The following is a 144,179-nucleotide window of genomic DNA, read 5'->3' as shown; positions in this document are numbered from 1 at the left end:
GTCGCCTTCTGCTGTCGCCGGTTCATCGAGCTCCGCTGCTGGTGAGCCTAGGCGAGGTAGAATGGTGAGCGAATCCACGGCTCATCCCGCCGTGCCCGCGTCGCCCTCTTCAAGCTGCAGATTGCACAGTTCTGTGAGGACCGTCGCGATAGGCAGGTATTCTGAGAACAATTCGACGCCACCATCCATGCAAACCAAAACTTGACGAAAACTGATAAGTTCAAGTACCACCGCTCGTACTTGATCGGCACCGCTAAGGCCGCGATTGAGGGCATCAAGCTTGCGGAGGATGGCTACGACACTGCGGTCAAGATCCTCAAAGGCCGTTCTAGCTGCAGAGACCTTTTGATGGCGGATCATGTCGATGCCCTCCTCGCCAGAACTCCAGTGAAAACCTCTGCGGACGTCTAGAAGCTGCGGTGCCTGCATGACGAGATTGCCTTTCGCTTAAACGCATTGGAGGGACTAGAGGTGGCGCACGACCGCCATGCTGTAATAGTCCCCCGTGTCCTGCTAAAGGGATTGCCACATGACATTGCTCTTCTTCACCAGCAACGCATGAAAGAATCAGCAGCGAATGAGGTGACCGGTGATGCCAAGCAAGTTGAGGAGATCTCGGATTTTCTCCGAATTGAGGTGGAAATTCAGGAGGAAGAGAAAGTAGACAGCACCGGCCTTCAGGTTCGACACCCTCAGGTTCGACGCCCTCCAGCATCCCGGCAGCCACCCAATCAGGAGTGTTTTCTACCGTCGGCCGCTGCTGGTGGTGGTGGTAAAAACATTTATTCAACAGATTTGCGCTTGAAAGCGGGAGAAGCCCTCAGTCCAGGGCCCCTGCGGCGGCTGCGGTCCTGCGTGCCCGGTCCACCAACTGTGGCTGGTCCTCAAGGTCCGAACTGCACAGCGCGGCCTCCCACTGCTCGAGGGTGGGGGTGCGAATAATGGGGGTTGCTGGTGTGTTCTGGCAAGCCCACGTGGTGTGGTACAGCGTTGCGTGTTCGCTGCAGTGTGGGCATGTTGGTGTATATATTGTGGGGTGTATGATGTGCAGGAAGCTAAGGGGGGGGGGTATGTGTTGGTCTGTAGTTGCCGCCAGGCTACAGCCTCTTCTCGGGTAAGCTTCTGGTGCGGTGGTGGGTAGGCACATCTGGCAAGGCGGTGGTGTTGCAGAAGTGCACGGAACTGCTGCTGGACAGGCTCTGGGTCACGTAGCGACTGGTGCGGTGCCTGGAGGGTGCATGCTCGGGCTGTAGCGTGTGCTCGCTCGTTTCCGTCGAGCCCTGCGTGACCTGGTGTCCATATCAGTATGGTAAGGTTCAGGGTATCCTTGTGTTTTTTTAGTAATCGGAGGGCGGATGTTGAGATGCGACCGTTGCCGTAGTTCCTGCATGCCTGTTGGCAGTCCGTAATTACGCTACGCTACATGTCGAATCGTACCCTTCTCCTCATCAGGACCTTTGCCCCCTTTGTGACGGGCTAGGCCATTTGATCGCCCAATGCACCGCGAAGATACCAACAGAAGAGAAGCGACGGCGACTGCAAGCAGGAATACATTACTTCCGGTGCGGCAAGCGCAATCATATTGCACGTGCCTGCTAGACGGCGACAACGTTGTGTTGCACCCGCTGTACGCGCCGGCATCTAACGTCGCTCTGCGACGTGGCTCCTCCAGATACCCTGAAAGCTACCAGGCCCGCCAAATTGTCTGGTCAAGTGGGCCCTGCCGTCGTGGCTACAACATGTGACTCGGCATTCTCAGTGGCCACAGGTCTCAACCAGCATCCCACGGCCCACTCTAGTCTACTTATAGACTTGCCAAGCGTGAGAAATGGGACCCGTGGGCAACGGGTCAGCTGCTGGTAAGGGTTCTCTTAGATACTGTCATCGAGTAAATGGAGCTTTCAATAGCTCCCCGGTAACACACGAAGTACAACCGGTTATACCCAATTGCAACAGTACAAAAACAGGCCAACCGGCAAATAGAATTTTGTCCACACGAAGGTGGAGAGAAATTAACGGGAAAGACTTTCTTGCGACCCACCGCCAGGGGGACGGGCCCGGGGGGGACCCCTCTTGTCCCCCCTAGGAAAAAGCCGGATAGGGTGGGTTGCTGGGAACAGGAACTTGGACATCGGGATGGGTTATGAGAAAAAGGGTGGGAATGAGGGAAGCAATTTTGCTCCAATCCTTTTGTCTGACTCTCTTCCAAGACTGATTTCTCAGCGAGGGCATCAGACAGTGCCAATTGCCAAATATGCGGCCCCTGCCAAGGGTTACCGCTCACCCATAGGGTCCGATAACTGGGCCCCAACTGTCGGAGACAGGAAGTACCCTCTTTAGTGGCGACGGTCGGCCCCCCCCCCGACCCCCAGCTCTGCGGCCGAGGCGTACTAACGTCCTCAATCAACTGTCCCGCACCAGGTACTCACGAATCACCAGTGAAGCTTTCCACTAAACACGGGTACTTGCAACACCTGCTTTTCACGGTCTCCGGACACCGGAAGTTTGTATGCGCACGGTGCCTCAACGGCCCGTTCGCAAGGTCCGCTCAGCATATAAGGACCTATTCTTATGTCCTCCTCTTTGCCTACTCTGTCGCTCAAAGGAACAAGAGTCTCTTGGCATTGCCTTGCATCTGGCAGAGGAGATCGGTCCGGGCCTACTAGCCGTTACTCAGCCAGGAGAGTTTCCCCGGTCGGTGTACTAACCTCACCAAGTACCTCGTGGTAGCACGTCCCGTGGCAGCCAGAGAAGGTCAGTCTATAGGCCCCTCGCAGCAAGGTTACATGGGGGCGCGACCCCCCCCCCCGGCCTCATACGGACTGTACAACATCTGGGCCCCATGACATTTGGTTACAGGGGTATGTCACTCCCACCGACTTATTGCGATCAGGTCGCTGGCCCCGCCAAAGCTTGCGGTTACAAGGGTCGCCAGTCCCCCGGCCCGTAATGGTTTCCCGAATTTAATCGGTATTCCCAATACAAACGACTGTACGCTTGCGGCACTTGCTACTTCCGCAACTTGACTCGCCGGCATCCTACCACGCTGGATTACAGGGGTGCGTTACTTCCCCCGGCCAAAGAAAGTCATAGTTGATCGATCTCGACACGCTTTCCTGCTTCAATCGCATTGCCAAGTGCCGGGTTGACACCCGACCGCCTGACCTCCGCGTAGGACCTGATTCCAGTTGTACCAGGAACCTCCGCAGTGGCGGCCGTTTTGCACGCTCCCTGGGCAGGGATTGTGCGGCCTCCCCGATTCCTCGAGGAGGTCTCGTGGAATTACCGTACTTCCACGCTCTGGCCCCTATGAGATTAGGTTACAAGGGTTTGTCACAACCCCCGGCCTGCAGAGCAGTTCGCAAGTTCAACAGAACGAGCCCCAAGCTATGGTTACAGGGGTGTGCACGCCCCCGGCTCGGTAGTGGTCTACCCATTGCTTCAGCAATGGTACGCCAACACTACGTGCGAACTGTACCGCTTGAGCGCAGTGATTACGTTGCAACATTTACCCGCTGGCTTCCTCTCACGCTGGATTATTACAGGGGCGCGTTACCACCCCCAGCCTTTGGCCTCCTCCCACACTGGATTACAGGGGCTCGCTACTTCCCCTAGCCAACAGAGTCATAGTTGCTCCACAAATACCATCTTTCGGGATAAAAGGGGTCCCTGAGGAACTCCCAGTGGCTCTACACTCTCGCCCCCAAGACTGAAGGTTACAAGGGCTCATCAAGTTCCCTCGGTCAGCAGACCAGTTCGCATTAAAGGCCCCTTCCATGCTCCGGTTACAGTGGTTCGCTACACCCCCGGCCTCATTGTGTGTACCCATGCTTCAGCACGGCACGATAAAACGAACTGTACCGCATGTACCCCAATGACTTGGGTTACAAGGGCTCGTCACCTCCCTCGGCGAGCAGATCGGTTCGTGTTTATAGGCCCCTTCCTAGCTGCGGTTACAGGTGCTCGCCACTCCCCCGGCCTCATAGTAGCGCTCGCATTGCTTCAGCAACCGTGTGCCACTATAACACAAACTGTACCACTTGGTGCAGTTGCACTTCGCAACATTGACCCCCCGGCCTCCACCACACTGGATTACAGGGGCGCGTTACCGCCCCCGGCCAAAGAGAATCATAGTTGATCCACAGAAATTTGCGACCGCAAATTTAGTTCGAATTACCATTCCAAGCACCAACCTCGGTAGCCACCCAGGCTGTCCGGGCCTGCGTCCGCATCACGCATCGGTGTTCTTGGAAGGCACTTGCCCTCAGAGTGCCTGGGAGTTGCTCAAGCTCCCATGGGCGTTGAATACCCAATACAGTGGGCCTGGCACACCACTGACTCCTGCAATTGCGACGGACCAAAGCAGGACAGCCGAAACCGACCGACACAGCCCAGTCCGCCGGCAGGGGGGCCACGTGCAGGCCGGCAGTAAGATTCCCCCCCCTCCCCTTAGATACTGTCAGTCAGTCAGCGGACCATGCGGCGGGACGTATGGCGGGTTCTGGGCTGCTCCGTTAAGGAAGTTGAAGAGCTCAAACTAGTTACCTTCGGCCAGAGCCATCCTACAGCTCAGAAGAGTCATCATGTTTCAGTCACTGTGGTCAGTCAGAACAACGGAACGCAAGTGGCTTTCGGCGCTCTGTAGGTGTCAAGCATCTGCGCGGTTACGAGTCCTCCGATCACCCATGAAGCGCTCAGAATGATGGACGACCATGGTCTTTTAGCTGCTGATACTCCTCCAGGCTCGGCTTACATGTACGACCACATCAGCATCCTAATACGATCAGATTTCTACTGGCAAGTTGCCTCGGGTAACATTTCATGGCTGACTCCCCACCTCACCGCCGTCGAAACACTCTTCGGATGGGCCCTCCAAGGAGCACGCTCCGACGGAACTGGCGGTCCGTCGGAGATATCCAGTGCTCTCTTCCGGCCCCTTGGAGAGTCTGCTACTGACCATGTCGCAGCTGACAAGCGCTGATCCCTACGGCGCGACGTCAGGAAGACAAACACGTGATGCAAGGATACTCTCCCCCAAAAAACAAGCCGGGATTGCATGCCAGCATTGACGTGCAGAAACTTAAGCTTGCATTGGTTGGGGCGGTCGGCGGAGTAACGAGTTCCCTTGGTACACCTGAGCCTGACGACAAGACGGCTCCGTTTTGCGCTGGTGGCCAACTACGCACCACAGTTGCTACGTATGCTCCGAGAAACAACTCCAGCAATAGGACATACAACGAAAAGATTGATTGATTGTGGGGTTTAACGCGCCGACGCAACGCAGGCGATGAGACGCGCCGTAGTGGAGGGCTCCGGATTAATTTTGACCACCTGGGGATCTTTACCGTGCGCCGAAATCTCGTACACACGGGCGTTTTTGCTTTTCGCCTCGATCAGAAAAGCGGCCGCCGCGGCCGGGAATCGAACCCGCGACCTCGTGCTCAGTACAACGAAAAGAAGACTACGGAAAAGGAATATGAGATTCCTGAAGATGCTTCCTCATCTCCGGTCCCATCTAGTCCCATTTTGTCAGAACCAGAAGAAACGTGTGCACCACTAGCAACAGTGAAGACGATCTTGCCTAAAATGAGAGTGACCCCCACTAATACAGAGAACAATAGGTCGACAGAAACGGATGAATTGTTGAGGGGTTCACGAAGCCGCATCCACAACAAAGGCAACTTTCCTTCGCAAAAGGGAGGGTGGCGTCAAAGCAGGCGTCATTAAGCCACCAGTTCCAACAGCAGCAGCACAGATGCAGAGACATGTCGGGTCGTCTCCAGCGAGGTTCTTGGCCATAAAGGTAGTTCGCACGACCGCTCAATAGCCAGTGATTCCCAGAGAAATTACGAAGTTTTCCCATTGCAAAGTCAGTAACCCCAGAATTCCAGAGTGAGATTTTGTTCCAGGCAGAAAATGCACCCGCACGGTTCTTCTCCCTCTACCTGGGCTCAACCGATTCGAGGCCGCAAAAGGCAGCTGAAGGCAGGGCGTCTTCCTCCCGCAGACAAGGCGGAAGAACGAGCGCTGATGTCTGTGCAGCGAACTTCGTCCCACGTTACGACCTGTCGGGATCTCATTAAGTCTCCCACGCAGCTGCAGACGACGCCTACCGTCACTGAAGCACCCCGGATTCCCTGTACACCATCGTCAAAACGAAGTGCGGTAGATGACAAGGGTTACCTTAAGCCACGCAGAAGGCGACGCCAGTTGTGTTCTCGGCGCAAATCATCTCGGCGCTCAGCGCCAGGCTTGCCGGGCATAGAAAGAAAGCTTACACTGCAGCGTTCCTCTTCGGATCTCCCGCCGGCTACGTCACGACCAGCCACGACGCTCAAGCAGGTTTGCGCTGTCCAAGCAGGTTTGCGTTATCCCCGCGACAACTTGCTCCCATGCATGACAGCACTCTACGTGTACGCTTGCGCTATATACTATCGCCGATGCGGCACTCAGGCAGAATTCATCTCCGCTTGAACACTGGGACAGAAATAAGACGCTATATGCAAACGCTGAACTTTAAGGCCAGTACTTAGCCTTCGTGGCCAGGGGGAGTGTGTCGGAAATAAATAACGAAATGGGCGCGGGCAGGGGATGACAGCAGATTGTGAGGAACATGAAGCTGCGCCCAGTGCCTCGCTCAGAGAGTGTTCCGCGACCACCACAAGAACCGGACATCGAGGTCTTGCTTTCCCTGCTTGATCCGCCACACACTCGATTGCTTAATTGGACACACACCTCCTTTTTGCTCACTGAAGGATGTACACGTGCATTTCCATGGGTGGTTCTGTAGTTATAACTATTTTACCTGGTACTTCTTTCCTAAGGCTTCTGTCTAGCTTTTGTAACTATTATGTCATGAGTTGTTCGCCCTATTTTGTTGTTCTCGAGTTAACCCAGTTCCTTTTAGCGTAAAGCTTTCATAGGTTATTGCTCTTCGAAATCATTTTATCCCCTTCAACGGCGGTATGTACAATTCTATACATCCATTTTGACCCCGCGGTAGCGGAGCGCCTTTGCTTTAAATGGAATGGTACGTTACATGTCAATTGCCACATGAATACCTAGCGGCGTCTAGCGTTTTTGCACCGAAGCTGAAACCAAAACCAACACTGAAAATGGACGCCTCCAGCTGTTATGGAACGGCAACTCAATTGCGACTCCTTTTGTTTGTGCGGTTGTATAATGCTTTTTCAAAAATGTCATTTACGCCAGCTGAGCATATAAGGTTGTGGCTTGTCTCAAATAAGGTGTTTTTGTGATTTTTAGATGCGAAGCATCTCTTGTTCAGGGGGATGTCCCGCGTCCGTGCCCCGTCCGCAGTGCCTCTGATGATGATTGTGGCAGCATGCCCCTAGGGATTGGCCAACCAAAGAATGCATCACGAGATAGCTTCGCGTTCAACCACCGTCGTCATCTCCCCGTAGTGGAACCGCGGAAGAAGAAGGAGAAGAAGACAAAGCGGCGATGAGGAGGGCGTGTACGTTGCTCTCGCCCTGTCCGCAGCGCCTCTTATGATGGTTGCGGCAGGATGCCCCTAAGGATTGGCCAACCAAAGAATCCATCACGAGATAGCTTCGTGTTCAACCACAGTCGTCATCTTCCCGAAGGGGAACCGCTGAAGAAGAAGGAGAAGAAGACAAAGCTGCGAAGAGGAGCGCGTGTACGTTGCTCTCAGCCGGTGCACCAACGTCAACAACCTTTGCCTCACCAACGCTGACGGAGACTACCGATTCTACCACAGAGACGACAACATCGACAAGAACATGATGGACGAGTTTCGGCCCCTCGTGAACCACAGCCTACTCACCGTTACACAACAGTGCTTGCGTGCCTTTGCCACCGGTGTGGACCCGGACGCGGAGTTCCCTCTGGCGCTACTAAACACCAGATCACTCAACATAACGGCAACACAATAGAACCGCACGGAACCCCCATGATGCTTCGCATCCTCATCAGGGTTCCCCTCGGGAAGATGGTGTAATTTTTTTTGTAAAAGGTGGCACTAGGCCGTGGAGAATAAAAGTGTGTGTACAATTGAACACATGGCTCCTCAACGCTTCCAAAAAGCAACCAAACAGCATGTTGATAACGATTCTCCGCAGGTGGACGCCGAGTTCAACCAGTTCATGGGTGGCTCAGAGAAGCTCGACTTTTTGATGTCACTCCTAGCCAAGACAAGGAAATGGCCAATGGGAATGATCTCACACGTCATTGGCTTTGCTCTATGAATCAGCTGGCTAGAATACCTTCGCGATGCGCATTTTGAGGGACTCCCTAAAAAGGCAATGAAAGATGTCATGAAATTTCAGTCAGACATTGTACGTAGCTTGATTGCAAGGGGCTGCGCCCACCAAGAAAGGCAAACCATGCATGGCCTCTCCAAAGCCTGCCCGGAATCCCGGAACACATTTGCCAAGAAATACTACAAGATTTGATAAAATGAACCTGTGGCCAACTTACATCATTGCAAACTTCTCTCAAAGGTGCCTGAAAGCAAACTCGTTTCCAAGTATCGCGTTCACTGCCGCAAATGTGGAGTTTACCTCTGCTTCAGAGCGGCAAGGGATTGCTTCTTTCAACATCACGTCAAAATGTTGTGGCGTGGAAGCAATCACGCTTACATTCATTTAAAATGCACTCTTGAAGCATACTGACAAGTGAAGTACCTGAACATAGCCTTTGATTGTACTAACGGTCATTGACATGCTTTACCACCCGGAGCGCCATGTGTACTGATTTACACATCCCAAATTGTGTTTCTTCGAACAATAAACCCTTTTTAATTCTTATTACTCATTTTGGGTTCACTGTTAGAAGCCATAGTTGAACAAATCATATTTTTTCTCTTTATTTACCCCAATTACCGTCTATAGGGGTTATTGCGGCAATGTGCTTACTTTGTGTAAGAAACCTTTCCCCGAGCAGGGCCCCACTACACCACGTCATGATTTGAGAAAACTTCCCCTCTGTTTTTAACTGAAACAGCTTTGGTGCAGGCTCAATTTGGCTAGACAATTCAACTCCAACTGTAGCTATGTCCAGCGTGTGACATAGGAAAAGGCGCCGTAACTTGTGGTTAATCGGACATTTCTTCAGACACAGCAATTTTGAAAAGTAGTTTTAACTCAAGCGTACAACTAACGGCAGTAGTGAAGGACACACAGGAGTGTTTACTTCTCAGTATGCACTATGTGTCCTCAAAAGTCCTTAATTTTTACTCGAGCAAAAGATTCTGAACATGACCTTATCTTTCGACAAACGTGCTTGTGCCAATCGGCCGGTTTAACACTATGTCTTCTCGCTGGCCTTTTTGTAGATGCTATGTCAAGAATTTGTAACGTCAACAGTCACGACAGAAGACGTGGTGGAACGCAGTCGGACAGTGTGACGGCGACCAAAAGAATTACCGACGGCAGACATTGCATTAAAAGGCAACTCACGGGCTCCTCACGTAATGCAACTGTCCACACCAGGTTCTAATTCATTATGCGGCTCATTGGGAAAGGCAACGGGTCTCCTCGAAGAATCTCGACAGATCGAACAGGTTCCGAAGGGCGGCGTTGCCCCAGTTGGTGCACACAAATAATCAAAACACGTTGGTGCGACTCGGTAGGTATTTTCGTCGGTGGTAGGTGACGGTAAAAGACCCTCGATGCTTTCGCGCCGATTCTGCAAACCTTGATGGACCCTGAACGTTGAGATTCGCTGAAAATTCCAATCACCATAATGCCTATTCTAAACCGTTCGCAATTACATGGGCAATATTTCTTCAGTCTTTGTTTTAAAGGATTTGTTATACCACAGAGGCAGCGTAAACGCAGGTTATAATAACGTAACGGTTTCCTGCGTGCATTTCTTTATTGTGTGACCCCCTTTTTTTCCTGTTTTCTGTTTGCCCGCACTAGTGCCCTTCCTCCTTGTTAGACCCTAAAGCGAGAGTTGCCAGTATAAATAAATAAATAAATAAATAAATGAATGAATAAATAAATACTAAACAAATAAACAAATCAAAATAAATAAATAAAAATAAATAAATAAAATTGAGATGACATTTCTTTTTTGTTTTATTGCACTTATAGGCGGTGATACCATTCATGCAATTCTTTTCGTACCTTTCTTTACAAAGATTCTGCAAACTCGATTTCCGGCCGCGATGGCCACTTTTCTGAAGGAGGCGAAAAGTGAAAACGACCGTGTGTTCGCGGTTTCGGCGCACGTCAGAACGCAAGGTGCTCAAAATCAACCCGGATCACTCATGTACGGCACGCCGCGTTGCCTTTGTAGCCTTGACTCGTTAAACTTCATAACCAAGAAAAAGAAACTTTGTGCGGTATATTTGCTGAGTGTTTCATGACTGATTTTTTTTATTATCTGTCTTTTCACTCAAGCATGAAGATATATGCTAATGCCATTTTTACTCGTCACCCACTCACATCATTTCTGTTCTCAATCTGTCCAGAGTACTGCAACAAAATTATCGCTTTCTGGGTAGTTTCGCCCAGCCATAAAAGTCAACATCACATTTCTATGTAGTTATGTTTCGGGCAGCAGGACAGCGGGAATTTGTCTTTACCACAAGTTTCGTTCGTTCTTAACCTATACAAATTTGCCAGAGACAACCATACACCACATTTTTAGCACCGTGCACCGATTCTAATCCACTACATCCTGAACATGCCCACATCATTTTATTTCCACAATCGTTTAATTTCTGCATATGCTCGGTGCTGAATCCGAACAGCCTTTACCATCCCTTTGTTGCATTTTAGGGGTCGATAACTATAATTGTGATACTATGTATTTGTACCCACACATTATATAGGGCCTCAAGGCGGGTTGCTTGAGATATAAATAATGGCATAAACGCATACAGAATAATAGACATCAGTGAATACATAAAAAAATTACGTAAATAAGTATCTTCGAAAAAGAAGCGCAGTGGTAGTGAAACTACCAGCAGGTCTTGCCATTTTACTGCGAGCCCGCGTCATAACGTCATGGCGCAGCAGGCAGGCTGTAAGAGGGTATTGGACGCTTAAGTGTGAAACGAACAATGCAGCACAAAATGACTCCCTTAGGTGGTGTTCAGTCAAACGAGAGGGAAGAGACGCCGACTGCGCGGCGTGATTCGCTCAACCGGGTCTAATTTCGCATAATTAAATACATCAAGACAACGTAGTAGCAGTACCTCAGATCGTTGTTTAAAAGTGCCCAATTCAGCTGTAAACCCGTTGCCTTTCAGGAGTATTGTGTGCACGGTGTTTTTCGCTAGTACCTATGAGTAAAAAGACTGAAAGCCTCGGCGGCATGATTTTATTCACAATTCCACAAAATGAACAGCTTAAGCGTGAATCTGCTTAAAGGGACACTGAAGTGATATGTAAACATTGCGGGATTACTAGCGCAAATTGTAGTCCGGAGTCCCCAGGCCATGTTTAGACCACTCTGGGCGCGTTTACGCGATTTTATTTAGTAGAAAAACTAATTCGAAAATGCTGTCCTCCTCTCTTTACGCTCGCCCATTTTCTGTGGCGTTTTCGTGTGACGTCAGGAGGGGATGAGCTGGCAATTGGCTGCGCCACGGCTGCGCTACTGCACGGCTCCCCGGCCGACAGAGTCAGTCGGCCCAGCGTTTCGTCCGCCGGCCGCCGGCGGGTCGTCGCAATCAAGGTTAAAAAAAAATTGCTTGGTCGCAATTCGTTCGCTTAGTTGAAACGAAGCTAGGACACGTTTGTGAATGTAAGAATGTGCCTTTCTTTACTTGGTTTGTTTGTACACTGTATCTAGCTCCAAGTCAAGTTCGCTTCACACACGTGCTGCACAAGCGCACATGCGACGCTTCACTGACTGGTACGCCAGTAGGAAAATATAAGGCCTCTTGAAGGCGGGAGAAGAGTCAGCGAAGTCAATATAGGTACTAAGGAAATAAAATCAACTGATATTTTTACCGTACAGCGTAAAACTAGGGCGCGGGAAGCACTTTTTTGCGCTGGGCGAACAAGCACAGCGGTCAGCAGCACGACTACGCATCTGCGAACGCTTTTCCGTCTACGAAATGCAATTGCTAGACGTGAGCTACTGTGGAAACTCGGGCGACGCTTACTGCACGATCGCAGTACAACAAATAGTCACCTAAGCTGCTTAAAATGCCAAAACTAAATAAAAGTGTAAACCGGTTGTACAATATATACCCTATATTAGCAAGACCTTCGCGTCCCGCTCCGTGGCTCAGTAGTCTGGGGCGCTGGGTATGTCACCGCAGATGTTTTGCAAGTCACGAGTTCGAATCCCCGCGGGTACGTGCTTTTTTTTTGTAAGTTAACTTTTTTGTTTTCCGCCGATGTTTTCTATATTGAGTTCACCTTTTTTTGGGCCGCAACGTTCATGGCTACACGAACTAGTTCACAAAACGCGCGCAGGCTGGCACATGCATGGCGCGCTAGCGAGTTCTCGTTGGCGTGCTGTTGCCATAAGCACCGACTGCTTGCAGGCAGTGGGCACAGGCCAGAATGAACAGACCCTTGGCTTGGTGCGAACACGCTTTTTAAGATACAGGCATGAGGGAGGCAAGCTCCAATTATGGGGGAAAAGCGCATGACATTTGGGCGTCTACGGGTACGCGGAGGGCGTTCATGCACTGCGTAGGTTTCGGCTAGTGAATGCTACGATTCCAAGCCGTCCTAGGAGGCTTATCTTTATGCATTTTTACAGCTGACAACATGGCAGAAGCGCGGTACGATGATTACTTAGTCATTGAGAATGCCCATCCAACAACGTCACCGGTTGTGTTTTACAGAACCAAAACCGAAACCGAAACTTGTGTGATTGCTCACCTTGGGCATCGTCCAATCACGGTGCCCGCTCCTCCTAACGTCACAGCTTTAGTTGGTGCGGCTGCCGCAAACCGCGCATGGTAGTTTTTCTTCTTTCGCGCTTTGTAAAATAATTACCGATTTGTCAATCATAAAAACGATGAGAAGTGTGCTAATTTGAGCCAGTCTACACAGTGCAAGCAAAAACGTGAGCTTGACAAATTCACTTCAGTGTCCCTTTAAGCGCTGTACTTTTTTTTTTGAATAGATCGACAGCGTCGTCCTCCATATGGTTGTCAGGAGCACCACAAGTAAAAAGTACTGCAATGCAGATAAAAAATAAATTTCCATTGCTGTGTTTTGACGTCGGAACGACGTAGCTTCACAATCTGTTTGTTGCCGCAGTCATAAGGCTCCAAACAAAGGCAGCGTAGAAGATCTTTACCATAAAATGAAATTTCACTGAAAGAAGTTCCTAAAGGCGTTACTCTGAGGTAGAGCAGCCGGCGTCTTCAGCCGGCTAGAAGAAGAAAGGAACATTAATTACTTTCTGAAGCATCGCACAAGCCACAGCAAAAATTCCATCTCACACACCTTCACTTTCAGCTGTAAATGTGGTTGCAAAAGAAGCCACTTCCAAAACATTGAGCATATTCAGAATCCGCTCAGATTTTAGATGCGACGCTGAGAGCATCTCTTGTCGGCGGCCCTGTCCTTCCTGCGTGCGTCCGTTGATGTTGTCAGCGTGCGTCCGTTGCTGTTGTCCGCGTGCGTCTGTTGTTGTTGTCTGCAGCCACTCTCCCCCTCTCCTCTCCGATAGCGAACACTCTCTCGCGAGGGGCATTGGATTGGATTCGATTGAATTGGCTCGGCTTGAATTGGATTGGATTTGGATTGGATTATTGGATTAAAGTGGATTGTGTTGGATTGTGTTGGATTGTGTTGCGTCATAGCCGCGGCACTCTCTCTCCGTGGTCTCCTCTCCTTCGGGCGCACTGCGCATATAACCGGTGTGCTGCTCTCCGGCGGCCTTTCGGTTGACGGTTGCTCTCCGTTTGCGCTTGAACCCCCCTCAGCGTCGCATCACACCAGGGTTCCCGCGAGGGGAGGTGGGCATAATTTTTCTTTCTTAACTACGCAAATTCTCGTTACAACGTGGCTTGTATGCGGTGGCAACGGTGAAAAGCAGCTCAGAGTTGGAACTGTTATATTGTTCCTGACGTAAAACGTTGGTGTGTGAACTGCACTTGACATGTGCCCGACTGATCAACCTGTCTATAGTCACGGGTAACCCTCACACTTTTTGGCTAGCGCAATTTAAGTTATCTATGACTTCCAGTGCAGCTTCTTTTCACTGACTATACTCCGCGCCCCAAATACCTGAAATATGTTGTTTTTTTATCAAGCTGGTTAAGTTGGGACGGCTGCAATGGGGAAGGGACGCACGAAGAACATAGACATCGTGGCATCGGCGCCCTTTCTGGCTTCCTGCGCCTTTGTCAAGCTGCTCGAGCAGCTTTTAGCCAGGAAGTCGTCCAGATGCTTCTGGGAACAAACTGAACTGAACTGAACACCGCATAAGAACCAAGACCAAAAACATACATGATGATTCATTTTTAATAAAAGGATTGCGACCACGTCTTTTGTGACAGAAGGTGTTGTGTTGCAATCGTCGCGCACTCAGCGTCATTGTAGAAGTAAAGAGGAAGGCGACGCAAAACACGAACCAAAGGTAGCTTTACCTGCAATTCAGTTTTCAAACGTAAACCGATATCTTGGCACTGGAATATCCCCGACAAATACATTATCTTCGCTATTTTTCACCGTTGACTCATCGATGCCATAACGGCCAGTTGAAAAAGCGGCAGGATGGTCGACAGCAACATTGTAACAAGCGTCCATGAGAGGGATATAGAGATAATTGCATAATTGTATTCGGAGCTAAGCCCCGGAAATTTGATGCTACAAAACATCATACTATGAATTTAAAAAATTTTTGTACTGTTTCAAGGAATTTTTGCTGTCACAAATTTGATTATTTAATTTAGAGGCCTTATTTATTAAAAATGTGGCGAAAAGGGGCAGCAGAAATGTACTGCTGCATGCGGCAGCACGAAGAAAATACGAAGCTCAACGAAAAGAGAGTCAGCCTCGTTGCGCTTTCACTGCCGCTTCCGAGATAACTTGGGCACCTCCTTTCTATTGAGCGTGCGTGACTTGGGAGACCCCCCACTGGCAGCGCCGCGGTTACTTCGGGGAATGCTCCTGTTCTGTCTTTAAGTCAAGTTCTGCAACTTACGAAACAACTTGCCTAAAACAAACTGCGGACACATGGCGCCATCTATTGCAGTGGCGTAACACGAACATAGAGGGCTTGTGATGTAATTATCAGACGACAGATGGAGCTCATGCACCTTCATTCACGTAGCATCGTTACCGAACCCATCCGAGGCAAGTAAAGTGAGACCAAAGACTGGGAGTGAATCCGCTATGGACACTTTAGCTTCCAGTTGCCTGTTTGTGTTCTGGGATGTTTTAACGAATATAAAATTGATCGTTTTCCAGGCACATGGACCTTTTAATTAGCAGAAATTTATTTTGCTGAATATTTCCTCGTTGAAGTGTCCTTATTCAAACCCTTCAGTGGATAACGTGATACCCAATAAAATATTTCCCTATCCGCAGATCATTCAAGGGCAATAGCCGTAGAAAATTTTCAATGAAGCAAAAATGCGAGAACGAACTGGCAAAGAGTCAGAACAAAGCAAAACAAAACTTGGCATTGAAGGGTGAAACCGATTACCGAAGAGATCTCGATGTTCCATATACCGTCACAGATTTTGACTCTCGCGCAAATAGGCAAAGCTCCCCCCAAAAGTTTTCTACAGATCACCTCGAATAAAATTAGCGCATATAATGTAAATTGTGCAATACAACGTGCAATTAACGTCTGAAGAGTGGAGTCCTCTTTGTGTCATTTTGTTTTCTGGGGGTAAAGCGCCCTCGACATATTCGCAATACATTTGTTGTCCCAACAAGGCTCTGTAAATGATACTCACATTGTGGCACGTTTCTTCTACGAATTAATAATTACTGCACCAGTTTTAGGATGAGTGACCAGACTGTTTTGTGAGAAAGCATTTGTTTCGAATTTCCAAATTTCACGTTGTAGCGGCACACGACACAGAATAAGGAGTTAGTGGAAATTCTAATATTCAGACATAGCCGGCAACAAAAACCACGGGAGGTGTTTATTGAGAAAGAAACGGAGTTTGAATTTCTGCTCTATGGATGGCAGATATATTCGCTCCTCTAATATTTGCACAACTTTCTGCAGCATGGAAAGTACGGAATGCTTATTATTCGTAGAGTGCGCGATTGTCACGTGCGTGTTCGTCAATGGGCGTGCATTGTTTACACAAGCTGCTTCTAAAAAATTTTGATGTTAGGCTAAAACAACCTCACAATTATTACAAAAGTTATCAATGTTTGAAACATTTAGCTTGCAGATAATAATTTTCTGTTACCTTTTGTTTTGTGAATAGAATAACGCTAACGCCACCGAAATACTGTTTATCATTAATGCTCTCCAAGGGATTGGTCCATTTGTCTTCGTATCTCAAATTTGGCAAATTGCCGGGCTGTGTCAACTGCGGACATTATTCCCATTCACTGACTACACCAAGGTTCTAGAAATGGTAGCTAAGCTGAGGGGTGCGCGCCAATTAGAGCTATTGAAAATGGCTCCGGTACGTAACAGTGGAGTGCAGAGATTTCTTCCAAGCCGATATTTGTTCTTGCCACATTACCAAACCATCATTAATTGAACGCCGTGTTTTATATTTACAGTGACACCATGTCCCTAAAAGAAATTGAAGATTTTTTTAAAAATCGAAATTTCTTGTACGTGTCCTCGCAAAGTACGAAATTGTTTGGTATACCTCTGTTCCAACTGTTAATTTTCGGTGTTTAATGCACCGAGGCTACAGCTCGGCTGGCAGGCGCACCGTAGTGAAGTGATCCGGACTAACTTAACCACCTATACGAATTGTTCTCCTGTACCGAAATCACGACACACGGGTGTTTGCACTTTTTGTTTCCGCCTGAACAGCAGTCAATACGACCGGATTCGAACTCGCGTGCTTCCGCACAGCACCACAATTCCTTAGCCACAAAGTCGCCGCAGGCAGTCTCTTCGATTATAACCCCGTTAAGTGCAGCAAAAAAAAAACACAAGTCGAGGGAGACAAAGAGCACCGCTACTCACAACGAAATTTTAATAACCACGGGAACTATAAATAGAAAAGAAGAACATGCTCAAACGACTACGAAGTTTTTCATTTCACTGCAGAGCCCTTCACGCACCCGTCATGCACGCACGTGCGATAAATGTTTATCCAAGAAGTCCAGCTATTTCGGGCTCAACGATATCGCCGTCGTACTGAGAGTCACCTAACTGCTGCATCGCCGCGGCCTCAGAAATCTCGCGTGCCCTGATCAGCTTCTCAAAATATGAGGGAGCACGCATTATACATCGGCTCCTACGTGTCGCACTCTTGGCAATTAATACCCAAATTTCGATGTTTGCTTTTCAGTACCTTGTTGCAATGTTCTGTAGACGAGTGTTGCGACACCGCCCCGTCTGGCCAACGTATGTTTTTTACAAGTGAGGGGCAACTTATATACCACGCCTTCCGCGCAACGCACATACAGGTTTTGGTGATTAACGAGGAATTTGTATTTTACTCTCTCCTCAGAGGGCACATTTGCTTCTAGAATTTAGACAGTTTATCAGCGGCCGACGTGAAAGCTTTCACTCCGGCCCTTCCACCAATCCTTTCTAGGTTGTGCGAATTGCGATGCATATACGGGATGACGGCTACATTTTTGTCCTCTTTGGTCACCGCTTGTGGATCTGCCTGCGTCGTCTTCGCCTCCATACGAATCGAGTTGGCCACAGCTACAATCATGCTCTCAGGATATTCTGCTGATGTAAGGCGACAGAGTTGAATGTCAAAACTAGAGTTCATAAGATGCTTGCAAGATTTCTTCATTGCTTTCATGAGACACGTGCTTCACGAGTTTAGTGCGCGCGGACGTAAATGGCAATAACGGTTTCTGGCAACGGGGTTCGTTCACCTGACATACATTCGAAAAAGATAATTTCAAGCACTGATACAAAAACTTCAGACTGTCCCGTTGAGGCACCTCGTGAGTGACCTTGAGAGGGCTAAGGCATTCCTTAAAAATCCCCAGTGTACTGGCCACACACACAGAGAAGGCTTCCTCGCTACTCTCCAGCCACGCCATGAAGTCATCGACGTATCGAAAGAATTGCATGACGCTTGTGCCGTTTAACCGGTCTGTGAGAATCCTGTGAAAGTGAGCCATGACGACGTTAGTGTGTGCTGCTGCCTCACAAAAAGTATTGTTCTCGGTATTTCAAAGGCAGCTAATGACCCTAATGACTAGGTGCTGTCACTCAACACATATGATACTGCCAGCGTTTGTACTGTATTACACGATTACTGCCCCCGCCCCTTTGGCTTCATCGGCATCACCTTGCTCTTATGTCGCTGCATAGAATCTACCTCACAGATAGAAGGTAACGAGAAGTATCAGCGCAGTGGCGTAGTGAGAAATAATTTTCTGGGGTTGGTATATGCCGCCGGCAGAAGAAAATCTAAAAGGGAAGACTGCCCACGTAATTTTATTCTATTTATTTGTGAAACTTTCCAATTTCAATTTTCTATATAATATGCAGAAATGCTGAATGAACACATGGGGGAATGCCCCCTTCAGAAACCTTCGAGAGGTGTTCTGAAAACGAACCCCCTTCCTCCTTCCGGATACGCACGTGATCAGCCGCGTAGTTGTATGGGCGACTCTGAATGAATGGACAGCTATTCAGAAGACGCCATTTACATTTCATCATAATCATTATCATCATAAACTCCAGCAGCAGCAGCCTATCTACGCCCACTGCAGGGCAAAGGCCTCTCCCATAGATCTCCAATTCTCTACGTCCTGTGCTAACTGCGGCCGATTTACCCATGCAAATTCTTGATCTAATCTGCCTGTCTAACTTTCTGCCGCCTTCTGCCACACTCGCCTTGTCTTGGAATCCACTCTGTTGACCTTAATGACCAACGGTTATCTTGCCTTCGATTTACATGCCCTGCCCACACCCATTTTTTCTTCCTAAATTATACTCATATGTCCTTAACACGAGTTTGTTCCCTGACCCGCTAAACTCTCTTCTTGTCCCTTAGTGTTACACCTATCATCTTCCGCTCCATTAGTCGCTGAGTAGTCCTCAATTTAAGTTCAACCCTTTTATATAGTGAGCCTCCCAATTTCTGCCACGTAGGTGTGTACCGGTAAGATGCAGCTGTCTTACCTTTTCTTCTTCAGGGACAATGGTAGGCTGCCATTCATTATCTGAGGATGCGGCCGAATGCACTCCACCCCACTCTTATCCCTCTAATGATCTCTGCCTCATGGTTGGGATCCGGGATCACTACTTAGCCTGAGTAGATATATTCGCTTACCATTTACACTGCCTCGCCACGTATCTCAAACCGCTGTGCTCTCCCAAGGTTATTGATCATTACTTTAGTTTTCTGCATAATAATTTCCAGGCCCACGATTTTACTCTGCTTGTCCAGTGCGGTAATCACGCTTTGCGATTCATCGTCCGAGTTACTTAAAAAGGCAATGTCATCAGCAAATCTGAGGTTAGTGAAGTATTCTCCATTCACCCTTACTCCCACCTGTTTCCAATCAAATGTTCTGAATACTTCTTGTAAACATGCTGTGAATAACATTGGAGAGATTGTGTCTCCTTGTCTGACATCCTTCCTTATTGGTATTTTACTGCTCTCCTTATGGAGGATGATAGTAGCTGTGGACCCATTGTAGATATCCTCTAGTATTCTTTTCATTTTCAATTTATTCATGGCTTCACACGGCACTGAAGCTTACATTCACAATAACCTTACCGAGCCCACGATTGCGGACACAGCGCACATCGACGTGGTAAGATGAGTAACGGCGCTGCAGCATATGCTCTATATGCAAAAAAAAACTAAAACAAAAGCCTTTCTCACGGGATTGGTTGGTAATAACGCAGAACCGTTGAGGTATTTTACTGGTTTTTGCTTGCATATGTGGTGCGTTCCAACGCCGACAAAGTGATGTACGGGTGAGTCCATATCTATTATTGCCATTGTTATATTGTCACACGCGGGCGTCATTGAGTACTATCTCTAGAATGTACGCAAGCCTGCTATGTAGTGGTGCGGGTCCCGGTACCCCGTTTATATCCAATTGTTCTACCGGTGTTTTCTCCAACGAAGTTAACCACCCTAATGCATTTGAATTTGGGAATTCTATGCATGTAGTCGGGGTCATTCTGCAACATTCTTATGAAAGAAAAAAACTTGCCGAACTGCGCCCTTGTTGAAATAATAGAGCGGGTAATCCTTCACTTTTTACCCTCATTCTGTGTGTTGTTTGGGCATTGCATGTACACAAAATGTATTCTTCAGTAAGCCGAATTTGAGACTACGTATTCACTCCCATGAAATGTTCTTTATGAGGACCGGTCTAATGACATATGTTACTTTATCGGCTACCTAGAAATACTGCCGAACAACAAAACGGACCAGCATAATGGAGATACTCCTCAGTCCTGACTCGCAACGAAATCTTACTGGAACATGCAGGCATACTTTAACATTTACATTCTAGCACCCCGGTTTCCATGCATCCCAATTATGCGTAATACACACATACTAGCTGTTATCTTTTGATTTGTTTGAAACCCCGTTCGAGGGCGAGTAAATATTTCGGCTGTGGACGTCCTAGTTTGCAGGCAGGGTTTGAAAATGGGAATGGGTGCATTTCTGGTCATTGGGATGCAGCTTCATATGGTTGCAAAGTTTTAACGTATAGGTGTGGATGTAGGTTACAATAAAATAAATTTATATAGTCAGAGCTAAGGTGTGTCTTCCTTCCATTTTGTCTGTGACGTGTTCTTGCTGTGTTTTACCAAGTTCAAAGGTCACTACCGGCTAGACAATCGTCGGTTCTCCTATTTTAGTCACAACCTAAGCATTGCCCTGCTCTACTGGAATAGAGAAAAAATCTAATATTCTGTTACCAGTTTAAGCTTCTCATAGCTGTCCTTACCCTTGTGCAGCAGGCACACCTGAACAACCAGAAAAATACCAGGCGGCTTGAATTTATCGCTCTTGTCTGGCGTTAACAACGCCCAATGAAGTTAGGGAAATTGAGGCATGAATAGCGAAGGTGAGACGTCCTCTACTGACAACTGCACGCCCGCGAATTTAAGGATCCGCAACTGCAGTCTCCTAGATATAATAAAATAAAGCAGCATAAAGGTCGACAATATGCACAATTTTATTTTCGCATATTTCTGGCGTCGCCGCGAGGCAAAATGGGAACATTCGCTGCTGGAATAGATGTTTTCAAACGGTTTGTTCGTGAGCGTTGCGGGTGCTGATGAACGTATTTCTGAAAAGGCAAAAACAAAGATGTAGAATTTGTAACTAATGTTTCAGAACGCATAATTTCATTCGCTCAACGAGAAAGAGCGTACAGAAATTGTGTATGCATGCAAGAATTGCAAGTGCGGCTTGTAGGTAGAATACATGTCGTGCAGCTTTGAGAATTGATTGATTGTAGGATTTAACGCGCCGACGCAACGCAGGTGATGAGGCGCACCGTAGTGGAGGGCTCCGGATTAATTTTGACCACCTGGGGATCTTTAACGTGCGCCGAAATCTCGTACACACGGGCGTTTTTGCTTTTCGCCTCCATAGCTTTGAGAATCCACCTCTTGTGTTGCCACCTTCACAAAATGTTTTGCAGGCTATCAGAATCACAAGCAAGAGGCTGCTCCTGTATGGTAATGAGAAAACCGTAAAAAGGCCTGGCAACGCTAAACGTTTAGGGTGCTCCATACGATTGCTGTTAAAATCAACTGTCGCAAAGCCGTAAGGCCAGAGGTTTCATCCTCACTTCATAATGCTATTCCTCCAACAGTAGGTATTCAAGCATTCGAGGGCCAATGACCGTATCTCGACGGTCCCTTATAATATTTTAACGTAACCATTTGTAACCGCAATTCCTGGATGTTACCGGTGACATTGTTTATAAACAATAAAAAAATTGTTATCGAGAACAAGAAAGTCCGGTGATCAGCAGCTTTTATTGAAAGCGCACAGACATTAGGGATATCTGCAGTACCGCCCTCTCAGAATCTCATCAGGAATATTGACGTACCGGTGGCCTGACAAAAAGTATCTGTTTGTAAAGAGGCAAGTATATGAAGAGACATTCATGTTGTACTCACACTTCGTCTTGCAAACAGCGTGACGTACGTAGTAGAAGGGAGAGCCTAGGCCGTAGCCATTGTTTAGGCCATTAGAGCCTAGACCGTAACCGAAGCACGCAGTGTCCTACACCATAACCCAGGCTGCCAGCACCGAAGCCGTAGAAGGGAGCAGCGTGAGCGACGCCGAATGAGGCGACGGCGGGGGCAGCGTGGGCGACAGTAGCCACAACTGGGGCGTGGTGGACAGCAGCTACAGCTGGGGCAGTGGCGTAGGTGGCGACTGGGGCGTGATGGACGGTGGTGGTGGCAACAGCTGGGGCGGCGGGCACTGTAGCGACGGCCGGGGCAGCGGTTTAGGTAGCGACTGCAGCAGCGACCGCGGTTGCCACTGAGCCGGCGTGGTAAGTGGCAATGGGAGTGACAGCTGTGATAGCAGCAACGACTGGAGTAGTAGGGACGACGCTGCTCACAACGGGAGCTTCGCGGTAGGTGGAACCCGTACCACAGATGGGGCAACAGCGTATTTGGGGCAGCGTGAGCAACAGTGGCCTTTGCTGGGGCGGGGTGGACTGCGGTCACAGCGGGAGGAGCGTGGTAGGTTGACACTGTCGTGGCAGCAGCTGGGGCATTGACGGCGTATCTGGCGATTGGAGAGTATCCCCAGGCGGCACAGAAAGTGTGCCCCAAGACCGGCCCGTCTATGGCCGCTTTCTGGCATGTCCGGCCAGCATCCAGGTTCTGGCAGCCACTGATCATGCGTTGAACGGCCAGCATTCGGCAACCAGCACTTCGGTATTTTTCCGTCCGCCCGTGTACGGACGCACAACGGCAGCTAACCGGCTGCCAGATATTCAGTTCTCTTACGGCTGCCGATGTTGAGAAAGAGAACGGCCGAAGTACGGCCTTAGGGCATCCGTTTTTTTTTCGGGAAGCGGTAATCGGCCGAAGCACGGCAAGCGACCGGCCACAGAATATGCGTATTCTTGCGGCAGTTGGTGATCGAAAGGAGACCGGCCGGAGCGCGGCTGCCGTGCATTCGTTGTTTCAACGGTGAACCGCGCGTCCGGCGGTAGAATATTCGGCAACCAGTGTTATGAAGGATACCGGCCGACGTACGGCCCCAGAATATACGTGTTTCATTCGGTTAGCTGTCCTCGGCCGAATTACGGCAAGCGAATGGCCACAGAATATTTGGCAACCGGTGTTCAAGAGGAGACCGGCCTACGTAAGGTATCTGGTTATACGTCATTTTTTCGGCAAACGGCATACAGCCGAACAACGGCACGCGTTGGGCGCCGAGAATTCATGCACAGACGTGTTTGGAAGGAGACGGACCGTTTTTTTTCCTGGGCGGAGAAAAAGCCGTTAGGGAGCCGAACGACGGGGACGCGTTTTTCATCCGCTCCGTGTTTCTACGTTTTAAATGAACGAACATCGTTTGTCAAACAGTAATGAGTGTTCTCGGTGAACGGGCCAGGTGCAAGGACTCACTGGACATTAGCAGGGAACCTTTTAGGCCATCGAAATGTCATATTTTGCCACAAGAAGACTGTGCCACACCGACGGGTGAGCTAAGCCTCGCCAGTCATCGCCGCTACCACGCCTCTGCCGCCGGCTTCGTCGACGCATCAGCTCGAGGCTATTCGCCCCCTCAAGAAATGGAGAGCATTGGAGACATCGACCCGGCAGAGATGTCCGATCCGAGATGGAGACGGTTCACCAGAATAACTGGCCTTCAAGGGCGTCGAGCAAGCGGCCACCACGCAGGAGCTAAACCGCCACCATGTCAAGGACTCCCCACCAAAGAAAGGCAAGTGCGAGCAAAAGCGCAAGTTATTCTGCTTACAATTAAACTGCGACAAGCAATGTTGCACTATGTTGTTGGTGATAAACGTAGAAGAGACTCGCTCGTGCATTGGTAGGATCAACTTCATGCCCTGCACTATGTTACTTCATGGGATTTTACGACTGCCTATTTAGAAAAAAAAAGTTATTTTAAATTTGCGATAACAAAAGAGCCTTGTCACTGACTAAGCCTAGCTGTTAATTTCGTTCCGTTGTTTGAAGGTGAGCTTAGCTACTCTTGGGATAAGACTCATTTGGTTAAACATAATCGCCAGCATCCTTGCAAACACGGATTTTGTCAGGATTTCCTTGCTCAACGCAGATTGTTGAGTTCACGCACTATTTGGCTTTTGCAATACATAAGCTTAAATATTCTTGGACTGCAAAAAAGCAAATGATGGTGTTCCATGTCACCTTCTGCGAAGTACATTTCATCCTATGAACTGAATGAATCGGTTTTTGCATTGTTATTACTATTGGCCTTATAGCTTTGTTCAAAAGTACTGTGTAGTTTACCGGACTATAGCGAATGAAAGTGATTCCGTATACCTGCAGCTTTATTCGAATTTAATAACATCCTGGTGTGCTGATTCAGAAAAGTTTTTGGATGTTAAACAGTATGTTAACGGCACCTTTACAAGAAAACCTTCATTCGAATTGAATACGTATACCGTTAATTATGCTGCTGTGACAACGGCCGAGGAATATAAATACGTAGGAGTTTATTTAAGGAGTAGTTAGAGGTTAAATAGGCAGAAAGTGACGGCTGCATATGTTTTTGGCTTTCTGAGACGAAATTTCAGTGAACCGCCATCTAACTAAAAGAACAACCGTATTTCACTCATGTGCGCTCAATCTTGGAGTACGCATGTGTTTTCGTGGATCCCTACACCAAAGAGCTGGTTGATACGCTCGAAAACATACAGAATATGTCAGTGCGATTCGTATTAGGTAATTGGCACGCTCAACTTAGTATGAGAGAAAGTAAAAGCAAACTGAAATGGCAGGACGTGAAAGATCACAGACGAAACCACAGGTTGAACTTTTTTCGTAATATTCTATCATTCGAAAACTGCAGTAGAAGGGGAGAAGTATGTCCAAGCGCCATTCTACATATCGCAAAGTGCGACCGCTAGCTTAAAGCAAATTATTAACTTTCCTTTAAAGGTGACGCCTTGCGCGATTCATTTTATTTTACATCAATACTGCAGTGTAATTATCTTCCACGTATGATTGCATTAAGTGTTTATATTGACGATTTTCAGCGCGCTTTGTAGAAACATTTTGTTATTTTGTCTCATATTTAATGCTTAGTGTTATGTATCTCCCTTCTGTAATGCATGCAAAGGCAAGCAGGCATCAAATAAATAAATAAATAAATAAATAAATAAATAAATAAATAAATAAATAAATAAATAAATAAATAAATAAATAAATAAATTAAAAAACAATGAATAAATAAATGAATAAAAATAAATAAATAAATAAATAAATAAATAAATAAATAAACTTCCAGACGCGCAAGTTTGCCTCCGACGGGTTGAGAACCCTACGCATTCAACCTTGACCAATAAAATATTTATTGCCCTATTCGTTGCAGTATGCAAGGTTTCCTGTATGCATGCTACCATTGCTATGTTATTGGTTTGAAACAAATTATGTAACTGTAATTTTACTCCTTTCGTTGCGTGAACACAGAGGGATACAACTGCAGCCACCTGAAGCAGAGCGTCATTCGCAACGCGTCTGGAATTTTTTGAACGTAGTATGACATAAGAAGAAAATTAAGTTCTTTTGGACTATTAAGTGGTGTGGACGTATACTCATGAAAACAACATTAAAATAGATTGAAAATGAAAGTACCTGTTCGCTCCTTCTTAGGATCAGCCCTGCGCAAGATCATCAGAAAAGTGATCGAGTAGAAAATGTCTTTGGGCAAAAACTGGACATACTTTTTTGTGAAGGAGTTATATTAAATGCTCCTGAGTGTTTTGTTGAGAACCAAAACGCTTCGTAAAGGCATTCACGCCGGTTTTATATAGAGCAAAATTGGTCAAGCGACTGTTATAAAAATAGTTTACGTAGTCATAGCATGAAAGTGTTCCGGAATATTGCCCTAAAAGAAATTGTCTAAAAGCGGCGCAATTTATCTCTCTGAAATTCAACCCACTAAAGTATGCGCCCTCCGCCCCCCCCCCCCCCTCTTTCCCCGTTTATTACAGGTAAGCCGCCCACAGAGGATATCAGGACCTGGACAATACATCTATTCAAACTCTACAAAGAACTGAATATTTTCTGTGTTCGGCAGTAAAAGGGGCACAGCAATTAAAGGAACGACAATTTGTGAGCACTGTTTAATAAATGAATTTTCCTGTCAACTGAGGCTGGTAATTATGCAAGGCTGCGCTGAAAGCTTGACGGCTGGTGGTTGCGCGCGAGCTCACTTTGATGTGGCTGCATTGGACCCAAAATGCTGGGTTTGTGCTCCTTCTGCACTGCGCGAATGAGTCATCTGCTTGCGCGACATGCAGTGACCGGCCTCAGTACAGTTAACGTACTGTGGCTGAACTCCAATGCCCGTAGCACGGCCGTATTTCCGGTAGCTTTAGTCCGGCCGGAGTCCGACGACCGCATCTCGGCTGTCCTCCGGCGGCCGTACTTCGGCCGTACACGGGTAGCTTTGGAATGGCCGGAGCCCTACGGCTGGAATCAGGCCGTATGTCCGTAAGCCGGTCGACTGGCCGACGGATACTGGCCGTTGGACAGCCATGGAAGTACGGCCGTATACGGCCAAAAGGCCCACATTTGGACATGGGCCGAACATGGCTGCCGGAAAACGGCCGGACAGAAAATCACCGGCCAAAGTACACCGGCCTGTTTTAGGCCGAACAGTCCTGTGCTGCCTGGGTCTGTAGCCGATGCCAAGAACAGAATAGCCGACATCGTGGGCCAGACCCAAGCGAGACACTCCGAGGCCGGTGTGAGACACTCCGAGGCCATAGCCGAGCCCGTAGCCACTGAAGCCGGGACAGCCAGCAAAGGCGGTAGCAGCGAGAGCGAGGACAACAAAAGTACGGATCTGCGTCAATCAGCTCATATCTCGCAAGAGGAACATTTTCTGTTTTGTGTAGCCTTAAGGAGAGAACATTAGCCCCTCATTGTGTGGGGTAACAATAACAAGAGAATTTATTGTAGGACAAAGAAGTCACTGCTCTGAGATGCAGGGTAACACCTGAATAAAAACACCGCTTTGATGTGCTTGTTTTCTACAACTATCCCAGTCATTTTCCGTGGTTTTTTGTCTTTCCCAAAGCATTCTTCTGCGCTCCAATGCAAGTAAATATTTGTTGGCAGGGTGGGTACTTATCCTAAATTTCTTAACCGGCTTGACAATTTATTCTCTCCAGGCCTTCAAAATAGCCTGGGTCAAGAAGCTTTTTTTTTCTCCGATAAAGTCCTTTTTTTAAATATTAGGACAAATGCAGAGACTTCTCTTTTAAGTGTGTTTTGCGCCACGATAGCTGCAGCAAGCAATATGCTTTCAATGAGTTCATGATATTCCCGTAGGTCTCAAGCTATTGAAAAATGCTACTCGCCATACTGTCTGTCGGTTTCTGAAGGTCGAACTGCTGATCTCTTTACCGTTCACAATTTCGTTTAGGCGGAGAAAGTCCTTAAGGTCTCCGCCGTCATTTGTGAACCGATAAAAAGGCGGAAGTAAGAAAGTAATCCGCATAGATTTTCAAGAAGAAAAAAACCGCCGTTGGAATATTCAGACACCGACGGCGCCACCTTCTGCCTAAGATCCAATATAACTGACCAGCGAAGCAAAACGGCGGATTAGGAAGAAGTACCGACAAGCGAGTCAGATACGGTATAAGAACCTTGACCCTGGCAGCCTTACCGCTATTGATAAGTGTTTTTTGTTTTTGCAGCGCATTAACTCATCAGGGTGTCTCTATCGTCGCCTGGGACAATCTCAAGCCACCAGAACCCCCCGACATCCCATCGCCTCTCGCTCCGTGGAGCCCACTTCTGTCACTGACTCTACAACCACCCATCCCGTCCCTTGTAACACCCGCCCCGTCCGCGCTGCCCGCATCAACACTCTCCGAAACAGTAAACTCCCCCACGAAATCGACATTTACAACGACTCGAGCATTTCTCCTCCGCTAGTTGGCACCGCATGGGATTCACCTGACCTCCCTTCCATCCAAGGCAAACGATCCCTTAATATTCCATGTGCTACCATCCTCGAAGCGGAACTCCATGCTATCATTCAAGTCATGGACTACTTCATGTTTGACTTTCACTCTTGCGTGCCTTCCCAGATACGCATCCTGACGGACTCTTTCGAAGCCTTCTAAAATGTCCCACGTCGACCAATACCATCGCCAACAAAATCATTCATCAGATCTCCATCCTGAAATCTAGCGGCATTCATGTTTGCATCAACTGGTCACCTAGACACGAGGAGTCATCACCGGGGAACCAGGCAGCCCATTCGGCTGCGCGGGAGTGTATAACCTCTAGTCCTCCGCTGCTACCTGACTTGGCTCCTCCACCTACTGAGACATTACCACCAGCGATATAGCTTCTACGTTACAAAAAGAAAAAAAAAAGACCGCCTCAAGGCCCTGACTCCAACCGGCTTCTTATCCGCAGTGCCCTCGCTCCCAAGGTCAGCCGAAATTTTCATAAACAAATATTTTGCCGATGCTAGTCTTACCCCCGAGACCTTCCGCAAATGGTACACCCCGTCTCTACCGCCTCGATGTCCCTTCTGCGCCTCCCCCACGCCCACCAATCTCCAGCGCCTAATTTGGCACTGCCAAAGTTCGCGTGCTACAGAACCTTCAAGCCTCCTCCAAATACAACCTCTCTTTACATCGACCCTCGAACACTGGAACCCTCCATGCTCGCTTTAATTGCACATTTTTCTCTAAAAAACGGTCTAGCGCGAGCAGTTGAAAGTCGTGAGCCTGCCCTCCTCACCGGACGCGGCCTCTCCAGCCTTTTTAAGAGCCCACCTGTTTTGGGTCGAACTGTACGCACTTAAGATGTCCCAAGTTACAAACTCCCGCCCTTCTGCTCCTCCTTCCCCCATTTGACGTAGAGTCTTCCTGCCACAATAAAGGCTACCTCCTCCTCCTCATCATACAGTTATCTAATTTACATAAAGGAACAGAATGTAAAATACAATGTCACAGCCACCGGGTGGTACAGGTGATAGCAGTCATTACTCCTGGCAAAAAACTGGTTGGAAGGCACAGCCGCAAGTATTATTTCCGCAGCGCGACACCTCCTTTACAGAGGTGTTCATTTTAAGAGTTATCTATTCGGTGTGCCGTACTTCTGGTTCTGTTCCGCAAGACAAGATACCACTGTAAAAGGAAGATAATAATGAAAAAACATCACGTTTTCTTCTCGTCGTTCGGGCGATCGCCGGCGCCTTAACCAATTTATCAGGCTTACCTGGTGCAGACCACTTTGGCGAAACATTTGCCTCCGGGCCATTTATAAGCTCGTGCAAAATTCATAAATACAAGTACTTTAAGCCGGCAGGAAACCTAGCAAACAAGTATCACTTCTGCACTAAAACTTTGCGCTGCTTTATTACATTCCTTTTAAATGCAGAGTACTTTAGGGGCTTGCCTTGTCGTCGTAGCTCGCTCGCTGGACCCAAGTAGAGCCACACGGCGTTCCGTCGTAGCGGCTGTTGTCGCGCCGTAACCCAGGGGTTTCGAAAGCCAAACGGGTTATATATTCATAAGCGCCCGAGACTCTGGAACCGCTGGCACTTGTCATACATCTCCCCGTTCTTTAGCGCAATGAAAACTGCGGCTACATTTGAAGCAAAATTTACGTAATTACCCCCCAATGCTCGCGTTCATTTAGTTAGGAACACTCGTTGGGTTGGTTTTTTCGATAGTAAGTGAAAAGAAGTGGCTGGGCAATACCGGCTGGGGCGGGAGGAAAAGGAAGCACAAAAAGAATAGCACTCCCGCTGGCGCAGTTTCAGGTAGGGGGCGCGTGAGCCCGGCGAAAGCGGGAAATTTGACATGCGTTGAACAAACCTCTGGTGGATTACGCAGGAGAGGAATGACACAGGGCGGCGAAGAGCGTGATGGGTGGTGAACGTGAGCGGATAATGGCGTCACAGCCCGTTATGGCGAATCACTGCTGTGTAATTCCGGCAGCTTTTACACTTAGTGGAATGGCTTTATTTATTTTTAGTGCACAGAGTGCCCAAGCTAAATAGTATTTCTTCCGAAGACTCATTCCACAATTCTGAGGAATGCCCTGATCCCAGGAAAGTGTTGCTAATGCTAGTATATTACCATGTGAAAGTATCCTTTATGCAAAACGAAAGCTAACGGGTTAAGGGGACTCTGTAACACTTCCGATAAACCCTTTCACTGTTTTCTTTGCGTTTAGAAACATTGTGGAAGCTAGAATCATCGCCAGCACAGAGCCCCACTGCGTGGTTGCTGCTGCGTGTCGCAGCAGTTCCGGCTTCCGTTCCTGCTTTGTTTTTGTGGCAATTTTTGTGAAGTGGCTTCCGAATGTGTTTACTGCTCCAACAGAAAGGAAGCCAGCCAATAGCCGCTACATCACTCTAATGACGTCATTTCAGCGCTCGAAGAACTCGGAGACCTGGAAAGAAAGGAAGATCTTTTGAGGAAGTTTCGAAGTTGCCTAATGGGCCTATAGCAGCAATTTTTGGCTGAGGTAGTTTGTGACCGCGAATGCTACGTACTGGGTGTGTTTGTTGAGTACTTTCTGAAAGCGTTTAGGTTTTAAAAGACAGTTGAAAAAAGGGCACCAATGTTTTTTTCTGGCGTACTGTTCGGCGAAAAAATGCTGTTGTTTTTAGATGCCGCTTGACATACTAAATAAAATGCACATTTTAGTTTGTTTAGGATATGAAGCGGGTAGACTGAGAGCCGAGTCTAGACGCCCCGTGACAGCTCAAGGTGATGGCGCATGAGTAGAACAGGGACACGCCATCATCATCATCATCATCATCAATCATCAACAGCCCAACAGGTCCACTGCAGAACGAAGGCCTCTCTCATCGACCTCTTCCTCCGAAATTTCTTAAGTCGCCCCTCCATTGATTAATTGGCGTTCCCCTTCTTCTAGACCCGTCTCTCGATATCCACTTTGTCTCCGTATTAGTCCACCGGTTGTCATTTATCCTAACTACGTAACCAGCTGAAGTCCTTTATTTTTATTATTTGAACTACAATACCGGTTTACTCTGGTTTGCCCTCTGATCCTAGAAGCTCATAATTTCTACGTTAAACTTACTCCTATCATTCTTTCCGTGACCCACTCAGCCTACCTAAGTTTTCTTTCAAGTTCTTTAGTAATGCGCTAAGTTTCCGATCCCTATGTCATTACCGGAAGGATGCATTGGTTTCAGAGGCAATTGAAGTGAGAACCCAGGTATCCTGCAGGGCGCTGAGGTTCTAAGCAAGATTAGTAACAGCGATCACAAGATGGTTGGGTGAAAAGTAAGTCTGAATATAAAAAGAGAAACAACGAGACTTGTGAAAAGTAACAAACCCGACATGCAGTCAGTCAGAGAGGGGACTCCGGATCTTAAAATAAACTTTCACGACAAATTTGCGAATTTTAAGAGGGGAGGACGAAAATAGTGTAAACATGCTAAATGACAACCTAACAACGGCAATCTCAAAGTTGGCAGCAGCTGCTGGAGATTTAGCCGGTAGTAAACGAACCGGAAAATTAACACATAAAATAAAGGAACTAATTACGAAACGTAAGAACATGAAACTGTCTAGCACAGCGGATCATACTGAACTAGCCGAGCTGTCAAAATAGATTAACAGATCAGTTCACAAATCCTTATTCAATTTCTTATTCGCAAATTCACAAATTCACAAATTATTCACAAGTTATTCACAAATTCACACATTCTTATTCAACAGATCAATTCACAAATTCTTATCACAAATTAGATACTTTCGTACAACTTGGCAGTTATGAAAGAAACACTGGAAATAGGAGGATGCTTAAGAGCAACTAAAAATAAGCTAGCTATATAGGCAAAGACAGGATGTACGCATTACGAGATGAGTAGGGTAACATTACACACAACATGAACGACATAGAAAAATAGCAGAATGATTTTACACTAGGCTATACGCCTGCGACGTTACACCAGGGAGTACTACTAATCGTGAAGGCTTAGCTCGCGAAGTCCCTCTAATAACCAAAGTCGAAGTTGAGACGGCTCTCAAGATCATGATAAGCGGAAACGTTGCACGTGACGACGGCATAACCGTTGATCTTTTAAAGGAATTAGATATGTTGTACTGGAAATGTTTGCTGCACTATTTCTGGAACGCTTAGAGCCTGTAAAAGTTCCAATAGCCTGGAAAAATGCCAACAGAATTCTGATTAACAAGAAGAGGGGACAAACCTTAAGAACTACAGACATATGAGGCTACCCTCAGTTGTATACGAGCTGTTTACCAATGTAATAGTTCAACGGATAAGTAACAGCCTAGATTCTTATCAATACAGAGAGTAGGCTGGGTTTAGGAAAGGATACTCAACAATGGATCTCATTCACGTCGTCAATCAAGTGATAGTAACATCTCCAGAATATACAAACCGCTTTACAATAGTCTAAAAAAAGAGTTTGACTCAGTGAGCACCGCGGAATTTCTGGAAGCATTGAAAGACGAGGAGATAGAGGAGGGCAACATTAGCTCCTAAACTACACATATAAAGGTTGTACGGGCAGGATAATCCTTCACGAGCTAAGCGACAAATTCTCGATCCGTAAAGTCCTGCGACATGGTGATACTATCTCGCCAAAACTATTCATAGCTTTTCTAGAGGAGGTGATTAAGACGCTTGACTGAGAAAACACGAGATTACGGATAAACGGAGAATACTTGAGCCATTTGAGGTTTGAGACAACATAGTCTTGCTAAGCGAGTCTGCAGAACCCCTGCAAAAAAAGCTTGACGAATGAAATTCTAAAAACAACGCCATGGGGCTAAAAATAAATATGCATAAACCTAAATTACTGATGAATAGACAGGTGAAAAGCTCTCTATTTAGCTGATGTAAGGAAACACTAGAACAATTAGAGGATTATAACCCTACTCAGGGAGAACTTAAGAACGAAAACGGAAGTTGCCCCTGCGCCTAATCACCCTGACCTGCGGTTACTCTGCGCGGCGCAAGAAGTGCCCTCCTGCGAGTGTTTTGGCCCTCACTCGAGTCGTTTCGGAGATTTGTCGCGCTAAATCTGCTTTTAAATTCCTTCAGCCACTGCAAAAAGACTGGGGGTGAAAAAGAAGGCGATGTTGCTTATTAGGCGCAATCTCGTCTCAAAGCGCGCACGCGCGCTGATATCGCGGTCCGTCTCTTCGGCGGAGTGATACACTATATGATATATTGCAGTTATTAACATGCATCCGAGTTACCTCGCTCAGGTCGTCTGAGGTGATCCCATCTACGAGAAAGAAACACACAGCAGAATAGGTATGGACTGGGGTGCGCTAGGCAACATAGGACGGCAGGCTCACTCCCGAGTGCACTCACACCCGCCATTTCCCTCACCACTCATGAGTAAGTATTGAGTGAGCCTCACCATCTTTCTGGACTGGCGAGTATGAGTGCGTGTGATTGCGAGCCCCACGCTCAGTGAACCCCGCTCACCACTTGCGAGTTCGAGCGCCACTCGCGGCGAGCCCCACTCACTACTCGTGAGTGCAAGAGCAACTCGCGGGGGCCCCGCGTTACCACTCGCGATTGCGAGTGCCTTTCGCAGCGTGTGTAAAGTCAAAGAAACGTCGTAACCGAACTAGATATGCAACACGATGGAAAATTGTAGGTTTCGTTTTCCCCTTAGAACCGCCTACGCAATCCCGGCTGTTTTGTTCAATGTGTAATTTAAATATCGGTTTCGCCATAAAACCTAAAATCCTGTCTGTCGAAAACCGTGGACACAAACATTTTCGGAAAGTCGAAATTACTTTGTAGCTCTTCAGTAAGCCGCAGCGCATCACCCAATTGTATCATGTCTGCCTTATGTTCTGATTTGACAGTTGGAAGTTCCTGGTTTACAGTTTATTTCGGATACTTGAAATAATCCCCTACCAACAAACAGATGCTTCTCTGTTTTCATGGGCACGTAGCTACGCATTTAACCAATTATTGCATGTTTTACTTGCAGCGGTCACCCTGAGCACTACTTTGACATCTGCTGGGTGCTTGTCGTAGTATCCCCTTATGTCTGCGATGACAAAAACTCTGCAACAAGCGGTGGCACCGTTCTCCGGGTACTCCCCCAGCAACTCGCTACCAGGACTGCCACACGACGCAATCAACCCCGCACGCCTAGATACGCAGTCGCGTAACTTCATTTTCTCACACACAGAGACCATGGGAATTTGTCGCAAGTATTTGCTTCGGTGACGGTGCAAATGCTTCCGTGATATGCTGTCCTCCAACGAAGTTATTCCAATATTCATACCGTCATCTCTGCATGACCTTTCTGTGTTTATACTGCAGCTCGAATATCTTCATGCGCCAAAGACTAGGGTATAATAATTTAACATACTGGCGATAGCAGCTAATAGATTACGTCGACCCCGGTAAAAATATATGCACAAACATCTTTGGTGCTGTACCAGCGACCGATCAAAATCTCCGCAGGATGCGCGAAGGATTCCGCCACCGACCCACTGCGAAGAGACTGCGATAGCTAAAGAGAGGGACTCCGGTGTTGAACTGCCAGTCTTTTTTCGATACTTATGGTTTATGGTGTAACCTTTTTCGTTTCTGGGGGCCTTCTCAGTAATTCTGCGAGAAGAAAATAAACTAAGGTATTGTTTACAAATGGCAGTTCAGTGTCACCTTTTTTACTGCCCCGCCTGACTTTTTTCAGCCATGCCAGTTATTTATCACTCCTGCAGCTGCCGTGTTTATGACCAATACTAGAGGTACACCCTAAAGAATCCCCCGCGACCAGTGATCAGTGTAGATTTAAGAAAAAAAGAGTCCGACATAGGCTAGTGGCAATGTCCTGCCGTTTGTCGATCGTATTTTGGTTTGGGCGGTGTGCATTGTGTTAAACATAACAGCAAACATGGCTACAGCGTACACACCGCAATAAACGCAACCGCCGGCTTAAACAAGCGCTGGTTTAGTTATGTATTCCAGAGGGCAGTACAGGTACGGCCCAGGAAAAATACAGCAGCTGCCTCTTAATTATTTCGACAGCGCGCAGTAAACTTTCGTTGCGCTGAAATTTTAGTTCAGGTTACTCTCAACTTGTTATCCAGCTTCAGCAGAGCATAAGCACCATCTTTTAACTGCGAAGATGCTTAGAAAATCGTAATTTTTTGTGTCCGGGGGTAAAAATACCACGAAACTGCGAGTGTGCGCACGTGAGCGCGGGCCTTGCGGCGATCGCCCAGCCGTAACAAAACAAGAAAATGCCTAGCGGTCATTTGTACGTGCCTCAAGACGACCGCCCAGCGTTCCGTGCGCACGTTTGTCAAGCCAAGCATACACACATAGGGAGATTGGCCAAGATTAGCCAAAAAAAGTAACTCCACTCTTAATTTTTAAAAAGGTTGTAAAAGGGTAGTAACGGCCGTATTTACTAACTTCTTACGAACCCTACTTACTACCCCGCGGTATATATAGTAGGTATGCTCAGCCACTAGCAACTGCATGGTTAGGAAGTTAACTGGGTGTAGGAAGTAGTACACACTAGATTACGGTCGGGCTTATGACTAGGTTATGCATGGCCAGTTAGCAAACGCATGTAGCTCAGAAGGGCGTTATAGCTAGGACTTTACTAGTGAAGTTAGTAGTTCTTAGTGCCTGCTTCAGTTAGTAACCCTGACTAGTGCTGCGTTTACTACGTCCAGTTACTAAGTACCTAGTGTATATGGAGGCAAGTAACTTGTTAGTGTTCCGTTAGTGAATGCCACAACCTTTTTTTAAGGGTGTCCAGCGTTCGCCGTAATCGTGGCAACACTTTCTCGGAACGAGAAAGATACGTCATAGCGTGCACCCCTCCAAGGTGATGTCCAATGATTATCACTTCCATAAATATGAAGGAAGCTCAAACGTGTAGCAGCAATGATAGAGTTCGCTTCTTCTTCGCGGCAGCGAAGAAGAAGGATCAACTCATACCCCTTATCTATGCCCTGTGGCAAAAAAACGCCCCCCCCCTCCCCCCCCCCCCCAAAAAAAAAGAAGCGAATCGGCTGCAGTGGGGGAATTAAACCTTCGTCATGGTTGTCAAGGTTACGAAAAGCTTCGCTACCTTCAAGTCTTACGCGTCAGTGTGAGCTTTATATTTTTTATGAAGAAAGCGTGCACTGATTTGTAAGCGTGGTGGACAGATCAACGATTCATTGTAGGCTAGTGCTCTGTTTTTCCAGTGTTTAAGGTCAGAGAGGCCTCTTCTTCTTGCCGTAACAGTGACGTTACACAATGGTTAGACACATCCGTTGTGACACCTTGAGACTGTTGGTTGACGGCGGCGAGTGTCTCTCGCAGTGTCCCTGGGCCGGCCGCTGTCCGCAAAACTAGAACTGAGGGACGTATTAGGTCCTTGGAACTCTTCCAAACGTGTCGCTCGTGCAACGAAAGTCTTATTGGCATACCTAAAAGACACAAGTCTTGATCAGACCTTGTAATTAGTTAAAATCTTATGTATTCCTCTTCATCATTATAATTATCATCGTCATCGCATTCATCTGGCGTAGCAAGCCAGGCATCTTAGCTGGGCTGACATCGCCAGTTTTCATTAAAGGCTGTTCTCTCTCTCTCTCTATACACTAGCCTTTCACAAAGCTTTTTTCAGCCACTCTGCTAACTGTCATTTCGCGTAGACCACGATTTAAATGTTGGCACACCGCTCCAAAGTACTCACGCCTGGTATGGTTATTTTCGGTCCAGAACAAGTACGGACTGGAACCCACCTACCGGCTCGTGTTGTCTCAATCACAGAAGACCGCACTTGTTGAGTGTAATACCGTAAACTGTTTGACATTTCGCTCATTACTTCTTCACTGTTTTTCGGTTCTGCAGTTGTGTCCCCAGTCCCCTCTGTGACGCTTAATAAATAAATAAATAAATAAATAAATAAATAAATAAATAAATAAATAAATAAATAAATAAATAAATAAATTAATAAATAAATAAATAAATAAATAAATAAATAAATGCGAATACGCTGTGCCGTTGCCTTTAACTGGAAAGGACAATGACAGGGCGAATGCAGGATGCGGGGTAGTGCCTCCGAAACGCTGCCGCCGAAGTGGCGCGGAGTCGCTCATGGTGATGATGACTGGTGATTGGAAGTGGTATGCCCTTTGTAGCGGGGTAATGACGGGGCATCTTACGAAAACAAATATATGTATGTTTTATACTCTTCATTTAATACTAGCGCTACTCTTTGGGCAGGCACAAAATACCTATTTTTTCTGTTCAAGGTGGTAGCTCTCCAAGGCAATTATCCCCTCTCTTCTTTTCGTCCACCAGCATGGAAACCTTCTTTTAGGCGTCTCGACAGCCTTGAAATTAAAATATAGGGCTTCTGGAACAGGAAGATTTCCCTCTCGAAGATTTGGATGGATCACTCACATTCTCAAACTATGGGCCGCAAAGGTTCCGTTTCTTTTTCGTAGGAAACGCATACCCCATCATATTGTGTATACTTCTCCACAAAGCTCTTCGCAAGCAACCTGCTCTAGCCTCGAAGAGCAAAGCACTGCCCTTGGAATTATCGTAGAAATCTTCCTTTCTGATGTGCAATTTCTCTGCCCTGCGCATCACTCACCCAGCGCTCATCGCCGCTATATTTGGATATGAGCGCCGTCTGGTGGGGTGGTGGGGTGGTAAGAAAACTACGTTGAAACAATGCCTCAATAGCAGCAGCAGTAGCGTCAGGAAAACAGGCACCAAAATCTCCGCTTTAAAGGGACACTGAAGTGAATTTGTCAAGCTCCCGTTTTTGCTTGCACTGTGTAGACTGGCTCAAATTAACACACTATTCATCGTTTATCCGGTTGACAAATCGGTAATTATTTTACAAAGCGCGAAAGAAGAAAAACTACTATGCGCGGTTTGCGGCGGCCGCACCAACTAAAGGCTGTGACGTCAGGAGGGGGGGGGGGGCACCGTGATTGGACGATGCCCAAGGTTAGCAATCAAAAGTTTCGGTTTCGGTTTCGGTTCTGTAAAACAACATGCTTGACATCTGATGGCGTTGTTGGATGGGCATTCTCGATTTCTCAATTATCGCCGTACCGCGCTTCTGCCATGTTGTCGGCTGTCAAATGTCTAAGATAAACCTCCCAGGGCGGCTTGGAATCGTAGAAATCACTAGACGAGGCCTACGCAGTGGATGAACGCCCTCCGCGTCACCGCAGACTCTCAAATGCCATGCGCTTTTCCCGCATATTCGGAGCTTGCCTCACTCATGTCTGTTCGTAAAAAGCTAGTTCGCACCAGGCTAAGAGTGTGCTGATTCAGGCCTGGGCCCACTGCCCGCAAGCAGTCGGTGCTTGTGGCAACAGCACGCCAACGAGAACTCGCTAGCGCGTCATTGTCAGTATGCGCGCGTTCTGCGATCTCGCTCGTGGAGCAGTGAACGTTACGGCCCAAAAATGGTGAACTCAGTTCAGAAAACATCGGCCGCATACGAAAAAATCAACTTACAAAAAAAAATACATGTACCCTCGGGGATTCGAACTTGCGACTTTCAAAACAAATTCCAGCGCCTCAGACCGCTAGGCCACGAGCCGGCGCTGGCCGGTTTGGATATATAAGGTTTATAATGTATGACCAGTTTACACTTTTATTTATTTTAAGCATTTTATGTACTTTATGTGACTATTTGTTGTATATCACTCCTGCAGTAAGTGTCCCCCAAACTTCCACAATATCTCACGTCTAGCAATTGCATTTCTTTGACGGAAAAGCGTTCGCAGATGTGCGGTCGTGCTGCTGACCGCTGTGCTTGTTTACCCAGCGCAAAAAGTGCTTCCTGCTCCCTAGTTTTGCGCTGTACGGTAAAAGTTTCAGGTGATTTTATTTTCTTAGTACCTATATTGACTTCGCTGACTCTTCTCCCGCCTTCAATTGGCCTTAGATTTTCCTACTAGCGTAAAGTCAGCGAAGCGTCGCATGTGCACTTGTGCAGCGCTTGTGTGGAGCGACCCGGACTCTGAGTTTGACACAGTGTACAAACTAACAAAGTAAGGAAAGGCACATTCTTTCATTCACAAAGGTGTTGTGGCTTAGTTTCAATTGAGCGAGCGAATAGCGATGACCCGTCGGCGGCCGGCGGACGAAACGCTGGGCCGACTGACTCGATCGGTAGGTCGGCTGGTCGGCGAACCGTGCAGTAGCGCAGCCATTTTCCAGCTCATCTCCTGCTGACGTCACACGAAAACGCCACAGAAAATGGGCGAGCGTAAAGAGAGGAGGACAGCATTTTCGAATTGATTTTTCTACTAAATAAATTCGCGTAAACGCGGCCAGAGTGGTCGAAACAATGCCTACGGACTCCGAACTACAATTTGCGCTAGTAATCCCGCAATGTTTACAAATCACTTCAGTGTCCCTTTAATACCCTGTCGAATTCGATACCTGCCTAAAAGGCAATTTGGTTACCGTGACGGTGAAAAGACCGGCATGGACTTGATTGGATAGGCTGCATGGTGTTTTGTATTTCCTTTAATAATACAAGCAGTACTGCTTGATCTTTTCGAGCCTTAGAGAGCCCTGTGTACTTCGCCTTAGCTGCCCCACCGTTGTTTTTAGGTCTGGTTACGAACAACTATTACGTCATTCCAGGGTAAAACTACAGCATCTAAATCCCATATCCTCCACCGAATAAAAAAAAACGAACTGGCCTGGAACTCCCCATTTGAAATTAAATAAAGGGTGTAGTATTCAGATTTCTGGAATATTTTACTTCTGTTCTGCTTTCATCTCGCCTACCCTCGTATTCATTCCTAACAGGAAGAACTTCCTTTTCATTGTTTTTTTTTTTGAGAGCGTTGCTCCCATTAATGACGTAAATCACATTGGTGAGTTCGTTAGTGTTTTTTCTGTGATTTACAATGGGTATTCCTGCTAAATATCTTTCTCGTTGAGTCAACCTTCTGACGCCGCGCCTGGTGGGTGAGACAAATCTTGGAGAATCGAGTAATATTTTCGGAGTATTTTGGGAAAATATCTCTTTTGGACACGTTTCTCTATTACGTTTGGTGCAAACACATTCCAAAGTTTTCTACCTCATTTACTCTTTATAACATTAGCTACTTCATTGCTAATACTTTTTTGTCTGCGGTTATGTGTGCGTACGAGCACGCGTGTGTGTGTGCATGGGGGGTGGTCATGTGTGTGTGTTACCTTTAAGTCAGCTGCACTGCGAGGTCCCTATCAAAGACATTTGCAGTCTTGCCGTAGGAGCTCTATGTAAAGCACGTTGCATTAGATTCTCGTTAGTTTTGCATAGTGCACAGCGTGCTTGCTCGTGACGGCTACGCATACCGCAGTTTAGCCTCATTTCTTTCCGCCTGTTTTTATTTTTGGTTTTTTCAACGAAATGCCGTGAAGTGTAATTTGTATTTCCCTCGAATATATTTCTGTCATTCGAACGGCATTCATTAGCGGCATTCATTACGGCACGACTGTCGAAGCGCAGTTTTCGCGTCTCGATCGATTGCCGACAGCCCCTCGACCGACCGGTCGGCCGGCAGGTTTTGTTCCCGTCTTCGGTTGGCAAGCCAGCCGACGTGTTTGTGTCGCCGTCGGGGTCGTGTGACAAGGTGGTCTCCTAACACGGAAGACGGCGTCACCGTCGTGCCGTCGTCGCGGCGGCCTTGTTTGAGCGCGCCTTAACAAGAAAGGTGGTAATAGAGTACAAATAAAAATAAATATAGGCGGACACGGCGGCGTGGAAGGGCGATGCAAAAACGCTCAATAACCACTGGGGCCGCGTTAAATCGCCAAGACTGAGCAGACGCCGCTTCTCTTCGCCGGCAGTGGGAGAAAAATTCGTCAAAAAGTGCAATCTCGTGACGCACACGATAGGACCGATGACGTACATGCGTTTAAATGGCCGCGTCTAAAAATATGCAGGAAAAGATGAGAAACGGGTGAAAAATTCTGCAACAAAAGTGTGAGCTTTCGGCTACACACAAGAAAGTTATACCTGGCACAGATCACATTGACCATCCTACCTAACGACTGCGCTTATTCATTTAGTGCGCTCAAAACACCTTTCAGGACTCCTTTAAAGCAAAACACCCCCGTCCCCGAAAACAAGACACCAGAATTCTTCTCGACACAGAGTAGCCAAAAACGTAGCCGCAATTCAAAACGACATTGAGAACAAAACCGTGCAGCCTGACTTCAAGATTTATACATAAAAACTGAATGAGAATTGACCCAAAGTTTTTGTGTTTGGCTGAAATATTAGCCTGAAACATGCAGCCGTCAGCTCATAGGCAGTGGTGCCTATAGGCAAATATAGGCACTATTGCCGATATTGGCCGATAAGTGGAACAGTTTGCCTAAAGCGGTAACCGCATTCTTTTCTTTTTATTTTTAGGCGGATTGGAATTACAGAGCCGTATAATAGTGGTTCATCACCTCTGCCCAGCAATTGAAAAATACTTTTAACACCTGTTGAGTCCTTACTTTGCTACGCTATACTATCGCAGAGCAAGCAAGCTGCCAGCCTGATAACCTTGTCGACAGCAACGTAGATGGTGACGTAAATTGCAATAAATGTTTAAAAGAACAATTTGTTTGACACGGTAACATGCCATACAAATTAGTAAAATAAGCAGTCAGTAGCACACACTGAAAACTTCTATTCTTAATTTCTCCTGCATGCCTCATTTCATGTTTATTAGGCGGACAGGTGAACACGCAAACAAAACATACAGGGGTAAGGCAAAATCAGAAATTAATGGCAATTTGGAAAACCTAATGTTCGGTACGCACAAAATGTTCTCGTGAAATCAAAACTCTTTCGATCCCCACAATATTTATTTTAAAACGCGCCGTTAGGGAAAAGAACAAGCCTCAACATCGCATGCATACGCAAAATCAATTAGAACAAAAACACCGCTCAAGCACAAGCATGGCGGAACAATGTCTCGAGAGATATTCATTACCAACTACGAAATTGGTAGGTCGCAACACGGGAAGCATTTAATTGAACACTGCCACATATATAAATAAATTTCAAATAAAAGCACGAGAATACTTTGTACGTGGACTGCACAATTTCTGCACTGTCCCCTTTGTACCAAAACCGCCACTTCCATGAAGGCTGGCACACAATGTTTCATGTCATTCGTTTACCAATGTACTTCACGGAACACTTCAGTCAGGAGACATACCAAGGTAATAAGTATTTGCAAACGAGAACGCTGACCCATATTTTCCCGTTTCAAACGTTTTGTAAGTGTTGTTTTACAGATAAACCCCTGTGATAGATACTGACCAGCAGCTTTCAGAAAAAAACTGCGGATTTATCCAAAAGAGGGCGATCAAAAAATTATGAAGGACCCGCCGGGATCACGTCGGAGGAACAAAATTGTCTCAAAATTGCAATAGATGCCTTTTATAAACAGGCTGAACTCTTCTACATGTAGGTTTTCTTCGAGTAGCAGCCATTAAAATTAATAGCATCTCAGAGAGAACACAAGCCATGTTGGGTGGCCTGCCTGCAGAGACAGAACCCCTGCCCGCTGCAGCCTTTCACGAGAACCGTAATTATTCCCTTGAGCCCTTCATTACTTCATTCACACAGTGGGATGTGGGACAATTCATAGAGGCAATTGAACTTTTCGATTAGTATAATTCTCTGCGAATAAGCACAAGCTGTTTCGGAGTTGCGCTTTGCGGCCGAGATACTCCGACTAGGTTTTGCGCACTGCGAGGAAGTTCCGTGGTTTGCAGCGAAAGGAGCTCATTGTGAGCTTAGATGTTTCGACAGGTCACATCGTGGCTTCTGCGCGGTGGCCGGCGGGGGCTGTGAGTCATGGCTGCCGTCGCTTCGAGAACCGGTACGCACTAGTTCAGGCAACGGCGTGTTCGAGGAAGCCGTCTGCAAGCGTCGGCTGTGCGGTGGACTCCCCCTTTCCCCCTCTCCCCGGCAGAGCGTGCACCCGCGTGTGAGTAAACCGTTACAAGACCCCTGACCGTTGTTTTGTGCATTGGTACCTGTTCGTGTCGCCCGCAACTCGCAGAACGCCTGTTGACGGCTGGGAATCCAGGGTATTTATGCTCGCTCTAGCGCGAGCCAGCGCAGTGCATCCTGGGACTACGCGGAGAGCGTTTCTCTTCCAATTTGTGTTGTCAGATTTAAAGCACGCCAGTGTGTTGCTGTCCGTACGACCACTTTTCTCGATTTGCCAGGCATTAAAGCCCTTAGTTTGGCTTTGCCTCCCCGTAGTCGGAGAAGAGGTATGTCCGCTGCCAGCCGCTCGCCAACAACGCTACTTCGATATGACCGAGGGGCGAACTCGTGTGATTTCATCCTTGTAACAGCGCCTTTATGTGCATTAACTCCATTTTTTGTTTTTGTGCTCCTTTCTTTATACTTGCGAATACATAAGATGTTTAGAAATATAGTAAAATCAATTGAGGTCAGTAGTAAATGCAGAGATTTTGAACGCGAGCAGTCAGAAAGAAAAAAATATTCCGACACGTATGATGTGACCAAGTTGACCGACGCTGAAACAGCGCGCAGTTAATGTAATATTACAGCAAAACGCCAAAAAATTGACATCATCCGAATTTCTCGATTGATAACCAAAACTTTACTCAGGACGGACACAATGTGCAAAATTCCTGCCTTTGTTTTCTCTCAAGTCGTTCGGCTTTTTTCAATGGCTGTCTTCGGCTTACACATTTTTGTGTTTCAATAAAAACGAAGTGGCAGGTACTGGGGCCATAACACAGCTTTTTGTTTGAGATAGCTTTGTCGAGATTGAGCACGCTACCACGCTTTATTCTGCTTCCGGAGGAGCCCAGGTGGTAACTTATTCAACAGCATTTTCCCAATGCACCAGGTGTTTCCAGTAATCCCCTTTTGAATACGCCACGCTAAGCAAAATATAGCACGTAAACATCACACAGGTACTCATCTCAACTGCTTGCGTTGAACATCCTCCTGCCGTAGAGGCGCGATGCGCGTGAGGCGGTTACTGCATTTCAGCCCCATGTGCCACGAAATGGTCCGAAGCAGTTGGGACAAGAATGAAATGATGGGCAGCGTGTCTGCTTTGTTCACTGAAAATGTCGAAAATGGTGCTACAACTCTGCCCCGAAACACCGTCTCCTCTACCTCCCGAATGCTGTCCTGCTTCCCTTTCCCTTGTGCCATTTTGCACGCAACTGAAGTTTCCTCAAATATATTTAATTTTCGCGTTTACCCGTCTCACTCAGCATCTGTTGGGGCTTTTCTTCCGATTATACAAAGAAAACCTCGAAGACGGAGTGACCTTGTTCTTGTTCGTTATATGTACTTAGTAAACTTAATTACAATCCATGCCTTACCTTGGCCTTTGCAAGAGGGGGAAAGCGGGATGGTTGTTTGAGGACGTAGGGAATGAGTGTATCGAATAAATGTGGTCCCCTATGCCGGCTTTAGAAAGAGAACAGAGTCATGAACCCATCTTTTTTGCTAATTACTTTTGTCTCGCCAGTCTTGGACCCCATTTTACGGCGTTTTTAATTTGTGCAAAAACAAATCTTGTGTCCAAATTTAATAAACCAACACTCCTACTGAAGGGTATGTGCCAATGATTCACCTCAAACTTCGTAGAGTTATCGTTTTTCTGCCCAATGGTTAGTAGCAATTGGGATGGTATTGCGTTTATTTACCTCTTCAAACATTTATTCAGCCTTTGCTCAGGCGGCAGAATTGAGTGACAGACAGACAGGCAGAAAAAGTTTTGTGTTTGGCAGCCTCAAAAAACTATCGTCTTTAAAAAGTTGCGGTGATTCCCAAATGTATTCTAAACGTATGCTATTCTCACAGACAGGTCTGCTGTCTTGGTTGACTGTTGCGTTCCACCAAAACAACAGACTCACAGCAGCAAGATTTTTCAGAGTTGTATCCAGGCTGCTAGCTGCGACAGTGCCTCCCCCGCAGCTGAAGGCTACCAAACTGCGGGTGAGATTCCTGGCGAACGAGCTTTTCATTTTGATCTATTTTTTGTGATGCACGCGCTGTGCAACATATCGCGGCTATCATGAATTCAACGCGCCGTAGGTTAGCTGTTTCATGGACACATTTTACGAACGCTATCTAGATTAAGTTTTTTCCGCACACCGGCGGGAAGATTCCTTTGTAGGAGCAAACTAGGTGCGCGCTTTCACAACCCAAATCAAGGCATGTCTTTGGGCAAAAAACAGGCCTGTTTCACACGCGATCGCCCTAGTGCCATTAAAGTTTCGCGCCATCCGTGATAACTCCCAATGTGAGGTCCGTACAGCTGTAGACCTGGCGTATACTAGGTCAAGCAGTAAATCTATATTCTTTTATTCTTCAAGAATATGTTCCTCAAGTTTATATTCGGCAAGTCGGAAACTGACAGTGCCAAAAAAAGAGTGGCTTCACCTTCCCGCTCAAAAAGAATTTGTGTTTTACCATAGTCTAAAAAAACTGCACACGACGTTCTTCTAGCGTAATAAAAAAACTGCTGAGGCCTAGAAGGGGGCAATTGACGCTGTAATTTGGGATTGTTGCCTACTTTTTTCAACTGTCGTGGTATTTCCCTAACGAAGAAAAATATTCGCAACACAGTAAATTCGTCATCAGAATAGTTTATTTTCAGTGACACCGGAAGTGCTTTCAACATCTTTAAGCGGAGCACTCCACCTAAATACCTTGAATATACTAGTTCTTGAAGATGACAGCAGTGGATCCACCGAGAAAAATTTCTGGAAAAAGAAAGCAGCGGTTAACCTTTTTGTCTTGGGCAGTCTTCTCGATGTACTTTAGGTCTGTCGTTAAACGCCTTCAGAAAATTTAGAAAGAAAACATTGCTCCGCATCCTAGCAGGGCACTTCCCATCGTAGGTAGCGTATCTAATCACATGCATTCTCACATTGGTTATTAATAACGTTTAAGGCGCATGAGTGCAATTTTGATCCCAAATTTTTTCAATAAGTGAGCCATTTATGAGAACGTTACCAATAACTACACGGTAAGACAGTAAACATGGCAACAGTGGCCCTTAGCCATGTCGCGCCTTGAACATAGTAACATTTTACTGAGTCTCCAAGCCATTACAAACAAATTAAAAACAGAAAAGCAGTCAAACTTTTATACTTACACTTCTTCTTGCGGAGGAGGGTGGTGTAGTCGAAGGGAGAGCCAAGGCCATAGCCGTAGTTCAGCCCGTAGGCGCCAAGACCATGGCCGAAACCATAGTGGCCGACACCGTAGCCGAGATGCCCAACACCGTAGCCGTAGGCTGGGGCGGCGTGGGCGACACCATAGGCGCCGACGACTGGGGCGGCATGGGCAAAACCGTAAGAGCCGACGACTGGGGTGGCGTGGGCAACGGTGGCCACAGCTGGGGCGTGGTGGACGGTGGTAGTGGAAACAGCTGGGGCGGCATGGACGGCAGCAATAGCTGGGGCCGCGGCGTAGGTGGCGACTGGGGCAGCTGCCACGACTGGGGCGGAACGCACAACACTGGTCACGGCTGGAGCAGCAGCGTAGGTTGCAACTGGAGCAGCAGCCACAACCGGAGCAGGGCGGACGAAGCTGGTCACGGCGGGAGCGGTCTGGTAGGTGGCGACGCGGGTCACGGCTGGGGCAGCAGCGTAGGTGGCAACTGGAGCAGCAGCCACAACTGGAGCGGGGCGGACGAAGCTGGTCACGGCGGGAGCGGTCTGGTAGGTGGCGACGCGGGTCACGGCTGGGGCAGCAGCGTAGGTGGCAACTGGAGCAGCAGCCACCACTGGAGCGGGGCGGACGAAGCTGGTCACGGCGGGAGCGGTCTGGTAGGTGGCGACGCGGGTCACCGCAGGGGCAGCAGCGTAGGTGGCAACAGGGGTAGCGTGAGCGACGGTGGCCACGGCTGGAGCATGGTGGACGGCGGTCACGGCTGGAGCAGCGGTGTAGGTGGACACAGTCTTGGAGACAGCTGGAGCGGCAACAGCGTAGCTGGCAGCTGGGGCGTATCCGTAGCCGAGGCCGAGACCAGAGTAACCGACGCCATGGGCTAGGCCATAGTTTGACAGGCCATATCCGGCGTAGCCGAGGCCACCATAGCCAAGGCCGTAGCCAAGGCCATAACCAGACAAACCGGTGTAGCCGGCGAAGGCGCTGGTGGCCAGAGCGATGACAATGCAGGCGCGGATCTACGAAGGGAAATAACCAGCAGGCAAGTCGGCATTCTGCTTGGGTCTAGGCATACAAACTAGATTTCATTGTGCGCGGAGACTTTCTTTTGCAGTGGGTTCGATGGTATTAACGGTAACTGGATTCATTATTCGCTCCGCACAACCCCGTTACGACCAGAAATTTCGCAAGATATGTAAATCCCTAGATACAATATTACTGTAATATTGAACATTAACCCTGGGACTGCTTGTTAGATACTTAGGAAAACGCGAATAACCATCACGCAAAAACCAAGCAAACATCGTAAAAAAAGAGCCCGGGCATTCCCACTAACGTGAAATCTACGCAAGGGTGAAACGCGAAGTGTATACGCGTATTCAAAGATTACAAGTCTCTCTTTTGCGACACGGCGCGCATGGTGATGTTCGCGACATCCCAATTATGAAGACGAAGGAGAAGTGCAATTCGAAACAGAAAACTGCGATTTGAAAGTTAAAGCGAGGACAAAGCGAAAAAGAAGTAAACAAGCGAGCGCGAACGAAAAACGAGTGTCCCAGTGTGTTTTTTTATTACGCGGTTTTGCCCCTGGAGAAGAAATGTTCTAGCGCGAGGAGGTGGAAAATGAGTGTTTCTGTGTGTTCTTCCAGTACGCTTAACTTTCAAGTACGAGCCGCGTTATATAACGAGTGTCTCGGTGTTTTAGTACCGTGACCACATGAGAATATGACGACGAACGACATGAGACGCCGACAGTCCGACCCATAAAGGTCCTTCGCCCCAAAAAAGAATTTAAAATGAACTCATTATGAAGCACTTATGTAGACACTGGAAGCAGTACAGGCGGTTTTTTGATAGCTGGAGAGCGTGCGTGCATGACGGCAGAGGCGATGCAGCTTATAGAAAAAAGAAAGTCGTTGCAATCAAATGTATCACCAATACTTATTGTATTCTTAGTGTACTTCATTAGCCGTGAAGGCAGTAACCATGTAACATTTATAACGTACTAGTATTGGTGCTGCTCGGGGGGTGACACTTGGGTATGTGAGGAATACCGAATACCAGAACCAATGAAAAGGCGGCATGGGATGAGGAATAAATTGTACTTGATAATCTCGGTAATTCGGCATGCATTACGCTTCTGCGAAAACACTTGTGGGCAATTTTACAATATCTGGATTTTTAATGCGCTGTTATAGTGGAAGCTAAGAGCTCTACGTTAGTCCGCAAGGGGTTATGAAATAATTACATGAACATGCACAAAGGCGAAGTATCGTGTTTTGGTGTCGATATGTGGACATAAAGGCAGTTTTTTACCACTCAAATTATGAGTTCTCGAAACCATCAATGCAGTTTTCTTCGCATTTATTCGAGAGTCGCTTTCCGGCATATTATAAGAATAATTGTAGCATTACTTCGGGTTTCATTGCGGGGTGTTCTTTCTGTGTCATACGAAGTTTATTGACGAACAACCCTTTTTTCCCATGGTTAACACTCACGATCCATTTGTCGTATCAGCAACTGACTGTCTGTTTATCTTTTCTGTTCCCATGAAACGCGGCCTCATACTTCTTTACTGCTGGAGCAATAATGTAGATAGTGGTTGCCTTACGATAATAATTTCGACCGAGGGTATCACATCATCTGCAAATATTATCTAGCGAAGTGAGTATTCCTAATCTGCTGGTTTTGTTCAAGACAAACCAATGACGTGTCACGCTGCAGCTTGAAAAACTCCGATTATCCAACTTCGTTGTTGATCGGATTCTTTACCGCCGAATATTCTCTTGTCCTCTCTCTGCAAATATGGTTTAAACATAGCTTAAAACAGCTTAAACTGAAAGATTGAGCAGTCTTATATAAGCCATTTCTTGCATTTCTACTGCTAACACTGAGAGAAGTTACATTTTGCAGGATTCCGAATGCGTTTCCGACATAGATTTATGCTGCCCCTAAACGCTCTCTAAGAGCATTTGCGACGTTTGACTTCACAAAAACGGCCGCAGTAGAAGTCCTTACCATGGTCGTCTTCAGCTGCTGTTGGTCCAACTGCTGATTTCTTCGCGTGGGAGCAGCTTTTTATACTAAACGGTTTGTATGCAAGGTTGCGCAAATTTCAGAGCAAGTCGAGAACAGGAAAAAAATTTGAATTGGAGAAAGTATTTGACTTTCGAAACAGTCGTTAAGAAAGGCATGCTACAGTGTCAGTACCACTGCGTACCTAATTCGCATAATAAGTAAGGAGTGCGGTGTTGGTGGCCCCTCCACATACCTCTGTCTACACAGAAGTGGAGCTTCGTCCCGACCTTGACTGTTACACGTGTATCTAAGTGTACCGACGCACCTGTATACGCCTGATTACTTGTATAGAAGGCAAGCTTTTTTACGTGCGCTGCAATTAAAATTGGACCAATTTGCACAATGCGTAAGTGCTGAATACAAAACTTTGTTTTGCACAATCTAGTATCAGTCGATATGAGCTCGTGGAAAAAATTGGTTGAGCAGTACATTTTTATACCATTGCATGTATTAGCGTAAAACGTTTTCATATTGGCCCCTCTAAAGATGTCAATGGGAATTCATCTAACAAACTTACAAGTGGGTTTCCAGATTCTTATGGATCTAAGGCCGGCTTGGTGCATTGGTGATATATGACAGCACGGGGGCTCCCCTTGGAAAAGTCCGTACCAGAGTATTCTTCAGCTGATGTAAGTCCAATAGCTGATTTGTTCGCGCTTTTTCGACACAGATCATTTGCCCAGACGGGAGAGCGAGAGGTGTTCCCTTTGCGAGGGTTCACATATAAAACAAGTAGAAAAGCTTGTCGGGGTTCGACGATGTTTTCAACACGGGCGTGCCTGCACAGAATTCCGGGCCCCACAAATTACATTTTACGTACCCTAGACATAAATTTACAGTCACGTTACGGGAGAGTCGATGTTTCTTTCCTTGTACCCTTGAATGTTTTGAATTTGGGGTCGACCATAAAAGAAATCAGTTTTATTAGAATATCTCCCTCCTAAGTGAAAATATCACAGTAACGAGTTTACGTCCATAACAACGAGCAATGGTTGGTCTCGTATTGAAATTGTACCACACATTCAAGGTCAATTACACGGAATTAAGATAATTGTGGTTTTGAAGGCTTCCTCTATAGTTGGAACCATTACGGCAAAAAACGGCAAGCGTTTTCGTCTCCGGTCACATGTTCACACTAATGCTACTCATGTTCACACAGTGAATTCCTAAACAATATGTCAGCATATTAGTTCGTAAATGTAACCGTTAGTATGCTCGGAGGCCCTCCCCAGATATTCAGATTTGGTACACGCCAACGCTGATAATTTTGTCCTCCTTTGAAAGGGATAAATGTAGGACTTGCGGGGTGGCATATTGCCTTAAAAGGTTTTTCAGAAACGCAGAATCGTACGTGCACACCTTTCACTGTAGAGCGCTTCACCTTTTAAGATGGTTACCTTTTTGTCTCGCTTGACAAATGCTTGCTTGAAACTTTTTTCCAATTAATGTTTTTGTACGTATACACCCTCGGGAATTGAATTAGAATGCATGAGGTAGGAATTATTCAAGCATGTTGGCAGCGCCACCAATTGATCCCAGCACGTCGACTGGTACTGATTGAATGAACCTTCCCGTTTTTTTTTCTTCTGTATGGCGCTCACGCAGGGTATCCCACCCACCCTGTGGAGCTCCTGTCGACATTAGCGAACAGACATTATCCCTTGCAGCTTAAAATGGAGGTTTTGCACTCCGAGTGTAAATAAACAAACCTGGCTCGTGAGGGTTCTTCGATGCATTTCCCCATGTCCGAGGAGGCCAGCAGTGCGTTCATCATTAGTTATAACAGCGCCTCACTTCTCCTTTTCGAATAAAAGCATCTTGTAGTCCACTTTCGAGCTCAGACCGCGATTTTCTTTATACAAGCCAAGTGGCCAGTTAGTAGCCGTAATAACAAATCTAATCCATGCATTTCCGAAGTGACTGATATAAGAGCGGCCCAAATCACACAATTATTTCCGATGCTGTTGTTGTCCATGATGCCGAAAAATAGTGCATCATAGCTTGTCAACCTTCTCTAAATTGCTACCAGGTAATCCCATTTTGCCAGAGCAGGGCAATCAGCCCGTTATCGTTACACCTACAGCTAGAGAGAGAGAGAGACCTTCATCTGGAAATGAGGGTCTGCGGGTAGATGCCGGAGGCAGAGCCCTTTTGTGGTGCAGACTCCAACGTACTGGAACAAAAGCCACCATCCTGGCGCACAACATGGCCTGCATTCAACTACAGCCCGACACGGGTATCTGCGTATACAATGGGGCTGACATCACTGAAAGCATTTCGCTGACGTCAACCGCTTGCTGTGGGACTACACTGACTTGCACGACCAACAACCACGGAGCAACGTTCAAAAGGGGTGTTTTTACCCCTGGCCGCAATCCACAAGGCCGGCTTTGTGATGTCTAGCAATGGCTTTTTGTTACCCCGAAAGGTGCCAGCTGGTAAGAACGTCCACCCGCTCCAGGTAGATAGGGTCGCAAATGGAGGATAAAGGCGGCATTTTAAGTGCTATTGAGTGCATGGTGAGGGAAAGTAGGCACGGGTAATTTGCTGCTAATTAGAGATTGAGAGAAAATCGCCGCTACAGGGGTTTGAGTTTGTAACATTTGAGGGGCAGTTGCTTTTTACCGAGGTGAAGGTGGGAGGGTGTGTATTCGCCGCGGCTGGGACGATACTGGGAAAGGAAATCAGAAAGGTGAGACGGGACGTAGATGAGCAAGCTACTCGTCAGAGACAATCTGACGCGTCTGCTCGCAGGTGTGCCCTATCTTCACCGAGCACGTTAGCGTCGCCCTGCGGCCACATGAGGTGGATATGGCGTAACCAGTTTTCGACGAAAACTATGCAAGGCTCAATTAAGTGTCCGAACCCATGCCAGCTCCGCATGTTCGATTTTGTTTGCTTCCTTCTAGATATAGTACTACCAGCCGACATTCATTATCTTGGTACGCCAGAGGCCGAGGGGAATTATCGCCAAAATTTGATGCTTCTTTACAGTACGCTTGTCGAGGCGACATCCCCATCGCAATTATGCCGCTTCCTCATCTAGGGCTGTAGAACCAACTCTTCCTTTCGCCCTCATGCTGTGTCTTCAAAAGACAAGCACATAATTTCCGCCCCGGTCTGTCTCGTATCGCTTGTCATCTGGGAGCTATTCCCGCTACCTGCAAGCTCCCTGCCTTTGTCTTGTTTGTTGCAGTACAGGAAAACTCGTTTTTGCAAAACATCCACCGTATGACGTCTCTCGCTAATTTTCTTTCGCCTATTTACTGCCGTTATGATATGAATGAGATCTGCAGGCGGTATACATTCCAATAATACACGATGTTTCCGCCATATTCTTTCTTTATAGTTAGTTTTATTTTATTCAAAAATTTACAGCTGTTCTCGAGGTGAATGCAGTTCCGGCGGAAGGCAGATAAGGCGTATACGCCCGGTCCAACACGTCCGGCAGAAGCGAGCAGGGACGTGTTAGATAGGCAGAAGAAAGGATAACAAAACAAATAAAAAGAGAACATAGAACAAGAAGAACTTCGTGAGAGTGTCTCCGGTGGCACGGTGAGCTTTTTTCCGCACGGAAACTTCGCTTGAATGTTTTTTAGCAACAAAAACGATCCCTGCTCGTTCCTTGCTGGTTTCTGGTACTTTCTCAGTGAAGGCTTCGGGGGCTTCGGACGCATAGATATCGCGGTTTTCTTTTTACAGCATATCTAGAACTCTCAATAATGTAGAAACAAAAGGAGTTGAATTGAATAACTACATCTATTTTTGACGATTCCGCGGCTTAGGAGCACCTCAGCTATTGGTTGTGGAGTAATCTCTGGCGGTATGTCTTGAAGCTATTATCTCTAATTTATTTGAGATTTTTGAATTATTTAATTCTCAAATATTTATTGTTATTTCAATTCTCAAATGAAATAAACTTTAACATTATTGTCTGTCCATCTATTTGCTCTTCCAAACAGTTGGTGTTTGTTATTTCAGCGTGTACTTCGCCTTGGGCATAGATAATCATTCGGGAAGATTGATTGTCCTGCGCTAGTGGGGCATATAACAGTAAAAGTTCAAAGTCACAGTCTATTTCAACTGTCTAACTCAACAGAAAGGCCCGCGAAAAGCACTGAAAATATGTCTGCGCATAAATATTCACGGAATAAAGTTTAGCTCACGCGGCGACCTAATTTCATCGCTGTGCAGGGGCACAACCACCTTGCCTAGAAAAGAGGTTCCGATTAATTGCACCAGAAGTTCGAGAACATCTGTTCTCGAAATATTACTCACTCCTACGTTTTTATAAAGCAGAAGGCCATGCCATGTGACATGGTGTAATGGCGTCTTATAAATTGCGCATTGGTTTTTGCGCTACTTTCCGTAAAATATTTTTGTACTTTTTGTCCACCGGTGCAGCCACCAGATTCGACGCCTTTTCGCTGAAAGTATCCTTAAACCATCTGTATTCTCCCGCGGTTGTAACCGTGGTATTTGTTTTCTATAACAGGTACGGGTGCGCAGCAACCACACATTTTGTTGATATGCATCAGTCTTCAACCTATAAACGTATGTAAAAAACAATAGTCAAGTGCCGATTGAGTTTGTGCCTTGTGCCAAAGCATAAGAGGGTTTACTTTATGGCATTACCTATGTCACAGCGTAAAGAGAAACGTGGGGTCGTGGAAGACATCGCTGTCATTTGCACCTACATTAAGGGGGAAATGCTCTTACTGGTATTTCTTCCTTTGGACGTGAATGTTTTTGTCCCTCAATATACATGCAATGCCTTGAAATGTTACGAGATGATCAGTTGGGCAGACCACCTACCTAATAAGCGTTCAATAAAACTTAACGCGCGTCGGTTCCAGGGGCGGCGTTGATCAACCTTACGTATGGCGGAATTCTGCAGAGCTGAGTTTTGAGTTTTGTATTCCGAAGTATTCGAACAATAAACTTGAAGTAAATTTATTTCGAATATTTTGAACACAATGTTGAATATATCAGCATTTCATGCGTGTTATCCAGGATACTTCGTACACCAACAATCAACACAATGATAATAAAATAGTCTGAAGGACATTGAATTTTATTTGTTCAATAAAAAACGCAAATATCTTATAGTGGCGGCACCACGGGGGGATCCAGGGTGGCATCAAGCGGGGGGTACTCACTACTGCTTCATAGCAGGGAACGGGAAGGCAAGGAGAGCGAGACGAAAGTTGCCCCCTGAGTGAATCCATTGAAATAATTTTTTTTGTGCTGGTACGTGTGCTGAACATCTGTACCCCAAGCATGCTTATTGTACAGATTCGTGTACGCAGTGTGCAGTGCGACTGGTGAGTTACAGCCGCAGTGGCCTATTATGTTTGCGATACAAATTCCAGAACGGCCATCGTAAATTGTGTCGTTATATTCTGTTCACAGCTGAAAGTACCATCTGCAGACACACAATGCGTAAGTCAGGATTTACTCTATATATGCTATGATCGGAAGGAAATGTCATGCAGAACGCAAAAAGAGTGAGTATAGATTGTTCTGATAATGTATTCAATACAAAATGGGCGTTGCCGACAGAACCACAACGCCAAAAGAAAGCGCACACAAAAATCCAAGTAAGGTATGCCACATACTTTCAGACAATCACGAAATTGCTCAAGTGCCAGACAGCATAAAATGGGGGTCTATACTGTACCTAAATAAACCTTTCATATAAATTTCTCTGCTTCTAAAAACACGATTGATGAGAACGATAAAAAGGAGGAATAAACTAACGCACCCTACACCAGAAAATTAATCTACACCTCTACCTTTTCCCCTAATAGACGGATTACAAAAATAACAGCCGGCATTCTACAGCCATTATTTTTTATTATGGGCAGATTACAGAGATAGCAGCGATCCTCGGTTTCCACCATCCGTGAATAGTTCATTACCCTATGTACATCGACGATAATGTCCCGGCGCGTAGACGGTAAGAGCTAACAATCTATCTTCGCACATGGTGGACTGAATCCACGTTTTCAGACTGAAAAAGCACTCTTCTGCTGTCGCCATGCTGATTGGCAGTGTCAGCAGGACTTTTAGGAGCGTGTGAACGGTCAGCAAAATGTCCTTGTCGCAAGAGCAAAAGGCCCCAATGGCTATAGACGGAATACAGGCAAGAAATTACTTTTCTCATCACCATTTCACAAACCACAAGCGTACTCAACGCGGAACGCATGTTCAGGATTACTCGGTGGCATTCGAGTGACCCAGCGTCTCTGATTTAAATATTTGAATGATGTCCCCGATTATGTTCTCCAACATAGACACGCAGACAGTTTGTGCGAAGTTCAGCAAGATTTGTTGACGAGCTAGTTGGTCTGATGCTTTCCAAGTTTATGTGAAGGACTTGGCAACGTCGCTCGCTGGCATATTTTTGGAGCAAGGCTCTTTTCGGTACGGCCTGCAGGTGAAGACCTATCCCGACATCCTGAGTCGCCTCGTTAAAATGGCAGAAAATACGCTATCCTTCAAGCGTCGCTTTTCACGCAGTACTGTGACCGTGTGTTGTTCAACGTTCTTGATCCGTCTTAACGCTATCGATGGCTTTTGAAACACCTTGCTGAGCTTATATCTGTGCGCCAAAAGATCATTTTGGACCACCAAAGCAATGACTAAGTTACTCGCAGGTGCCTCACCGACAAATGTCGCAACTCTGGAGGCATTTTGGCGTTTGTTCCAATGGGCAGTGTTAGTTAACGATTCAGCAATCTTCAAGAGAGACCTGCGAAACTGCGGAGGATGACCTTCAACTGTAAAGAGGCTGATCGCAGCTGGTAAATCTCAAGTAGTCCTGCACTAGGACCCTATTCCCGTGTGTTTATTGACGTTTACTCTATCTGGCTTTCTTTTTCTCTCACACTAAACTTTTTTACGCCCTTTTGGCCAAAAAAGGTGTAAAATAATTGAAAAAAGGGTGTTGGGAGGCCCTCACACCCTTTTTCTTGAATCTCCACACCCTTTTTCGTAGCTCTCCACCCTTTTTGCGTGAAAAAAAGGGTGTTGACCAACCTCAACACCCTGTTTTTAGGAAGGGTGTTGAAAGGGTGTGGGAAAGGTGTTCAGCTCTTCATTGATTGAGGCCATGCATGCAATATAATTTCAAAAAGACATCCCATTGCACCATCCTCCCAACCTCGTCAAAAATGTTCAAAAGAAAAAAAAAAAGCTGCCAAATTCAATAAAAAGCATCGGCAGCACCGACGTTGAAACAGGAAAAAATATCAGCCCTTGCTTGTTAAGACTTCGACAGAATAACACTCCCCCTCCCACTTTTTGTTTTCTACAGCCTTGCACGGAGCACAGCACAGCCTTGAACTGTGACATCTGTATCATCATTCCGTCGTTCCCTGTTCCTCTCCTGCCCCACCAGCACAATCATAGCCCTCTCTGACAACAGTCATTCTCGTCACTCAGTGGAGTTATAACGTACTAGCAATCACAATTTTATTCCATTCTTATTGTTAGCGACCGTAAATATTGTGTACAAATGCAATAAACAGACCACATAGTTTCTCCTGCAGAAACAACGTTGGAGAACAAGGCAGATATCAAAAGAAAACAAAAGTTGGGGAGGTAGGGGCACGAAATCGGGCGCTAAATAAACAGACGCCAAATAATAATACGATTACTTACACTAGAACACTGCCAAATTTCATTGCGCAGTGTTATCTTACTATCTGCTGCTTTTTTTAACGTTCAAATCGAGCGCCAAAAGCTTCAGTTCGCGTTTTGTGTTTGTAAACTTTAAATATCTAAGCTTCTTTATTATAATACACACAATAAATAATAAACCTAAAGATTATGTTATATTCAGTAAAAGAGGCAATTATTTATTGTTGTCGTTTTAATTTGTTTACGCAACTCCCTGCCAACGGCCGATTCCCTGAGTACGGCGCGCGGCGGCGTGGCCGGATTCCGGAACAGATACCCCGTGACCCGTCTTACGTGTTTACAGTGGTGTGCGGTTAAACAAGCGCAGTTATTATGATTAATTGGGCACCTCGTCGTCTTCGGTTGTGTCTGTCGTGTTCGACTTCGCGATGGAGTATTTGAGAACAACTTTGCCACCTGAAGACGGCTAATTTCGTTGGCGCTTGCCTCTGAACGTCGCTCGCTCTTCTGCGTCGGCTCCTCTCGGTAAGCTGTCTCGTCACATTTGCCGCCTTTCTTGTCACTGGATGTCGTTTGTAGCTGTCATCGCCGCTTTAAGGATTCGTTAACAGGAGCACGCGTGTGTGAATTGTTTAACTGAACTGGCGAGGTTGAACCTAGAGGGCTCGTCTCTAGAAAGGCGATGTGCGAAAGATTGTGGTGCTTGCATTGAGCGCTAAACGCACTGGCGCTCGTGGCGCTCAGTAACTCAGTAACGTTTCCCATTCCGCAGCACTATATTGAACAGCTTCAGAGTTCACCACTGCGAACCACGTCTTACGCGTAGTTTATCAGAACACGGGCGGCTACTCCTCTAAACTGTGCTGCGCAGCGTTTTCGGCTTCGTTGATCACCGCAGTCGTTTGTGCCGTGTTGGGAATTGCGAGGGAGAATCGTTTGCGAGCGAATGTGCGCGCCTCGCAAGCTTCGTTGCGTTTGCGGCGAGCCACCTCACCATGCGTACGGTGCCGCGGTACGCGGGCAGTGATTTTGGCTGAATGTTGTGTTGCCCGAGACGTAACATTCGTGCACCTAATCATTTCCATTCTTGCATGTGTGGTAATCATGTGTCATCCCGTTTTAGACCTCTGGACGGTCTGAGCGCATCACGTCCCTCCATTCAACCGGACAAGAGCCACAAGCATTGTCAACAGTGTTTGGCCGCCAGAACGTAAGTTTTCAAACACAGTTTTGGTAGCACAGTGGGCTATCATACTTGAATATTGTTCGATCACTTGTATGTACAAGTTCTCTCCCCCGTAACAATTATTGGTGTTTCATGCATAACCTAACATGTAGGCGCTCAATGGCAACCTTTATTGTTAATTTCGGAAAACTCAAAGTTTCACCCAAAATCATAATGTGGGCGTAGCAGTTAATCACCATGTATACGAACTTCCTGGTGTTAGTCATGTTTACGGTGAAGCCATATTTCTTAGGTGGTGACACAAAAATGTTATTACCTTTGTAGTTTAGTCTTCGATAAAGCCTTACCAGTTCTGTTTTCAGCTATTTTTTGGATGTTTATCATGTGAATTGACAGTCCTTGCAGTCCACTTTTTCAAATAGTTATGTAACTGCCCGTACCATTTAAACAGGCCTGATTGGGGTTCTGAAGGCTGCGATTTACGCACGCTAGTGCTGTACCGCCAATAAAGAAACATCCTTCCACAAAGAAAAAGATTTGAAAATGTAAAGTATCAGCTGCATTATTCTTAACTGGAACATGCTAATTGCAAGGCCTGGGGCTTTTCCTGAAAGCACTGTGGATGTTATGAGAGAGGGAAACCACTCAAACGCATCTGCCAAAGCCGTTGCTGCTCCAAGATGCGTGCAGGCATTGAGTCTTCTGAGCAATACATTACACCCTTTTTTTTAAACAACTGACGTGCATGCTGAACGTACTCCTGATTGGGCGTTTGCCAGGCGCAAGGAATTTTTTTTCGGGGGGGGGGGCCGTGGTCGACCAAAAGATGGGACGGGGAAATATGTAGGCAAGGCATCTTGCGCGTTGTTTTGCAAACGATGCTTGAAATAACTGACTTTAACATGCGATTTGTGTATGCTCAACGCTAACTGTAAAGCCCACCTTAAAGGAGCCATGAAGAGAAAATGCAAGTTGGTTTTATTCGAAAGATTTCGTGTTTTATAGTGCCCCCAGCGCTTGTCTGGATACAAACGGTGCTTTATTCACTGAGATATTAAACAATTTAGGTTAAAATTTTGATTTTCCCACTCAATCGTGTGTTTTCGTGGTCCCAAATGACATCACAGGAACCGACCGCTCTGCAGCCTAGAGTACCTTCATTCACGCATCCGCCGTACAGGGCAGAGACACGTATATGCTGGCGCCGCCATTTTCGGTTGCTCGCTCGCCGCCGAAGCAAGTCATTGTGTCAAAACCGCGCTAAAATTATCGCCGCAACGCGGTTTACTGAAGAAGTTTGAATCATATTGTCTGTTTCGCGTTGCTAGGTCTCGTGGGAAACGAAAAGAATAACGCGTTGAGCCTGTTGGCCCAATTGCGGCGGCACGGGACCGTTCAAAGGTTGTCTCCACCCTGTACAGCGGTGTTGGTTTGTTCCCGCGTTTTTTTTTACGTTCTGTAACCTAGATGGCGCCACCATACCGTGGCAAGCGTTTGGTTTGTTTTTGCCCGCATTTAAATCTGGCTTGTTTTTGTTCTGGGAGAAAATATTCGTTCCCTGAAACAGTGCTCGCTCGACAAATGGGGTCACGTAAGACACCGTTGCTTGCGTCAATCGGCCAGTGTCGTCTGAGACAACCCCAAGCCCCGCAGTGCTGTGCACAGCTAAACCAAGCATGCTGTGCGCAGTACGAACAGCAGAACGCATCAGTACTTCTATGTTTACATGTGCTTTCGTAACTTCCACTGTTTGTCCCATCATTCTTATTGCTTTGTAAAGAATGTGCCCTAAATTTAAGCGCAAATCGCTCATTCGTCTAGTTTGTAAGCTCTACCTAATTGGCGTCTGCTTCTGCCAGCCTCCGCCAATAGCAGAGCTTAAAAGTGGTGTCAGTATGATTCTAATGAGACAATCTTTTGAATGAACCAAACTTGTGTTTTCTCTTCATGGCTCCTTTAAGGAGCTTAGATGGTGATGATAATTAGGATCACCTAAATTCCCGTTCGCTGGTCTATGGGCAAACCACGGGCGAATCATTCGTCCGCAGAGCAGGTGGTTAGGCGGACCCGCGCTCGTGAGCGTGATCATGAGTGCGCTCGTGAGTGGCGCGCGGTCCCCGAAGTTCGTCGGGAGGAAGTGGAGGCCAACACTGAATGTTTGCTATCAAGATTCTCGTGTTTTAGATTTTCCTTTAGAAAAGGGACTATTAAGTTTTCTTGTCAGCTATGAAGTACAGTCGAGCACGATTTGAAGGTTATCGCGCCAGCATCGAGCGGCCAAGCGTGCCACCAGCCCACGGTTTCGTTTCGGAACCATGAAAATCGAGATTTCGCACTCTTCGCTCCCTTGTTGGCTGTTCCATGATACAACAATGGCCCGCACGACTGACTTGCCACCCTTTGGGTTTCAAGCTGTACATTCGTTGTTATCAAGCGCAGACTTGGACTTGGTTGCCCTTTATTACGCCGACGATAACGAAACTTGCATGGAATATTTGCTAAAGCTGGTGTTCTTTCTGCTTCGTTTGAAAGAGTAGCTTTCCCGCGACAACCATCGAATCGCAGTGGACTGTACATGCGGCGCATTCGTATATTATGGCGGTGAAGCTAGCAAACGTGCGTCTTCATCCTTAAGTAATCGCCTTTTGTTATTTTTTGTGCTAGTAACGTGAGTAGTACACTTGTGCTAAGCAGAACACCTTATTGCACTGCTGTTGAATGTTGAGCTTGTTGCACGTTTCTTAAATTTCATTATATTTCTATCTGTTAAATCGAAACAGACATGGCTTCAGTAAAATTCCGGTTAAGCAAATACAGAATGCTGATTCTAACCAAGAGGGAGGTCAAGGAAACAGTGGAATAGTGCCAAAAAAACAAAGCTCTGCAATAAGGAGAATTGTGTAGTTTTGTTGATGTGGAGGAAATACAACATGGGCAGAGCAATGCTTTTTATACAGCAGAAATTATGGATCTGCAATAGTCAATGAAATGCTATGTCAGTAGAAAAATAAACATATCAAGGATTGATAGTTGACTGAACAAAATACAGCGACATGCTCTGTCATGTGATTATACGTTGTACCAGTGTAAAGACAAGGAATGACACGCTCCCGACCACATGTAAGCCTATATGCGGCTTTTCCTGCTGTTCTGCCATTCCCCGGCCGTGCTGTTCCGCCATTGAAACAGTGGGGCTGTTTTGATCGGCTCGCGGCAGGTTCCCGGTGCTTGTCGGTGTATCCGGCGCGAAATGCAGCCGGGCTGTATATATTGACAGGTACAGCATCTGGAGCGGGCGCAGGGATCAGACGTTGACATAGCCCTTGTTTTCAGCTTTATGTGAGCAAGAATGTCCTTAAAACTGCAGGTAACTTCAGGCGGTTTTTCAGGCTGCCTAAACCGCACCCCAGCCTTGGCATAAAACATTATGAAGAAGGGGGGGGAGGGGGGGGGGGAGCACCTGGCCCCCCCCCCCCCCCCGGCTACGCCCTTGGCGTGTGCTTATTCTTTCTTGCATCCACCACATTCGAGTCGTCACGTTGAATTGGGAATGCTGGAATCCAGCATATGCTGGCAAGATACGAGAGCTTGAACACAACCCACTTGCCCGCAATGAGTTTTCAAAGATCTCCACCACCTGAAGGTACTGAAGTGAGATGTAAGCATTGCCTGAAAACCATTCCAGATAAGGGTACGAAATCATAGTTATGGGCCTTTCTCGCCCATTTACGTGTTTTGAACAAAAAAGTGCCATTTAAAGGTAACACGTCGTTCCCTGCCGATTTCTGATGCCTGATTAAGTTTGTGGGCATAAATGTAGCAGCTTTCTCACATGTCTAACGTGTATGCGGGCTTGTTAGGAGTGAAGTAGGTAAAAATTGAAAGGTTTGATTGTAGTTGTGTATAGATTACCTACATTGTTTTCATTCCTAGAAAAGAAAAATTGAGGTAACCTGCCAATTGTTCTGCATTGCTGCATTTTATTATGCTTGTATGATTCGTAGAACCTGCAGGAGTTCAGCTGCTTGTTAAAGGAAAAATGAACAATGGTACAAAAAGAGCATCTACTAAATAAAAATCTTCACAATCGCAGGATGCCAACGGTCCACCTACCAACTTGCGTCCTCCATTGTTTCTGCTGGCTGGAGCGGCGCATGGAGCATTTTTCAGCTTCTCGAAGTTTGTGATCAAGCGGTGCCCCAAGTGAAGGATGCCGCAGACGGATCTTCTGTTTTAATGCCACAATTTCATGTGCTGAGCACTTACTCGTAAGGCATTTTAAATATTCATCATCCCAGAGGGTATGTTACCTTCGTCTTGGGTGGAATGTGGCTGCAATCAGGTTATGTGTGACAGAAACAAGTGAACCACGTGGGGAGAGTCATTGAGGCCTTGTTGATTGCGCATGCTTCTGAAATAACGTTTTCATTCAGCTGAATACTTTCTAAATATTACAATTTGTGAACAAAATATGATAAAAGTCATGATTAGTTGTACTACAGTGCAGGAAAGAAATGCCTGCACATGTTTTAAGAGCCTCTTATATTTCAGGTCATTGGCTGGTGAGCAATAAAACAGAACTCAAAATTGTTTAAAGTGAAATCAAATATTTGTTGTCACCAGTGCATGACCCGTAGTAAAAGCTATCTGGTCTCCCAATTTCAAATGAGACAGGAAATGCCAAAAAAATAAGGAAATAAACAAGACAGCTTGCTACAATAAACCAATTCAAGGAATTGCTCAATGTCCATAAAGTGGTTGCTTGCTACAATAAACCAATTCAAAGAATTGCTCAATGTCTATAAAGTGGTGATTCAGGCGGGTTAGTTCAGTGTTGATGAAATACAAGCAGGCACTCGCCTGGTCAAAAACAAATAAACAAATAAAGACATTTTGGGGCCCCTACTGGTCCCTTGATCACAATGAAAGGGGGGTGAAAGGTCTCGATTATTTATAGGTTCGGTGGCGCAGAGTGCGCATGTGTATCTCGGGGAGATTACCCCGCGACCGGTTAATCGTGTTTTTAGTTGGTTGAATATGCACTGATTCTAAAAGTAGTGTCGACAGGCGCTTCTCTGATGCGATTATGCTTGCGGAATCCCAATTGATGACGTGGTCAGTAGCCAGGTGATGATCCGCCAAGGCATTTCAGCTTACATTGCCCTTTTTGACATCGTTCTGGTGCTATTGAATTCTTCTTTTAAAAATTCCAGTGAACTATGTAGGATGCATCGCTATCCTTGCATGGAATTTTGTAGGCAACTCCGGGGAATCTTGATTTTTCTAAAGGGTCCTTCACGCGTACCAGGTTCTGCTTAAGCCTGTTCGTTGGCACGTGTGCAGTTTTAACGCCATATGTGCCAAACACCCTTGCAAGAGCTTCACTGATGCCTTGCGTGTAGGGGACGGCAGCGCGTTTTTGCCTGTCTTCTTCAGGAACCCTTTCGGAGGAGGCAACTGAAGCCCGCAATTGTTGCGTCCTCACAAGCTTTGAAGGGTAGCCGTTACTGCGAAGGTCCTTCCTTACCACGGCTAGCTCTTGCTTGCGCAGACCAGGCTCAGAGCAGATTCGTGATGCGCGTGAGAAGAGTGCAGCGGCGACGGAGCGTTTTTGGCCTATAGGATGCGCAGAGTCGAACCCCAGGTATCTACCCGTGTGGGTCGGCTTTCGATACACAGTGGTTGTAAATCCTTTGGCCGACCGTCTCACAAGTACGTCGAGGAAGGCGATCTGTCCATTATTTTCCTGTTCCATGGTGAATTGGTTGCTTGGAACACAAGAGTTTAGATGCTCAATTAAAGGCATTACGTCTCGGCGGTGGATCACACAAAAACAGTCGTCTACTTAGCAGACAAAGATCTTGGGGCCGTCTTGTACGAGCATAGCGCAGAATTTTCTAGAGCCTCTAAGGCAATATTCGCACAGACTGCTGAAATGGAATCTCCCATCGCTGTTCCAAACTGCTGCTTGTAACATTATACGTTGAAAACAAAACGTGTTCTGCAGGCCAAATTCCAGGCAAAATTACGCGGTCCGGAGTTGCAAGGATCTACTCGAGAACGATGCATCTCTGCCTTCACGTTCGCCAATTGAGACGCAAGACTTATATTGTCTCCTGGAATTTGGCCTGCAGAACACATATATTTTGTTTTCAACGGACCAGCGGTTTCGAACAGGGATGGGAGCTTCCGTTTCAGCAGTCTGTGCGAATATTGCCTTAGAGGCTCTAGAAAATTCTGCGCTATACTCGTACAAGACGGCCCCAAGATGTTTGTCTGCTACGTAGACGACTGTTTTTGTGTGATCCACCGCCGAGACGTAATGCCTTTATTTGAGCATCTAAACTCTTGTGTTCCAAGCATCCAGTTCACCATGGAACAGGAAAATAATGGACAGATCACCTTCTTCGACGTACTTGTGAGACGGTCGGCCAAAGGATTTACAACCAGTGTGTATCGAAAGCCGACCCACACGAGTAGATACCTGGGGTTCGACTCTGCGCATCCTATAGGCCAAAAACGCTCCGTCGCCGCTGCACTCTTCTCACGCGCATCACGAATCTGCTCTGAGCCTGGTCTGCGCAAGCAAGAGCTAGCCGTGGTAAGGAAGGACCTTCGCAGCAATGGCTACCCTTCAAAGCTTGTGAGGACGCAACAATTGCGGGCTTCAGTTGCCTCCCCCGAAAGGGTTCCTGAAAAATACAGGCAAAACCGCGCTGCCGTCCTCTACACGCAAGGCATCAGTGAAGCTCTTGCAAGGGTGTCTGGCACATATGGCGTTAAAATTGCATACGTGCCAACGAACAGGCTTAATGAGAAGCTGGTACGCGTGAAGGACCCTTTAGAAAAATCAAGATTCCCCGGTGTTGCCTACAAAATTCCATGCAAGGATTGCGACGCATCCTACATAGGTGAAATCGAGAGCATGATGGAATCCCGTCTGGCCGGGAGGGTACATTAGGAACGAAAAAGAGACGCCGACCAGTCCAAAAAAAACGTACTGACGTTTGGGCTTCCAGCGCCGAAGCCTTGTTCACAATAAATGCATCACCAGAAGTGGGTCGTTTAAGTGGGCTTCTATAATCGCTGCAAAGAGCGTGAGTAGATCGGGTTTAGATTTCCGTCGTTACGATTGACTGTGTTAGATGTGGTCTGAATGATTAGTGATTCCAGATGTAGCCGTGATGGTCACTTTTTCTGTAGCGACGATTCTTGCATTGTCCCAATCAATCTTGTGGTCATTCACGATGGCGTGTTTGGCTAAAGCATTGTTGCGGACGCTTTTATTGTTTACTTCACGTGCGTGCTGCTGCCGATGATTCTTATAATTTCCTGATTCCCCGATATACACGCCGCTGCAGTCTGCACAAGGTATCTCGTATACCACACCTGGGAAGCGCTCCTTGTGCAAGCGGTCCTTGACTCTCACGAGCTCATGGCGCATCTTTTTGGCTGGAACGTGGGCCACCTGCACGTCATATTCCCGTAGGATACGTGCCAAACATTTACTTGTTCCTGGAAGGTAATGCACAGGAGCTCGCTTCATCGGGGCAGGAGGCACGTCCAGTTGTCCCCGTCGTGTCAGTTGGCGTTCTGTTGTGTTTATAATGTGCCTCGGGTAACCGCAGCTAGCCAGGTCGTCCCGTACCTTTGCGTGTCCACCGCCGCATCCTCGGGCTTCGAGCACGATCTTTTCGCACGCTGCAGTAGCGTGCTAACAACAGCCGTCTTGCGGGAAGAGGGGTGCACGGAGTTGAAGTTCAGGTAGCGGTCTGTGTGCGTTTCCTTGCGGTACACGCTGAAACGTAGCCTCTGGCCCTGCCGAGACTCGAGGACGTCCAGGAAGGGAAGTTTGCCATCGGCCCCCTCTTCTGACGTGAACTGAATGGCACGTTCCATACTGTTGAGGTGGGCCAGCAAGCTGTTCGCCGCGTCTTTCTGAACGACGCCGAAACAATCGTCGACATAACGCAAGAACACTTTTGGTTGAGGGGCAAAGGAGGCTAGCGCGCGTGCTTCCAGCGCTTCCATGGTCAGGTTCGCCGCCGTGACCGAAATAGCGGCACCCATTGGAGTCTCCTGCCTTTGCTTGTAAAAATGGCCTATAAAGACGAAGTACGTATTGTTCAGGCAAAAATCTAGAAGCCTGCGTAGTTCTGGCTCATCCATCGGTGATCTCTTGGGCGTTTGATCAGCCTCGAGAGCAGCGGTGCATAGGTTGACAGCCAGGTCAATCGGAATGCTCGTGAAAAGGGACTTCACGTCGAAGGACACCATCAAGTCGTCTTCCTCGATCACGGTGTTGCGAGTCTTCTCGACAAAATCGAAAGAATTACGAATGTGAGTGGTCCCTTTACCGACGAGCGGAGCCAGAACTTGGTGCAGGGCCACCTGTCGAAGTTCCTGCACCAAGTTCTGGCGCCGCTCGTCGGTAAAGGGACCACTCACATTCGTAATTCTTTCGATTTTGTCGAGAAGACTCGCAACACCGTGATCGAGAAAGACGACTTGATGGTGTCCTTCGACGTGAAGTCCCTTTTCACGAGCATTCCGATTGACCTGGCTGTCAACCTATGCACTGCTGCTCTCAAGGCTGATCAGACGTTGCCCAAGAGATCACCGATGGATGTGCCAGAACTGCGTAGGCTTCTAGATTTTTGCCTCAACAATACGTACTTCGTCTTTATAGGCCATTTTTACAAGCAAAGGCAGGAGACTCCAATGGGTGCCGCTATTTCGGTCACGGCGGCGAACCTGACTATGGAAGCGCTGGAAGCACGCGCGCTAGCCTCCTTTGCCCCTCAACCAAAAGTGTTCTTGCGTTATGTCGACGATTGTTTCGGCGTCGTTCAGAAAGACGCGGCAAACAGCTTGCTGGCCCACCTCAACAGTATGGAACGTGCCATTCAGTTCACGTCAGAAGAGGGGGCCAATGGCAAACTTCCCTTCCTGGACGTCCTCGTGTCTCGGCAGGGCCAGAGGCTACGTTTCAGCATGTACCGCAAGGAAACGCACACAGGCCGCTACCTGAACTTCAACTCCGTGCACCCCGCTTCCCGCAAGACGGCTGTTGTTAGAACGCTACTGCAGCGTGCGAAAAGATTGTGCTCGAAGCCCGAGGATGCGGCGGTGGACACGGCAAAGGTACGGGACGACCTGGCTAGCTGCGGTTACCCTAGGCACTTTAAAAACGCAACGGAACGCCAACTGCCCCGATGAAGTGAGCTCCTGTGCCCTACCTTCCAGGAACAAGTGAATGTTTGGCACGTATCCTACAGGAATATGACGTGCAGGTGGCCCACGTTCCAGCCAAAAAGATGCGCCATGAGCTCGTGAGAGTCAAGGACCGCTTGCCCAAGGAGCGCTTCCCCGGTGTGGTATACGAGATACCTTGTGCAGACTGCAGTGGCGTGTATATCGGGGAATCAGGAAATTATAAGAATCGTCTGCAGCAGTACGCACGTGACGTAAAGAATAAAAGCGTCCGCAACAATGCTTTAGCCGAACACGCCGTCGTGAATGACCACAAGATTGATTGGAACAATGCAAGAATCGTCGCTACAGAAAAAGTGACAGCATCACGGCTACATCTGGAATCACTAATCATTCAGACCACATCTAACACAGTCAATCGTAACGACGGAAATCTAAACCCGATCTACGCACGCTCTTTGCAGCGATTATTGAAGCCCACTTAAACGACCCACTTCTGGTGATGCATTTATTGTGAACAAGGCTTCCGTGCTGGAAGCCCAAACGTCAGTACGTTTTGTTTGGACTGGTCGGCGTCTCTTTTTCGTTCCTAATCCTACATAGGTGAAACTGGAAATTTTTAAAAGAATTCAATAGCACCAGAACGATGTCAAAAAAGGCAATACAAGTTGAATTGCCTCGGCGGATCATCACCTGGCTACTGACCACTCCATCGATTAGGATTCCGCAAGCATAATCGCATCAGAGAAGCGCCTGTCAACACGACTACTTTTAGGATCAGAGCATATTCAACCAACTAAAAACACGATTAACCGGTAGCGGGGTAATCTCCCCGAGATATACATGCGCAATCTGCGCCACCGAACCTATAGATAGTCGCGACCTTTCACCCCCTCTTCATTGTGAACAAGGGGCCAGTAGGGGCCCCAAGGCGTCTTTATTTATTTGTTTTTGACCAGGCGAGTGCCTGCTTGTATTTCATCAATGAATCACCCTCCCCTGACGAGTTTTCGTCGAACCTTGGACTCTGTTAGGTGTCAGTGGGTATACACAGCCAACTTGTGGGGACGCACATAAGCTCTTAACAAATGAGCTGCATAGTGGCTATGCACTAGCCATGGTTTTTATTAGTTGCCTTGATGTATATGATCTTCTGTCGCAGTGTTTTAGGTAGCTCACTCGCACATTATTCCTTTGTTTTTGGACATTGTGGAGTGTCCAATGTATATTCGTTCTATTTCTGATTTTTATTGCAACTGTAAATATGTCAGGAGTCCCGTACTGTGTGCATGAAGGCAGCCTAAATAAAAAAATTGGCTGCCTTGTCTTTGCTTAGAGGGGCCATGCAGACAACACACAAGTTTGATTCATTCGACAGATTGCCTCGTTAGAATCATACTTACACCATTTTTAGCTGCACTTCACTCGAATAAGCTATATAATTAGGAAAAAGGGAATGGCCATGTGACCCACTAGCTCATTTCCCACAGCAGTACCTATGATGTCATATGTCCCCAGCTGTGCGATTGGCTGAGGCCGGCAAAAGCAAACGCAAATTGGGCAGGCCTTATAAGCATGCCGAATGAGCTATTTGCGCTTAAATGTAATGCATATTCATTTTACAGCAGTAAAAATGGGGCAGTAAACAATGAAAGTTACGAAAATACGCGTACACATACAAGTACCGATGCGCACTGCTGTTGGTACGGCGTGCACTATGCTTGTTTTAGCTGCACAGCACTCCGCCGCTTTGGAGTTGGCTTGCACGGCCCTGGCCGATTGGCATAGGCGATGTTGTCTTACGTGACCCTGTTTGTCGAGGATACCTCATGTTTCACAAAACCATTACTTTCTACAGTAACGAAAACAAGCCAGGTGCAGACGCGGTCAAAAACAAAGCAATGGCAAACAACGGTTTGGGGATGAGTATGGTAGCTCCACCTGGGAGGACTGATGGCTAGCAAGGCTGCAGACCCGAGTGACGCAGTAGTTTGTTTGATTACATGCACTTATGGCTTCATTGCTGACATCCCAAAAACACACGATATGGTGGGAGAATCAGACTTTTAACCTAAATTAATTTCTCAGTGAATGCAGCATCATTTGCTGAAGCGGTGGGGCACTATAAAACAGGAAATATTTCGAACGAAGCGAACTTGTATGTTGTCCGAATGGCCCCTTTAATGCACTGTATTGTATTTTTGGTTCCTGTAGTGATGTCACCATGAAGGAACCGCAGTAGACAAAGTTAATGTTAGCGCTTTACCATGCATTTTTTTTGTGTTTGATGGAAACAAATATAATACTCTAACCAAGGACTTTATCCGAAGCGTTCCCAACGTTTCGGAACCTACTTGGCTCCTTCATTAGAACTGTCTATGTTTGACCAAGAGCCATAGTTCTACATATAAACAATTTTTTTGTTTGCTGCAGCGGATCAGAGGCTAGGGCACAAATAGGGGGTAGAACAGCTAGATATCTGTTCATCTTTCGCCGGCTTGCTTTGGTGTGACAACTGTATCTAGTTGTCAATTCCAATTTGTTGTGGTCAGTTTTTCTCAACTAAATTGTAGCTTTTTTAAAGATTATGGAAGGTTTTGTGGGCCTAAAGGGTTGCCGCATTGCATGTTTGGCCTATGTAGCGTTGAAAGCGGATATTTTGCTTCAAAGTGGAATGTTGGCCTAGCATCATGGTCCTGTGGTTGCTGCTCACTTTCATTCATGCCATTATTTTTTATATTATCACTTAAAATTAAAAGTTAACCAATCTGCTGTCATTTTAATTTTGTCACCTGCTTTATACTTTCTTTTTTTTCAACTGTCTGTAAGGAGTGACAATTCGTCTTTTTATGATACCAAGGCATCGAACTTTGCTAGTTGGTACATGTTTGAATGGATGAAAAACCAGTGGAAAACACAGGGTACGGAAGAGAACGACGGGATAAGCTTGTCCTGTTGTTCTCTTTTAACTGTGTCCTGTGTTTACGGCTGGTTTTTCATCCATTCAATTTTCATGAATTTGTTCAACAGTGATTAGTTTAAGTGCTCAAGCAATTTTTGGCTTGAAGGTTTCCTGTAGCATTTATATAAGTGCTCTCTGCTCTTTTTTTACCCAAGACCCCATTACCAGCCTTAATGAGATTGTCTTTTGTAGACATGAAGTTGAAATAAATATTTGTTTGCATTGCTTTGCATATTTTGAAAGAATTGCTTGCTCACTTTCTTTCAACCCTGTTTCTTAATCCTGCTTAAAGCATTTTTCCATGTTTATTTTTTTTCAGAACCAGGAAGGGTGCTCATCCTCGGTTCTTGCTGAAGCACCAGTATCTGTACTTCACACGTGAGCTTTGAACACACAGTAATTATGGTATGAAACATTTTACCAGTATTAGCTTGCTTTGTAGATGTCGAAGCTCTCGACAGTGTAGTACATTGTCTGGTGTAGTGCACAATCTCTCTATAACAGCACCCGCTGGGTGCTGTTGTAGAGAATAATTTTGTGGCTATAATACTTGAGATTATTTTAAAATGTACATCAAATACTAGTAAGAATAGCTCTCTAAATTGGTGGCCATTTTCCTGGTGGAGGCAGAAAGTGAAAATACCCATGTGTGGAGATTTAAGTCCACAATAAATATCCCAAAGTTGCCAAAGATAATCCAGAGCCCTCCTCGCGGTGCACTTAATATCCCATGTGCAGCTTTGTGTAAAAACAGCCAGAAATGTATGATCAATTTAAATTGATTTTAATGTTTCTAAATGCAAGTATTCTAAGTTTAAGCTGCCTTATTTAGTAAAATATTTTCTAACAATTGCATAGCTACCAAAGGTTTGCAGAAAAGCTTTCATTGGTTATGCACCTTCTCAGCGAAACAAAAATGTCATTAAGAAAAGCAGAAAAAACCTAAATATGGCAAGTAGCAACAGTAAAGCTGCTAATAAAAAAGATGCTAAGCGTTTTATTGATAATATTGCTGATTTTACTTCTAGTCAACTCTTAAAAGGGCTATAGACGGGTTTGATGGTTCCCATGACGCACCTCGTAATACTAGACGAAACTAATGGGCACTGGCTGTTGGCTTTTCATTTGCAACATCGAAAAATGACCCCACATCCACCAGCAGGGACATAATGCAAGGCACCATGCACAAGCTAGACTCATGATAAAATACTGCTATAACAACAATGTCATCACATTTCAACCAGGGAACCCATATGCATTGTTCTGTGATGTTTACAGTTCTTGGTATTGCTATGTGGGGTCATTTTTCATGAAGCAAAAAGAATAATGTAAAATAAAATAAGTGGCAGTGGGGACCCAACTTTTATGGGTAGAATAAAGCCACAGTACGTAGGGAAGTATACATATTGTATTTGGTCTGCCTTAATATTGAGCTTTTCTGCTCAGCTCAAGAATAAGGCACTAAACATTGCGAGTAGCTACCGTGATTGGAAGTTTGATGAAATGCTGAGAAGCCAAGGGTTTTAAGGTTCGAAGAACTTTTGTGCAGTTGATTTGTTGCACGCCTTCTTGCTTTCACTGCATAACACGTTTATGCTGTGCAGTGAAGCTCGAAGGATGTGCGCTGCAGTATAGCAAAATGAACATAAAATTGAATTTTTAACACCGTTTCGAATAATCAACATCCTCTAATGATACAACTTCTGTACTGCGATTTGGCTGTAATATTAGACTTTATAAATGGATGTTTCAAAAATCGGTGGGTCAGAAAGTTCAAGTAAATTATCAGCTGACATTGAGCTTTAATGGAATGTCTCATAGAACGGAGCTTGGAAAGCACGAATGTTTCATACCGTAATTGTGTGTCATACTGTGCCATATGTGGCTGCACACCTGCAGCGCCATTTGTGAACCGAGGATGATGCACCCTTTTTGTACCCCTTTAGGTGGGTGCTTTTGCAGGAAAAGCTCCTACCTATGATATTTTGGGCAGAAAAGGGTGCTCCTGCGGCGAAAGAATCCAAGCACCCTAAAGGGTGTGCTTGGATTCTGGCGGTACTTGTCCGTGCTAAGCGCATGATATGGTTTGGACATTCCAAGCTCTAGCCCGCCGAACGCAAAGTAATGCCTTGACTCCAACGCGAGTGCTTTTAATAACAACTTTGATGACACCACTGTTGAGAATCGGTTGAAACGGAGCAGGCGACGCACGTCGGTGTTATATTTTTCTTCGGCGTGCGGCCGCAGTGGCACGAGCCGTGCGATCAGCCATGTTTGTGGCTATTTCAGTGTTGCCAAACGAAGAAATTGACAGCTAAACTTTTCAATGAATACCGGCTATAGGATGGGTCAAAGGTAAATGTTCTTTATAGTTCAGACTGCTGTGTCCACCTCATTGCATTCGGAGGGAAGGAAGTTCATAATTGCTTGTATCTTAATATTTGGTATGTGCTTGGCTGTAAAGTTTTAAGAGAAGTTGCCAAAATGTTTATTAATAGACACCTCAATCATAGTTTATGGTTGTGAATTAGTTTTAGTCTCAGGATTCATGCACAGAATTTTGCAAACATTCTTGTTTCTTTTTTTGTGTTGCAACATTTACTGTCGATTGTAAAAGTTTGTTCGGAAAACGTGGTTTCATTCGGCTTGAGTCTCAAGATTTTTGACACAAAAGAAATTGTGCAATTTATGGTCAATAGAACTTATAAATGTGGTTGTCTGCCTTTTAAAAAAGTTGTGACGACAAATACCAATACAAGTTCTCTACGGGTGCACATCACATGGGATATTGTTTTTGGAAGCTACCACCAGAAAACATGATTGCAATTGTAGTGGGGGTCCAGTTCTGTCTAGTTGTATCACTTGAATGCTAATGTGTAGTGAGCACACTGATAACGGTTTTCAGTGGTCCCTCTAGTGCACCAATGTTGTGATCGTCACATGCATGAAATTGGGAAGTTCTATTATTTCTTCTTTTTTGGTTCAGACTACTACGTTTTTTTGTGTGTCATGTCAAGTTAACCGATATTTCAAGATATCCGAGTTTGATGCCACGAGGGATCACTGTATATATAACTTAAAATTGTGCCATTAGACATAAATTGTTGAATTTCATTTCCTTACAGAGCCTCCAGACATACACCTGTCGCCATGAATTGCATTAGGACACCATGGTGATAGGTCGCAAGCCTCCAAGGCTATGGTGATGACATGCGCAACACCATGGTACTGCGCATGCCATCACCTTTAAAAAACGGTGTGAGGATGCTCAACACCCTTTATTTAGGGTGTTGAGCGTCCTCACCACCCTTTAAGGGTGTTGATCATCCTCAACACCTTTTTTTTGTTCTTACACCCTTTTTTCGTCCGTACACCCTTTTTTGGCGAAAACACCTTTTAAAGGTGTTAGCCATGGGACAAGGTTTTTACACCCTTTTCGGCCAAAAAGGGTGTAAAAAAGTTTAGTGTGCTCTCTGAAATGTACGGTGTGCCTTATAGAACAGTCGGGGCACCAAAGGCGTCCGGAAAACAAAATGGACAGAGCTCAACACGTGGTTTTAAACTACTCCGCGTAGATTTCACGCACAAATAATTTCTGCTATTTTTTGCTGCTTTCAGCCACTTAATCAGCAAAACATGAAAAAGCCTATTTTTTTCTACATCGTTTCCTCTGTGCGATTTTTTACATGTCCAACCTGGTATCACTACGAAGCCAGCGAGTGCCGTCCTGATTGATATAATCGTCGGTTTTTCAGGGCGCGTAGATAACGGATATGGCAAAGGAAAGTGTTAGCATATGGCACGCACTTTCTCCTTTCGCAAGAACATATGTATCCCGACTTCACAGGTACTACATATTTAAACTGAAAAAAATAGCACTAAAGAAGTAGGCAGGCCATTCTCACGGCATCCCATTTGCGCCTCGATCATACTTAGCGCTTTTTTCTCTTTCGCCTCTCCGCGCCCCTGTGCTTTCAGGGATGCACGTTCATTGATTGGGGCAGCTTGTTAGACTCTGATTATACTGCTAATGGGTGCGGAGGGGCAGTACTATTGTCTCAAATTGGCGGGCGTCTTTACAAATTAGTTCCATCTCGAGTTTCACGTATCAAATTAACCATCCAGTTTGTTCTCGCATAATTTATATCTATAAAATGAAATTCCCGGCTGACTGACTTACCGATTAATCAGCGCCTAGCCAACACTGGTGGACGTAGAGAACTGAAACTTCGGGAGTACATTTCTTTCAAGGTGTTCGGGTTCACTGAAGTGGGATTTTTGGAAAATATGCTACTAAAAGAGGGAAATGGGGAAATTGTGTTTTCTCAAACACACTATCTCAATCACATACTTAGATATCTAAGTGATTTTGCTTAAACGGTTGCCCGCAAGACTCTGTAAAAAGTAGATTTTCTGTTTGGCCCTAACAAACCTTAACGCTGAAAATCGGCATGTCGGAGGAAATTGCATGTATTTTAAAAGGTGCAATGCAGACAAAATACGAGGTGGTTTCATACGGAAGATGTGGTGTTTACACGGCCCCCAGTGCTTGTCCCACACCACCATGCGATGCTTGATTCACTCAGAAATTAAACAAAGCCATAATACTATTCCCCCGCTGAATCATGGCTTTCGTGACGTCTGCGATGACGTTTTCAGGGCAAGTTCTGAAGTCAACGTAATTATGCAGAATAGGGTTGCAGCGAACATATAGCAGAAAGCAAGAAAGTAGAAGGCAAGCGTGGCAGAGGGTGGCAGAAAGTTAGATGGGCAGATGAGATCAAGAAGTTTGCGGGGATAAATTTCTCGCAGTTAGCACAGGACTGGTGTAGTTCGAGAATAATGGGAAAGGCCTTTGCCCTGCAGTGGGCGTAGAAAGATAGGCTGCGGATATTGATGACGATGATGATGATGATGAACATCTAAACGCCTTGTTTGCTATCAGTTCTCCCACGTGGCGCCACCATACTACTCGGGATCGCTCTCCACCTTCACCTAGTTTTCGACGGGATTTGTGACTGGATAATGTTGTTAAAGGAGCCATGAAGACAAAATACAAGTTGGGTTTTCTTGAAAGACTGCTTAGTCCCGATAACAATGATACCAATATCATCGCAATCTTCGAACAAATAACGGAGATATTAAAGAAAACGTGTGAAGCCGTGGCGACCCCCTAGCCAATTTCCCGCAACTTTTCCATGACGTCACGGAACCTTGTTTGTGCGATTGGCGGCCGCCTAACTGACCTGTCGCGACGACACATGACTGAACGTCTGTAATGGGGCCTCTAGTTCCATTTGACCGCATTACTTGAATGCTAACTTGCAGTTAACGCAATGAAAATTATATTTTATTGTTGGCCCGAATGACGTCATTCTTGCTCATAACACGTCACTGTGGCGCAAAATTTGAAAGTTTTTAAATACTTCTTGCTTTTTTTCGTTAAAAAACACCTTTTGTGACTCTAATGGAGCTGAGTGAGATACTGAATCCTAGTTCTTTCAAATTAAACGAAGTTGTATTTTCTCTTCATGGCTCCTTTAAGGTTGACAGTACTCATTTGGTGAAACATTTGGGTAGGCTTGACAAGCAGAGTCAGCGAAGATAATGTCCCTTATGCCAGTTGGCCAGTGTAAGCTGAACGTGCCGGATGGGTGTACAACGATAACCGGCATTATGAGCGCAGTACGCACTGGTGCTTGTATGTTTACGTGTGCATTCGTAACTTCCATTGTTTACCCCAGCATCGCTACTGCTGTAAGATGAAGATGCTATAAATCTAAGCACAAATAGCTAGTTCTGCAAGCTTATAAGAACGGTCTAACTTGCGTTTGCTTTTGCCGGCTTCAGACAATCACCCAGAGCTGCCCATAATACAGCTTAGGCTGTAGTGCAGAAATGAGCTAGTTTGTCGCATCACCATTGTCTTTTTTCCCCACTATATAGCTTATTTGAGTGAAGTTTGCACTAAAAGTGGTTTCAGTGTGGTTCTAATGAGGCAATCTTTTGGATGAACCAAACTTGCCTTTTGTCTGCATAGCCCGTTTAATATTTACAATAGATGTTTCACTAATTGATATGTTCAATTGATTCGTGTTGATAAATATTGCTCATACAGATGTACAATACCAATTTTATGGACTTCGCCTTGCGCCGCCGCAATGATTGCACCCACGCGCAAGACTTAAATGTCGAAGCTGTTGTAGGTTATAGTTGACAGAAATCAAGTTGCGTTTTAGTGTCGTTGTGGTGTCGTGCTTGACTTCGGTGGCATCGAATTTCAGTTACCTTATGTTGACCAAGGCCAGAGTGAGCTCCTGGTTTGGCTCAACGCTCTTGTACGCCACTTTGCAAACGCGAATTAACGTGTCTAGCGGATGCGTTGCACGCCGGGCCTGTCCAAGCACGGCATCTTCGTCTGCCATGTGAACTATTCGTGACCGCGCAATGTGGAGTGAATGATCACCTACAGCAGCTTCGACATTTAAGTCGCGGCTCTTCTATGGTAGAGAGCGCATGCGCACGGCAAAACGAGGACGAAAGAACTTTCTTTCTCGTTTCAAGCAAGTGTTGTCACATGACGACGAACGCTGGAGTTTTTTTTGTGGCAATGTTAGCCAATGCCCCAAAGTAGGTATACTTGGTTGGACAAACGTACGCTGGAGGCACGAGGCGAACGATGGAGTTTGGTTTGGCCAATATCGGCCAATCTCGTAAAGTGGTTATGCTTAGATTGGCGAACGTGCGTACGAGGTGCGTGTGCCCGAGCGCTCAGCATTTTCGTGGTATTTGTTATTACAGACACCATTACAAACAAATTGCTCAACAGCTTCGCGGTTAAAAGGGCTAACTGATTTTTTTTTTTTGAAATTGCATTCATGACGGGTCACGGAGGCGTAACAGGTGATTCCAAGGCGTGGCCATACTGCTGGTTCTAGAGGCTCCAAAGTTTCGGAATGCGTTCCTATTATTCTGTAGGTGTTCACTATTGCTGAAATAATAAATAGCTACACTAGTCATTGAGCCAATAGCCGTGAATTGTTTTTATTTTTCACAAATTGCTCTTTTGATTGCAGGCCCGCTGAGATATCAGACAGGTTTTTGTTTTTAATCATATATTTCAGAAATCATGCATCGCTATATGGTATTTTTTTCAGGGAGGGGGGTAGAAACAAAGAAGTACAAGTTTTAAACAATCAATTTGGAAGTCAATTTCTTGAATAGTAGTACATCATTCACACTTAGGCTTTACCCTGCAGGCTTTTCCGTCCAAGCAAGAGTCGTCTATTCAAAGAAATTATGACGTTTACACTGTCCTCTAGACATTAGAATGTCGCTTATGTCAGCACCGTGCGCCAACAGATGTACTTTGTTCAACCCCACCTGAGCGTGGCATCAACTGTCCCTGCTCGCGTACAAACCAGTGCAATACGCCATTTAATGTTTCATTTACGGCTCACAGAACCCACGTGTTCGTGAAATTATTGCCCCATTAGCCGCCGCGGACTAACGCTCCGGTGTTTTCCTTTTCGCGCTTTTATGTGCTTCATGAGTGGAGGGATAGATGGCGCCAGGTATCTCAGCGAATGTCCCGTGGGTAGTCTGGAGCGGAATATAAAGTGGCACAAACGGAATCGCTCGTGCTGAGCTGGCGCGATGCTACCGACTGGAACCAAAAAAAAGAGACGCCGACCAGTCCATACAAAGCGTACTCACGTTCCGGATTCCACTACGCAAGCCATGTTCACAATGCTTCCGTGCTGAAAGCCGAAACGTCAGTACGTTTTGTTTGGACTGGTCGGCGTCTCTTTTTTGTTCCGAATGTACCCATCCGACAAGACGGGATTCCGTCATGCTCTCGACTTCATTGCTACCGGCTGTTTCCTCTTGTGTCCTTTCCTGCGTGGACGCACTCTACTCTGGAAGGAATCTGAGTAGAGAATATTGCTTTTGTTTTATTAAACCTATTTTGAAAGCGATTTTATTCAGTTGTAGAAAAAATGTGAAATATCATTGAAAGATATAAGGTTTCGTCGTGAACATGTTTTTTCTAATGCTTTTCAAAATATCAATTAAAACCCTGTTCGAACGTGATGACTTGACTCTTAGCTCTTTGGTACACTGCAGTTATTACAAACCCGGAAGGAATGACGTTGATGACGGGACAAGTAACATTACGGAAAACTGCATGTAGCTATAGATTGTACATCGCTGTTTTGGCCTTAAAGTTGTGAAGTTTTGAGTATTGCAGTGTTTCCGACCGAGGGCTCTGCTGCAGTGCGGCATGCACCTTGAGGGCATACACCTAGGGCATCCACCTTAGGACCCCTTGAGACCGTCCGGCTTCTTTGGCCCTCTTCACCATCCAAAGCTGGTCGTCAGGGTCGGAGCTGGAGAGTGCTCTCTCCCAGGGCTCAGGAGAGGGGTAAGGCACTCGGAGAAGGGGGGGGGGGTTCTTATCACAGCCCCACATGTAATGGTAAGAGGGTCCCCGGAGGATCACAGAAATGGCATTGGGAGGAGTACGGGGTTGATGAGGGGGCTGACAGGAAGGCCAGAATGTGGGCGGTAGTTGGGTGGGAGAAGGCATTTGTTTAGATGCCTCGAATGTGACGTTCTTGTTCTTTTGTGACATTTTTATATGGAAAAGGGGTACACTGTTCGCTCCAAGCGGTAGTGTTGCATTATTTCTTTGAAGGACATTGGGGGACAGACACGCCACTGATAGCCGAACTCCTGACTAGCCCGGTGTATCAGATATTGGCATGCTGGTGGGCAGCTTCGTTGCGGCACATCGACATAGGCTGGAGCCCAAATAATCCTTACCCGCTGTTGTGCAGGATGCTGCAGTATAAATTTTGTGGTGAGGGGCGAGATAAAGCCGCTAGAGAGAGTGCTACATGCTTGTTGACAGTCCGTAATTCGTATTTCAGCTTGAAGTACGGGACCTTATCGGAAAAATAAATAATTATGCAGCGGCAGGAGATGAAGGGTTTCATCGAGTGTGACTAAGCGCGTGTCACTAGAACTAAGCTACGTGTTAGCGTACATCATTAATCTATGTCTGTCCACCGGTGTTTTTCCTGAGGAACTTAAAGTTGCTAGAGTGACGCCGATCCATAAAGGGGGAAAACACGAAAATGTATCAAATGACAGACCAATATCCGTCCTGATAGTTTTTTCCAAGGTATTTGAGGGAGTAATCTACAATAGACTATCGGCTTTTTTCTTAAGGACAATGTAATTCCCAAGTATCAATGTGGTTTCCAAAAATCTAAATCAACAGAGCACGCATTACTGTACATTAGAGGTACAATATTTGCAAACATTGAAAACAGGCAGTTCACAATTGGACTGTTTTTAGACCTTAGAAAAGCATTTGATTCGATAGATCATAATATTTGGCTAAATAAATTGGAGAGGTATGGAATACGTAACGTGGCAGGTGGCCTTTTAAAAAGCTATTTGACTCAAATAAAGCAGTGTGTTCAACTAAACTCCATTGCATCAGACATCATAGAGCTAAAACAACGTGTCCCGCAAGGCTCCACGTTAGGCCCGTTACTGTTTATAATTATGTAAATGACATCATAAATATAGAAGGTCCGCAAGAACTTGTAATGTATGCGGATGACACTAACGTTTTCTTCAAATCTGATAATATAATTAAACTTTACTCAATGAAAAATGTTTACTTGCAACAATTATCAAATTGGTTATTAGATAATAAATTGCAACTTAACGCTACAAAGATAACTTACGTGATACTAAGGCCGTACAATAATAACGCCGAGAAAGAAATCCCCATTATATTCAACGGAACCAAGTTAAACCGAGTGACAGAACAGAAGTTCTTAGGTGTTTGGTTTCAAGAACAACTTTCGTGGAACACGCATATTGCTCACCTGTCCTTCGAACTCTCAAAAAGTATAGGTCTCATATATAGAATGGGACATTTGATACCACTATAGTTGAAGCAAAACTTATACAATGCTCTGATTTATTCGAAACTATGCTACGTGATTTAGGTGTCGGGGACCACAACTAAAACTAATTATAACAGGCTCATTGTATTGCAAAGAAGAATTTTACGCATATATTTAGATTATCGTGGCTGTAACGCAGATCTGAAGACAAGTCCTTTATTTACTGAATATTCAATGCTTCGAGCTGACCAAATCTATTACATGACGGTTCTGCACACCATTTATAAAGAAAAGACCCACGATCAAGTTAACAATAAATCTTCTGGCTACCATCACAGGAATACAATACGGCACACTCCAAAAGTAAGAACGAACTAAGGTGAGCAATCTTTGCTGTACCAGTCAACTGAAATATTAAATAAATTAGGAGAAAAATTAAACTTTGACGCCAGGGAACTTACGTTTAAAAAACAGGTCAAGGAAGTGGTACTTAAGCAAAACGCTCGCAATACTGATATATAAAATAGGGTTCGAAGTATATGTCTACATGTTCCCCTAAAGGTTGAAATTAAAAAAAATTACAAACAAAAATATATTAATGAGTAATTTTGGCATAGTAATGTAACTGATGAAAGTGAATGCGTAATAATTACTGCGTTTATGTGTACATTGTGATCTCTTTGTGAATTTGAGACCTATGCTTTGTATAATACATAAGAAGTGTAGTAATGACTTTACTTTGTGCTATTTCTCTATTACGATTGTGCTATCATGCTTAAATTTGTGAACAGACCCGCCGCGGTGGCTCAGTGGCTAAGGCGTTGCGCTGCTGAGCACGAGGTCACGGGTTCGTTTCCCGGCCGCGGCGGCCGCTTTTCTGATGGAGGCGAAAAGCAAAAACGCCCGTGTGTACGAGATTTCGGCGCACGTTAAAGATCCCCACGTGGTCAAAATTAAGCCGGAGCCCTCCACTACGGCGCGCCTCATCGCCTGCGTTGCGTTGGCGCGTTAAACCCTACAATCAATCAAATCAAATTTGTGAACAGACGTGTTGTTATGTACGCTGTAAATCGGGTGTCTGACGCCTCTGTGAGGCCACGTTCGCCTTTAGTCTCAGCCTCCCCTTGGTTTTTGCCAAAAAATAAAAAATCAAATAAAAAAAACCCTACCGCCCAGGATTCCAGCTTGGGAATTCGTAAAACTCTCAGTGGCTAAGGCGTTGCGCTGCTGAGCACAAGGTCGCGGGTTCGATTCCCGCCCTGGGCGGCCGCTTTTCTGATGGAGCCGAAAAGCAAAAACGCCCGTGTGTACGAGATTTCGGCGCACGATAAAGATCCCCAGGTGGTCAAAATTAATCCGGAGCCCTCCACTACGGCGCGCCTCATCGCCTGCGTTGCGTCGGCGCGTTAAACCCCACATAAATCAATCAATCAATTCGTAAAACTGTCCCAGAATGCGTGGAGCGATCAGCTTCAAGTTCTCCGATAAATCTTCGTTAGGTAAAATGCAGCCCCATCCTCTCCCATGCGCACCTCTTCCGCAAACATAAAACACAAACTGGTGCGCGAAACTTCGAGGCAGATGTATGGGTTCTCTGCCTGCGCGACCACGAGCTGCCGGCGCGACGCTAAGCGTAGTTCTTCACCCCAGATGAAATTCGCTTCGGCGTCGCCCGCCACCAAGTCTGGCCCCAACCAGGCCGGAAAGATCGAGGATAAGGCGTTGCCTTTACAGAGGCGCGAGCATGCAGTCGAGGGTGTGATGAAGGTCTGCCTAGAAACAACCTCTTCATTGTACAAGTCGCAAGTTGCAGCGTGAACCAGTGTCACTGCGGGACCAGGCAGCGTATATGCGAACCATAGATGGCAGAGTCAGTCGCCATCTGATTCAGTTATTGGCGTCGCATAACAGCAGAAACCAACCAAACCAACACAAAACCCTCCTAGCTGAAATAAATAGCAGAAAAGCGATCCGAAAACCAAACATCCCCAATTTTACCAGTGCTGTTCTGATATGCTCAATGCAGCCATCCAGCCAGCCCTTTGTTGACCATTACGGACAGTTGAAACCAACCTAAGTGGACAAAACACTTATCTTAAAAGCACAATGTTAGTCAAACCCCACCCAACACAGGTAATACTGTGGTGTAAAAGATATTTTAAGAAAGTATCCGAAACCGGTAGAAAAAGAAAACTGCTGAAACGTACAAGAAACACTAGCCGAAACTAAGCTAAGGTGAAGAAAGCTGTTAGAAAACGTAAATATAATGCGCAGATGCGTCACGAATAAATTATACACAGAAAAAAATATCGTCTTTGAATTATCACCAAGAATAAAAACGCGCTCATGGGATTCAAGCTCAGCTTGAGAGAAGCGAAATCACTCACTGCAGTACAGCCTGTTCAGCGTGGCCAGCGAGTTTAAATAAAAAGCAGATATCTATAAGTTTGAGTGTGCCCCAGATAGGGCAACGTCTCACTTGGCTGCCTAGTTTACCTATATAACTGTATAGAGAATTAAGAGAGTTTTAGCATTCCCCCAGTTCCGTCTGGTCTGTTCGGGCCGTTCGTACCGAGACCCGACTGCGCCCGAAAAGGACCCCCCTTCCCTCCCTCCCCAGTAACTAATTCGCCAAAACGGCGAAGGCCGAACCGCGGAGATTATCTACCCTACGGCAACCAATACTCAAGTGCCCTTTCGGGTCCCGGTAAGCACGGTACGGACGGAAAAAACGGAACAGGCGGAATTCCTAAACCCTCCTTTAGTAGAGTTGCGCTTGGGAGTTCCAAAGTTCCACGACCATGCGCAATTTTCATATCGAAATTCATGCAGGAAAGCCATCAGTGGGGCGTGCAGGAATCCGGCCACCACGCTTACTCTGTCCGAAGTGCGCAAGGTGGCGATTCTGTCGGTGGTGGGTGCGCTTTGGTTGGCGTGTGTCGCATCGTCGTTGGCAGCAGAGTGGCTGTAGAACAGACTTTTCTAACGGAATTTCAATCCCTGTGCGCCGTCATCGGAAATGGGTCGCCCAATCATGAAAGCTATAAAATAAATCCTATAAATCCTACTTGGCCGTACTCACAAGGAAAAGACTTTACGCGACTGGACCACGTTCCCGCAAAGAGTTGGAGGGAAGGTGTGTTGATTTGCGAAAGAGTCGTTCGCGGTCCATTTGAATGCTCCATAGGTCGCAACCAAGACGTTGGAGCACCTACTTTACTTCAGCCCTCACCACGCGTTGCCGAGGGCAGAGCTCCACCGAGCGCCCCAGCCTCAAGGCCTCTCCTACCCTGCGCGGGAATGGAGGACCTTCTATTCCCGAAAGGGCTTCCGGCAACACAACAGGAGGTCTTCTTCTCTCTCATACACTACCTGGAGACGATCGGCCTCCCACAGCGGCTGCAGCCCGGACTGGGGTGATAATGGCTGATGTGCCAGGACTGAATCAGCTTTATCTTCAATTCTTTCTTCTCACCTTCTGTATCTCTTTAACCCTCTGCCCTATCTTCTCACTCCCCATCTACATCCCCTTTGCCGCACCGGGTAGCATTCTGTTCTATAATGTTTTTAATGTTGCCCATGAGATCACATGCCGGAGATCTCTCAGGCTAACTTCAAAATATCTCTAGGGCCCTTCTACTTTTCCCACAACCACAAAACCATAGTACAAGGGAAAAGAGGGATAGGTCCCCGCACTACTACGAGAAGGAAGTCAGTAGCCTTATATATGGGTTGAATTTAAATAGGATGTGAGCTTCAGCTGTCATATCCAGACATTGTTTTGTGTATTACTACATATAAAGGGCAGAGCATTTTAGGAGCCCCGCTTGTCCTAGTTCTCCGTTGTCACAGTATCTAGCCACCACAGCAGTCACTCGCTGTCACGCATGCAAACAGAGCCTTTTAAGATATACGCGCTGGTCCCTTGATTCTGCCTTCCGGCCAAAACCTAGAAGGAATACTTGAACGAGAGGTTTAGATTCTCAGAACAGTTCGAAAGTTCTGGAACCAGTGGCACTGGTCATATATGCCCAAAATATTTAGTGCAAACAAAGCTGCAGGTATAGCCGTTTAGAGTCTTAGCTGGATCAACGTCTTACCCACTTATCGTATCCACCTGTCTTAGTGTAAAGTAATTTAGTCGCAACTCCTACATTTCTTTGAAGTGTAAGGGGCCACTTCTGTTCTCTGCATTCGTTCAAACAGTTTTTCCGCTGGGATCTTTAGATATTCTACGCTAAATTTGAAACGAATGTATGCAGTGAGGTAAAATATGTTTTTACAGGAAGTATCCGTATCCACTTAGTTAAGAATGTTAGTTAGCCTGATTTTAAGAAAAGCAAAAAATGTGGCCCCGAGAGCAATAAACTGGGCCCTCAAAATGGCGCCGAGAGCCTCCAGTATCTGAGAGATGAAAGCAGGAACAAAAAGAACATAACTCCCCCTATTGCTGTTCCGGTCAGAACAGGAAACAAGTGATAAATGAAAGTGTGCAAGGTGTCGCAGGAGAACGCGCGCTAACGTGGCGAAGGCTGTAAAATTGAATAAATTGCAACAAACGTCATTCATTTTTTCAAGAAAGAAGCGGGACAGAGAGGCAAAAGCGTGAGAGATTGTAGCAAAGACATGAGAACGGGCTACGCGCGACTAGCAGCAGGCGACTATCGTCTTTCAACGATATCGGCAGGGAAGTAAGTAAACAAGCTGCCAGCAGAACCTTCGAAAAGATCACGGCTTTCCATGGTTGGGATCGAACCTGGGTCGAGATAATACGGTGGCTAGCATTGCTGGCCGCAAATAGGTACACAGTATTAAAGTAAGAAAAATACATGAATTACCGAATGGATTCCCTAAGTAATTGAAATCTCAATCCAATGTCCCTTTACAGGCGTTTGCAGGGGCTGCGGCGCCGTCTCTTGACTAGTTTCGGTATCATGGCCAGGTTGATACTGAAACTAGTCAGGAGAGGGCGCTATAGCAACTCTGGCGGATCACTGCTCCGCACATGGCAGCTTCACGTTGAGCGGAACTGCTTTAACTTTCTTGCCTTCCATTTTCCCTCAGAAAACACCACTACTATAAGCCAATTACATACGTGCAGGCCCTCCTCGTCTGACTGCGATCATACCCTCAATGTAGGGCTGAAAGGCAAAATACATGAGGACACGTTTTGCTCCTATTAGTTCAATACCGTCTGCACTACTTTGATGAGTGTATATAGTTGATGATAAACAATTTCTCCTTCGTTTTACGCTGCTAATAATCAGGATATGTTATTTTGCAGGGCCTAAGATAACCTGTCGGGAATGCAAAAACAGACGCTTCCAAGTGAAGAATTGGGAGTGGCCCTTTCTTTGAAGCCATCCATGTGCATTCTCGTCTACAGCCGCTGCCTCACCCAGTTAGAACTGGTCGGGTGATGGGGGCTGCACAACGACTTCAACGGCTAGAAGGGATATGAAAGGGGTGGAAGGGTAGTAGGTTTGCCTTTTGCAACCACGGCACGCAGAGGTGGCTGCATGCCCTTGGTTGTGTGGAACTTAACATAAGGCTTCATTAGTAAACTCAACAAGTGCATTTCCATTGGATGTGCAGGCAATCATGTTGGTTTTGAGTAGTGCGAATGTTTCTTGCGTTTTCGTCAGCTGTGAATATGGTAGCCTGAGTGTCCTGCCTTATTGAGTCTAGTCCAAAGTGATATCTGGCTTGTTTAAAATTGTGCGAGCTTCGTGTTCTCCTCGCTGGCCTGGTTTCAAAGCCTTGGGACTTGATGCAAGTAAAGCCGTTGCCCTTTCGGGGGGGCGGAATGGGCCGGTGGCCACACAATATCGACGTTCCTAGCACGGGTTTCGGGCTGTAAGCGTGGGGCGGGTATTGGCGTCACCCAACATGTCGTGGGCTTTCTGAATCGTGTATGTGGATTCCTCATGGTGACGATGGCTAGGCTTGTGTCAGGGGCAGTGCTATGGCTAGCTATTATGACCTTTCGGTGGTAGCTTCAGGCGCAGTTGTGATTGGAAGGGGTCTGGTTCGTGCGCCCTTGACTTGTTAGATGGTCAGTCCTTATCTCCTGGTACATAGGTTCTTGTACCACCACTGGGCGGTCTATTGTGATGACAGCGTAGCGGAAGCCACTATGCACGATTTGCTGCTGTTGATTTTGGCTTCACACCATCAAAAATAGCGTGTCTTACGGCGAATGACCTCCGCTATTCATTCATTCTGTAAGTTGAATTTTTATGTCTTCGTCCCCTGTCAGTTTAAAGCGGCCGCCATCCTGGTATGTACCGACACTACCAAGTCCAAGATCAAGGCATACAGACCGTATGCCATTAAGACAAGAAACCCTAAAACAGGCCACACTACCGAGGTGATTGTAAGGTCTTTAAAGTAATGACTGTCGCTTGCCTTAAATGTCATCCTGGCTTAGACGCTGGCATGCCCTGACACGGTTGCTTGATACAGGACCAGGATGTCATTACAGGCAGAGAAGAAGCAGTGACCCGGTAACACAATTTCTAATGGTTCCAAAGTACAGCCTTAAGGCATCAGCATGCGGAAGCGTTTATTTTGGCTAAAGCTCAATGAGAAGTCTTCAGCCGATGTCAAAAATGGCCCAGATACCTCGACATCCGACGTACGACAGCTATTTGTTGAGGATCTATAGCTATGTTGCTAAAATACCGAATTCACCAAAGCTGGGGACCCGCCGATGCTGCAGGCGACATTTCTCACTGGGAATTGACCGCGAGCTGAGTGTTTCTGGGTTTTGTCATTTTAGGATAGATGCTACTGAACGATGCGCCAGCAATTGAAGTTGAGCTTGACAGATTGTTTCTGTGTGTTTTCTTTTTTCAGATGCCTGCCCTACCAGGGTATGCATAAAAGCCTGTGCTACTTGAACCCACCGAAGGAAATTGACTTTGTGAAATCATTTGTAGACACATTCCGGGGCCGCGCATTCGCTAAACTAACCAAGTAATATATTTCGCGTAGAAATACCCCTGGAAACTCATGTTTTAAAACGGCGCCATGGCAGTCATGCTGCATCGAAAGGCGGGCATTGCAAGCTATCGATGAAGTGTCTAGTAAAGTAACGTGTAACTCCACAATTTTGGATATTCCCAGATATATAGAACAGATACCGTAATTAAGGAACAAGGGCTTTAAGTGGTCGCCATACAAGTGATATCACGTTTCAACATCCCTTGCAGGCAAGAGAACAAATGCGCTGCATTTTTACGCAATACCAATTAGGCAACATTTACCGCCCCTAGCGCTGCTCTTGAATGTTAGCGACTGTAATTTGCTAATGCTTCCTAAACTTGTTTCACACTCCAGTGTATGCTCCAAATGACTGAAGACACTGCACAACAAATTTATATCAATATTAGAATATTTTATTTCGGGAGACGTTCCCTGCAGCGGTAACATCACTGAGAGAAGAGCTCCGTCAAAATAATTTAAACATTCTAGTTCTTCATGATGACTGCGGTGGTTCACCGAAGAGGGATTTCTGAAAATAAAATCAGAACGAAAAATTACTCCCAGTGTTCAGAGGATTTAACGATCGACATACAGTATTTTGTTAAGTATGACCGGTGAAATTAGTAACCAAATATTGCACTTCCTTACTTCAATTAGCACTGTTTTTGGCTTCGCTTTATAGTAAAACCCTCATCAACACTTATCATAGTTACGGGGTTACGGTAATATACCAAAAATACTTATTGTTATCCAATTGCAATAATTTTAAAGGCTGCCGAGAATACTTTGGAAAGAAAGAGGAGGTATATTGCAAAATACACCGGCTCAGTGGTGCCTAGCATTGGTAGAAACTGACTCCCTACCGAATCGCCCTGTCATACAAACTCCTTAAGCATGCGAAGAATAAACTTCAAATACTCACACTTCTTCTTGCGGAGGAGGGTGGTGTAATCGAAGGGAGAGCCAAGACCGTATCCGTAGTTCAGGCCGTAGGAGGCGAGACCATGGCCGAAGCCGTAGTGGCCGACACCGTAGCCGAGGTGGCCAACACCGTAGCCGTAGACTGGGGCGGCGTGGGCGACACCGTAGCCACCAACGACTGGGGCGGCGTGGGCGAAACCGTAGGAGCCGACGACCGGGGCGGCGTGGGCAACGGTGGCCACAGCTGGAGCGTGGTGGACGGCGGTGGTGGTAACAGCTGGGGCAGCAGCCACGACTGGGGCAGAGCGGACGACGCTGGTGACGGCGGGAACGGTGGGGTAGCCAGCGGCGTAGGTGGCGACTGGGGCAGCGTGAGCGACGGGATAGCTGGCAACTGGAGCACCAGCGTAGGCGGCAACTGGGGCAGCGTGAGCGACGGTGGCCACAGCTGGGGCGTGGTGGACGGCGGTCACGGCTGGAGCAGCGGTGTAGGTGGATACGGTCTTGGAGACAGCAGGAGTGGCGACTGGGTAGCCGACGGCTGGGGCGTAGCCGAGGCCGAGACCAGAGTAACCGACTCCGTGGGCAAGTCCGTAGTGGGACAGGCCGTAGCCGGCGTAGCCCAGACCGCCGTAGCCAAGGCCGTAGCCCAGGCCGTAGCCAGGGACTCCGGTGTAGCCAGCGAGAGCGCTGGTGGCCAGGGCAAGGACAATGCAGGCACGGATCTGCGAAGCAATGTTGCATGCATGTCACTCGATGTTGCTTTCTACATGTAAAATTTATCGTTCCCTTTTTTATAGTATTTTCAATGGTTATATATTCAGGTTATTTTCTCGAACGCATTGCAATGCTAAGGGACAGACAAGCAAGTATTCTTTCTCTATCCCATCTGAACGACCTTCCCTGAAAACACCTTTACCCGAAACAGTTTTGCTGATAGTCCCCTAGAACTTCTTAAATTGCAATTTTCAGTTCTACCTAGCATACGTGTCCCACCCTAAGGAATACTGCAACCATGACAGTGACCCATGCAGGGCTATAGTATTAACTTTACGTGAGGGAAAAAGCAGGAATTTAAAAACCTGTCCCCGGTTAAAACAAAAATAATGGGCAAGCTTTCCTGTTTTTTTAAGCTGTTTTTGAATCTCGCGTTTAAATCGACGGAAGTTTATGGAAACTTAGGGTAGCGTCACTTTTGGACACTACTTGGCTTCACAAATTTAAGTGCAAATTTAATTATTTCTGCCTGTTTATTTGGAAATTCTTTGTGGGAACTCCAGTCCATAAAGTGCCGGCTTTTGTATTAGCTAAAGCAAATGCAATACATAAAAATCGGTTGTCTTTCCCTTTAAATAAAAAAAAAATTACCACAGGGCTGATTGTGTGGTCAACGCCGCCTGTATACACATTGCCTGACGCGTCGCCTGCTTTCCAATGAGAAGGGTAGGGACGCTTAGTTCGGCCACTCCACCGCTATATGGCGCGCGCCGGCGGACGCTCCGCCTTACGTCAGTGCTCGCGAGTCGCGAACACTGCACCCACTTCTACAGCTTCTGTTTGTCAGTTTGCCTCGTAGGCGTAGGAGGGCCGCGTGGGGAACGCTAGACAAACTGTGAACTATTTTGCATAGTTTCCGAGAAGCGGCGCTGGCAGGCGTACATGAAAGCACGTAGGGACGCTACGGAGCGGGAAAAGATAGGAAAGAGCAACAGGAGAGTGGCTGTTTGGCCATTTTTTGCTCACGTGTTAGGCAATGTTTATACAGGCGGCGTTAATGTGGTGGAGTTAGATAAACTTCCCGCTTATCATCTTTTTTAGATGTAGTGTTGCGCCGCGCAGTCTGATTACTGAAACGCCACATCCATGAAGTATGTCATATCTGGTAAAACTGGACCCTCAGAGGTTTATTTCTGTCGTTAATTTATTTCATGGCAAGTGTATTTTTATTTAAAAAAATAACTAATTTCCACAAACAGTTACGGCAAAGATTGCAAACGGCGTCCGTCATTTTCATTATATGTGCGCGGATAAGGTTGCATAAACAAGCAAGACCGGCTTATTTCTGCGGAAAAGTAAGTAGACAATAGCATCCTTCTTTGTTCAGGTTCATGTCGCAGAGCGCTTTTAGCAGTAAACGTGGCCGTAATCTTCGGAGCGAAATATTTTTGAGTTGGACGCCACACCACCTCAAGAAGAGGACACTTTCTGAGGCTTTGCAAAACCTGTGGAGGTACTAACAAGTATTTTCAACTGGACGTCAACGCTTCAAGGGGTGCCCTCCAACATTTAAAGTTTCCTTAAGAGAACTCTCAGATTCTCGGAATTAGTGTCATCAGCCGCACGTGATCTGGCGAAATGGCACTCCTTTGCTGCAAGATTTCTACTAGGACCCAACTCATGACGCCAACCACGTGTTATGATCATGATTAATAAAGCATCGGTTGTGCGGTTTTTCTCATCAGGCCTTTTAGTGCAATGGCTGAATTCGTTATTTCTGAAACAGATAAAATTACTGTATTTTATAGGTTTATTCAATGCAAGCGTACCGACATCCGTAAATTCAAAATTTCGGTACTTGTATAGTAGGCGTTTATTTGGGCGTTTTCACATGCTAACACTACGAGAATTATATTTGCAGCGGCTGAATTATACGCTTCGCCGCACGTTATTCAATTCATCTCGTGTCCTGTTTGGATAATTCGATGAATTCGACTACATTCGAAGAACTGCAGTAGAAGTCCTTACCATGGTCGTCTTCAGCTGTTGGTCCAACTTCTGATCTCTTCACGTTCGAGCTGCTTTTTATACAAAACGGTTAGAATGCGGGACGGCGAAGAGTGCAGAGGGAGGCGGGACGGGAAAAACTAAAATTAGAGAAAGTATTCCGCTTTCGCAACACGCATTAAAAAAGGTATGCCACGGTGCACGTAAGCACCACGCCCCCTTGAAATTATAAATGAGGAGCAAGTAGCCGGTGTCCTCAAGATGTAGCCCTTTCCAGGCAAAAGCAGGGCGTCGCCCTGTCCTTGGTGTGTACACATGTATGGAAGTGTACCCTTGCACCTGTTTACTACCGATCACAGCTTACGCGAAGGAATGCTTTAGTGCTTATAGTTGCTCTATAGAATGCTCTATAGTTGTTTTTCCAGAGATATCGTCAACTCATTTCAGGTAATGAAAGCCATTGTCAGAAGCCATCGAGTAAGTACACCAAAATAAATGGTCATAAGAAGTGGTTGAATTGGTCACTCCTAGGATGCCAATGTTAACAATATGACGAACCTGCACGTGGATTCCAGCCTAACGTAATGTGTACCATTCACAAAGCGATAAAACTTATTTCATGTTTATCCGCACCGTCGGTGTGGCTTATAAACATAAAGGCACTGTAATTGCTACAATCGCATCATTTTGAGTTGGGGTTTGTAGGAAACAAACTGTGTTGGGAAAGCATTTGTGGAAATATATTTCTGGAGGCATATGCTGTCGTGTTTGCATGCAATGCTTTATGAGCTTGGGAGATCCCGTGAAACGAAACAATGTGTGTGTGCACATCATGGATCCCTACACCGTTATGGGTGTGTTACGCTGCGTCGGTGAATACACGATAGCGACATACAATAACGCCTGTATTGAAATACCTACTCAGGGATATTTACCAGTGACGATGACAGCCGCAACCAGAGACCTATGGGTGAAATTCGGTCCCCTTGCTGGTACATGAATGGCACTTCGTATATGAATATAGCGCCGCCTACTAGTTCCCTCTGCATACTGCAGCATTTCACTTCAGCAAGTGCTGAGAGCAGACGGCTGTTCGGCCTTTTTCGCCGCTAGTTGCAGTCGTGGGTTTTAACGCTAATTGCTGAGTTCGGTATTTTATTTTTATATCAAATATAAAAAAAGCTTTAGGCACCCTACTCCGCGAGAAACCCGGCTTTGTTGTTGTACGGTAGAGAAAGTGACCGCCGGTGTAAAACGTAAATACAAAACACACTTCATTCCGTATAAACACTGAACCTGGTTATCCAAAGTAGGAGTACGTTTCCACCGCGATATCTCAGACCTGAGCACGTTTTCAGTCGTCGAACGATTTACTCTGAACACGATTATCCAAAGTAGGAGCCAAGTACACCTCGACCGCGATATCTAAGACCTCAGCACGTTTTCAGTCCTGGAACGAGAGTTAACCTAGTGCGGCGGGGCTGGAATCATAACGCCCTGTAGGTGAACGTAACTGCACCTGAGTACAACAGGTGCACTTCATTGATGGATATCTCTCATACTGGGGATGTTATTGCGCGAAGTCATGCCACTCTGCGTGTTAAAGTAAATCGCGCCAAAACGATGGCGAAAGGAAAGCGCCAAAATAGGCACAAACGCCACGTACCAGTGAAGAGGTCTTTGAGAGGTATCGCAAAGGTAAGCCATGATTCTTCCGCCTTCAAATCACTGAAGAAATCTTATTTAACACCAGTAATGGATTATCGCAGTCCTAGCTTTTGTACTGCTCATCACTTCTCCGTATTGCTTTATAAAAAAGCAGGGTTTGCTTTCTCTTCGTCGTTTCAGCTGCTGCGTTCATATCACTAAATTATTAACGCCCTACACCGCAGCCGAAACTCCTTGCTTGTGCCTTGTACCTTTATGAGAACATACCGTTGCGATGATGGCTGATTTTGCGTTCCTGTTGGCAACGTACATACCCACACATATCCATTTACAATTCAACAAAAAATAATGCTTCCCTCATTTTGCGTTGCCGGAGGCACCTTTGGTACGCGTAACGTTTACTGCACCGCGGGGCAACATTTTTCTCAGTGAATGTTTTCTCACTTCATGTTTACACCCTTTAGTGTGCGAAGAAAAGGTACCAGTATTGAAAAAAAGAACGTTGTGGTGGCGCTGGATTTGTTGTTTGAATATTTCTATCTCTTCTGGTAATGTGGTCCTGGCCGCTCCTTCCTATATGGTGCTCGCGCGACTGAGACTGCAATGATCTTACCAGCCTTGGAGGGTGATTTATGCTTGACACCTTATCTGCAGTATGCCTCCGCAAGGAGCTCACAGGTACGTTAGACCTTTGTGATTGTACCTAGTTATGCTACTTTACTAACAAGCGAACTTGTCAATATTATTTGAGTTAACACTCCGTAAAGTTTTGGTGTACGCCTGATATTTTTCTATTAGCATGATAAATCCATTCCATTCTGTTTTTGGTGTGACTCTCATAATTGCTGCACTAAAACATAAACTTATTTACTGACGAGGCGTTAGCCATCTTGGAGACTGAATTCACGTTGGCTTTTATCATTTTTCCAAATTGCTAGCAGCTATTACCCCTTTTCCATAAGTGCAGAAATAGGATACTTGAAAGTGTCCGATTCCTCCACCAGAATACGATCTAGGGGGCAAAAAAAAAAAGTCCCACGTATCCCCCGTCATTTTCTTGCCGTTCAAATGATGAATACGACCTCCGGCTCATATGGTCGCAACGCCAGCGGAGTGCCCTTATCGGCCGACGAGTAATGCTTCTGGTGCAACAGACTGCCCTCGGCAATACCACCTTCGGTTGAGGCTGGCTGTTTCGGCTGGCGTTTGAACTGAAATAGTACTTTTGTTCCCTGAACCCGGGTTTTTCGAGATACAGTCACCCCAAAGGATCCTGCAACATTTTCGTTTCAGATTTTTAAACCTGACATCTGAAATTTAAAATAACAGCAGCCAGTACATATAATGGGTGGCCACAATAATATAGTTACCCCAGTAAAATGTTATTGATCTACTCCCATCATATAACTAAAAACCAGGTACAACGAATTTTCTCTGTCGCAGTCTCGGCGTAGTTTGCCCGCCTTAGGGACGTCACTGGAGCCAAATAACGGGTATTAGCACGCTTTCTTTTGTTTGCAACAATAAATGCATTTGCTAGCCAATTTACCTTATTAACAGCTCAATAAAAGCGATGGAAAAGCATGAAGCAGGACACATCACTGCTGCGACAAGCACATCAGGCAGTGGCATTTAGTGCTGGCGACAACTGTAGCTATTGCCATGTTACTAGGCACAACAAAAAGAGTGAAAGGGTTTATCAGACCTGCCGCAGGGGTCTCTTCAAATGCCCGCGTGGGTGTTTACCGTCGCTTGTCCCAGCGGTAGCGTAGCTGCCGGTCGCCGGGCACTTGTCTGTGTGTTTATTGATTGCAGTCCCAGAAAAAAATGTTTGCAGTTTGTTTACTCAACGACGCCCCTAGGTAATGGTCTTGGTGTCATTTTTTGCTGTCAGGATCTGTATCCTGAGCCTGTGGCGGTGCCTTATGTGGTTTTTCGTTAAATGAATGAAAACGTTCTTTCTTGGCATGATCTCCCCTGTCACGTTTTATAACAAAAATTACAGCTATTTCAACGGTGAATGAGGGCGTGGTGCGAGAAAATCGGGAGCACGCGTTGAGGTCGACGCGTCCGACAATTTATAGCAGGAACATCTGAACGGGGAAGAAGAAAGATAAAAGAACAATCGAGCAAGCTGAGGAGGAAGAGCAAGAGGAGCGAAGGAGTTCGTTTTCCTCAGGCGATGCACTCTCCGCACGCTAACTGCGCCTTGCATTGCTTGGGAACAGACACGAGACCTCTTTTTTTCTTCATAGCTTCGAAGGCTCTGGGAAAGGGCCTTCGGACGCTTCGGATACCGGACTTTTCCAGATATGCCAACATCGCGCTGTGCCATTATAAAAGGACTAAATAAGGAAAAAGTTACAAGTGCCACCCGCTATTGATTCAACAGTAAAGTAATCTGAGATCTCAAACCATGCGTCGAGGCTTCCTTCTTCGATTAGTAGTTGAGATTTCTCCGTAACCAGTAATTACCCTTTCGTTCTCATGCAGCACTTTAGTGTTAATTTATTTTGTTCAATCTATCAAGAGGCCGCAAATAAAAACATTTCCTATAGGTTGAGCAGTTTCGTGTGGCTCCTGGAGAGCCGTGCTGCGCAAGCGCGAAGAGCAGTGACGTCACACGGCGCACAGAACGTTGCTCGCTGCCAGGCGTCTCTCACACACCCCACGCGCCCAGCGTCTTCCCCGACCTCCGTTTCGCACGTGGCAGCGCGGTCCACTTCATGATCATGCGAGGGGTGGCCGCGTGTGCACCGATGGCTCGTGTGTCGCAGCAACACCGGCGTGCGCCTGTGGAACCAGCTTAGCTGTGGGGCGATTGGTGACGCTGCGCCGGAGCCGCTTGATAAATATACATGTGTCACATAATGCGTGTACCGTGTGTGTGTCATTGAAGCGGCAGTAAGCATGACAATCAAGCTAATCGAACACAACCGGGAAAGCTAAGAATAACCAGCTGACCCTTAGCTCCCGCTACGTATATCCTGGCATAGCGGAGCTAAGCCAGTGCTAATATTTCTTCTACATTGAGTAGCAATGATTAGGCGTTTTGCTACTGCAGTGCAACGTGCTACAAGTCACAGCGCCTATATCCAAAGAAAACTTTCAAGTAGTTGGCACTGTCTCTGCCTTTCTAATGATTTTGGTTAGTCTTAGATTAGCAAGTTTATATTAGAGTTAAAAGTGGTTATGCCTTTACAAATTAGCAAACACATTCATTCGCCACGCCATTTGTCCCTGGTTAACATAGCTTCGAATTTAAATCTTATCGTAGATGAGCAGCAGCTAGAAGAGGCGGACAAACGCGGCGTCCACTGTCGCTGCTGCTCTGCTTTTAAATGCAGAGCATTTCTTAGCCTCGCCTGTTCCTGCGTCGGACGGTGTCAACAGTTTCGCGTCCGCAGCAGGTGCGCCTCTCCTTCCCTCCTCTCTCTCAACAGCAGCTGGCGCGCGCATGTGTCGTAGTCAGCCCGTTCGCTCCGTCGCGGTCTCGGCGTAACAGGTGCGTGATAGCAGCGCGGTGGGGGGTGGAAGGGCGCGCGCTGCTTGCGCATGCGCGCTCTCCCCCCCGTACTGCTCTCCCTCTACTGCGCGCGCTGCAAATATAGCGGCTAGCGGTCGCTCGTGTTTCAGTCACTGCGTTGCTCCTTCCTACCTTGGTTGACGCTCGTGCCCACGTTTACTCGTGCCTGCTACTCCATCATCACGGAAGAAGCGATGGAAGCAACACTGCCTTCAATCAGCACTGAGGCCCCAATGCTCTGCATTTACTCGTGTTCCCCTCGCGGGAAGGCGCGGGAATTTTTTTTAAGTGCGATGCACTTTATAAGCGACCCCGAACCTTCCGCCGTCCGCATTGCTCCTCCTCCTCTCCCCTAGCAACGGCGCGAGGAGCGGAGAGGAGCGTCTGTAGCAACGGCGCAGCGACGTCACACCCCACGTGACCCGCGTGCGCTCCGCCTCCCGCGCCGTGGCTGCGCGCGCCCGCGCCGGCTCCCGCACCGCTCCTCGCGCCGGGACGTCACACTCCTACGTGACCGCGCGCTGGCGCCTTTGCGTCTGCTCCCCCTCTCCTCGCGCCGTGACGTCACATGCTCTGCAGCTGGCGCGCCTCTCCCCCTGTTAGGTTTGCACTCACCCTCGGCGCGCGCCTCTCCCCTCGCCTGACAGCTCCCCCTCGCCGGTACTGCGCCTCTCAAGGCGATGGCAGAATTACTACGCCGTGTACTCTCGGTGCAAGAAATGCATTCGCACTTCCTCACGATTCCCTTCGGGGAGGTGGGGGCAATTTTTGTAGCAGAGCGTTCCGCTGCAGGACCTAGTGATGATGCTCTTTCATCATGCCCAACATTGTTAACCTACCCTGCCGACGTACCCTATAAATGCCGCCGCATGAAGAGACAGCCGAATGAGTCGATCGAAACCTGATTTTTAATTACCGGACGTCGACGGCGAAATGTGAGACGAATCAGAAAATAAAAGAGTTTCATTTTGCTCAAAATACGCTTTCTTGAACGTTAGTAGCACTGGCATGAAACGCGCGCACAGTCTGGGCCTCTTTTACAACGGCGACATCTGACCGAGTATACCCGTATTTTCGCGCGTATAACCGGCCCCTGCGTATAACCCGCACCCGCACTTTGAGCCCGCCGGAAAAAAAAAAGAAATCCTTGCGTATTGCCCGCGCATTTGATACAGAAAATCTCTACCAAAGCTACTGCTGAAGTAACACATCACGAACTATGTACACACAAAAAAATGTGTATACAGTAACAAGTAGAATACACTAACTTCAAGGCGAAACTCCCAATTTACTCAGCGCCACTGCTCTCGCCAGAGCTATCACTTAAACCACAGTCCTCACTGTTGTACACAAGGTCATTTTCGGTTCCATGTCATTTTATTTCCGGAGCACGGCATGTCCGGAGCACGACGCGTGTGCGCTGTGGGCGCTGTGTGAGATAATGTTTGCGGGTATGTGCAATTCGCGGGTTTAAAGGCCTTTCGTCGAAGTAATAAACTTCAGTTGTTCAAGTGCGCTCGTCCATGGTTTTCCTTCATTGTCCTTGTATGTTTCGCGCAGTCGCTGCCATGGAAGGCTCAGTCAGTGTTACTGGGCAGGAGCTTTACAGCGCAGCACGCATTGCTGTGAAGCTGCCGCGTATAATGCGCACCCAAATTATGCCACCAAAATTTTCGCATTTCGGTGCGAGTTATACAATCGAAATTGCGGTAATTAGGCTCACGCATTTCAGAAACATCTAATTTTTTTTTGTGCTGGACAAACACTGAAGGGCACGTCATTCTCTATGCGCAAGGATATTTTGTCAACTCAGGTGCCAAGTATGAAAAAGCTTCGTGGATCTCAGCCATCAAATTATCCCTACGTGCGGAAAATCGCAAGACTTTATCTTCTTCATAAGCCAGAATAAAAATTCCCCGACTAACACACCTCACTAACGCTACCGCCATTACGCACTTCCCTCCGCCTACAAAACTCAAGAAAAAAGCGCGGGCATGGTTCTACCAAGTCATTCAACAAATCATTTCTTCCTGTTGCCATAGAGGAGTGGAAAAACGTGCCGTAATCCATAGTTATTAAACGTCACCCAGAAAAACGCAAACAATGATTAACAGCTCATGTGTATAATTACAAGTCCTATGACTAGCGTGTACAACAAACAACGTGTTGTAGAACCAAATACTGGCGATCGTGCACAGCTTTCGTGTCTCTTAGCATTTAGTTATTCTTTATTTGGTATTTCTTATCTCACGAACTAGCTGATCATTATCTTTTCTTGCGCGAAAAGAGTTTGGTAAAATTGCTTTACTGTTGAATCACCATTTTGTTATTGTCTTCCAATGTGTAGTTTCCTTCCGTATTTTTTCTCCTTGTGATTACATGCGCTCCAACTGCTGCTGTGCTCACTCCAAACCTATTGTACGCCAACACTGCTTGTGTACCCTCCTTTTCTTATCGGCCTTTTCTTACTGTTGTTCCACCTGCTGTAGTGCTTTCTTTCGTTGTTATTTTTTGGTCTCTTTTTTTCCTTCTTACCCCATGCAGGCAAACGGCTGCAGGGATTAGTCTTTTCTTGTTTTAAAGACAATGGTCTTTCTTGGGCTGCTTGAAACCAGAACGTTTGCTCTGCCAGTCTGACTTTCAGCGACTCGATTCAGCCACCCGGCCAAAGTGAAACAAAATCTGCGCAATGGTTTTATAAAGTCACAGCCAAATTTAAACGTATAAGTCGTGTGTCAATGTTCATACTTGCCAATATATTTCAACTAGAATAAAACATTACCCAAATATACCCGAGAAAATTAATACATAAGTGATATTTACAGTGTTCCTTTATAAAAAATATCCGACGCTTTATTTTTGCGAAATGAAATACTACATCCTCTGCATAAAAAATTCACTCCATCACCTGCTGTCGCCCGCGCCAATACAGCTTCTGGCGGCATTTTAAGAAATCAGGCGGCCAAAGTTACGAAAGCTTCGACTAGATATGTTCCTCGTTCTGCTTGAAACGCACGTGGAGTAGGGCAACGTGGTTCTATAAACGTTGAAGTAGGGCGTCTCTATTCACGCGCGTCTCTAACGAGGAGAAGCGCTGGTATCGAGGCACCGGGGCTGGTGCAGTAGAACGCGGTAAATGTAAATTGACTTGAGCAAACCTTTAGTGCATTCCCCTGGACAGGAGCGTGACGGAAGAGGAGCAGCATGAGAGGTTAGCGGGAAAGCGAAGGGAGGCATTTAGTTGGAAAATGTCCGCAAAGATCATCGTCTTTTGTCGACATTTGCAGCGAAAGGAGCAGATACGGGGCCATTTTTCTTCCAAAACGCCGTGACGCTGTTTTACATGTGTTCTCATATTTTTGATATCGGTTGTTCCATCTGTTTATATCTACCGTTCTGATTTTTCTTTGTTTTTGTTTCTAACGAACATATGTAAGACCCATTGTCCTTCCCTTTCACGCATTTTTGTATACTTCTAATTTTTGTTGTTTTTCTCTCTCAGGTGTTATGACCATTTCCAACCTGACGGGTCCACCCGCTGCCCCTTCTGTAATTCTTGACATAGGTCCTCTAAACCAAAATTAATTGTGTGATGATGATGACTACCTATAGGATGTCGTGCAATCGAGAGACATTCCCAAATAGTGAAAACTTAACCAGCGCAATCACTCAAAAGTCAAATATTTAACCAATGCGTCCTGCCGGTAGTGACATATGAAGCCGAAGCTTTGTGCCTCACTAAACAACCGGAAAGCAGACGTGGGTCCGCGCTACAGGCCATGAAACAAAGAATGATAGCAGTAACACTTAGCCATGGGAAACGCCCTAGATCAGGGAAGAAACACTACTAGTTGTTATCGCAGTTCAAACAAAAAATTAATGCACTTGGGCTGCCGATATAGTGAGATGGAATTGCAAAGGCTGGACAACCTGGGTAACCGAGTGGATCTTGAGAGATGGGGCGAGAAGAAGGGGAAGGAGGCAAATGGAGTGGACTCGAGCAGCGAAGGACACGCGCATTTGAAGGTCGATTGGAGAGGCTTTCGTTCTGCGGGGGAGGGAAGCACGCTGCCGATGTTGAGAATAATGACGATGTATGTCCAACTGTGGGTCGGTCGATTCATCCACCCAGACAAAAGTTAAAAAACAATTCTAGAACGAGCGATTTTTACAGGTCAAAGTTTTCGGAAATATTTATTCTGGTAGCATATTTCTTACTTCGCATCATTCTTGGGCAAAAAGATAACGTTAGGCCCATTGGAATCAAACATAAATTAATGCACCGGCTATGTTAGCAATGTTCCTTAAAAAAATAGCCGTGGTATCGACTTCGCGACAGCAAATAGCAAAATTGGCTGCAGATCTTCTCGCTTCGTTGGCTTGTGTCGTCAAAACGCAAAGTGTTATTATGCCGCCGCTGCCCCCTCAATGTCTGTTTTCTCTCCTCTACCCCGCTCACGTTCTTATCCTCCCTTCTCAATACTCCCATCGTAAATTGTTTTGAGATTCCCTTACTTCAGTTCATTTTTTTCGCGTTCCACTGCTGGCGACCCATCTATATTCAAACCTTTTATTGCTGAGTCCCGCCGAAAAAAAATTTGAATGCTTGGAATTCCGCGCTTTTAGTAGTTTTGGCCCAAAATATTCTTTCAAATTCGTATCCTTTAATCGAATATCGCAAATAGCAAACAAACGTCTGTATTGAATTTAAGAACGCAGCATTTACCCGTTATGTATTAGCGTCATGTGCCCTAAAGGTTCCTTCGTTACTCAACAAAATAGGTTGGGCTATTTCTTTGACATGTCTCAACTTAGCCACGTGCTATTGTATTATGTTTTGTATAGGTGTACATATGTGTGTATATGTGTGCATGTTTATTATATTTGTCGGTGTGTATTGCATTGCCCATAGTTTTGCGAGAGCCTGTTATTTATGCTGCTATTTATTTCATATGCAATAGTAGCATGCACATTCTTTATTTTTTACAGTTGGCAACATAGTTCTTTTTATTAGCCTATGTGTACTGAAGATACTGTGTAGAATCTGTTGCACATTTCCAAACCTTATCGAACAAAATAAATTTGGGGTTTTGATCTCCATCAAGCTGCAAAGGTACACGCTTTTCCCTTTTCTTCCCTCTCTATGAAGCAATACAATACAGGATTGATTGATTGATTGATTTATTGATTGATTGATTCATTCATTCATTGGTTCATACTTTCATTCGTTCATTCATTCATTCATTGATCGATTTTCGAGAGTGTTTAGCGTGTATAACTAGTTAGGAAGGGTGTGACCTGCATATACTTCTCGTTCAAAATTTATGTTAAACCCGTCGCTGTGGCTCAGTGACTAAGGGGATATGCGGCTGAGCCCAAGCAAGTGGGTTCAACCGAGACCACGGTGGCTGTTTTTCTGAAGGGGGGGGGGGGGGGGGGCGAAAGACGAAAAAACGCCAGTGTGTCAGCAATGAGGAGCACGTTCAAGATGACCACATTGTCAGAATTGTTGCGGGGCCGTCCAGTATGGCGCTGCTAAAATCCCAGATATACTTCCGGCACGATAGACCCCATCATCAATAAATAGTTCTCCTCACCTTAGGCCGTGGGCTGAACAGAGGTACAGACAAACAGACAGACAGACAGACAGACAGACAGACAGACAGGCAGACAGACAGACAGACAGACAGACAGACAGACAGACAGACAGACAGACAGACAGACAGAAATTTTAAGGTGTAAGTTGCCCCAAAAAGGTAATCGTCTTCAAAACTAGGTAGAACAATGGTTTGATCAAAAAATACAAAGAAGGGTCGCGCTCAAGCCTCGACCTCGTGGCGACACTGACTGCAATCTCAAAGTATAACGAAAGCTCTAAACAGGTGGCGCTGCGACCCGTGCAAATTGGTAATATGTTAAGAACCCTCCATCGCGTTTGTCACAGGAAGAGCGAGACTAGAGGAGAAGAGGGCGAAGGTTGGCGGGGAAGAAAGGAGAGGCAGTTACGCGGCAGCGGATGAAGAATCCTGCGGTCTTTCGATGAGATTTCCAGCGAATCAAGCCGATACGCGGTCATTTTTTAGAAAGGCTGCACAATGCTTGCAGCGTTGCAGCAGTACTTGGTCTCTTTCATCTAGCGAAATGAATGAATTGTGGGGTTTTACACTGTCGCACTTCCTCGCCCACTTTTATCCCACTCCCGGACACAAAGCCCGAAATAGGAGAGTATTGGAATCGCGCAAAAAAGCCTGTTCTTTCTGCTCGCGCAGACCAAGTGTTGCCGTGAACGTAGGAGTTTTCGCTCCCGTCCAGAAGAAATGTTGTAGCCAGCCGCCGGCCGTTGACACGTCTTGCTCCGACCACTAAGGAAACAGCGAGGCGAACTCAGAGCATTTATATCGGCGCGAGGCAGCGAACCCAGGTATGCGGAAAATGCGCATGTAAATAACGTCTTGATTGTAGACCCTGCGTGTAGCAGTGTGAACATTTGTCGCCGTGTGACCACGCCGCGTATACGCGAGACATAGCTAACACAATGAGGGTTTACCTGAGTCAGCTTTGCGGGTTACAATCACGGCAGAATCGAACCAAAAATAAGCAAAACCATTCTTAAAGAAATAAAATATCATCGTAATAAACCTAAGGCGGGCGAAAAAGCGCCCAATAGTAAACAAATAACGTTCATATATGCTTATTGTACCTTGCTTAAACAGCCCTTTGTTGATCATTATGGACGGCCAAAACCAGCCTAAAAGGGCAAAGCCATGAACTTGAAGGCACAATATGAGCAAAAGTCACCCAAAGTGGATAACAGTACGAGTAAAAAATCTTCAACAAAAGTAGTAGAGACCAACACACAACATGTAAAACCCCTAATACTCCAAAAAAACATGAGCTATTGCTGGTCCAAATCCCGTACTACATGGTAAGAATTTACCTGCGAATGCGGAGATGCAGCGCCTCTTCTGCAATACAGCGATCTATTTTCACCAGTGCGGCCAATGGCTAAACGTTTGGTACTGAACAACGTCTCTTGAACCAGCTGGACCGATCGCAACACAACTAGGTGAACGACCGACACGTTCTCACTGCGATGTTCAGGTTTAATTGAATTAATTGTCCAAGAAATAAGATGTATTTTGTTTAGCAGAAGAAAGAAGCGTCACTTGCGACATGCCTAATTACTAATTAATTGAGGAAACAAGGTGTTTTTCAAATGCGAAAATCGCAATATTCGCAGGCACTGCAGAAAACTGCGAATTTTCTCAAATCCGGCTATTCGCTCCACGGAATTCGTAAACGAACTGTTACGCGGTGGCAGGGCACGAATCATGAATGATTATGAACGATCAATTTACACTATTTACAAGCGGCCATGGCAGAGTTCGCTCAGTCCGCACGCCCGCCTTTTTTCCTCGTCGTCTTCGACGCCCGGGCTATGGCGCTATGGGGATTTGTCCGTCTGTCCCGTATACCCGCACGCAAAGACGACCGTCCCGATCGAGGCCACAGTGCCACGGATAGAAGACAGTGTTGGCGATCCCTTTTGCCTGCGAAGGTCTGTGATAAGCAGCTGGACCTCATCTTAGCAGCGCTCTAGTGCAGGCTGCAATGGTTCACGCGGCTGCTAACAGGTTACGCACAATCGCAGAAGACGGGTGCTGTGCGGTTGGGGATTCCTGTGCGACGTTTGGCTTTGTTATTGGGGTCTCTCAATCGGACAGCTCCAGGCGGCTCCTGGTCCACAAGCTACTACACCAGTGCCTCGATTTCATCGCGCCAAAGCTTTTCCCGTCGCGCAGAAGCCATTGGAAGTAGCCAGCAGCGAGCTCGATGACGTCAACGCGCATCCGGAAAGCTGGACGTCGACAGTTGCGGTGAGGATAAGATGCGATGAGTATAAACAGTGAAGTCCTTTTCACGGCAAATGAAGATGGTGGTCTCCGATGATGACTGCTCTCCGAACATCGACGCCCACAAGGCCACGACGAACTGATAAGGGTGCTGGGAACCAGGCCGTACGAAAAGGCAAGGGACATGGTATAGGCGACACGTCTTGGCTAGTCACATCTAGTCGGGTCTCGGTTCTTGATCGACTTTTCACGGGCTGGGGACACGGGGTGGGGGTATCGTCATGTGCTGATCACGGCGGGGCTGGGGCTGCCCGACACGGCCCGCGTATCCTCGATGTTTGCGCCGGTGCCGAGACGGAGTTACGCCGGGGCCAGGACGGGGAGAAAACCGCACACTACACCAAACATGTTACGTGGCGGCAGGGCACGAATCATGAATGATTATGAACGATCTATTTACACTATTTACAAGCATCCATGGCAGTGTTCGCTCAGGTTGGTTGGTTGGTTGGTTGGTTGGTTGCCTCCCACCATGGCACATACCCACGCGGAGGATTGGCCAAGAAGTTTTGTGCCTAATGAGGATGTTACCTGTATTATTTTAGATCCCAAAATTTAGAAAAGGAAATACCCAACAGAATTTTTTAAATACGTATAATATGGAAGTAGATTCAGGAAGAAAAATGAGCTATGTGTGAATGTTTAGCTGGCTAGCAGGAAAACCGGCCTGTCACCGCAACATAAGAATGGAGGGCAGACACAACATCCCTGTGGCAGACTCCTAGGGTGGAAGCGCCTAATGACAGGACCTTGGAACTAGATAGCGGAAGGTTAAGGCGTCTAACATGTGCAGCTTTCCCGCTCATGGCAGTCCCTTCAACAGTGATTACTCTGCAATTTTTTAGCGAAATGAAAAGTTCTTTTGCACAGCAAATATTTGGGGTGAATACTTGCTTTGTGCACAGTTTCAAGTTGCGCTCGTAGCGCGATTGCGTTCCTGAGCCATGTGAACTATCCGATAGAAATGCATGGGGAGTTAGATTTGACAGCGAATTACATAAAAAAAATATTCAGAAACCTGAAATGTTCTTTTAGCGTTTAATTCTTCACGTTGACTTCTAGCTTTATGCCAAATATCATTTTCCTAAAGTGGTTTTTTTAGGTTCCCGAGGGGTTGTAATTTTGAGCGAGAAAGCTGGGTATAATTCACTCCAGATGCGTGCGTCTCATTGGGCAGAAGCTCCGGCAATTAAATAGGAAATGTTCTATATTTTCCAGTTCGTCGCAGAAAGGACATTGCGGAGATGGAGCCAGCCGAGATTTATAAAGATAAAAATTTAGTGGGGGAATTTCGCACCGAAGTTTAATGATTGCTAACTCGCATATCCTTGTTTCACAAAACATCGGCTTCCATGCATGACGAAGGTGGCTATAATCTCTAGAAGATAGAAGGGCGTCTTGCTTATAAGCCTGGAGTAGCTGTAGACGTTTAAATCTTGCCCCCAATAGAAAACTGTCATTTGGACATTGCACGACGACAGGGCCACCAAGAGACGTGCTGGCTAATTGATCAGCCACTTCATTGTACGAGATTCCTGCATGTCTTGGAACCCACACTAGCCGAACCTCACAAAGCTGATGCGGACCAAATGATCGGAATGTGCGGATAATTGGAGAATCTTTTTCGGATGTTAATGCAGAACACACAGAGAGGGAGTCAGAAAGTATGACTACATGGGAAAATGTATGCTGAAGTTTTTGAAGAGCCAAAATTATTGCCAATAATTCCGCCTGGAAAATAGGTGTGAAATCAGGTAACCTGATCGAAAAGGACCAATCGAGGTACTGGGAGAATATCCCGACTCCAGCTTTCTCATCAACTAGTGAGGCATCGGTAGCAATGACGATATGGGAATGAAGGGTTGACAAATGATCCTCCAGCAATCCATTTAGAATTCGGGCTGACAACATCTTTGCATTCGGGGGGAAGATATTATCAAAGTTTATTTCAACAGATGACGCACTAATACAAGTAGAGGGGAGCCGGAAAAGGTCTGCGTGAAGTGGCTGAAGCCATGACTGCACTAGATCCATCTGGGGTCTCTGGAACCACGTCCACTGAATGCGTTGAAAAAGATCAGGCCTCAGACGGAAAATGAACTGTGCGTCATGCAGTGGGGGTTCAAACAATTTGACAAAGGTTAGTACGGTCAATAATTGGAATCTAAACTTCAGTGGAGGAAATCGTGCCTCAAAGTGTAAAATAGGGTTAGCGACATATTTTGGCAATCCCAAGCATAGTCGCAAAGCCATTCTCTCGACGATAAATAGGGGATTTAATTTGTACGCCGCACAACCAGAAAATAGGACGCAGCCAATCCGCACGCCCGCCTTTTTTCCTCGTCGTCTTCGACGCCGAGCTATGGCTGCTTGGGGATTTGTCCGTCTGTCCTGTGACAGAACAAGGCACCATGTAGTACGAGCTTAAAGGGAAGAAAACTACCCTAAATTATATTTGTAATGCACAAATGAGTCATGAGTACATTATAATCGCCTAAAAATACCTTTCAACTTCATCAGACAGTAATAATTCAAGGACTCGTGGGATTGCAACTCGACTTTGCGAGCATCCTATCCACAAGCAGAACCGCTACCCTACGCCTCCCACCGGTGCAGCGGATTTAAGTAAAAACACGTGCATACATGTGTAAATTCGCTCCAAAATGCCACTATGTGTAACTTGGTTGTACAGTTCCGATTAATTAGGGAAGTGAAGAGTTCCCCTTCGCGAGAACTCTACAAATCCCCCTTCACCGGTTGAGGTGCTCCCGCAAAGGAGGGGGGGGGGGCAGGGATTTTCAACAATCAGGCGAACAGTTTTTCATTTATTTACTGATTTATTTATTTATTTTTTTATTTATTTATTTATTTATTTATTTATTTATTTATTTATTTACCCGAAAGTGCTTTATGCCGGGATCCAACAAGATCTGAGTGACGCCATATCCGTCCCGGAAATGACATCGCCAGAAACACGCGGCTGCGCCAGGACTCGAGCCGAGTGCTCCGTCGCCGCAAGGGGAGGTGCCATGCGCTTTACCGACTCCGCTACGAGCTGAAGCGCAGACAGCCGTATGAACGCGCCATGTATCTTTCCTATTGGTGCTATTCGTTGAAAAGTTTAGCGGTCAATTTCTTCGCCTGGCAACACTAGAAACAGCCACAGACATGGCCGATGCGCCAAGGACACGGTGCGGCTTGGGCCACTCTGCCCACACGCCGAAGACAAAAAAACCGGCGTGCTGATCCCTCCAATCCGATTCTAAACGGTGGCGTCAACAAAGATGTTATTATTCGCACTCACATTGCACTCGAGGGAATACCGTGCGTTGGGTGAGGTAGAGTTTGTAACGTGAAACAGTCATGTGTTTCACAGTCGTGCTTATCATGGACAAGTACCGCCATCCCGCGGAGCCCGACGTAACGAGTGACGGCGCACCATGGCCGGGCTAGAGCGGCCGCGCGCGCTGTGTTGATACGGCTTTCGCAGCGGCCGCGGCGACGGCGAGAACAATGCAGCCCCGTGTCGACATAAAGTTCCTCCACCAACGCGCGCACGCCGCTGCTCTAGCCCGGCTGTGCGCGCACTCACACGGTTGCATGGAGGAGAAGAGGGGTGCTTGATCTGTGGGCCGTGCGCACAACATCGCCTAGCAACAGACGCTTGGCCACAGAATGGCGGCACACCCTTGGTTGCCTGGATGCATTCCGCGCAATTGAATACCGGCTATTACCTCCTCTCTTTCGATGGCGCGTCCGTCTTAGAGAGGTGAAGTGAAATAGTGCATCACGATGCTAATGAGCGCCTACAGTTGGCGCCAGCTGAGCTCGTCGCAACGCAACCGTCTGCCATACACTCCACGGAGCAGGCACGCAGTGGTCGCACATTTCCGAAAGCGATGCCCCAGCCGGTTGTCGCTGGGCAAGCACACTCACAACACAGCCCCGCAAAACATGCTCTTTCGCTGCAGCGGACCGTGAGTTCACCAAACGAGTCACTGGCAAACCGTTCGGTTTCGTTTGCACGGTTTGCGAGCGCGTGTGGCTTCCTTTGGGTTTTCGCACTGCTCCGGCGCGTGCAATTCAATGTCTAATGTTGATAAGTCTGACTGTGCCATTGCGATGAAATATAAATAGCGATGCAGAATAAACCTTCAACCGATCCTGCGAAGGCACATCTCACTTTCGTGTATTACCAATTGTTATGAAAGAGGGATCGACCACATTATTTATTTATTCGTTGGTTTGTTGATTTTTATTTCTTTATTTTTATTTAGTTATTTATTTTTACTGAAGCCCAGTTTATTTTAGGAGTGGGTATGTACACCGAGAATTGCAAACGCATACACACTTTTTTGTTCAGGTCAACACAGAAAATAAAACGCATGGAAGTTTCGCGAAGATTGGACACAGGAGGTAATTAAAACTGCAACAGATACCGTATCTAAATATGCGAAAATTAGTAAAACAAATTACTGTAATATACAAATAGTTTTCTCAAGGCAATGGCTTAATTTTATCTGTTAGTAAAGTCAACCACTGATTGGTTCGGGAGTAAAATTTGTTATGAAACAGATTAGTGTTTGGTTGAACTGGTTACAGTATTAAGTCATTAGCTATTTCTAGTAGCTTTTAGTTTATCAGGAGACAAAAAGTTATTTAATGAGCAGCGGGGCTTATCGTGAGAACAGGCAAACATGTAAGACATTCACGGTCACGGCGTTCGGACGCGGATTATAACTTAAGTGTTGCAAGGTGGGATGACTGTGAAAAGCTCCAGTTGACACCGCGCTGAATAAAACTAATTGCTTCATTCGCACCCATTCGAGCATGGTAATTTCAGATACTTTATAAGGAAACCAGATGGTGCAGCCGTATTCTAGGATAGGTCGGATGAGCGATTTATATGTTACCAAGTTTGTTTCACGTCCAGCTTGCGGCAGTGTAAGAATCAGGTAGCCTGGTTGTTTGTGCTTTGTTGCATAAGTATTTAAGGTGTTTTGAGTACAACAAAATAGGTTTGAAGAGGACGCTGAGGTACTTATAACGGGACACCTACTGTAGGGAAGACTTCTTAAGAAATGTTAAGAAAATCGATTAGAAGTACGCGTGCTGATAAATAAAGTGACTGTTTTTGTGAAGTTTATATTCATTTCCCATTTGTCGCACCACCTGCAAAATTGTGCAAAAGAATAATGTAGTTAGTTATGATAGTCATTCGTACTAATTACGTTGTATAATACACAGCGGTTAGCATAGAAGCAAGCTTTAGTGGATACATATTTCGGCAGATTATTTACTTTACAATTAGAAAAATAGGGCCCCAAGACCGAACTCTGGGGAACTTTAACGCAAGTCTGGAGTTCCTGATGACAAGATTGAGGGATTAAACGATACATACTGGAGCAGTTATGTACAAAGCTATGATTCAAATCATGTAAGAAACGGCTATTAAGCATGACACGTAGTTCACGGAGACGTTTTGAGGAGGTAACGCTGTCCAACGACTTGAATAAATCTACAAAACAGTGTCAATTTGGTTTCCCAATCGAAGCACCTGAGCAATGTATATTCCAATTAATCCGCATAGAGCCGACCGCTCAGCACTTACATAAAAGGTGGATAGCTTGTCACGCTGGTAGGAAGAACCCGTCAGTCGTGTTTCTTATGGGTTGAACGTATACTCAACGACTGCTTCAGCGGTTGCTGAAAAGGTTCAGTCTTGTGTATTACTACTTCTTGCGTTCTTTTTGCGCTCAGAAAACACCAGTTGAGAAAAGCCATTAAATACGTGAACTAAAGCAGATGCACCACATTCAATATCCAATCACTGGCTTAGGACATTTGTTCCTCCCATGAGGTCGAGAACAGTCTGCCCTCATGTGATACGTGCGCATAGTTGACAACAAGTTTGTAGCGACTACATATAGGGTTAATTAAATAGGGCCCTAGACATACGAGGGTGGCAAATAGCCCGTCTTGAAAACAGACGCTTGAAAATGAATAACTGAAAGTAGTGCCTACTATTAGGGCATCCATGCGCATTCTTGTCTACAACCGCTGGGTCAATCCATCCGGATACGCGCGGCAACGGGAGCTGCAAACCAAGTCATCCGACTGCTCGGAATACGGGTACGGGGAACAGGCGTAGCAGGTTTGCGTTGTCTAGCACTCTAGGGTGATATATCGGATGCTCCTGTATGTCGAAATATTTACATCGCTCTTCAGACTGATAACGTTACAGTAAGTGCATTTTATTGTTGTGAAAACGTGGTGCTGTAGAGTAGCGTTAGTGTTTCTTGCGCTTCCGTGAACTGTGAATCTGGTAGCGTCAGGAGAGTATCCCACTGTTGAGCGTACTCTTAGGTGACGCCTGGCACGTTGCAAATGGTACGAACTTGGTGCTCTAGTCCTTAGCCTGGGTTTAAAGTATTGCGACTTGATGCAAGCAAAGCCCTTGCCCTCTCGAAGGAATGTGCTTGTGCCCACGCAATTTCAACGTTCCTTTTGCGGGATTTTGGTTGCAACCATGGGGAATCGTTGGCTCCATCCTGACTGTCGCGTGCTTTGTAGACCCTTCCTGCGAATTCATTATCATAACGGCTGCTAGGCTTGGGTAAACTAGCGCTCCCGATAACTTTACTGTTGTGTTGTAACTTTTGGCAGTTTTGCATGGAAGGATTCTGGTTGAAATCGCCTTAACTATTATGTTATCATTTGTTATCTCCTTGTGTTCAGGTGTATATACAGCACTGAACTGCCTTTTTGTCACGGCAGCAATGCGGAAGCCACTACGCACGATTTACAGCTGTTCACGTCGGATTTCTACCAGAATAGCGCGCCGAACGGCAAATGGCCTCAGAGCTTCATCCCTGCTGTATGCTGCATGTTTTCATGCGTCGCATTTATTGCCAGCTATACCTATATCCAGGACCGCATAACGCGCTGCACTTCCACAAAAATGCAGATTTAGCGCAAGCAACACTTTTAAGCGCTTTATTAACGCAAATGCAGACAATTTGTCGGGCAGAATTTTGAAAAAAGAAATGAATAGCAACAATACGAAAATGTAGCTTTCACAAAAATTATCTCACAAAATCAAAAATGTGCATCTTATAAATCTCTCCCTAAAACAGCAGATTAAAAAAAGTCCGCGAAAGAGCGTTGAAAATTTGTATAAACAATAGCGTAAAGAGACCAACTCTGCACTACGACTTGCATCTTTAGAAACACAATTAGGGAAGTAAAAGCAGTTCATCGCTATATTGATATTCTTTGCATCATTTGCGTAAAGAAACAAAAATAAACTTACCAAGAATAAAATATTCCAACGTTTTTTGCTACTCATGGCTATATTTGGCTGGGAAGAACTAACACCCTAGAAATGCGGCATAAAAATGCTCCGCATTAGTTGACAATTCAGAGAATTTGTGAAGATTTTTTGTTTGTCTCCTTTGCGGTACGCGCTCCCCGTTTGAGTATATACAAGTTCAAAATCGGGATTGTGATGAAATAATGTGAGGAAGAGAAGCTCTTACAACAGGCCTTACTAGAGAGGCAGTCGCAAGGTGTTTAAATAAATGACAGTCGCTTGTCTTGAACTTCTTCGAAGCAGAGACGCGAGAACTACCTCAGATTGTTACTCGATGCGGGACCACGGTGTCGTTACAAACAGAGAAGTGGAATTGAACTGGTCACACATGTTGCAAAAGATCCCAAAATCAAATCTTATGAAACGACAGCAAGGAAGCGTTCCTTTTGGTTCACGTTCATCAAAGAATATTTGGTCAATGTCGACTATGGCACAGGCACCTTGCCATCAGATTTAAGGCAGATATCGGTTGCAGTAATGTTGTCTATGTTGCTGAGGCGGTGCCTTCCCAAAACTGAAATCCAACACAGGCTGCGGCCAACATTTATCGATGGACATTAATGCACTGAGTGTTTGTGTTTTATTTTTTTTTTTGGGGGGGGCGGCGGGATTGCAAGTCATAACACGATTTGCAACCCATCAAAGTTGAGCGGGGCACATTGTTTATTCATGTTTCGTTTTTCCTCATCCACACCCTGCTAGAGAACACGTGGTAACCAACGGGATTTGATCACAGCGAACGTAGGCGATTTTGTGAAATGGTTTGTGGACGCCTGCCGGGTGCGTGAGTTCGCCCAACTAACGAAGTAATGATGTCGCGTCAACAATTGTGCCTATTTAGCACATAAATTTCGTTTGAAACAGGTGTCATGGCATTTATGCTACACCGAAAGTCAGGTGTAGCCGTTATATCGATGTTCTGTCTACAAAAGTCACACGTAACTATGCATTCGTGGATAATCTCCGAAACACAGAATGGACACTCCAAGCAAAGAACAAGGCTCGTAGCTGCCCGTCATACCAGCGATATCGTGTTTCAACGTCGCTTGCATGGAGGAAAGGAGATACACAGCATTTTTATTTGCTAGTAATTGAGCAACTGCTGCCACCACGAGTGCTCCCCTTGAATGCTAGCCAGTGTTATTTGCCAGTGTTTCATCAAAACGTTTCAAATGACCAAATACACTGGAGAACAAATTGAATCCAAAATTATAGTATTTTATTTCCGAAGCTGTCTCGCGCAGCGGTAGCACCACTGGGTGGAACATTTCGTCAAAATTATTTAAACATTCTAGTTCTTCGTGGTTTCTGCGATAGGTCACCGAACAGGAATTTCTGGAAAGCAAAACAAAACAAGGGATTAGTTCAAGTGTTCCGATGATGTAAACATCCGCATAGAGAAATCTTCTTGAATATTGTAAGTAAATTTAGTAACACAACATGTGCTCCATACCTTCAAACCACATGGCTTTCATATATAATAAAAACGTTTTGCAGCGCTTAACATAGTTAGGGCCGACGTTGCAATAACTACAGTACTTTACGTTATCCTCCTAAAATAATTTTAGAAGAACGCCGCAATACTTAAAAAAAAACTGCGCGGTATGCTGCACATTACTGGTCCCTAGCATAGTCCAGATGTGTAGAAAACAGGATTTCCCGGCAATAAAAATGCGCTAAACATGCGAAGATCAAACACTTACACTTCTTCTTGCGGAGGAGGGTGGTGTAGTCGAAGGGAGAGCCAAGGCCGTAGCCGTAGTTCAGGCCATAGGAGGCGAGGCCGTGGCCGAAGCCGTAGTGGCCGACGCCATAGCCGAGGTGGCCAACACCGTAGCCGTAGACTGGGGCGGCATGGGCGACACCGTAGGCGCCAACGACTGGGGCGGCGTGGGCGAAACCGTAGGAGCCGACGACTGGGGTGGCGTGGGCAACGGTGGCCACAGCTGGAGCGTGGTGGACGGCGGTGGTAGTAACAGCTGGGGCAGCAGCCACGAGTGGGGCAGAGCGGACGACGCTGGTGACGGCGGGAACGGCTGGGTAGCCAGCGGCATAGGCGGCGACTGGGGCAGAGTGAGCGATGGGATAGCTGGCAACTGGAGCAGCAGCGTAGGTGGCGACAGGTGCAGCGTGAGCGACGGTGGCCACAGCCGGCGCGTGGTGGACGGCGGTCACGGCTGGAGCAGCGGTGTAGGTGGACACGGTCTTGGAGACAGCTGGAGTGGCAACTGGGTAACCGACGGCTGGGGCGTAGCCGTAGCCGAGGCCGAGACCAGAGTAACCGACGCCGTGGGCCAGTCCGTAGTGGGACAGGCCATAGCCAGCGTAGCCCAGACCGCCATAGCCAAGGCCGTGACCGAGGCCGTAGCCAGGGAATCCGGTGTAGCCAGCGAGGGCGCTGGTGGCCAGGGCAAGGATAATGCAGGCGCGGATCTGTGAGGGAAGTCAATATGCAGGGCACTTGATGTCGCATTCTTCATATAAGAGTCATCGTCGCTTTTTGATGGAATTTGTGCTGGTTTTGTATTGAGGTTACTTTCTTCGAAAGCTGGATAATCTTAAATAAAAAAATACTATGAGACATGGCTGATTATTTGCTCGAGATGAATGAGCTTCCAAGGAGGTAGCGTTTCCTCTGGTAAAATTGTTTTTTTGTAGGTTGTGTAGTGTCGGTACGTTTATTTCCCTTTACTATTACCTAAAGCTCCATATCCATGAAGCATACTAAGTGAGGTATACCTGCACATTGATTTTTTGTCTTTCCTAATGTTAAACAGAAAATGTGTATTTTTAACCTAATATAATACGCTTCCTTAAACGGTGCATGTAAAGATTGCAACTGCGTGTGTTATTTCAACCATGTGTACTCGGTTAAGGTTCCGTAAAGCAACAAGACCTGCGTATTACTCGGGGAAAGTAAGAACAGATAGGTAATATGCCTTGTTTGCTTCAGTTAATTTCGCTGAGCACTTAACCGTAACGTTCGAAGCTACATGTTTAGAATATGATGGCAAACCGCCTGACGAAGAGTACAATTCCCTGGAGCTTTGTAACAACTCTGCAGGGACTAAGAGATTTTTACGAGGACATCAACATGTGACGGTGTGCTGCCCTATTTTCTAAGGTGTCGTACGAGGACTCTCAGACTCTCCTAATTAGTGGCATCAGCCACAAATAATCAGTAGATATAGTGTCCCTCTCCTTCTACATTTCGGGTAGCACAAAACCCATGAAGCGAATAACGTGCCATGGTCCAGATTGAAATCGCAACGGTTTTAATCTGTAGCTTCGCACGTTGCGCCCATTACTGTGCAATGGTTGAATGCCGTGCCCTGCAAAACGGATTTACATAACAGATTTTTTTACCTATTCAATGCAAGCATAAATACACCCAAAATTGAACAGTTTCGCTCGTATATGATCGGAATATATTGGAGCGTTATCACGCGATAACACCGCGATAAGTTACACTAAACAATGCTGGCACTTAATTTCATGCCCCCCATACCGTGTTCGGATAATTCGCTAAACTAGACTTCAGTGGAAGCGCTGTTGTAGAAATCCTTACCATGGTCTTCTTCAGCTGTTGGTCTAACTGCTGATCTCAGCACGTTCGAGCTGCTTTTTATACAAAACGGTTCGATTGCAAGACTGCAAAGAGTGTAGTATGAGTCGGGAAGGAGAAAAAACAAAAATTAGAGCAAGTATTCTGCTTTCGCAACACGCATTAAGAAAGGTATGCCACAGTAGTGCTGGTACGCCCCATGCCTGCTTGGCATTACAAATGAAGAGCAATGAGCACGTGTCCACACGATGTAGTCCTTTCTGGGCAGACTGTGGGAGTCTCCCTGTCCTTGGTAACTACAGAAGTGTACCCCTGCACCTGTCTGCGCCCGATCACAACTTACGAAGAGGAATGTTTTTGCTCCCTGCAATAAAAAGAGAGACAGCCCCACAAAAGGTAGGCGGCTGCACCCTTTGAGGTGTTTTTGTAGAGGTATTGTCGAATCCGTTCAACCAACGAAGCCATTTTCCGAAACCATTGATATGAATACAGCAAAATAAATAGTAGGAAGCAGGGGTAGAATTTGTCCTTCTAATGATGTCAATGTTAACGATTTAAGGAACCTACACGTGCATTTTTATATAATGTACATGTGGAGTGTAGCCTAAATGTCACCTCGTCTGCCCACGAAGCAAAACGGAATATTCGCTCCTATCCACACCTTCAGTGTGTGTTTTATAAAAATGAAGTCACCCTAATTGCCACTCTATTTATTTAATTCTTTTAGGAAACAAGCCATATATTAGGACAGCGTATGTTAAAATACAATTTTGTAGGTATATGCTGCCGTGTTTGCATGCAATGCTTTGCGGGTTTTATAATTCGCATGAAATGAAAGAATATGCGTATACACAGCGTTGATAAATACATGTCTCCGGGTATGTTTTGTTGTCTGGGTTCAAAGTACCGTGCCGGCATGCTAACCTCCACTAGTCAAATGCCTACTCAGGGGTGCCGATGACAGCCGTCGCCTGAGATATATGGGCGACAGTCTGTTTCTTTCGAGGTAAAAGACTGGCATTTCGTGTATACGTCCAGCGACACCTACTGGTTCCCTTTGCACACTGCAGCTTTGCTCTTCAGTAAGTGTGGAGACCAAAGAGCTTTTCGCCCTTTTTCGTTTCTCTTTGCAGTTACAAGTTCTAACGTTAATTATTGAGTTCGGCAACCGCAATTCGAAAAATATTTGTGTGTCCTGTTGTACTAGAAACCGGGCTGTTTTGTTGCTGTCCGGCACAGAAACTGACCTGAGCAGCAAAGCGTAAACAGATAACACACTTCATTCCGTATGAAAGCTGAACCGGTTGTCCAAAGTAGGAGCCAAGTTCAAAACCACAGAGCTATCTCAGACGTCAGCACGTTTTCACGCGTGCAACGAGAGTTAGCCTAGTCCGCGTAGGGCTGCCGTCATATCGCTTGTAGGTGAACGTAACGGCACGTGGGTACAACAGGTGCACGCCAGCGACGAACGTTTTCTCTACAATCTTAATCTGGATCCACATTTAAGGAACCTACACGTGCATTTGTAGAGGTATTTGTAGAGGTAATCCACTTAGTAACTGGAAATTTTTTGCAAAGTTGCAGTTATATATTTGCAACCGTGCCACATACTCTGAAAATTAGGAATAGTGCACCACATATCTTTGCAACTAAATTATGTGGGTCGGCGTTCCGGATAAAGGTATACGGATCGCAGTTCCAAATAAAACGGTAGTTTAAGTGACTGGAACACTGATCCACGTAAAATGTTTACGGATTTATCCGGTGCGCCGTTCCAGGTACCTTCAGACCAGCTGTTCATATAAAACGGTGTTCGGTGTTCTGGTAGACATTGGGAAGCTGTCTATGGCACTCCACTTTTCCAATATTTCTGCTTTCCTCGTGGTATAAACCGAAGTCATATGCCAGGCTGGCGGATGCATTGGTATCAGAAGGAACCGCAAGCACCATTTCGACACAGCCTTGATACATGACCCGCAGTGATACCAACAATTTGAAAGCAGAGACCACCGCAGCAGTGTGGGCCCTGAAAGATCCCAACAGTTGCCTATCGGAGCCCAGTTCTATATAAAAGTTGGTGTGAGGCACCGAGAGTGGTACACAGTCTTTGGCTTTACCTGCAGAATCCTGTTCTGGGCTTTAGCAGCATTTAAAACAAACAAAATGCTTGAATTAAAATACATACGAAACCGACCAATAAGACACATACACTGCTTTTTAATATACTGAACAACTTTATTGGGTGGTAGTTTGCATACATTTCAGATATACATAGCTGTCTGTTTTAAATTCCACAGAAAATGACCAACGTAGAAGGAATAAATACCATAACAATAACAGTAGGCTCTAAAGGGAATTTTCAAATATTCACCTTTACTCGAAAACATGGGTAACAAAGATGGGTTTAGGGGCAACTGCGTCACAAACAAATATACTTGTGCATCTACCGCGGCACTGATATAGACATTATACCGCAGTGAACATAAAATATGCTGCTTTATCAGATAAAATAGGCGAACTTACAATGGCATACCATGTTTACGCATCACTGTTTGGGAACATACCATGTTTACGCATCACTGTTTACGCACCAGTGTCGTCGTCTTCGACGCCGAGCTATGGCGGCTTGGGAATTTGTCCGTCTGTCCCGTGAGAGAACAAGGCACCATGTGATTTCTGCGATTCTCTTCTGGGAGTTCTGCTAAAGGTGCAAGTGTGCGCGAAAAAATATCAGCACACACTCTATCAACGACATCGCTCTGATTCTGGAAAATATCCCACTTTGCTGCCTCGTTAGCCTAAATATAATATTTCTTATCCTTGAGAGGTTTCATTTATTAATTAAATAATATAATAAACTTTGAGCATTTTATTTTACATGGTTAATCACTGTCATGTGGTCAAAAGAACCCATACCCGAAGGGGGATTGGCCCCAGAAGATGTTGTCAGACAAGATGAAGAGAAAGAAGCAGCAGCATACGGGATGGTGAGAAGGATGTTGAAGTAACCAATGGAGAAGAAACACAGGGTAATCGAAGAGGAGGAGGAGGTAGCTTGTTCAGCGAATGGGAACTGCACACGATTAATGCGAGGTGAAGAGGAAGAGAACAAGGTTGGAGTGGACAGAGTGGAACGGGTTCTTTGGAGGAACGGTGGGAAGTTCGGGCCGTGCCTGCACAGCGCACCAGCGGCATCGCACCGTTTGGCAGCGGGCTGCCCGGAACCACCGATTACCAGCAGCTGCGCTCTGCTGGCCTCCTGCTGACCGGCGGCATCGCACCGCCGGCGACCCGTCGAGCCGTGCCCCACGACGCACCAGCGGCATCGCACCGTCTGGCAGCGGGCAGCTCAAGACCACCGATTACCAGCAGCTTCGCTCTGCTGGCCTCCTGCTGAGCCGCGCTGCTCAGCGAAGCCGAGTCATCGCACAGCGGGCAGCTCCGGACCACGACGCACCAGCACGGGCCATCGCAACGTTCGGCGACGTTGGGTGACGCGTAACCCAACCGACCCACTGGGCCACGTCATCGGCATCGCACCGTGGTACCGGCGGTAGGATGTTTGGATTTGGAGTAGACAGTTAATGGGTTATAGTGACTATCTGACTAGATTTTTGGGATAGTATGAGGTTGTGCTTGTATTTTTGTGTATAGTGTGATATGCTTGTGAGTTGGTTATGATTGCGTTCGTTTGAGTGGTTTTGTTCTGTAAATATATTGTGTTGCCATCGATTGAATCAACTTGAGCCTCATTCCTCTGCCGCGTGAGACGCGTGACAATCACTGCAAGAAAATGTTCTCTGTTCCCTATAATGTGCTCTTTAGGATGCTGTAGTAAGGTTGGCTTAATATAACTTACAGGTAAACGATGTTTACCGTAACAACACTCGCAAAATACAATCAAAATGTCTCCACTTTATGCTGCTACCACAATAAAATAAATGGCCAGTAATAGGAAATTATACCTATCGCACAGTGGCAGAAAATGTGTTTTATGAAGGCATTGCCACCTAAAATATTTATCGTTCGGTATGTATGACCTCCATGGTGGCGTAATGGTACGAGCCATAAGTTGAGCTGACTAATGCTGCATTAGGCTTTTGCACAATTTTCTTATAAATCGCAACTACGGCACATTTTATTCCAGCCGTCCCATTCTGCCTTCTCAAGAATTCCTTTCAAAAAGGATTGAACCCTTATTTAGCCACCTATCGAAATCCAATTCAAGCACTGCTCATGCTACCCCTGTATTTGGGAGCATCATTGGTACTACGGGAGTGTTGAAAGTATAATAAACTTGCAACCGTGTTCCGAAAACCTCCAACTGTCACCTTGAACCACAGGTCAAGCTTTCACTGAAAAGATGTTTCTAACCATTATTTATAAAACAAATACCTAAAACAGCACCATGAAAGTCCCAAAACAGGCCGTGTGTACTTCTAGAATGCAATGATTTCATCCCGTACAAGAGCGTTCATGTGTTGCCTTGTTGTGATCATACACTTCCAAGAACGCGCGCAAATACAATTAAAATGACAATATGCATTCCTTGTTCCGTTGTTTTAATTTTAATCTTTGCCGTATTGCCTAAAAAACAAACAGTACAAAAATATAAGAGAATAAATTTATGCTTTCCCTACCCCAGGTAGCAGGACATAATATTGAACAATGCGTGATTCGTTGTAAGACAGTGGAATGTTTTTTACAGCACGATCTCTCGTAATGTTTTCTTCCTAAACAGTTAGAGATTTAAAAAATATTTGAACACACTTTATGCACCAGTCAAAAGGTACTCTTTCGTAGCTTATGAGCTCCACTGTGCATTCATAATCCGCCACATTCTCCACGACGATCTCTTAGCATGCCGCAGATGTCTTCAGTCACAGTGAATACCGTAGCCATCACTTCACAGGTTCACGTAAGGAATGGAAATATGTTTTTATTTCCGTTTTGCAGAGGAACAAAAACTGGTGTCACAAGCTATCAGTGGACAGCCAAATGTCTCCCCAGTCAGCCATAAACTGTTTCTGGATAGGACATAAAGAATGAATACAGAATGTAGCAATCTGCTTAGGAGTAGGATTTCTAGGTTCAACGAAGAACAAAATGGATTAATGTTTGGTGCACATCGAGATGGAACAACTTTGCCCCTAAGCGTTTTAGGGGCGAAGCTCCTCTTGCTCGGGCCCTGTCCCGTCCCTCGTTGCTGCTGTACACGCACGGCACCACGATGATGATTGTGGCAGGATACCCCTAAGGATTGGCCAACCAAAAATTGGCCGAAGAGGTCAAAACGTTCAACGCGTTCGTTGCTACCCAACAAGGAGGAGAGGAAGAAGAAGAGGTTGTCGTTTGTCGACTGCTGGGAGCTGAAGACACGTACCGGGGGTACGCGACACAAGACGCTCTGCAGAAGGCGACGGCCAAGGTGGCTAAAATGTCACACACCGAATTCGCCAACTTACCCATGGAGATTCTCATCGTTCCAAACAAGCCCTACATAATCACTACAAACATCGACTTCGTCGACGGGCTTGTCAACGGAGCGGTGGGAAGCCTCAAGCTTTGCGAACGAGGAGTGGTGGTCTTGACGCAGCGGCGCCCGGTTTCGATCCCACGACTCTGGCCGCGGCGGGAGGTACGTGGCGCAATTCCCACTGCGCTACAAACCGAGACTGAAGCATGGCTGCGACCGCGCCTTATGTCCTTCTCTCATTCAGATGGTGCGCGCCGTCAAGAAGACCTATAACAATGTTTCACGGTTTCATCAATAAGCATTTCAGCTTCGCCCATGTCATGAACATTCACTTCGTGGAGATGGCGGGATTTTTTTTCTCAAAATATTCCGACTTTCCGGCTGCCACTGGCATTGACGATATAAAATAGGAATGGGTTATTTTGAACGCACTTTGTAATCTTAAAACTTCTAATAGTAATCACGTGAGCATTATGAGCAATTATTCTGAGTAGGTTACCACTCAGGTTAGCATAGAAGCGGTACCACACTTTCTGCATATTTCCACCTTTCTTCCCCTCCACAAAAGGAACGTTTTGTTTTACGCTTCTGCTAAAACAACCACTGTCCCTTCCATTTCTCAACACGTCAGTGAGCAAGCTAAAGTTGACTAGTGTAAATAGAGCATCTGAATTGATCAGAGGCATTTGAAGAAATATAGAACAACCACACCACACACAGCACAGATAAACGAAAGCAGTGCGGCCGCGAGCGCCTTGAACGCATATTACTTTAGGCGGAGTATTGCCCCTGCGCTGGTGTTTTTGGCGACATGCAGCACCGCTGCTGGCCGAAGCCTCTTCGTAGTAGTAAAGCAGACGGCCCTCGCCGCCTTCAATGTGTTTTCAATTACAAGCCAGAGTGAAAGTTTGTTGCACTTAGTTTAATCGCTTTGTGGCGCGTTTAAAAGACTGCATACTGTATGAAACAGCCCTTAAAGTAGTTGCACAGGCTAAAAAAGTAATATACCTTAAAACAAGCCGATTTATCGGCTTTCTTTTGAGTGAGCTCTCGCGGTCGTCGCGGCGTGGGACCGTTTCGCCAGTATAACTTCCTGACGACCATTACCGTTCTTTATGCTTGGGTGTGGTGGACAAAGGAAAATTCACGAGTAGCATAAACATGGAACGCTGCTGGTAACTGCAAACGGTTGCTTCAGTGGGAGCATGCAAGCGAACGCAAGAATTGCGCAGCCGACTCAGCTGACATTGCTGGCCTGGAACCGCTTTGAAAACGCGTGGAAATTTTGTTTTGTATTTTCGCAAACTAAATGATTCTTGCGTAACGTTTTACGCCGCACGATTTACGAACGGCAGGGTACATGCATACTAGAGAGTAGGTGAGGCAATAGCATCAAATAAACAAATTAAGCGCTTCTAAATGACGCAAAACAAGCACCGAATCGCACGCCCGCTGCCTGCAGAGATGTGTTCTTCTATATTTGCAGAGCATAAGAAAGCTGCATACACGGCGCGCGGCCCCGAATATTTACATACGATCATCACTGACTATTGGTTATCTTCTAGTGCAGGGGTCGTCGCTAACAAGAGACAAAAAAAGAGAATTGGTCGCTTCCAGTTGAATTGTCCCCCATCTTCACACTTCGCCAGAATGTTGTCAAATATTGTTGGCAATTGGCAAATTTTTTTATTTTTTCTTTGCATTCAAAGCCCCCTGCCCCTCTCACCCGATTTGCCGTTCAGCCCTCCGCCATGTCGGCTGCATGCAACTCGGCCCTACACTTCAAAACGTTGCTGATCCTCATTCCAGCCTATTAAGTGCGAACTGGGAGTATATGATGCAAGAGCGTAATTACGTAAAGTGAGAGCAAACAAGACAAGCGAGCGGCCTCTCAGTTCGCCGGACCACCTTGTTTTACCGCCACTAATTTCGTAATCGCAAAACAGATTTCACGCTTCTGACGCTCGCTGCATTTTGTCACTGAGACACGCAACAAAACGGCAAGCTAACGCTGCACCATGTATTCGTAACGGCGACGCAAACGAGCACTGTTTAACGAAAGTGCACGCATAGTGTGCAGGTACGCAAAAGAGCGGCGCACCGCAGCAGGCGAGCCAGCGGTCCGCCGGACTCGCTGGGTTTTTATAGCGCGATCATCGCCGATTGCGCAACTCTTCTTTTTTGATCGGCTGTTGTTGAAAAGTCCTTGTCACCTAGAGTATTAGTTTAAACTAGGAGTTTCACTTCAAATTTCACTTTATACGACCATCGATCGGTGTACCTGCTGCGAGTGGTAGTGCGCCGTCGCCGTCCCGGCACTTTCATCGGCGCTGTAAACGTATTTAGCGCTGCAAAGCTTTTTTCCCTAATGCCAAGTTGATCGCCGGAAGAGATCGGACTCGTCGGGGATGGGCTGGTGACCATGTCGCAAAACAATCGGGAGCATCGAGCTCATTTTGCTTCTGTCAACACGGGATCCTATGAGACCCCCGCAGCTTTGTACTATCCGGAAGTACTTCCCGGAAGCGGCTTGCGCAGCGCCCCCTGGGCAGCGCAGGAGGCCTATAGCGCAACCTACCTCTCATGCTCTCCTCTGTGCAGGTCCCTCGGGTCCTCCCGGGGCGTCTGAGCAGGGACGCCAGCAGCCTGCTGCTCCGGCTGCGCCTCAACTGCTGTGACGTGGCAGCGCGACTGCACCGTCAAGGCGGCTGCGCCTCCTCCCCCTGTGCTCGCTGTCCGGAGCCCCAGACGCTGGAGCACCTGTTATGCTCGTGCCCAGAGTTTGCATCACAGCAAGGAGTGCTGCAGACTTTGCTGCGACGTCTTGGGCTACCCCACCAGCGCCTTGAGGACCTGCTTTTCCCGACGGGCCCTGACCGCACCCGCCGTGACGTCTTCCTCCAGCGGCCTCTACCTTGAGGCCGCTGGACTCAGCAAGCGCCTATGCTGCGCCGCCTGCCGCTGTTTCTCCGCGGCGTTGACGGGATTTGCGCTGCGTGGCTGATAGGGGCTCGTGCAGTGTTTTAGTTCTGTTTCGCTTCTTTTCGCCTTTCTGCGCCCTAAAAAAAACTTGTTATGGTGACGTCTTTAGACAAAGAGTACGTTTAGGTCTTTTAAAAAGCAACTGCGTCTTCGTAGAGTACGGGATCGCCTGCAAGAGCTACCCGCGGACGCGGTTCTGCGCGCTTCGTCGCCGCTCTTCCGGGTGTCAGCGACGGTAGCAACATGTCACCCCTGTCACCTCCAAAACATCAGGCACAAATGAATTCCACTGCCGCCTCGTTTAGACCTGATACTTGCAAAATGAGCGGTTGGCTTCATTTTGCAGCGTGGACAACGAATGCGGCTTCGTTTCGAATATATACGTCGCAGAAAAATATGTTTCGGGGATGTGATTACCCAATCCCGGACAATAACTGGTGCCTTTTATAAGAATATAAACCATGCGAAAAAGGTTAAGTATATTCCAAGCCTGTGCGTCGTTAAAAATGTGGTCACACACGCCATATAGCAAGAACCAAGGCAAGTTAATGAAACCACGGAAAAATAAATGCTGTGCAAGTGCGGAATTAAGAAACATAATAGCTCTAACGGAAATGAAAAAAAAAAAAACAGGTGCAGCTTCTGACATCCTAAAGACGTTTGTCTAAACTTAAGCCAGGTAGGGTTCACTAGACCAACTATTCGCGAAATGCACTGCTATTTCGCGAGACATTGGGGGGGGGGGGGGACGCTGTGTACAAATGCGGAGCGGAATCAAGCAACTACGTTTTAGCAATCACACACACAAATCTCGCGTTCACTTTCCTTGTTTTTATACTGCGACGATGAGCTGATCGTACGGCGGACTCATTTTTGGAAGTATACAGGGTAGGCTGTTCAACAAGCAATGAAAGGTGTCGTTAAAAGAGTGTGGTATGTGATAAGGTCCTCTGATTTCAGTTTCTGCTTCATTCTGCACGCTCCCTGTGCCATATGAGGATATTTCGAATAAGCATTTAGTCGCGGACGTGGATTATATTCAAAGCCCGTCTCCGCGCTGCTCGGAGAGGATATATGTAGCAGATGAATGTTTGCGGGCGCTCACCTCACGACAAGACGACTCTGTCGTGTGCTGATCCCCGAGTATAATTATGCATGGTCCATCGTGCTTTTGTTGAATATTCCCGAAATTAACACACACCGGCTTGTAAATGGTGGTGATCAATATCTGAGGTATATCGGCAAACGTAACTGGCGTGCTGTCAGGTATGAGTGCTCCGCTGATTATGTAAGCGCACAAAACCGATTTAAATCGTAGTGTATAGCCGTAGAATGAACATCTGAGGAACCGGTGGTTACGGAGAAACTGTTAGCAAATTCAGGTCAGTGTAACTACAATCGTATCCATCATACGCCGGTTGCGCGACGCTGACCTGTGACACACACCTGGCGCTTATACAGACGGAATATACCACACTTAGATCGCGTCAGATACACTTACACTCTCCTAAACACACCTCATTTGCGAACAGAATGACTTCTCCACATAAACATGGATTTCAAACGCCCGCAAACGGCAAATCTCGGTCGTGAACGTGCCGCAAAAGCCGCGGCGACACTGGGGAGCGGGACGCGAACTCCCGCGGCTGCTTTCGAAACGGGCCGCTAGGGGGATTTCAGTGGCGCCCCTACAGGCCGCGCTCGAGGCGTATAGACGCCAGTCTGCTGTCCTCGCCATTGCTGCTGCTTCGCTTATCTTTATGTAGAGGGTCCACGCTTTTCTTTTTCTAGCTTACCTATCTCTTTTATCACCCCTTTCTCCTCTCTAATCTTTCATCCCCCTCTTCCTCCCACCCCCCCCCCCCCCCCCCACCCGCACTGGGTTGTATGCAGGTGAGCCCCCAGATGGGCTCAATAAAATCCCCAGTGCCCTTCATTTCCTTTTCACCCGAACCACCATCTCTCTCTCTCTCTCTCTCTCTCTCTCTCTCTCTCTCTCTCTCTCTCTCTCTCTCTACGCATTCTACCATTCTACGTTTCGCGTTTCGTGCTAGCGACGGGCAAGGTCGAACATTCCCGGTCTGATTAGCACAGTAAATTAATGCTACTCAGCAAACCAACACAAAACAACGCCGCAATTAACACGAATTTTTAAAAGATACCCCTAAGCCCAAGGACAGACGCTCTCACAAACTTGCTTGAATGTTCTTCAGAGTGTGCACGCGAGACGACAGCGAGCAACTAACCCGAGAACATTCAGTACCGCCGACAGGTACGGCAACCGTTAATATACAACTACGCAACACCACACCGTAAAGGGACAGGCAGACTCAAGAAAGGCGCACACCAGCAAATTTCTAAATAGCACTGTCTAACGTACGCCGTCAGAAATGTCAAGCCGACTCCGATTCAAGAACACGCAAGCGTAGGTGAATTACGGCAGCAAACGTTTCTCGCACACGACAACGGGCAGCGGTTCGGTATGTTTATCGGATGGAGTGAGGAACATGTCACTGAACAACAACCGTTACAAGAGCATAAATAAGCAGCACTGACATTTTCAGCACCGCCTGGCAAAACTACACTTCGTCAAATCGTAAATACAGCCCGAGGATATGACGAAATCCGCACTTTCACTCCACAACCAAACTGGTAACGGTTCCCGCCAGTGTGACCGACATTTTCTCCCACGCGCATAACGGGAGCAATCGAGAAAACCGCGGTAGAACGCCACTACAGGCGCTGCATGCGGAAGAACGTAAAACTAGCGGAGTACGCGCTGAGATATAGGGGAGCTGGTGTCGTTAGAAGTTTTGACGCAGTCCGGTTTTTCAGTCATCGTCGTTGTACCCGTTGAAGTCCCACTATACCATGCGTCAACGCAAACGGCTCTGTCTTGCCGCTGCCGACGCATGCCCACTGCATGCCGCACTGAAGTGGCGGTGATGTCGTAATGGTTTCGGCCAACTTTTTCTTCCTCCGTGGCTTGGGTGATGCCCGCCGTGGTCACTGGGCAGACCGCGGAAGACATCACAAACTCGGCATCGTTGATCGCTTTTATTTGCTTGAGAAAATGAGAATGTGCCTCCAGGCGGACGTGTATGTGGTGCTGAGGCTGGAACAGTATACATCTCACATACTAGCCAATTAAACATATTAGTGGGGCTAAAGTTGTTTCTTGCCGCGGGCCGTGAGCGCGTGCGATATGTGATCCTAAAATTTTGATGACAGCTTCCCTGCGTTGTTGTTTGCAGTGAACACAAGACGACATGGACTAAGTAACAAGTAACATGGACTAAGCAGCAATTTCGCCGCAGCCTGTAAGCATTTATACTATCCTATGAAGCCCCCAAAATTGTGCGCGTACCACAGCGAGGTGACAACTGAGCGTTGAACAAAAACTGCCGTTTTCGCGACGCTTTGTAAATTAAATGCAGTAGATGTAATAGCATCAACAAGTATTTCGTAATGAAGGTGCTCACAAAAGCACCACGTTATCTTCAGAACTCTAGCAGTTATGGCTTCGCCCGAACGGCAGAGGGGGAAACGGAAGACGTTTAGTCCTTCTCAAATTGAAGTCACTAGTGATTTTGTACTGCAGGCCTCAAATTAGCAAAATACGATGTTACCCAAAGCGGTTTGGGTGCCGCAGAACACTGGGTTCCTGGAAGTTCTTCTTTTCTTTTCTTTTCTTTTCCTCTCGACAATTGTAATTCTTTGTACGGCGTTGGCAAAGAAGTGGGATTTCATTTTCTGTCAAAGTACATCATTAATAATACGTCTTAGCTGCCTTATAGAAGGGCAGCACTGCAAGGCAGTTTAGATGTCGACGAAGTTTATTAAATTTTATATGCTTTTTGCGCGTGTATTTTGAACGCGCAGGTGCATCCTCGGCCAAGAGACACCAAATATATATGGGGATAACGTTCTAGTTGATGCATGAAACAGTGTATATTTCACTGCAGTGCAGGAGTTAAGTGGAACAATACACGAGTTAAAAATATACAAACGCCCTCTCCACAATAGTTCACTGGAACATAAGTGGAACCGTAACTGGAGCCGCCGACAGGCCATGACTTTATTTATTCGGTTCCACATAAAAACCAGAAACGCAAAGAAAATCCGTGGACGGTTCCAGATAAGATCCACCTATATGTCCTGTTTCAATTATTTTTCGTTCGGACCCACATAAAATATGTGGATCACCCTTTTTAACTGGAACTTATATGGAGCCAGATTAAGAGTGATAAGAAAGTCGTTGCGCGTAGTGATGCCACTCTGCCTGTTGAACTAACTCGCTCGTATGGCTCGCATCATTTTACCATATTTATAGCAGCTACTATTCCTCTCCCTTAACCCTTTCCTGCCCAACAGAAAGATTTTAGGAAGAATGGCCAGAAGTAATTAAATTTTGTGTATTTACCCCTTCCCATTGATGCTTCGACAAGTTAAAATGGAAAACCCAGAGTATTTCACACAGAAAACAAACCCACACATATGTGTGGGCTGGGCTTCTATTTGTATGATCTGCGGGTAGTAAGAATACCTTAAAAACGGCATCAGGCGCAGAAAAACTACATTTTTACGTATTATTTAAAAGTTGTATATTGCTTTCAGGAGTATTTATATTATAAATAGGATTTTCTGAAAATAAATAATAATGAAGTTTTAATTAACATAATTAATAATTATATTAATACTATTATCACAAGTAATTACGCAACGAGTTGAAGGTTAAGGCGCAAGAAAACATTTCCAATGAATCAGAACAATACCGCAAATAAATGAGACGCCAAGAAAGCAAGAACAAATTATTTATCGCTAGCGCTGCAGTGCACCAGCCCGCAACCGTGTGCCGCCCAGCAAAATTTTCGTGACGACGAAAGCCCAGCCCACACATATGTGTGGGTGCATTTTTCAAGCGTGATGACGGTACGCACACGAAGGGTACGGGTGTGTTTTTTAGCTGATCGTGTTTTCCCAAGTCCTGAAAATCGCATCTTACGCTTGTTATTCAGAAAATACGAGAATAGGACGAAGAAATACCAGCTTTCATCGTGAAGGCGGCTAGCGTGATCGCGCCGGCTAAGGCGCCGTTTTTAATGTGCGATTTCTCGCCCTCTGGTGGCGAAATGAGTGAACAACCGAAACCAATAAAGTCTCTGAAGCGTTCGCAGTGACTACCCAGCGCTCTGAAACCGAAACCGAAACAGGTGCCACTTAGTAAACGAATTTGTTGACCCACACGTTTGTGTGGGCTGGGCCGTAAAGGGATAACTGCGGTAGCACAGTTCTTGGTAGGTCTAGAGAGCCAGCCTTTTAAGAAAACAGGAAACTCCCGAGCCACACATGCCTTCTTTGGTTTTCGCCGTTTAATTGACAAATCAGAACTCCGGCTGATATTGTCGCAACGCCTGCCGAATCACCTACTCGGCCGACCTCTAATGCCTCTGGTGCGGCTGGCTGACCTTCGCAATGTCACCTCCTGCGAGGCCGTCGGTTTTAGTGGGGTTTTAAAATCCAATTGTGCTTTTTCTTCCTGAACGCATGTTTTTGGAGAGGCGGTCACTTAAAGGGAACCTGAGACACTTTCATTGTAGCTTTCTGCAGATCTGAAATCCTTTTCGGATGAAGTCAACTGGAGCACCCAATACTTATAATTGGTGGCCACAGCATTATAGCGACACCAGCCGAATTCTCTACGCCCATGAAATAGAAACTCTGTCCAAGAGTCTTAGAGACGATGGTCTTTCTTGGACTGCTTAAACGCAGAACTTTTGGTCGTGTGTCTGTCTGTCTGTCTGTGACTGAGCCACCGGCCAAAGTGAAGCAGTAACTGCGCAATAGTTTTATTTACCTAGACCCCAATCTAAACGTTTAAGTCCGGCGGCAATGTTCATTTGTCACCATTGTTGAACAAGAACAATACAGTACGCAAACATTAGGGAAAAAATAAATCCATAAGTGGTATTTTCAGTGTTCCTTTATAAGAAATTCATGTCTGTCCGATTTTACCGTGGCAGATGAAATACTAGATCCACTGCATTCACTCTGTCACTTGCTGTCGGCCGGGCAACTATAGCTTCTGGCGGTCTTTTAAGAAATCAAACGGCAACAGTTACGGGAGGCTCCTACTATAGGTTCTACTAACCGCTTGGAACGCACATGGTGTAGGGAAACGTGGTTCTATAAATGTTGAAGCAGCGTGCCTGGATTCATGCGCTTCTCCGCCGTACGACAGCGCTGGCATAGAAGCACCCGGCCTTTACCAGTGGAAGGCGGTACATTTAAATTCCCTCGAAAAAGCCTCTAGAGTGTCTGGGAGGAGGGCGAAGGAAGGAGAAAAGCATGCAAAGTGAGCGGGAAAACTAACGGAAGTATTTACTTGTCAAATATCGACGAAATGGTACCGTCATTTCTCGACATTTGCGAAGAAAGGAAGAGATACGCGGCCAATTCGTTTTCTTTCTTGGTATCGGCGTTGTTTACACGCTTGAGGGACGTCATTGGAGCCATGTCGGGGCTATTAAGAGGCTTAATTTGGTTCCAGCCATAAGCGCTTTTAGTAGCCACTCTGCCTTTATTACCAGCGCAATGAAAGCAATGGTGAAGCATGAGGCCGAACACATGAATGCAGCGACAAGCAAATCACGCAGTGGTACTCAGTGCAGGTGATATCTGTAGCTGTTGCCATGCTTCCAGGCACTAAAAAAATCAAAGGCATATTGCACAACGGTGCCTTTATAGATATCGCAGCAGAGCTGTGTTTGTGTCACTTAGCTAAAGTCGACGAGCGCGCTTAAAATCAGTGAGAACGATTTACCCTGAGCATATTTTTGGTGCTCGTCAGCATAAGACCAAATAAAACTCGAAGTAAAGTGTAAAAGTGCTTTATTTGTTCAGTGTCCACTTCAGTCGTCGTATGGGCGCTGGACAGCACCCAGAGGGCGACATGGAACCTGCTACACCCAGCGCCCCCTTCGGCAGATATGCGCAACACTGGGTCGGTCCCCGCTACCCGGTACATTTCTGGCTGGGGGGCGCTCCTCTTTTTGCAGCGCGGATGAAACATATTAGTTGCCCTTTTTGAGTTTTAAACGAAGTAAGAGGTTGAACAGTAATCCTGCGACATAGTGCAGGTGAATTAAGGAGGATTTATTCGGTTTAACTCGCGTATTAGAAGGCATATAAAGGCCACATAGGCGTGATGCCCAGAAGAGAAACGCTTGTACAGCCTGCCTGCGGGCAAAACTTTCTCAAGATCAGCATGTTTCGCTTTAAAAAAAAAACGTAATTTATATTTTTTATTCCACAAAAGAGGAGCCTTTTTCTACAAATATATCAGACGTTGCGTGGAGTTCTTGCGCGGGGTATTCCATCCATGTGAGTGCACTTGCGACATATGAGTCTTTGATCCTAATGTGATGCTCCAATTGTGTAACAGTACGAAATGACCATTTGTTTGTGTATAGCGAAAGTGAGGACGTTAATAAGTGCCCGCTCCGCCAAGAAACTTGCAGGCTTCCAGGTGTAGGCCAGTACGCCAGCTGTATACAAACACCCCCAGAAAACAGAAACTCTTCACGAGAAGGCTATCACAGGAAATTCCATTGTGCGGGGATGGGGTGGGGGGGGGGGTGGAGACGGAGGGGTAAGCAGAACATCTAATAGGCGTGTAGGAATAAATTACGGGATATTCATAAGCGGGTATTTTTTGCTCTCCACGCCAACGGATCCGGAATGAGACCTCGGTTAGGAAGAAATAGTAGCGCTTTTAATACGGTTAACACCCTCGCAGCAAAAGTCACGGGAGACATATTTAGTTCCTTGGGGACTCCCTTCACTGGTACAGGGTGACCACAATAAAAACGGATGGGATAAATAAATATTTTCCTCCTTTGCTCCTCCCCAAACGCGAAAGTTTCGTCCTGCGTTCATGTATTTCCAACTTCTATTGCGGCCCGTCTTAGCTCTGTTTTTCTTTGCGTTTCAGTGGCTTTGACAAACACTTCATTGTTTCTTTTCCAAGAATACGCGGGGACTTCACGCTATCCAATTGCTCGCGAAACATTTTGTAACGTTCACGCCTATAAGCGTCTGCCCTATGTGTGGTTGTATGTATTTAATGTGGCGATATAAGTTCATAAAATATTAGATGAAACAGAGTACAATCGCTGGGTTATTATTATATACGACGCTATAACTGTGTTGGGGGCCCTCTTTGTTACCAAATTTAATGCGCACTTATGTGCATTCATCGCCTGCCTACCAGCGTCCTGCTGTCCGGACTCCCCGGCAGCATGTAATCCGCTCGCTTCGTATGGGCTTTTCAAGATTCAGTAACCGCGTTTCGTATCTGCGAAAAAAAAAGAGAAGAAGAATCCGCGGGAGAATTCACATCATTAAAGACACGCTTCCCAGTTGTATTAAGCTACGGCTCGGAAGCCAGGCGACCGCATTTTGTCAGCGCCCCATTTTATTTGAAGGGTTCCCCCTACTATATAGCATTTCTGCATGCCTTTGTAATGGTGTGTAGTAGATAAACACGCAAAAAACGATATGACACACGTTTTTGCAAAGTTGCGTTAACGGGCGCTGAAGGCGGCCGGCGCGGCGGGACCGACCCAGAGTTGCGCGGTTCTGCCGGGGCTGGCGCTGCGTTCGCCCGGCAAACTTCGCTCTCCGGAGCCTATTCTTCATCGTCCACCTCCGCAGAAACTTCCTCGAGCGCTCCCTCGCCATTGAAGGCCTTCACTACTTCTTCTCCTGGTTGTTCTTCTGGGCGATTCCCTTCTCGCCTGGCATCGCGGTGCGCTTGTTGATCAATCGCCTCCTCTTGGCGACCGGATGTTCTTTGGTCGCCAAGTCGAAACGAGAACGAGAACGGTCTTTGATCGAAACGAGAACGAGACGCCGCAAAAGGTTCCCCACTACTCGATAAATAAATAAGACATTTAATACGCTACTACACGTGTGTTTACTCTAACAACCGATTAACACGCTACTACTCCCCGGCTTTGCATCCCCTCAGTGTTCCAACGTTGGAAGATGGTATAACTTTTTTTTTGTTCAAAATACTGATTCTTTAATTTCAATCTCAACACGCAAATTTTGTACCAATTCTCTCTTGCGATTATATACGCTGTATTAATTTAAATGTCTAAGTTACTAATTTACAGTTGAATACAGCTGATGCATTAGATTCCTGGCCAATCCTCCAGGCCGGTACATGCACTCGGCATTTTTTGGTATTTTTTCTGCGTATAGATGGCGCTACCAAAAGCCTACAAAGCTCGATTTTATAACAAGGCGGCGGTTTCATTCAATGCGCATGTGTGGTTACCGGCTGAAAAGAAAGTAGTCACGTAATTACGCAGGTGTCCTGTGCGCAAGTGACGATGTCTGCCTGGAGGTTCCTGACTCCTCAGATACACCAAGCAAGCTTTTCGTTTTTTTTTTTTGTTTTTTTTGGGGGGGGCGGGAAAGGGGGACTGGCTGTGTGGGTATGCGTAGCCTCTGTGTGGCCAGTGAAATTGTGAATTTTTTCGGTGCTCCCGTCAGTAATTCTGGCAACACCTACAAGGCATATCTAAATACTCATGCGGTTCCTGTGCCTCAACCACCCTATTTACCGTGAAGAAAACCCCCAAATTATAACTTCTTATAGACGAAGATATGCACGTAGTGTCGGTAAATGTCAATGGGAAGATTTTTTTCTGTGCCACTAATATGCTTTAGTAGCAGCCAAGAACATTTCGTGAGACCGCCTAAATCAGAAACATTTTTAGCTTACCGTAAAGTGATGCGCACTTTCCTTGTTACTGTTCTACGACTGGACAAAATTAAAAGTAATAAAAAGTAACAGAGTTAAGTATGTATGTTACGCTTCACCCTGGCCTTTATTAGCTCTGTTTAAGTTATGCAATTCACCATAGCACCCTTCCACAAACTCTTCTGCATTTCCTTAAAAGCTTATATTATTTTGTGGATGCATGAAATATGCAGGTCTGCGCCTACATCTAGAAGTTGTTCCAAACCGGAGGGACTATTTTTTTCTCCACACATTTATGCATAGTAAGCGCCAACCGTTTGAACACACATTAAATAGTATTTAATTTGTTACCTAAGCTGGGGCAATTTGATTGCGTCGTGCGCTCATTTACGATCGCGTCTGAAACCGACTCATTCTGCAAATTGCTCTGGATAAGTGTAATGAATTACTTAATTTTAAGACATGCCGACCAGCATGTGCAAACACAAACTTTTATAGACGTCTCAAGCCTATTTCAATGTTCTTCCCGTTTTTATTTCGGGGATGAAGCGTAATAACCGAATGAATTTATAATTTATAGAGTAGAATGAAAAATGTACAATAAAATGAAGCACGGCTAGGGACAAGGGTACACTAAGATACGCGTTAAGCTAAGGGTGAGGCCTCTATTTCTTTATTCACACTGTAAAGCCACCGGTTCTTGTTTCCTCATTTCTATGCAGGTGGAGTACAGAGTGGTCCCATCACTGCAGCCCCACGTCCTTGTTGTTTCTTCTGAAGGTCGAATTCTTTCTCTCATCGCTTTTTCTCCTTTCTTGCATAACTCTACACTCTCCGTAGGGCCACATACAAACCGTTTTGTATAAAAAGCAGCTCGAACAGCAAAGAAATCAGCACTTCAACCAACAGCAGCTGAAAGAGACCATGGTAAGAACAACTTTGAGCATATTCTTAGAAACCTCGATATCACGAATGTTCGGAAAGATGCTAGCTGCTCTAGCGACGCAATCGGAAGATAACATTTACACAACTTTATAACGCAACTTGTGGGATAGTTTGTAGCGAGAACGTTCTTTAGAGAGCCCACTCCATTCTTAGAACCAAGGCTTGCTTTGTAGGAGACTGTAGTGCTGACTTAATCATACCACGAGGAAAGAAAGAGGGCAATTTATTTTCAGTGGCGGTGACATGACTGTGGAAAATCATTCTTTTTCCTAGCGGCCGATCAACACTTGCCTTCAGTGCTGGTCAACTTAAGTGATAGAAAATTCAGGAAGAGCTAACTGTTCCAATGACAAGGTAAAATGGCCGCGCATAATTGCCTCCGTAGGCATGCCGATTAAAAAATACCGCTGTGCGCCCTGAGCGAAACATAACGCCGCGAAACGTTGACGTTGACTACAACTGAAAATTCACACAAAACGAGCGCTCCTCATTTTAGTTTTCTCTTAACAGCCTATGTCAACTTCCCTCGCGGTTATCGGTTCGTTGGTCGGGAACCAACTAGCGCACAGCCAATTTGTTTTCTTTAAGTTGCGAATTCCTGTTAATATTTCCATTACATTTTGTTAGTCTTCATTATAAAATTGTATATGAGGAGGTAAACATAGAAGTGTCAGTTTTTTTGTTAAAATGCGGCATTAATCGACTTGCCTGGTATTTCGCGTTACAGATCCGTGCCTGCATTCTCCTTGCCCTGGCCACCAGCGCCCTCGCTGGCTACACCGGATTCCCTGGCTACGGCCTCGGCCACGGCCTTGGTTACGGCGGCCTCGGCTACGCCGGTTATGGCCTGTCCCACTACGGACTGGCCCACGGCGTCGGTTACTCTGGTCTCGGCCTAGGCTACGGCTACGCCCCAGCGGTCGGCTACCCAGTCGCCACTCCAGCAGTCTCCAAGACTGTGTCCACCTACACCGCTGCTCCAGCCGTGACCGCCGTCCACCACGCGCCAGCTGTGGCCACCTACGCTGCTGCTCCAGTTGCAAGCTATCCCATCGCTCACGCTGCCCCAGTCGCCGCCTATGCCGCTGGCTACCCAGCCGTTCCCGCCGTCACCAGCGTCGTCCGCCCTGCGTCTGTCGTGGCTGCTGCCCCAGCTGTCACCACCACCACCGCCGTCCACCACGCTCCAGCTGTGGCCACCGTTGCCCACGCCGCCCCAGTCGTCGGCTCCTACGGTTTCGCCCACGCCGCCCCAGTCGTTGGCGCCTACGGTGTCGCCCACGCCGCCCCAGTCTATGGCTATGGTGTTGGCCACCTCGGCTATGGCGTCGGCCACTACGGTTTCGGCCACGGCCTCGGCTCTTACGGCCTGAACTACGGCTACGGCCTTGGCTCTCCCTTCGACTACACCACCCTCCTCCGCAAGAAGAAGTGTGAGTATCTCTTACATCCATTGCTTGGCTTTTTTATAGTGGCAAAGGTGGAGTACGGATAGTAAATGTGCATTCACTCAGTAGGAATCACACATGCCATAATAAATTAAAATATTTTTGCCGACAGGTTTAGTCCTGCGATCACTAAATGCCATCAAAGAGCTCGAGTCGAAATAGGGGTAGTTTCATTTCACGCTATGAAATGTTGTAGGCGGCGAGTGCACTTGACCCAATATCGCAGCCAGAACATAACGTGCGAACGCATCAAGTTCAACATCCTTTCAAGAATTCATTAATAGCGCCTTCTGATATAACCAAGGGGCATCATAGATGTTCCGCAAGCACTAATGCTGAATTCTCCTTCTCTTTTTCAGAAATTCTTTTCTCAAGTGCGACCACAATCGTCTGCAAAAACTAGGATGTTTCAAGCATTTACGTAGAGCATTCTCCCCGCGAGAGCTAACGCTACTTGCGAAAGCGGCAAAAATAAAAGATTTTAAGGTTGAATTGTCTCGTGCACTGTTTTTCTTAGTTAAGATGCATGAACAAAGGGGATGTTGGCTGTCATAAATAGATATACTGCATGCTTGGAGATTGCAAGGATACCATAAGTGCAGCAGCAATTGTTAGAATTGTTAAAAAGAGGCGAAGTCCAAAATCTGGTAGGGCCTCAAGAGACCACTTTGGGCCTATAGATTTGTACCGTCGGAATTTGTGAATGGGGGAATGCGATTGTTTGAAGTTCAAGCATTACTCCGAAAAGGTTATTTAGGTGAAATATATGAGGACGTTTGGCCGAAAGGAGTCAAATCCACCGACCGGAACTAAACCAGAAAAAACTGTGGTGGCCTACAAAAAATCGGCAATCTTTTTTTGATGAGAGGTTGCAACGAAATAGGTCAGATGAAACCCGGGGGACGTGTAAGAGGATGGTGTTTTTGTATAGCAATTGAGCCATTGCGTTTTGGCCTAGATTAAAGTGAGCCAAATGCATTTTTAAATTGGCAGTGCTCTCCTAGCGTGACTCTTCGGATTGTTTCGTGAGTTTTCGAGAGTTTTTTTTGTTCCTTTTCCGAGCTTTCTTATCTACTGTTCAGATGGCAGTTAATAGAGCGGCGAAAGATCTGTGCCCAGACGTCGACGACAAGATAAAAAGAAGTGAAGGAAATCAAACTGAGAGATTCGAAACATCTTCCACACTCCTGCCTCCCACCGGACTGAGTGAAAGTGGTTATTTTTGTTCTTTGCTGCTCTATTTACCACTTCGTTTCTCAACTAAATAGCCACCGCTTAGAATCCGTGGGACATTTCCCCCCCCCTCCTGCGGGTACAAGATACTTCATTAATGGGAAGATGAAGATGTGACCAGCCTTTTGCAAAGTGTGTGGGAATTTCATGGCAAGACAATGAAGAGCTTCCTCACTTCGCGAGTATCTTCACGCTTAGCAAGAAAAATGATCCGGCAGAAGTATTCAAACAGAGCTTGCTTATGCTGCCAAGAAGATTCACCTGTTTTTATTGCTAAGTTGCAGCACTCCTGAAGCCATTTTGCATACGTTTAATGGTTTCTCCTCCAAAACTCAAGGGCGCGTTATTTTGAAAGGAAAGGAATAGACGATGTAGAGTAATTGCTTCTGCATAATAGGAGCGTGTGGAAGGACTAATCTGCAAGCGTTCGGCTGTTACTATAACGTCCGGAGCGCTGAAAACGACAAATACGGCACCAGAAGAATTCATAGTAAAGTAACCGTCCGCGTGCACGTGTAACCCTGGGGTTGTAAAGAGTCGTGAAGCCGTTTGAGAGTCAATTCTGTTGTGCGGAATTCCCAAACGAAGAGCAGGATGGCAGCACGGGCAGTCAGAGGGTGGTCCACCTCAGTGGCAGAAACACGTGTATTGGGCCAATCAACAGACGGTTTAAGGTGAAAGAAATTGAAAAGGCGGGTTTTATTGTCCAAACGTATGGACAAAGGAAGTGAATAGGCCAACACTTGTCAGTGAGAAAGTTGTCAGGGCAGAAGTCTGACAGCTGCTGCAATGTTAAGCATGCTTTGCCATTTGTTCCGTGAAACACGGGAATTGTGTACTCATTGCAATTATCGTTTCATATATTGGCCAGTCATGCAGGTGTATAAATGTTCCACTCATAGAGCACCAGAGGAGACTCAAGAACAACCCTCATGCACACATCACTCGGTATTGCGCGATCCACACAGATAAGAATCAAGTGCAATGTTGTCCACTGTTTGAGAACTCCAGCGCGTTGTGGCGGCACAATCACCAATTGACACGAGAGATAATTGAAGCTTTTTATATCAGAAATAACGATGAAAAGTGTGTCAGCGACGCGTCGGTGGCATTACATAAAAAGGAATTTATTTTCTGATCAAATGTATTAATTTATGTGTTTTGTGTGTTTTTTTTTATGTGAACATAGTAATCTTGTGTTTCTCAAATCGTAATCCTATAACCATTGTAATGCTGTGTTTATCAAACCGCACTATCTAAGGGTTGACCTGTGCATGTGTTCATTCTGAGTATATATTTGTGTCTGTGCGTAATAAAAAAAGTTGCAAATAAGCGCCGTCGTGTTATCTTCTCTGCTGTCGTCCTGTTTCAAGTGCTACTTAACGATGGATGGGCAACACTTCCAGCGCTGCGGTACGGGTGGTAGTGTAAAGCCCGGGGACTCAAAAAGCGGAGAGCGCATGAGGGAGTAAATCCTCGATTTAAGCAAATGATGCGGCCGGTCACCCCCATGCCGAGGTTGCATAAGTGATGACCGGCAGAATAATGCGGGGGTAGAGGATACGGAGGTGGTTTCGGTCTAAAAACGAGTGCAACCTCGCAAATGCTGAGTGCAGTATACATTTTTCAATTCGGCCACACAGGTGATTCGCGTGGGCCACAAATGTCAAGTGCCTCTCGGTTTCCCCTGCGCTCCCCGCTCTCCTCTAGAAATCAGGAAGCAAGTAGTGTTGGTGGGGTTGAGTTGCAACTTAGACGTGCGTGTCCATTTTATCACTCACTCAAGGGTGTCAATGGAAAGATGCTCGATCGCCCGCCGCGTCTTACCCTTGACTACAACGACCATGTCATCAGCGTAAGCTACCAGCTGCACATCCGGCAATACAGGAAGACAGAGTAGGTTGTGGATACCAATACTCTACCGGAGGGGACTGATCGTCTAGCCTTAAGGGTTGCCTCTCACGGTTTGTGCCCACACGCACCTAGCATTACCATTGTTGTGAACTACCCTGTGATGTACGAAGGACTGGAGCAAGCTATACATGTTCGAAGGGCACCCGTGTGTTCGCAACAAGTGTAGCAAATACGGGTGCCAGATGGAATCAAATGCCCCCTTGCTTAAAACCCAAAGATATAAGGAGGGCCAATGATCCTTCCTCACACCAAGACTGAAGGCGCGGGCGCAGAGAGCGCAGCGCTGAGGTTCTACTGTGGCCTTGCTTTGAGCTGTACTGGTTTACGTGCAGCAGACCCTACTAGTGTAGAACGAAGTAAAGGCGTCCATTGAGCATTCGCTCTGGACTCTTGCATTGCAAGGACGAAATACAGATGGTCCTTTAAGATGAAAGATCATGTGGATCATTCATAATACATTACATCCTTTATCAGGATGTGGATCCTGCACAGGAAAGAGCTGGCCGGAAAGATAAAAACTGTCAAAGACTTAGCGCCACAGTTTATCACGCATTCGTTTTTGCTTTTATCTTGGGCCATATGAATTAAAATTTTGACATTAGGCCACATCCAAATCAGAGAACAAATCTCGTCAGAGCTTGGCCCTGTTTGGAGGAACAAGTCCATGGCCGTAAAACAATCTTCAGATTGGTTGGTCTTCGTTCCAGCCGTTTGACGTCTTCACAAAAGTGTCGACTTTGAGCTTTGTAGACCCCACTATCTAATAAAATGTGTTCAGCTGTTTGAACACAAAAGCGCCTATCACCTTACAGTTTGGCATAACAGCAAAAGGAATTAGGTAACTGTTTGTGCAAGCACAGTTTACTCGTAGGCGGGGATATACAGTTGCCAGTTTACGAGGGGGCTGTATAAGGAGTCTTGACTTTGTTTCTGGGGCTACTGTGCGCAAAACGCAATGGGAATTCGCCGAGTAACTCTATAAACAGTGTCTTTCAACTACCACAAAGTGGCAAGCCATTACAGAAGTTTCTATTTTCGTAAAGGATACCTTGCAGTATTTCCGGTGATGAAGGCCTTTACGGGCAGCTTCATCGGCTTTTTGTTCCATTTGATGCCGCTGTGTAAAGATATCTGTTGTAATTTTATGGAGTCATTGTAATTTCGTGCAGTCTTCCCGGTTGTTTTGGATGAGTATATGCATGTGTTGCCTCTCTTGCTGAAGCATGACAAATATAGCTACTTAACTAATATTACAAAACAATTGCTGCTTACCTTTTTGTGTGGTGCTATTCACGAACACCGTTGTCTCGTAAAGAGCGTCGATCAAAGCAAAAAAACAGCGAAGTAGAGGGACTGGTTTCATAATGAATGGAAAACAGGGAGCGGTCAACCTGATCATATAGGGTGAAATTCGGTCTGATACCTTGCGCGGGGAAAAAGAGCGTAGGCTCAGGGCCACAGTTCTGATAGTTATGAAATGGGGGTGAGGGTATACCATTATTGATAAAGAAAGTAGTTAACAGTAATGAAAAATAACCGCGTAACACTGGAGCACAATAATGGCGGAGACGTGAGAGCGCAGGAGAGGGGGATAGCATTTTGATGGAAATGAAGAGATTCAATTCAAATTTGAAATAAAGGAAACTGCACGAGTGATTTTTTGCGCAGCAATTGGTGCTTTGTGCGAAAGTATTGCGCAGACAGAGAAAGAAAGAGTGAGCAAGAGAGAGAGAGAGAGAGAGTGAGGTAGAAAGTAAGAAGTAAACAAAAACAAAATGCCACAAAATGGTATACTAAACGGAAACACATCTCCAGAACATACCGCCTCTAGTCGCCGCGGTAATTTTACAAAACTCCTCAGCCGTTCGGGCAAATTATTATAGTTTTCAAGCATTAGATTCCGAAAACAAAAATACAAAATGACCACGTGGGGCGGCAAAAAGCGAGAACGCTCCTGTATCGAAATGTGGGCGCAAATTAAAGATCCCCAGCTGGTCCTCACCTACGACGCGCCTCAGAGCCCCGGTGTAGCTTAGACGCATTAAATCCCCCAGTCAGTCAATAAATCAATGAACTTACCAGTAGTAATGGGTTGCATTTGAAGGGAGTACTGAACACTCATGCACGGCTTCTTGACACGACGATGAAGCACAACAGGTGCCAAGAAATGCGTTGTTGCGTACACAAAGTAGAGTTTTAAACAAGAGCGCGAAGGGTTTTGATCTAGCAACTTTTGAAAGTGGCGTAATTCCATCCCCGCTTTTATTTTTTGCCGTCTGCCATTGTCCCGTGATTATTTGTACAGCCGGTAAAAGGCTTGTCTATAACAGCGATTTCAACTTCAACCAGCTACATCCAAAAACTGCCGAGACATACTCGTTCCAAACATGTCGGAGGCAAAAGCAAAGGGCTAAGACTTCAGACTTCCGCAGTAGTTTTATTCAAATCCCGCTCCGGCGGGGCAGGATAGGGCTGAGAGTACGAACGCTTTGTTATAGACAAGCCTTTTACCGGCTGTACTGCCACCTAATACACTACGGTAGCAAGAAGAGAAAATTCGGGAAGATAACCCATATCAACTTGGAAAATAAAATGATATTTCGTAATGAATTACGCATCAGGACAGTAAAAGCATAATACACTGAAGCCGTTTGATACGTGCTTTGCTCCAGTAGTCGCAGGTGCATCTGTGGAGCAAAAGAACGCTCTGAAATATCTTGCACGCCTAAGCCACGCCTCGCTTGCGCGTGCTGCCATGGCCGCTTCCGTGGCTACAATTATAACCTAGTCGCATGACCCGCATTTTGAAAACGCTTTACTTTCGCCTTAAATGTTACCATAAGGTCAGGATGAATTCCCAGAGCTCGTCATTGCCCGAGTTTCGCTCCAACTCCGGATTCTCGAATAGCACGTCTCCTCGGAGAAATGGGGACTGCACAACAACTTTTCCAACTACTAGAAGGGATGTAAAGGGGGTGGACGTGTAGTGTGTTTTTTTTCCAAGCATTGCACGATGATGTGTCTGTATGCTCGCAGTTGTGTGTAAATTTACATTAGGCTTCATACTTTCATAAATTCAGCAAGTGGATTTTGATTGACTGCGCAAGCAAGCGTGTTAGTTTGGAGTGGTTTGACTGTTTCTTGCGCTTTCGCCACCTGTAAATGTGGTAGCATGAGCGTCATGCGGTTGAGTGTAGTCTTACGTGATGCCTGGCTCATTTCTAATTGTGTGAGCTCGGTGTTCTCCTCCGTGGCCTCGTTTTCACAGCCGTGGGACTTGATGCAAGCCAATTCGTTTCCCTTCAGGGAGGAATCGGCCGGTGCCCAGAAAAGTTCGATGTTCCTGTCAGAAGTTTATGGTTCCTAGCATAGGGCGGGTAATTGGCGCCACCCTGCATAGCGTGAGCTTCCTGGGTCCTTCCTGCGAATTTATCATGATGGTTGCTGGGCCTGCGTCAAGGGTAAGGCTACAACTAGCTAATAGGACCGTTTTGCTGGAGCTGTTGGCTCAGTTGTGATTGTAAAGATTCTGGTTGGTGCGTCCTTTGCTCGTAAGATGGTCAGTTATCTACCGGTGTATAGGCTCTTGTACTAAAGCTGGACGGCCTTTTTATCACGCCTTTTTATCACGCCCCCCCCCATGAATAGCACGTCCTACGGTGATTGACTTCCACGCTTTATTGATTCTCTACGTTGAATTTCTTTGCCTTGGTCCTCTATAAGATTAAAGCGGCCGTCGTTCGAGTATGTACCGACACCAACAAGTCCAAGATCAAGCCTCACAGAACATATACCATGAAGACAACAAGCTCTACCTATAGTAATACTAGCGAGGTGATTGCAAGGTCCGGAAGGGAATGTCAGTCATCCCTCATGAAACTCATTGTCCGATGGACGCTGGCGCGGCGTGATGGTCTTGCTAGATGCAGGACCAGGGTGTCATTACATAGCGAGGCGCAGCAAGAGGCCGGTAACGCAATTTGGAAAGGTTTCTTAAGTACAACCTTAAGAATCAGCTTGCGGAAGAGGTTATTTTGGCTAAACGTCATTGAGAAGTCTTTGCCCGATGTCGACTATGGCCTAGATACGTCGTACTATGGCCTAATTATTCATCGTAGGACGAATAGGATTGGGTATCCTTATCCATGTTGCTCAAACGCTGCCTCCAGAGAAGCTGGAGACCAACCGAGGCTGCAGACGACATTTCTCATTGGAAATTAGGCGTGCGCTGAGTGTTGCTGTCTTTGTTTTTTTCTTGTACATGTCCTGCAAGGATTCACAAGTAACGGATGTTGAGTAAACGCAGATTCTCGCTTTGTGCTATTTTGTCATGCACGCACTTTGAGGGAACGCGTAGCAGCCCATTGAGTTTCCGCCCACAGAAGGTAAGCGATTTTGTGAAATCATGTGTGGATGCCAGCAGGGGGAGCGCGTTCGCTAAACTAACGAAGTAATGATTTCGTGTCAGAAAATACACCTGTTTATTACACAACTGCTGCTCTAAAACGAAAGGCGAGCGTATCAATGCTTTACACGTGGTGTCTACTAATGACACAAGTAACTATGCATTCTCAGACAGCCTTAGAAATATATAATCGAAACTGAAATTAAGGAACGAGGATTTGCGCTGCCGCCATACAGGGGATATCTTGCAACATCGCTTGCAGGGAAAGGAGCAGATACGGGATTTTCATGCGATAATATTTCATCAAACCCTCCCGCCGTGAGTGGTGCCCTTGAATGCTAGGAGTGTATCGCGCTCAACTTTGCTAAAGTTATTTCACACGGAGGAGTATGTCTCCAATGGCCATAGGCACTGGAGAAGAAATAAACTCGATAGTGAAATATTTAATTTCGAGAGCTGTCTCACGCAGCGGTAGCGCTAATGAGAGGAAGGCTCCGTGTAAATTACTTAAACATTCTATTTCGTGATGCCCACGGTGGGTCACCGAACGAAGAATTTCTGGGTAAAAACAAAACAAGGGATTACTCCTAGTGTTCGGCTTATTTACCCATCTGCATAGATAATGTCATTGAAAGTAGGCAGTGAACTTAGTCAAAAATCACTGCATGTCATCATTTAAACTGTGTGGCATTTTTGCTTCCGTGTCTAATAAAACATTAGTCAACGCTTATCATAGAGAAGTCACCACAGTACTATAAGGACAGTACTTTGCTATTTATTTGCAATAATTTTAGATGCGACTGCATCTCATTCACTCGCCTTGTCCCTCCATACGGCGTTGTTGTTGGCCGTCCACACCCCTCCCCCATTGTCTTCGCCGCGCGAGCTGCGCTCTCCGCCGC

At 46.3% G+C, this 144,179-nt stretch overlaps 3 protein-coding genes and 1 long non-coding RNA gene across 4 annotated transcripts; 2 read left to right on the top strand and 2 right to left on the bottom strand.

Annotated features, from left to right (window-relative positions):
- Window positions 1-45,872: 45,872 nt before the first annotated feature.
- Window positions 45,873-49,471, bottom strand: LOC144147028 (uncharacterized). Its single transcript, XM_077679052.1, has 3 exons — window positions 49,436-49,471; window positions 46,401-47,436; window positions 45,873-46,005 (listed from the first exon to the last, which is right to left on the bottom strand). Coding segments are annotated over exons 1-3 (1,041 nt in total). The 5' UTR covers window positions 49,439-49,471; the 3' UTR covers window positions 45,873-46,003.
- A 7,965-nt stretch (window positions 49,472-57,436) lies between these two features.
- On the top strand, window positions 57,437-63,150 carry LOC144147050 (uncharacterized). Its single transcript, XR_013317805.1, has 3 exons — window positions 57,437-57,664; window positions 58,263-58,349; window positions 62,419-63,150. It is a non-coding gene; the product is annotated as an uncharacterized LOC144147050 (long non-coding RNA).
- A 24,654-nt stretch (window positions 63,151-87,804) lies between these two features.
- LOC144146559 (uncharacterized) lies at window positions 87,805-115,189 on the bottom strand. Its single transcript, XM_077678503.1, has 6 exons — window positions 115,106-115,189; window positions 113,241-113,970; window positions 93,675-93,738; window positions 92,994-93,021; window positions 88,336-89,059; window positions 87,805-87,942 (listed from the first exon to the last, which is right to left on the bottom strand). Coding segments are annotated over exons 1-6 (1,551 nt in total). The 5' UTR covers window positions 115,109-115,189; the 3' UTR covers window positions 87,805-87,940.
- An 18,934-nt stretch (window positions 115,190-134,123) lies between these two features.
- On the top strand, window positions 134,124-136,206 carry LOC144147036 (uncharacterized). The gene is made up of 3 exons (XM_077679064.1): window positions 134,124-134,259; window positions 135,005-135,710; window positions 136,085-136,206. Coding segments are annotated over exons 1-3 (711 nt in total). The 5' UTR covers window positions 134,124-134,256; the 3' UTR covers window positions 136,087-136,206.
- The last annotated feature ends 7,973 nt before the right edge of the window (window positions 136,207-144,179 follow it).

This window comes from Haemaphysalis longicornis, unplaced genomic scaffold, assembly GCF_048455015.1.
Source record: "Haemaphysalis longicornis isolate Haplotype H1 unplaced genomic scaffold, Haemaphysalis longicornis Haplotype H1 scaffold_7, whole genome shotgun sequence".
In the NCBI taxonomy this organism is placed as follows: domain Eukaryota; kingdom Metazoa; phylum Arthropoda; class Arachnida; order Ixodida; family Ixodidae; genus Haemaphysalis; species Haemaphysalis longicornis.
The sequence above is the reverse complement of the archived record's forward strand: the minus strand, read 5'-3'. Positions and strand labels throughout refer to the sequence as shown.

Bases quoted from the DNA above. Each gene is read 5' to 3' on its own strand.
- LOC144146559 (XM_077678503.1), bottom strand. The intron at 93,739-113,240 runs GTAAGTGTTTGA...TTTGCCCCCTAG, and splicing joins CCTCCTCCGCAAGAAGAAGT to ATCGTATTCTGGTGGAGGAA. The intron at 89,060-92,993 runs GTATGTTCTCAT...ATTGCTTCGCAG, and splicing joins AATCAGCCATCATCGCAACG to ATCCGTGCCTGCATTGTCCT.